The 121,919-nt window shown below is 35.8% G+C and overlaps 2 protein-coding genes and 1 non-coding gene across 11 annotated transcripts in view; 1 reads left to right on the plus strand and 2 right to left on the minus strand.

Annotated features, from left to right (window-relative positions):
• PSMA8 (proteasome 20S subunit alpha 8) overlaps positions 1-8,476 on the minus strand; it is a 38,133-nt gene extending 29,657 nt beyond the window's left edge. Inside the window, exon 1 of the mRNA XM_032859834.1 lies at positions 8,114-8,476. Coding sequence (XP_032715725.1) covers positions 8,114-8,476 — 363 coding nt within the window. The remainder of the gene's footprint in view (positions 1-8,113) is intronic.
• A 15,660-nt stretch (positions 8,477-24,136) lies between these two features.
• Positions 24,137-113,702, plus strand: SS18 (SS18 subunit of BAF chromatin remodeling complex). 9 transcript variants are annotated; one of them, XR_004382918.1, is made up of 12 exons: positions 24,707-24,844; positions 27,425-27,501; positions 40,214-40,298; positions 66,765-66,918; positions 70,475-70,696; positions 88,298-88,465; positions 89,196-89,300; positions 92,177-92,269; positions 92,993-93,115; positions 95,410-95,543; positions 106,518-106,587; positions 111,919-113,702. XR_004382918.1 is itself a non-coding variant. In XM_032859724.1 (11 exons), exons 2-11 carry the CDS (start codon positions 27,425-27,427, stop codon positions 111,943-111,945), a joined length of 1,188 nt encoding a protein of 395 aa, XP_032715615.1. In that variant the 5' UTR covers positions 24,137-24,336; the 3' UTR covers positions 111,946-113,702. The 9 variants fall into 9 exon arrangements, 8 of the variants coding, with proteins under 8 accessions (XP_032715615.1, XP_032715621.1, XP_032715623.1 ...); XM_032859724.1 differs by lacking the exons at positions 24,707-24,844; positions 106,518-106,587 and adding an exon at positions 24,137-24,336; XM_032859730.1 differs by lacking the exon at positions 106,518-106,587 and having other exon boundaries at positions 24,671-24,844.
• Positions 70,029-70,134, minus strand: LOC116869002. The gene has a single exon (XR_004382937.1). It is a non-coding gene; the product is annotated as a U6 spliceosomal RNA (small nuclear RNA).
• Positions 113,703-121,919: the final 8,217 nt, after the last annotated feature.

Here is a 121,919-nt window from a genome sequence, read left to right on the forward strand (position 1 = left end):
GAGCTTTCTTTCTCTCTCTTTCTCAAATATAAGAACAATAAATAAATAAAGGGGGAAGGTGAGGAGATATGGGGATGTATGGAATTTTCCCTTTTTTGGTAACTGTGCCTAGTTGTAAGTAGCCCATTGATTAGTTATGGCCTATGGATATTTTGAGATGGGCTGCGTGATGGGCCTGCCTGGTTTCAGCCAGGGGGTTGGGAGTCACTGTGAGTCCTTTTGCCTTGATTACATTTCCACTGCTCAGGCCTATTGATGGTCTCTATAAAACTGGCAGGCAGAAATCATCTGAGAAAATGAGTCACCATCCATTCCACTGTTCAAGCCAAAAACTGGGTTATCCTTTATAGCCCCTCCTCTCACACCATTCATTTCCAATCAATTACCTTGTTTTTGTCCATTTTACCTACAAAATTTTTTTTTTTAAAGATTTTATTTATTTATTTGATAGATCACAAGCAGGCAGAGAGGCAGGCAGAGAGAGAGGAGGAAGCAGGCTCCCTGCTGAGCAGAGAGCCCGATGCGGGGCTCGATCCCAGGACTCCGAGATCATGACCCGAGCCGAAGGCAGCGGCTTAACCCACTGAGCCACCCAGGTGCCCCTTTACCTACAAAATTTATCCAGCTCCCCATCAACACTCTAATACAAGGAGCCATCATTTCTTGCCTGGACTATACATGACTGCATAGCCTAACAGGTTTTCCACTTTCTACATTTGTTCCCCCCTTTGCATTCTCCCATCCCCATCCTGTATTGCTAATCAGTCTTTACAAGGCTGCCAGGGTGAGCATTTAAAAACATCAGTAGGGCCAGATTACTCTACATTTGAATATTCTTCCACAGCACTCCTCTGCAATTAGAAAATCTTTTTAAACTCTTTAGTCTTGGCTATAAAGTTGGGCATGATCTAGCTCCTGCCTACTTCTCCAATGGTATGTCCTTGTTATTCACCAAACTCCAACCACATTACCTTCTTTGAAGACTTTTTCCAATTACAATTCTGTTTCCCTCTTCTGAACTTTCACATGTAATACTCCCTCTGCCTGGAATGCTTCTCTTCCTATTTCAAGTCTCAATTCCAATTTCACCTCAAGGAGTCCTTCTATGTTATTCTTTAAATAACAACCCATTCTGTTCTTCAGTCAGCACATTTACAATTATTTATTTATTTATTTATTTTATTAAAAAATTTGTTTTAAATTTTAAAGAATTATTATTATTATATTTGTCGCTCCAAATAGTAGCATCTCTGAGGGCAAGGAAACAATCAGAGGAATCTAGAAAGTGGCACACTCCACTGAACAATTAACCTAGTCTCTTCAAGAAGTCAAAGCCATGAAAAAAGAGGAGATGCTGTTCAAGAATGAAACAGATACCTAAGGGTTAAGCATAGTACACAGACTTTAGATTCAGACTCAACACAATTACAAAAAGACTTTTGGTGAGCAATGAGGAAAATCCGAATGTAGACTATTACAAAATATTAAAGAGTTTTTGTCAATTTCATCAGGAATGATAACAGTCTTAAGAGACAACTTTATTGAAATGATGAAATATCTTGTTATCTGGGATTTATTTTGAAATACTCCACTTAAGGTACACCTGGGTGTCTCAGTCGGTTGGGCATCTGCCTTCAGCTCAGGTCATAATCCTAGGGTCCTGGGATTGAGGTCCGCATCAAGCCCTGCATCGGGCTCCTTGTTCATTGAGGAGCCAGCTTCTCCCTCCCCCTCTGCCTGCCACTCTACCTGCTTGTGCTCTCTCTATCTCACTGTCAAATAAATAAATAAAATCTTAAAAAAAATACTCCACTGAAGAATGAATTTTAATCTATATCTCACACTATAAACAAAAATTAACTCAAAATAGATAATAAATTTAAACGTAAAACGCAAAACTATAAACTTTTAGGAAAAAATACAGGAGAAAATTTTTGTGATCTATGCAAAAGGTTTTTAGACTAGGCAGAAAATGGATAAAGTACACAAGAAGTCCTATGTATTCTTTTTTTTTTTTCTTAAGTTTATATATTTAAGTAATCTCTACGCCCAACATGAGGCTCAAACTCATGATCCCAAGACCAAGAGCTGCATGCTCTACCAACTGAGCCAGCCAGGTGCCCCCAAATCTCTATGTATTATTTCTTACAACTATATGTGAATCTACAATTATCTCAATAAAAATTTCAATTCAAATTATTCTGCTGGAAAGAGTGAAAAGTCGGGGAAAGATGTAACAGATTGGTAAAATGTTGGTAATTGTTGGAGCTGGATAATGGGTATACAGAGGTTCATTACGGTATTCCCTTTATATCTTTGTGTGTTCAAAATATTCCATAATAAAAAGTTAAAAATAAAATAAACACAAAATAAACAAACCTTGAATCTCTCTACTGGCTTTTTCTCACCAACAATTTAAAGACATGCTAAAGTCTCCCTTATCTTAAACAAATTCTTAAAGACTACTTCACTTCAATCCCATCCCTCTCTCAATCTCTTCAAACCCAAATACTGTCATCATCCTTTAGCTGATAGTAACATGGTTTCTACCCCCACTCCTACCAGAGTTTAGTCAAGGTAGACCACACACAGGTAATTAAGGTCCCTCATGGTTGTAGGTTATGCTCTACACAGTCCATTAGTCTATGGTCTACATTTCATCTTTTCAAGAGAAGAAGAGTACTCAAGAATACACATTTACTTCACCTTCAACATATATTTTAAGCAGGGGAGACAAATGATGCACTTCAAAATTACTATCTCTAGTCCATATCAATCTCCTGAGTTCCAAACATGTATATTTATGTATACTCATGCCTCACAGTCTCTGTGGGTCAAGAATATGGACAGTTTATCCTCTAGCTTAGGGTCTTTCTCAGGCCTGCAATCAAATTGCCCTCCAGGGCTATACTCATCTCAAGGCTTATGAGGGAGGATCCATTTCCAAGCTCACCTGCATGGTTGTTAGATTCAGTTCCTCACTCATTGCTGGGACTCAGTTCCTTGCTACATAGGACCCTCCATGGTGCAACTAAAAATGGCCGCTATGTTCCATAAGAATAAGCAAGTCAGAATCAAAGAGGATGAGCAAGACATAAGTGACCATCTCTTTGTAACTTAACCTCTGAGGTGACATCCCATCACTTTTGCCTATCTGGATTCCTAGAAACCAGTAACTAGATTCAGCCCACACGCAAGGGGGAGAGGATTACACAAAGGCATGAGCACCAGAAAGTGGAGATCATTGGAGGTCATTTTAAAGGCTACTTACTATAGTTTCCATAGCATCTCAACCTCAACAAGTCTGAACCTCAATCCTTCAGTCAAACTTAGATCTTCATATGCTCTAAAAAAGCGGCAGGGCCATTTACTAAGAGGCTAAATCCAGAAGCAGAGGTACTATCTTTGACTCCTTCCTACTCTCCTCTCCCCACCCCCTGCCCCAATACCATCTAAATAAACAAACTGTTTCAACTATACCATTAAAGTTTCTCTGGATGGGCTTTCTGTCCCAACCATAGTAAAAAGTATTATGTTTCATCTGGATTGCTTCATAGACTCCTACGTGGTTTCCCGACTTCCAGTCTTGATATTATCTAATCCACTGACCACACTGGAGTCTGAGAAATCTTGAAAAATAAAAATATGAAAAAAAAGAAAATCTGAATGTGGCATTCCTCTGGTTAAAAGCTTGTACTAATAAGGAGCATTTCTCACTAAGCAAACTGAGACAGCACAGAGCTGGACTTGGAACAGAAAGATCTAGGGACTGTAATATTTACTCTTTGCATATTGGCCTTTTGCTCTCTTAAAAAAGAGAAGCTTTCTCTGTCACAGGAAAAAAAAAAAAAAAAAGATGGCCACTGGCAATCTTGGACACACATCCCAACAGCTGTCCCAGAGGAAAAAAGCTACCACTATCCCTAGTTTAAAAAGTCCTAAGGATGGACTTACGCTGGCTAGATTTCAGGCACATGGTCATCATTGTGTCCAGGAGGACAGAAACTATGCATTATTCTACCTGGGTCACGAGTACCTCTGTGGTTGGTCAAATGCAGTCTGTTACTAGAAGGATAGATCAGTAAAAATCTAGAGAACGACAACAGATATTCTTATTTCCTTAAAGTCATTCTATGATCCAGCCCCTCTTTCTAGCTTTATCTCTTCCTGGTTTTACGTTGCTTCAGCAATCTGGAATGCCTTCCAATTCATAGAATATAGTTGTCTTTTGCTGATTGGTCTTCACATGCTATTTCCTTTGTCTAAGATATACTCTTCCTTTTCCCCACTTTCAACCTATCATCTTTCAGGTGTCTATTTAAATATTACTTCCTCAGGAGAATCTTCCTAACACCTAGAGTTCCCATACTGCCCCATTCTCTCCCCATCATAATACTCATTTAGGCCTTGCTGAGACTATTTACTTAATCATCTAATGTGCCTTTTAGATATTAAGCTCTGAGGATAGGGAGTGAGTCTTATTTATTCTGAAACCCTAGGACCCAGCAGTATGTTTGGCATACATAAGTGTTCAACAAAAATATCTTGAAATAATAAATGAATGAGCTGGAAAAATCTCAGACAAAAGTGAAGGGAAAAGTAAAATGAAGGGATAGTAAATAATAAGAGCTATCTTTTATTAAATATCTGCTGTGAACCAGACACTGTGAAAGATGTTTAACATGTATTATTACCTCATTTAACTCTTTCATCAACCCTACAAAGCAGGTGTTATTTTGGTACCTATTTTACTATTAAAGAAACTACAGCTTAAAGAAATTAATTGCCTGTGTGATATATACCTGGCTTCCATATTCATGATATGATAGCTAATTATTAGACAAATATTAAATTGCATGATACAATGCAAAGAGCAGAGGCTTTGGAACTAGAAAAATTTAAATGTGAATATGGGCTCCATCACTTTCTAGCTGGTTACCCAAAGTTTCTGAATCAGTTTCCACACATATAAAAAGGGGATTAAATACTATCCTTAACATTACATAACATACTAAAATACTTGGTACAAAAGAAATATTACTTAAATGTTTACTTCTTACTTTCCCCCTCCACTGTAGTATATCGTGTGATAAAAATACAAGTGGAATTATGCTACCTGATTTTTAGGGCTTTTTTTTTTTTTTTAAGAATTTATTTATTTGTCAGAGAGAGAGAAAGTGAGAGAGAGAGAGAGGCAGCACAAGCAGGGGGAGCTGCAGTTAGAGGGAGTAGCAGGCTCCCCGCTGAGCAAAGAGCCCAACACGATACTCAATCCCAGACCCCAGTTGAAGGCAGACACTTAACTGACTAAGCCACCCAGGCATTCCTATGCTACCTAGATTCTTAAAGATCTTACTATCCAGTTGCTGTGAGAAGACCATTAAGTATACTTGAAATTAAAGTGAATATGAAACCAAATAGTAGATACTCTAAAATGTTATGTGGTACAGATTTTAAGTTCAGAAAAAGAATAAGAGTCAAAATGGCTGGAGCAGATCCAGAAGGCTTCATCAAGGAGAAGAAATGTGCAGAGATTCTCGGAGGATACAAAAGAGGGAGTGTGGCATAAATAAAGGTGTTTTCTCCTCTACCCACAAACATATGTAAAACCATGAAGCTGCCCCTTTAATTAAAGAGGGTGGATAAGGATTATGGAAGACAGTGATGGCCAGAACGTGAAGCTAAGATTTGAAAAAGCAGGAAAGAGGGAGGCATTAACAGTTTGGGGTCAGGGAAGGGACAGAATGAGTAATGGTAATAAATCTTACCTTTTTCATGGGAAAACTGTAAAGGACTCATTGTTTTTTTTTCCCTAAGAAGAAAGGTATTACCTCTCCAAAATGTTATTAAAACATATTTTTCATTTACAGAAAAGGGAACTAAAGCAAAAAGTAAAGAGGCCTCTTGGTTCACGTCATGCTATAAGATAATCACCAAGAAGGAAGTAGAACCCAAGCCTCTAATTGTGGTCCCTATAACTTCTTGTATTACTAAATAATATTGCATTCACACACTGGTCAAAACTGGTTATTTGCAACTCATCATAACAAATGTTGCTTATAGGCAGAATATTTTGTAACATATTTTAATAAACAAGTGCCATTATAAACTTTACCCCACATAAAAGGTCATAGCACCCTCAAGGAAACACAATGAACAACTCCATACAAAGATGCAAATTATAATTTCAGAAACCTGAGACAAAAACTGTCTCATCCTTCCAATGTATCTTTAAAAATGCCCACTATAGGTATTTTTATATCCATACCCTTTTACAGCTCATTACAAAGGAACTATCAATCAGTTCTATAGCATTCTTAAAACATTTTAAATGAGCCAGTGCGGCTTCTTATTATACCCCAGTCTTCTCCCATTACTTTCTTTATTTTAGGCTCTAAAACTTGGGCATTATCTTCTAACCATATGCTTCATGCCTTGCTGGGGATTATATAACTTTTTGTTTTTATCAAAATGGTACCCTTTTGGTTTAAGCTACATCAAGCTTTTCTTAAATTTACAATTCTAAAAAAAATTACTTATAAAACAGAAGCAAAACTAGAGGGCCCAATTAAATAGAAAAATAGTTTAAAAATGATAAGATTCTTTCTAGTGTTTTTTTTTTTTTTACCACTTTACATTTGATAGATTTATAATAAAAGTGAATTATTTCCTTCCATAATTAAGTTGGTATGGAAAGTGAGGAAAATAGAGACACTGCTAGACTCAGAAACGCACGGTGTATTCTCATACCTGGTGTTTCAATTTCCAAAATACACAACAAACATGCTCATGAAATTCGAGAGATTTAAAAAAAATTGTATCCTTCAGGGATGTCTGGGTGGCTCTGTCAGTTAAGCATCTGCCTTCTGCTCAGGTCATGATTCCAGGGTCCTGGGATCAGGTCCCTGCATCTGGCTCCCTGCTCAGTGGAGAGGCTGCTCTCCCTCTGGCTGCTGCTCCCTCTGCTTGTGTGCTCATGCTATCTCTCTCTCTCTCTCTGACAAATAAATAAATAAAATCTTAAAAAAAAAAAAATTGTATCCTTCTGAATTCATAAGTTAGGATTTAGAAGATCTGGGATAACAGATCCTTGGTCACTATGGCAATTTTGTCCTTTTTAATTTTTATAAGTCACCATGGTTTTTTTAAAAAGATTTTATTTATTTGACAGACAGAGATCACAAGTAGGCACAGAGGCAGGCTGGGAGGGGGGAGCAGGCCCCCTGCAGAGCAGAGAGCCGGATGTGGGGCTTGATCCCAGGACCCCGAGATCATGACCTGAGCTGAAGGCAGAGGCTTACCCCACTGAGCCACTCAGACACCCCTAAATCACCATGATTATTAAATGTAATTAAAAACTTGTCAGGAGTATTACTGCTACCTTGAGTATTTAAGTTTTCAGAAATATGGATACTTAAATGTAAAGTAGGGTACAATCTCTCAAAGAATTCCTGCATCATTTGAACAACAAACAAACAAAAATGTGGCAAAAGAACGCAGATTCTTGGGGCTTAGAGCCCCTAAAAGGCTGCCAGATATTTGGTTGAAAATCTTAGGGCAATTACTTTCACCAGGAGGAACTGTGTGGTAACTGGCTTAGCGTTTTTGACCATTTCTTCGCCAACAGATTCAATTTTACATTGATTTGTCCCTATTTCAGGAGGCAGGCATGGCCTGTTTTTAATGTAATTACCATTAAACAACAGTACCCACGTGAAGGAACTGTTACTTTTCCATGCATCTGTGGATTCCCCAGGAAGCAGATCATGTGCATCCAGAAAGGCTGTTACTAAGTGAAGTTTTTTCTTCCCTCATTGTTAGACACAGCATTAATGTCTCTTCTAAAATCAAGGCTTCCACTCACACCCTAGTTTTGTGTCTGTAGCTACGGTTTTACAAAAGCAGCTGCACACCTATGAAATCTACCAATTTTTCAGAATTGGCAAATTTCTAATTTCAGAAAGGGCACCTCTCTCGATAAAAAGAACGAATCGATTCTCACAAAGTGGGAGACTCTCCTTTTCTGACCCGCCCCTCCATCAGGACCTTGGGTTGGGGCAGCGGGGTGAGGAAGGCATGGCCGGGAGCAATGGTGGAGAAATTGATTGCTCACCGCTGTGGATCCTTTCTTCACTGCTTCCTGGGCATATTCCACTTGGAAAAGATGTCCATCTGGGGAGAAGACAGTGATTGCCCGGTCATACCGAGATGCCATGGCATAGGCCGACGCCAATTCCTGCGGCGCCAACGACGCTACCTCTGGAGAAATGCGCGAAGAGTCTCGCCGGCTGCCACGTGCCACCCGGAAGTGCTTGCCCATAGCCTCGCGCTGCCTCCCGGAAGTGCTCGCGCTCATACCGCGAGATGCCCTCTGGCAGTCCTGGCGTCCACCCGCCTCGATGCCATTGAAAAGTCTTTGTTCCGCCTGCTTGGGCATGGCTGTGCCTGTGAGATGGCAGAGTTCCTCTGCTACCATTAGTGCTTAGTGCACACTTCCCAGTTCTCCAACTACGGTGTTGCCCTTGGGATGGTGTCAAATCACTCCGGTTTTTAAAAATGACGCCCAAGACTAGGACTTCATGGAGAGAAATTCGAAGATATTTCGGTTTTCGCAAACCGTCAGAGCACCAGTGGTAAGTTAAATTTCAACCTCTTCACTTTAGCTCCGAATTACAAATTTCATTTCGCTCTCTCACATATCTTACGTCGTTTTAAGTCAAGGAAAGAAATAATTTTCAAAAATTTTTTTTTCATTTTCTGCCTTGTGAAAGACAGAAAATTTTTATTTTCTGCTAATGACAGGAATTAAGATGATACTAATTTAATCAAATACATTTTTTAAAAAGCACAACTTAACAGTGTGGCTTTGGGTAGGTATATTTCATTTCCCTAAAACCTACTTTCCTGACCTGTAAAAGGAGGATAAAAATACTGACTTCACAAGGTTGTTGTAAAAAGCAAATGAAATACCTATTACTGTGTGAAAGCATTACTTATCACAGATAAGCACTTGAAAAATGTTAACTCTTGTTATTAATCATTGAGCTAACTAAAACGTTTAGATTATTCTGTAAGAGAGAAATTAGGAAGAATAAAAATGTAGGATGAGCCCACTTAAATGTTTTTTAAATGTATCTGCAAACATATTTCTTTAAATCTATAGAGAAAAGAGTGAGAGGGCGTACATCAAGTTGACAAGAGTGGTTTTCTTTGCAGGAGTCCAAGGATTGGAAAGAGAAGGAGGAGACATGGTAAGGAGAGAGAAGTTACTGTATTAAACTTTATATTTGTATTTTAAAATTTTTACAGTAAGCATAGTTTATCTTTATACTTTATAAAAACAGTATAATGTCAAAATTTAATACCTAGAGATTTCCTGCAATGGCAGTCTTGATGGTTTGATCCAGATCTCCTATTGAGAACAACTAAAAATACTGGACAAAACAATTTTTTTTAAAATATGTATTCTGACTCCAAATAGCTAACAGGGAATGAGGAGTTGTGGTGTCAAGATTCAGAAGAGAAAGGACACTCTCAGAGGTAAACCAAGGATTTTACCCTTGAGGTATTGGCCTATTTATAATGCCTAGGTGAGTAGTGAAGCAGACTTTTGATAGACAAAAATTGGATTTCGAAGCGGCATAGCGGGTCATGGTAAAGGTGACCTAGGCTTTGATTTGGGACCCAAAGGACCACAACACAGAAGGAAGAGTAAACAAACAAACACCTCTTCTTGCAAGGACTAACCAAGTTTTGCATCATCTCTGTTAAAGACTGGAATAAAGTCGTTGATGACGAGAACAAAGGAAAGAGAAAGGTAGCTAAAATTAAATCTCCTTACAACTTGCAGCCCACTGCAGACTGGAATGTCTCATGCTCTAAGACATGCAGAGCATGTCATTCCTCAAGGAACTCATGGCTGCTTTAATGTTGTTGTTTTGTTAGAGACTGAAAGTGACCTTATCTTAACAATAGCTAGCCCTCCCAGCTCCAAGAGACCTTGCTTTCAACATGCACAAATTCCTTAGAGACTTAGGTTACCCATAACCCCCACTAACTAAAGAGTATATAATCAGTCACTCCTTACAATCCCAGTGTAGCTCTTTCTGCCCATGAGTTCAGTCCCCATGCTGTAATAAAAGCACCCTTTGCATCAAAGATGCCTCAAGAATTCTTTCTTGACCATTCAATTGGCAGCTGCACATCAGTAGTGTTTCTCAAACTGTGGTCCACAGATCTTTGGAATTATCCAAAACCTTTCAAGGGTTTCACAACATCAAAACTATAGTGATAAATATTAAAATGGTATTTGTCCTTTCATTGCACGAATATTTACATTTGTAGTGCAAAAGAAATGGGTAAAATTGCTGGAGCCTTAGTATGAATCAAGGCAGTAGCACCAATCTGTACTAATATATGCTGTATTCTTTACCACTAAACACTCATTTAAAAAATACCAATTTCATTGAAGAATGTCATTGAGTAAGTAGTAAATTATTAATTTATCAAATCTTGACTCATGAATACTTATATTTTTAATATCCAGAATGGAAAGTGTACATAAGGTACTTCTGCTGCCTTCAAAGTAAAGTGGTTAGCTTGAGAAAAACCACTTTTGTAAATCTTTGAGTTGCTAGCTAAACCAGCCCCCATTCTTTTTTTTTTTTTTTTAAGATTTTATTTATTTATTTGACAGAGAGATCACAAGTAGGCAGAGAGGCAGGCAGGGGCTGGGGGTGGGGGGAAGCAGGCTCCCTGCTGAGCAGAGAGACTGATGTGGGGCTTGATCCCAGGATCATGACCTGAGCCAAAGGCAGAGGCTTTAACCCACTGAGCCACCCAGGCACCCCAGCCCCCATTCTCATGGAATATCATTTATATCTAAAAGAGTGACTGACATATTGTGGTCATTTAGGGTTAGATATTTGGACAGATATTTCTGAAAATGAACAAAATTAGCCTGTCACTTCAAGAAAAATAAGAGACAGCATATATTTCCAAAGATAAAATTCAAGCTTTTGTGGGGCCTGGGTGGCTCAGTCAGTTAAGTGCTTGCCTCAGGTCATAGGATCCTAGGATTGGACCCTGAGTTGGGCTCCTGCTTCTCCCTCTCCCTCTGCCTCTCCTTCTCACTTGTGTTCTCTCTCTCCCTCTTTCAAATAAAAAATAAATAAATAAATAATCTTTAAATAAAATTCAAGCTTTTATTTTTTAATTTTTTAAAAAATATTTTATTAATTTATTTGACAGAGAGAGAGCAAGCTTACAAGTAGGCAGTGAGGCAGGCAGAGAAAGAGGGGGAAACAGGCTCCCCGTCAAGCAGAGAGCCCAATGCAGGGCTCGATCCCAGGACCCTGAGATCATGACCTGAGCCGAAGGCAGAGGCTTAACCCACTGAGCCACAGGTGCCCCAAATTCAAGCTTTTAAAGCAAAAATTAGAATTTTGAAAAACTTGTATCCATCACCATGAACTTGACAATTTCTCCGTAATAATTGACTTTACTGATGAGATTGGTGGCCATATTAAAATGTGATTTTTTAATATAGTACCACATTTGGAAAATATGCATAACTCAGTGAGCCAGGATTTTCTAGTGACCAAGACATAAATCATGCACAATCATGCATAAATAAGAAATACATTTAAATTCCTACACAGACTAGCAGATTTTAATGTAAAAGAGTACTAAAAGTTCATTGATGTGATTTTAGACGACAAATTTTAACTAAGAAACTACAACCTTTTGAATGTTTGTCTGGCAACAAAGATACAGTGATTGAAATCACTAATTTATCTAAGCGATCTAAAAAGGCTATAAAAATACTTTATTTTCCAATATATACCTTTGTGAGGTTGTTTTCCTCCTATATTTCAACCTAAATAACACATTGCAACAGTTGGAATGTAGAAGCAGAGCTACAAATCCAGCTCTATTCTATTAAGCTGGATATTTAAAAAGAGATTTATAATTTCATTCTTTTCACTGATGTTTTTAAATTTTGGGAAATACAGATTTTTCATTTATTTATTTATTTACTGAAAAGATTTATTTATTTGAGAGAGAGAGAGAGCATGCTCACACATGCAAGGGGTAGGTGAAGGACATAGGGAAAGGGAGAGAGAATCTTAAGCAAATGCTCCACTGCTCACAGAGCCTGATGCAGGGCTTGATGCCACAACCCTGAGATCACGACCTGAGCCTAAACCAAGAGTCCAGTGCTTAACTGACTGAGCCACCCAGGCACCTCAGAAAATATAGGTGTTTTAATAGAAATATATGAAATGTGTAAATATAAATGGGTTTAACTTTTAATGAATTAATAATAAACTTTTAATTTCTAATATGGTAAATATTGATAGGTATAACCCACATAAACGAAAGCTCTTCAGGGTCCTCAAGAATTTTTTTTTTCTTTAATAATTTTTAAGAGGGTATTCCTAAGGCTAAAAGTTGGGAAGCACTAGAATAAAGCATTGCTTGAACTCCTAGAGGATTAGTTGCCTGCCAGAAGCAAAAGTAAATTCTCTGTAGAGGAAGATAACATCATGCAGAACCTCAAAGTGTTGCAGTTTCTCATATGCACTATCCTGTGCTCTATTAAAAGTAACCCTGCACACACAAAATTGGTGTGACCAAAGAAGAAGAGAAACAATGGGCAATAGAAACAGACATCCAGATAAGATGTCTGTTAATAAGATCCAGATAATGAAGTTATCAAATATAGATTTTTAAAACAAATATGATGCTTATATGTAGGCGATTAAAAACAAGATCAGGATTTTTAGCAGAGACTAGAGCTGTTAATGAAGCATGTGTGGAAACTATAGAAATGAATACTGTATTAACTGAGATTGAGGACTTCAAATTGGACTTAATATCAGTAATTGGACTTAAAATCAGATCTAGTTGACTTAAAATTGGACTTAAGTCAATAATTGGACTTAAAATCAGTCATAGTTAAAGAGAGGAGTAGGGTATTAGAAGATAATTTAAAAATATATATATAAAATTTCCACATCAAAGTAGAGAGAGATAAGAGGATAGAGAACACTGAAAAAGAATCTAAAACATAGTAGGGATGGTGAAAAACCAAATGTAGGTATAGTTAGAGTACCAGACAATAAGAGGTTAAAAAAAAATAGGGCAGAAACAACATATAAAGATACTTTGTTTAGAAATTTTCAAACTGGCAAAAGAATCAAACAGCAGATTTAAGAAAAACTATTAATAGCAAGAAGGATAAATAAAAGAAATTCACACTTAGAAAAATTACAGTAAATCCAATGTAAACCAAAGACATTGAGAAAAATCTTAAAACTATCTAAAGAGAAAAGATAGGTATATTATCAAAAGAAAGGTAATAAGGCTGTCATCTGACTTTAGTAGTAATATGGAATTCTACCTTCAACATGCTAAAATATATGCAAATCTGGTATGATAATCTGTTTCTAGTGAAAATAGCTTTTAAATTTGAAGGCAAAATTATAGAGTGTTTTTCACACAAAACCATAAAAGATTAGTTACCAGCAAACACTCACTGAAGGAAATATTAAAACTTGTTCTTCAGATAGAAGCAAATTATCACAGGTGGAAATTTGGAGATGGAGGGAAAAAAAGAGCATCAAGGGTAAACATATGCATAAGCTCAAATAAATATTAACTGAACAAAACAATCCCTATGAGATTATAAATATATATAATATTAAAATATTGAGAAAATAACATATAATTTGGATAGAAAAACAAATGAACCTAAAGTGTTCTAAGTTCCCTTTATTGTTTCAGAAAATAGTAAAATTTCAAAAAAAAATTTCTAATTTATATTAGACTAATTGATCCAAAATGTATATATAATCACTGAGGAAAGCACTAAGAGAACCATATAAAAATATATAACCACATGCTTTATAATACTTTATTATAATAAATAACAAAAAGAACACCAAAAAGGAAGAAAAAGGAATATGTAACAGGATGGAAAATAGGAAGCAAATTGTATTTTAGAAGGTTTCAAGATAACTATATTAATATTTAACGTTCTCTATAATGAAATAAATATTTCAGTTATAAGACAAATCTGGCTGAATAAAAGGAAATGCACCTATATGCTGCTTACATGAGACAAACATTAAACTGAAAGTAAAAGAATGAAAACGATATCATGCAAACACTAAACAAAAAGAGCTATTATATAGTGTAACAAAGTATAGTTCAAGTCAAGATACATAGGAAGAGATATTGAGGGATATTTTGTAATGATAAAAGGTGTAATTTACTAGGAATACTCAATTCTAAATTTGTACCTAATGCAACCATATATTTAGGATAAAGTAAAAACTTATGGTAGAAAGAAGAAGAAATAGAGAAACCCACAATTATAAGGCAGAGATTGTAACACAATTTTCTTGGTAATTGATAAAGTAAAGCAGATAAAAAAGTTGAAAATAATAGAAAATATTCAAGAAACAATCTTTGTCTAATATATATACACACACACATATAAATACTATGCCTAGCAACTATAGACTGCACATACATTTTGAGCAAACACTGAACACTTATAAAAATAACACTTATAAAACTGTAAAGCCAGTTTTACAAATTTCAAAGGCCCCAGAGAATTAAGCCAGAAATCAATAATAGCAACATAATTAGAAAACACCCATGTATTTGAAAATTGAGAAATATATTTCTAAATAACATGGGTCAAAGACAAATCTACAATGGAAATTATAAAATGTTTTCAGTGGAATCATATTAATAGGATTATTAATATGAAATATAAAAATATTAAAACACTTGCATTTTAAAAATGTTATAAATATAAATAAAATATATAAAATATAAATACATAAATTTAAATATATTAAAATATAAATATAATAAATATAACATGATGCTGCAAAAGCAGTGCCTAAGGGGGAAATTATAGCATTAATGTATAATTTATAAGAGGGGAAAGACTAAGAATCATTACCTAGGCATCAAAATTAAGATGTTACTTTAAAAAAACAGCTTATTGGGGCGCCTGGGTGGCTCAGTGGGTTAAAGGCTCTGCCTTCGGCTCAGGTCATGATCTCAGGATCCTGGGATCCAGCCCCGCATTGGGCTCTCTGCTCAGCAGGGAGCCTGCTTCCTCCTCTCTCTCTGCCTGCCTCTCTGCCTACTTGTGATCTCTGTCTGTCAAATAAATAAATAAAATCTTAAAAAAAAAAAGCTTATTAAACCCAGGGAAAGTAGAAGGAAGGAAATATAAAGATAAGAATAGAAATCAATGAAATATAAAATATATAATAGAGAATGTAAAGAAAGCTGAAAGACCATTAAGAAGGCTAAAAGTTGACAAATGGTTGGCAGAAGTAATCAAGAAAAAAGAAAGAGGGGGCGCCTGGGTGGCTCAGTGGGTTAAAGCCTCTGCCTTCAGCTCAGGTCATGGTCCCAGGGTCCTGGGATCGAGCCCAGCATCCAGCTCTCTGCTCAGCAGGGAGCCTGGTTCCTCCTCTCTCTCTCTGCCCGACTCTCTGCCTAGTTGTAATTTCTGTCTGTCAAATAAATAAATAAAATCTTAAAAAAAAAAAAGAAAAAGAAAAAAGAAAGAGGACCTTATTAAAGATCGTAATGACATTAAAAAGTTATGAGTAACTTCATGCCAGTAAGTTGGAAAATTTAGAATAAAAGGGCAGATTCTTAGAAAACATAATAAAACTAATGCAAGAAAAAAGAAATATCTCAATGGTCCCAAATCTGTTAAGAAATTAAATCCATAAACAAAACATTGTCACAAGGAAGACCCTTGGCCCAGAGGTATCGCTGGTGAATCCTATGGAACATTTAAGAAGGAAATAACACCAATCTCACACAAAATTGTCACAGAAATAGAAAAGAGACTGCTTCCATACTTGTATTATGAAAGAGGGTAACTTTTTTTTTTTTTTTAATGCCCAACGTGGGGCTCAAACTCATGACCTGGAGATCAAGAGTCTCATGCCCCACTGACAGCCAGCCAGATACCCCATAAAGCAGCATAATCTTAAGAGCAAAACCTGAGGATACTATAAGAAAGTGAAATTACAGGCCGTTTTCACTCATGAACATGTATACAAAAATCCCGAGTAAAATACTGATAAATAGAAACTAGCGGTATATAAAAAGTACACATTATATGTATATCACAACGGAGTTGAGTTACTCTAGGAAGCAATCAATGTAATTTACCACATTAACAGAATAAAGCAGGAGTTATCAGACTATTGCTCAGGAACCAAATATGGCCTGCTTTTTTTAGTTTTACTAGAAAGCAGCTATGCCTATCTTTTTATATTATTGCCTTCTCATTAAAATGACAGAGTTGTGTAATTGTGAGGGAACCCAGATGGCCTACAAAACCTGAAATACTGTCTGGTCCTTTATAGAAATATTTGTTGACTCATGAAAGAGAGGGGAAAAAACCTATTTCAATAAATGCAGAAAAGCATTTAATAAAATCCACTGTCTCATGCAATCTTATTGACTCATAATCTAGGGATTGAAAGGAATTTCCTTAATCTGCTAAGGGGCTCTACAAGAAACCTCCAGAAAACATCATACTTGATGGTTAAATATTGGAACTTTTTTTCATTTTGAGATCAGCACATACCTGAGAGTACCTGCTTTCTTCATTTCTATTTAACTTTGTATTGGAGTTCTTTTTAAGTAGCATATGGGAAGAAAAAAGAAATCTTACTGGAAAGGAAGAAATGAAGATCACATTATTTTTAGATGACCTAATTGTGTATATAATAAAGAGTCCAAAATAAATGATAAATTCCTGGTATTAGTAAGTGAATTTAAGGAGGTCGACAGACACATGATTGATATAAAATCAACTGTACTTCTGTAAACCCAAAACAGATAATTAGAAATGAAATAAAAAAGATATCATGTATGTAGTATAGGAAATACATATAGACTTCTGTACAGAAAAACCTAAAATATTATTGGAAAAAGAACCTAAAGAAGATCTAAGTAAGGGGAGGTATGTATCATATTCCTGAGTTGGCAAACTCAAATTGATCTAGATATTCACTGCAATATCAGTAAGAATGCTAACATTTTTTTCCTTGGGAAGTACTTTAATTAATATTTAAATTTTGTATAGTAGGATGAATTTTTACCAATGTATACACCTATGTAGTTATGACCATGATAAAAATATGGAATATTTTCATCATTACAGAATATTACTTTGTGCTTCTTTGTAGTAATCATATCTTTCATCCTCATCCCTAGTCAACTATTGACCTACTTTTTCACCATACATTGATTTTTCCTTATTTAGATTTTTAAGTATATGGAACCAACAGTACTTTCTTGTGTGACTTTTTCTATGCAACCTACTGTTTTTGAGATTCATCCATTTTGTTTCATATATTAATAGTTCAGTCCTTTTTATTCTTGAGTAGTATTCTGTTGTATAAATATATCATAATTTATCCGTTCACTTCTGTGGACTATTTGGGTTGTTTGTAACTTAAGGCTATTTTTAAAAGATTTTTATTTATTTACTTAGAGTGAGAGAGAGAGATAGGGAGCATGAGCAAGTGGGGAGGCAGGGGGAAAGAGAGAGAGAGAGAATCTCAAGCAGACTCTGCTGAGCACAGAGCCTGATTTGGGGCTGGATCCCATAACCCTGAAATCATGCCCTGAGCTGAAATCAAGAGTCGGATGCTCAGCTGACTGAGTTACCCAGGCATCCCTAACTTAACCCTATTTTTACCAAAGGTGCTATGAATACTAGTATACAAGTCTTTGTGTGGGCAATACATTTTCGTTTCTTTTGGGTAAGTAATAAATACCCAAGGGTGCAATTGCTGGTTGATATGATAAGTGCATGTTTAACTTTATAATAATCACTAGTTGCTTTTCAGAGTGGTTGTATCATTTGTACTCCTGCTTGCAGTATATGAATGTTCCTAGTCGTTGCACTTACTTTCCAAAATGTGAAGATGTCATCCTTTTTAATTTTGGCTTTTTTAGTGGGTATGTGATGGTTTCTCAATGTGGCTTTACTTTACATTTCCGTGGTGATTAATGATGGAGAGCAACTTCTCATGTATTTATTGGCCACTTGTATGTCATCATTCTAAGATGTCTCCAAGTCTTTTGTCCATTTTGTTAGTAGGGTTTTCTTATTGAGTAGTAAGCGTTCTTTATATATTCTAGACACAAATTCTTTGTTTTAATGTTCATAAATTCATGTCTTTTCTCCCAGATTATGGCTTCTCTTTTCATTTTCTTATGATATCTTTGAAGAGCAGAATTTTTATTTTTAATGAAAATTTATCAGATTTTTCTCTTATGCTTCTTGCCTTTTGTGTCATAGCTAAGAAATACATGCTTCACTCAGGGTCATGAAGATTCTCTACTATTTGTGTTTTTTTGCAGAAGTTTTATAGTTTTGCTTTTAAAATTTAGGTCTATAATCTATTTCAAGTTAACTATTGTATATACATAAGGAAAAGGTCAAAGATAACTTTTAAAAACATGGATATCTAGCTGTTCCAAAACAATTCATTCTCCCACTGAAGTATCTTGGCATCTGTATTAATTTCCTAGGGCAGCCATAATTACCACTAATGTGGTGGCTTAAAATAACAAATTTATTAGCTCACAATTCTGGAGGCCAGAAGGCTAAAATCATGATGTCTGCAGGACTGCACCATGATATTATGCTATTATTTTTCTTTTAAAGAAAATATATAATAAATATGATTGCTAGGTTACTTTAATATAAGAGCAATAGTTTGTAAGGTACTAAAGACCTTACCAGTATTTCACTGCATATTGCCCAAGATTCAACCATAAATGTTAGATGGGAAAAAACATTGTATTAGTTTTCTAATACAATTTATTTCTAATAAATTATGACCAATAATGGCTTAAAACAACAAATTTATTATCTTCAAGTTTTAGAGGTCAGACATCTAAAATGGACCCCTTCTGGGCTATAATTTAAGTGTTAGCCCACTGTGTTCCTTCTGGAGGCTCTAGGGGAGAATCTGCTTACTTTTTCCAGCTTCTACAGGCTGCCCACATTCCTTGGCTCATGACCCCCTTCTTTCTTCAAAGCCAGCTACAGCCAGTCAAGTTTTTCTCAAGACGCCATCTTACTGATTTTTTAACTCTGTAATTTCACTGTTCCCTAGGTAAGGATATTTGTAAATTACAGTGGGCTCACTCAGATAAGCCAGGATAATTTCTTTATTTTAAGTTCAGCTAGTTAATCACTTTAATTTTGACACTTAATTCCATTTTGTTATTTAACCTATCGTATTTACAGGTTCTGAGGATTGGGAGGTGGTCATCTCTGTGAGGATGAAATTATTCTGCCTATCACACCCATTCATAAGAAAATTAACAATTCATAGGGAAAGTAGTATAGTTGACCCTTGAACAATGCAGGGGTTAGAAATGCTGACCCCACATGCAGTTGAAAATCCATGTATAACTTTTAACTTCCCAAAAGTTTAACTAATAGCCTACTTTTGACCAGAAGTGTCTTACTAATAGCATAAACAGTTGGTTAAAACATATGTTATATGTATTATATAGTGTATTCTGTAGGCTAGATTAGAAAATGTTAAGAAAATCCTTAAGAGAAAATACATTTTCTTCTTTTTTTTTAGTTAACAGGTAATGTTGGAGAAAATACAATACATATATAATAACATATAATATTTGGAGAAAATACGTTTAGAGTACTGTATTGTGTCCAAAAAGTCTGCATATATGTGGACTTATACAGTTCAAAGCCACATTGTTCAAGGGTTATTATAATCCTCTCTAAAACTGTGAAGTCATTCAAGAACAGTTATTCTTTTACTACAGCACAGTAACCACATATCATATAGAAGGTCAGAGAACATGCTAAATAGGAAAAAATCCCATTTGATTTCTGTTTTAGGCTGAAAAAACTTTTTTAAAAAAGATTTTATTTATTTGACAGAGAGAGAGAGAGAGTACAAGCAGGGGGAGCAGCAGAGGGAGAGGGAGAAGCAGGCTTCCTGCTCAGCCTCCCATGCAGGGCTCTATCCCAGGATCCTGGGATCATGACCTGAACCCAAGGCAGACACTTAACCAACTGAGCCACCCAGGGGCCCCAGCCCAAAAATTCCTTAAGGGTAGACTGCATATCACTTACTTTAGACCATTTCTTGTCTTGAAGTATATATTTTTCTCTTTATTAGATCATTAAGTTCAAATTTTATCCTTCTTTAGTAATTTACAATATGCCATGTGTTTTTACACATTTTACCCATTCAAACTGGGACAAACTTTTTAAAGAGTCTAATGTAATATAATCGCTTAGGTGGTGGTTGTACATAACACATAATAAATAATTAAACACTATTATTTCTAATAGCCCTTTAGATAGGGTGGCTGTTTTTTAGGAAAGTGAATGAAATAGAGAAATCACCTGTCCAGTGTCATGCCATAAGGGTGGAAGAACTGGGAACTCCAAACTTGTGCGTTTGTCATAGTAAGTTAAGATTGAATATAGCTTCACAAGAAACTTTTTTTAAAATTATTTTTTAAAAAATATATTTATTTATTTATTTATTTGACAGAGATCACAAGTAGGCAGAGATGCAGTGAGAGAGAGAGAGAGGAGGAAGCAGGCTCCCTGCGGAGCAGAGAGCCCAATGTGGGGCTCGATCCCAGGATCCTGGACCATGACCTGAGGTGAAGGCAGAGGCTTTAACCCACTGAGCCACCCAGGCACCCTGAAACTTTTTTTTTTTTTAAAGCGGTACTTTCTTATAACATTACATTCCCAAATATATATGATTCAGCTCCTCCTTAATTCATTCAATGTTTGATACTGTAAGAAGAGATGGAAATGCCCTGGATAGACTTTGTTATAGTCTACTTTGAAAAAAATCTTCTGGAGTATTGAAAATAAAGTCTTTTGGGGAGAATTGTGAAAGGTGATTTGTTTTTGCCTAGAATAATGCTGCTGTTCTCCTTTAGTCTTGAAATCTGTGGAAGCCACAACTCAAAATGACTCATCAAATGCCATAGAGACAGTGAGCAGAAATATTTTGAAAGCTACTACCTGAGGGGTTTTGCTCTGAGCCCAATTATGAGCAGACAGGCTTGGTCTATGCCTCCCCATGTATTCAAGGAGTTTATGGCAGCACAGAGACTTTAAATATCAGCAAATTTGATAGACTGGATATTCAATTAATTACAAAACAGTATGTATTAGAGAAATGCTTATATGAACGTCATCTCAATTATCTATACATTTATGATATAATTTTGTGGATTAAGATAATTTTTAATGCCATGATTATAGTTTTACTAAATATTGAGCATATTCCTGAAGCACTTCACTTTATTAGTTTGGTGAAATACATTTAAGAAACACAAATTCATGTAATGCAATTAAAAAAAACTAAAACATTTGAAAAATCAAACATGGGTCATTTTCTTACTTTTGTTAAATGTGTCTGCATTCATTCATTAGTTTGAATAATCAAGAATGAATTTTTCATGCAGATTATTTTACTTATTGTAAACCACTGTATAGGGGCACCTAGGTGGCTCAGTCCATTAACCAGCTGCCTTCAGCTCAGGTCAAAATCCTGGGGTCCTGGGATTGAGCCCTGCATCTGACTCCTTGCTTAGCAGGAAGCCTGCTTCTCCCTCTCCCTCTCCCGCTGCTTGTGTTTCCTCTTGTGCTGTCTCTATCAAATAAATAAGTAAAATCTTAAAAAAAATAAAAATAAACCACTGTATATATTCTATTAGGATTATTCTAAAAAACCTTTTGCCTTGTTATTATATGACCTCAATTCCTTCTTCACATGTCTCCATCTTCATTCCGTTTTCTCCTTAACTAAATACTGGGTACTCTTCATGCTTTTTCTCCCAAATCTGCTACCACTCAGTCTATACTTTGGGATTCCTCTCTCCCCAAAACTAGTGGTCGAACAAGACAGAAAGGAAACTTGAGAGTAACATAGGGTTCCTTTAAAGTTTCTTTTCTTACAGAGATCATTTGATTTCTGGCTGGATCTTTAATGCCCTCCTATTGATGTCATGTGATGGACACAGAAAATAAAGGTATTTTTAAGGCACACATGCCATCACAGAAAAGGCTGCGGTTATTGATGCCTAGTGCCCTAGGCCCCAATCTTCTACTCTGAAGGAAAAAACACCTTGGGCTGACCTGTTACTTATCTTCAGTTAATTTCTTTTCTTATTGTTGGGAAGCTATAATTTAAACAAAGAAGGTACTTATCTTTGGGTACCTCCTTGGAATAGAAGTCTGCTTCGCACTTTTTTTTTTTTTTAAACTGGAATATAGAAATTCAGACAACTATTCCCACTGGTTCATGTTGTTAAGATTTCAGTGCTATCTTCCAAGCAGACACAATTGGGTAGGATCATGTTTCATTTTTCCAACTGAAATATTCCTCTTAACAATTAAGGTAACTTTTTTTTTTTTTTTTTTTTTTTAAAGATTTTATTTATTGGGACGCCTGGGTGGCTCAGTTGGTTGGATGACTGCTTTCAGCTCAGGTCATGATCTCGGAGTCCCGGGATCGAGTCCCGCATTGGGCTCCCAGCTCCACGGGGAGTCTGCTTCTCCCTCTGACCTTCTCCTCACTCATGTTCTCTCTCACTGCCTCTCTTTCAAATAAATAAAATCTTTAAAAGAAAAAGATTTTATTTATTTGACAGAGAGAGATCACAAGTAGGCAGAGAGACAGGCAGAGAGAGAGGGGGGAAGCAGGCTCCCCGCTGAGCCCAGAGCCTGATGTGGGGCTTGATCCCAAGGACCCTGAGATCATGACCCGAGCCAAAGGCAGAGGCTTTAACCCACTGAGCCACCCAGGTGCCCCTAAGGTACCATTTAAAAAAAAAAAAGATTTTAGTTTTAAGTTATCTCTGCTCCCAATGTGGGCTGGAACTCACAACCCTGAGATTGAGTCACATGATCTACCCATTGAGACAGCCAGGTGCCCCAAGGTGCTTTTGTGTAAACATCAAGACATGGATGATGACAGCCAGGTGTTGGACAGTGTGTTAATGGTGGACAAGACTTGGTACCCCCCACCCCCAAGGCTTAGGATAGTGAAACACAAGAATTCTAAGAAAAACTATTATTAGTAGGAGTATGAATTCTCTTCCTTTATTCTTAGGATGGCTTACGTCTTTCCATCCTTTAGATGTCAGTTAAGAGAGAAGTCTTCCCACTCTTACTCATGTGAGTGCCCATCATTCTCTCATTCCTTATTGGCATCTTAATCTTTTTAGACGTTTACATATTTACGTATTTGTTTCTAATCTGTCGGCCTTATCAGAATATAAACTCCATGAGAGCTGGTTCCATGCTCACCTTATTCACAGTCGTATCCTAGGTGTCTTGCATAAAGACTAGCAGACTAGCACACATAATGCAGCCACATTTGCTTAATAAATGAAACTTATGACCTCTTGCAAAGAGCATATATTTGAAACAAAAATTTTTACATGTGCATTTTTATCTTATTTTTTCCAGTTTTATATATAAGCGAAGTGATTGATTTTTGAGTCTCATTACTGTTGGGTCATATTTTACATAAACGTTTCCTTTGTGTTACATGGATGTCCAAATTTAGAGAATAATAATTATTACAACCCCGACCCCCCACACACACACATTACCCACATTTGCCGGTGTTCCTGGCATAATTCGCGAGCTTTGGATTTTTGTTTTGTTTTCTTTCCTCACACTGATTTGATGCCTGGCAGCTCTGACCTAATTTATAAGGCATTAAATGTATAATTGTTTAAGTGTGAAAGTGCACGATCTCAAAACTTAACCCCAAAGATCCACATCAGACGAAATCGACGCACATTTCTGCCAAGGGTTTGTCCCAAGAGTAGAACGACTCTCCAAAGTCTCTCTAGCCAAGTTGGCGGACTGCCCTGAGTACTGGACACAGCCTTCCTTTCTCGATTTGGGGGTCAGGCTTACTTTTCAATTGTTAAAGCACGCCTGTGTGTGCGTGCGAGACTTGGGAACCGTGAGGTGCGCCTTTGGGGCGTAGCCGAGCAGTTTAAACCAGCGAATCCGCGTTCATCTACACCTTCCACCTCTGCTCATCTTGGCAGATGCTCCACGGGTTTGCACGAACTCGCGGGTCCTGACCCTCCTTCCCTTTCCGCGGTGCCCGGACAACCCGGGGCGGCTACTTCTTCCCGGGGACGGGGGGTGAGGATGAAGTTGGAAAAACTGAACCAGAGCTACAGCCGAGCGCCAAAACGCACTTGGAGGGAGTCTTCAGCGCGCAGGAGAAGGAGGCAAGTTGCACCCGCGCGCAAGGGGCGGGCCGGCTCGGGCCGCTCGCATTTCCTGTGACAGGGTCTGCCCCAGCCTCTCCTTCTCCCTCGGCGGCGGGACCATTTCCTGAATCGCTGAAGCGGAGGGAGGACTGGGGCGCGGCTCTACCACTAGCTCAAACGGGAGGGGGGCCGGGGCAGGAAAGGAGGAAGGACGAGAGGTCTGCAAAGAACAGGGCAATGCTGCCAGGGCTGTGGTTCCCGGTAACGCGCCGAAAGAGGACTTCTATGGGCCAGAGGAACTCCTGGAGGCCAGGCCGGCCGGCTCTTCGTCGGGCGCCGGAGCATCCCCCCTCCCCGCGTTCCCGAGGTGGTTCGGCCCGAGAGGCCGGCGTCTCTCCCCCAGTTTGCCGTTCACCCGGAGCGCTCGGGACTTGCCCGTAGTGGTGACGGCGGCAACATGTCTGTGGCGTTCGCAGCCCCGAGGCAGCGAGGCAAGGGGGAGATCACTCCCGCTGCGATTCAGAAGGTGAAGCCTCGCGGGGTCGGGGATGCCAGGCGCATCCTGCCCTTGGGAGCGCACGGGGGGCCAGCCCGAGAGTCGGCCGGGCCGGGGGCGGAGGCGGGCCTTCAGGGAGGCGGTCGTGTGTGGGAACCCGAGCCGCGGGCTGAGCCTGAGTGGGTGGCGGAAGGCGGCGAACCGGTTCTCCCACGGAGTCCTGCGCGCGTTTGGGCTCTTTCCTACAGGCACAAAAGCCCAAGTAACCGCCGCCGGATTTCTCTAGGGATGGGGCGGCGCTCGGGCGGCGGGGCGCGTGCGCCCGGCCGTAGCGGCCGCGCGGGGAAGGGCTGTTTGTCGGAGCCGGCGCCCCCCGCGGCCCCGCGCCTCTCTCCGGAGTTACTTTGGCGTCGCCCCGCCCAGCGCGCCGCGGCTGCTTCGTGCACTCCCGACCTCGGGTTGCGGGAGGCCGAGGGGAAGTCGGAGCGCGGGTCGTCACCCTCCGCCGCGCTGCGCACTTCGGCCGACTTGGGGAGCTCCCGGGAGAACTTGGGGGGACGCTGCAAGAGCCCGAGGGACGGGTGGAGGAGGGCCGTGTGGACTTAGGGGCTACCCTCGGAGTTCCCTTCTCCCTTCCGGATTCTCCTCCTCTCCGTGTACATCTGCAGCGAATACTCATCGAGCGCCTGCTCTGGGTGCTGAGGCTACAGTGGTGAGCCCTGGTCCCTGCCTTCATGGAACTTGGAGTCTCGGGGCGGAGACAATCTGATAATCGTGACCTATTACAGAAGTCGTGATAAATACACGGGGAGGTGCGTCCCTTTTAGAGGGTAGTGCTGCCTCTGTCGCTGCTGTGTTACTGCCTGTTGGGGACACAGAGCTTCTTTATTGTCCGCTATCCCTTGTTGCCTGTGAGCAAGGCAGTCGTCTGAATTTTAGTCAGCCAGACTTTGAAAAGTTACTTGCTAAATTGAGCAGTTTACCTTAAGTATTTCGGTCATGTTGTATACACTGGGATGAGGATGAAAACTGAAGAAAAGTCAACTTTTCGTACTACTCAGGACACCATTGTATGTCCAGCGGATCGTGTTAATGGATTTCTGTTTACTGTCAGGTTTTTTGTAGTGTGGCATTTGACATTTGCCCAACTGTTGCTTTATTTTATGCATAAACCCGCTTGTCAGTGCCTGGAAATGCACTGCGTTCACGTAGTACATTGGGCTAAGTCTGCAGCCTGGCAGACAGCTCCAAGTACATATACGGAAGATGCGTTTCTGGAGGGACTCACTTTTTATTTTTATTTTTGGACTGTGGAAGAGTTCTGTGGTTGGTTGGTTGGTTTCCAAAAAGTTTTTCCTACATACATGTTAAGATATTTGTTATGAGTGATTAATTCAGGAGTTGGCAGATCAATTAGTTTTCATTCTCAGATGAGAAGAGGACTGATTCCAAATTAGGTGCCTTAGTCTACAGTGTGAGAGGTTGCTGTTAGAAATGAGACAGTCTATGGTGAAGTTTGTTAGGTTGAGTAATTGAGGAGATACGTTGTGAAATCATTAGGTTGGACTAATGGATTTTTAAAGACTTTTTTTTTTTTTTTTTGCATCCTATGATTCTATTTAGGAAATAACTGTACTTTTTGGAAGAGCATGTCAGTATATATATTTTTTCCTAGCAAGTGAAGATTGTGATTCATATGTAGGAAGAAAGTCACAATTTGGGTTAAATGGATTTTTGTTTTTAAAAGAGCTACATTAACTAAATTACTGACATAGACTGATTATTGTATTATACTTTATTAAGTCTTGGAAAGGTGAGGCACATTCTGGAGGAGCATCTACTTCTGTCCTTTAACCTTAAGATAAATCTGAGCCCTTGAAATCCCAAGTGATTTGCACAGGATTGGGAAGCTGGCACTCAAACTAACTAACCTTTTCATTGCTACATCAGAACTCTTTACTCAATGCCGCCTTGCTTAAATGAGTTATTTAACCCTTAAAGCCAGTATTGCTCTGAATTGCTTTAAGATGATAGAATGATAAATTGATAAGCTTTTTGTTTTTAAACTTTTGGGACAACTTAATTATAAGGTAAGTTCATAAAGTCTGCAACAAATAATACATGATTAGAAATTATCATGTTTCATTATACTGTATTTGAAGAATCACAGAACCATACTGTGTAACACTTGGAAACTAGCCATCCATCTCCTCAAGCTTCATGGGCTTACATTTTCATGTGTTCATTGTGGGTAAAGACAAAATTTTTCTTTACTGCTGCAAAGCATAAGAATGATGCAGTCAGCTCGGACCCCTACCTCTTAGTTTTAACAGACTAAAGCTTCTATTACAGGTAGTAGAGGTAATAAAATGTTTGAATACAAAAGAAACCCCTCCTGGGCTGCAGGAATAATAATATTCAGAGGGAGAATAATTGGAATAGAGTTACTTGAAAATTGTTGATACTATTCCAGAGGTATAGAATAAGACTTAAAAGACCAGAATAGATTCAATTTCTATATGAATAAACATTTCTAGAAATCTGAAGGATTTTAAAAAATTTTATGTGATGCACTAGATTTATAATAAACTTTTTCTAATTTTATTTCAGATGTTGGATGAAAATAACCATCTTATTCAGTGTATAATGGACTATCAGAATAAAGGAAAGACCTCAGAGTGTTCTCAGTAAGAATGATATGAAAAAATTTTTTGTATTCATTTTTCCATGTTGATTAATTTTTTACTTTTCTTTTTAGTAACAGCTTTAATGAGATATAATTCACATACTGTGCAATTCACCCTTTTTAAATGTACAATTCAAAGCTTTTGGTATATTCATAGAGTTGTGTTATCATCACTTCAATCCATTTTAGAACATTTTCATCATCTGTAAGAGAATCCTGTACCCATTAGCAATCACTTTCCATTCCCACCTCCTAATCCCTCACTCCCTAACAACCTCTAATTTGCTTTCTGTCTGTATAGATTGGCCTGTTGTCGACAATTCATGTAAATGACTTCATATAATCTGTGGTCTTTTTTGACAGAGTTCTTTTCCTTAGCATAATATTTTCCAAGGTTCATCAATATGAAGCATATATCATATGATATATATATAAGCATATATCAGTACTTCCTCCCTATTGCCAAATAATTTTTCAGTGTTTTATTTATACCATGTTTTATTTATCCATCAGTAATGGACATTTGGGTTTTCATTTCTTGGCTGTTATGAATACTTCTGTGATTAGTGTATAATTTTTTGTGTGACTTTTCCTGATTTTTGTAAAAGAAAAATTTGGGCTGTAGTGGATGTCTTTTTTTTCTTTTTTTGATACTTATCCTGCATTGTAAAATAATGACTTCAAATCTCTGTGTAGTCTGATTTGTGGAAGAGTTAGATCGTCACATATGTAGGATATTTAATTACATCCATGTATGTGGTTGAGAAAGCAAAGCTTGTATCTAATAGAGTGTTTATCATTCATAAGAACCAAATTTGTGATTTTGAAATGATATGTTAGAAGTAAATGCTATCCTTAATAGAATTAGGTGTAGTAGAACAAGTTCAATATTTTATCAGAAGTCTCTAGGATAGGGCACCTGATGGCTCAGTTGGTTAAGGGACTGCCCTTGGCTTGGGTCATGATCCCAGGGTTCTGGGATCGAGCCTCGCATTGGGCTCCCTGCTCAGCAGGGAGTCTGCTTCTCCCTTTCCCCCTCCCCTTGCTTGTGCTCTCTCTCTTTCTTCCTCTCTCTCTCTCTCTGGGTGTCAAATTTAAAAAAAAAAAAAAAAAAGTCTGTAGCACTGTCCAGTAGAAATATATTGCAAGCCACATACATAATTTTACATTTGCTGATAGACACATTAAACAAAAGGGAACAGGAGAAATTAATATTAATAATATATTTTATTTAAGCCATTATTTCCAAAATAATATCACTTTAATACATAACTAGTATAAATATATCAAGATAGTTTATATTCTTTTGTTTCATACTTAGTCTTTGAAATCCCTTGTGAGTCTTACACAATAACACATCATTTGAGTTAGCCATATTTCATTCTACTTAGTGGCTACTCTATTGGATAGTGCAACTCTAAAATATTTTATTGTGACCATTGTTTTGAGACACATCTGTCTCTTCTAGAGATCTCACTAGTCTGTCCTCAAGTAGATTTTTCAAGCAACCCTGGGTCTTGCCTCTGCATGCGCTTTCCTGCTGTACTGGACTTTTGCTATCACTTGATTCACGCTTTATCTAATTTTGAGTCTCTCTTGGTTGCTTTGTCTTTTCCCTCTTTGTTTAATAGCATTTTTGAAATGAAAAAGTCGTGTAGGGTCATTGTAAAAAGAAAAAGTATAAAATTTGGTAGATAAAAAGTAAGTCACATTTCACTTTCCACTATTAACGCTTTTCTCCTTTCCTCAGGGGTAACTACTTTTAATAGTTTAGTACCTGTTCAGACATTTCTCTGTGTGTTTACACACATGGCATTCATATCTACATAAGCACATTTAGATAAATGTTTTGTTTTTTAATAGGTTAGAATTTTATAAATGGAATGGCTGGGTCAAAGACCATGCTAAATTGCCAAATTACCCTGGAAGAAGATTGTATCTGTTTGTTTTCTCTCAGCCAGATTTCAGAGCCTTGGTTTCCAACATCCTCTGCCAACATTGAATATTAGTCTTCTTTTAAATTTTTTCCACATCTGGTTGGTGAAAAGTGGTATCTTTTTCTAGAACTTTTTATTTTGAAATAATTTCATTCTTACAAAAAATGTTTTAAAGACAGTATAAGAAATTCCTGAAATTCCTGTATGCACTTCAGTTTCATTTTTCTCCATATCATTCATTTCTTTTCCATATTGTTTCTCTGAAGCATTTGAGAATAAGTTGCAGACATGATTCTCTCTTACCTTTAATTACCTCAGGGTGTAATTTATTAAAATAGGCACAAATTCTTAAATAATCAGAGTGTAATTATTAAAATTAAGAATGCAATACTATAATCTTCAGACTTGTTTAAAATTTTGCTAATTGTCCCATTAACGTATTTCTTCTGGTTTAGGATCCAGTGCAGGATCAGATGTTACATTTGTCACATGCCTTGAGTACACCTTTGATCTGAAATCATTCTTAAGTCTGTTATCTTTCATTGATGTTGAAGAATACATAGCAATTATTTTGTGGGACGTCCCTCATTTTGGGTTTGACTGGTGTTTCCTCTTGATTAGATTCATGTTACGTACTTTCTGCAGGAGCATCACAAATGTCATGGTGTGTCCTTCTCAATGCATTCTCAAGTAGCTGTATGATAGTGATTTGTCCCAGTATTTGTGAGAAATCTTAATCACTTAGTTAAGGCGAGGGCTGCCAGTTTCTCCACTGTGAAGTTACTATTTTTCTCCTTTTAATTCATAGGTATCTTGTTGGGCAGATACCTTGAGACACACATAAGTTGTTCTTCTTGTATTTTTTTTTTTTTTAAGCATTTATTTTAGCATCCATCATCCAGTGTTTCTTATTTCTTGGCTGAAACAATTATTACTGTGGTGGTTGCCAAATGGTGACTAAATCAATCATTCCTTTTATATTTATTTGAAATCCTACTATAAGGAAACCATTTCTCATTCCCTGCCCTCATTCACTCATTCATTTATTTATATGTGAATGGATTTATGTTACTTACTATGTTCTTACTATGTTCATTGGGTTATAATGTTACTTTCTTACTATGTTTATTAGGTTATAATGTTACTTTACCTCCCTCCCTCCCATTTTCCCTCCCCCCTCCTTCCTTCCTTTCTTTCTTTCTTTCTTTAAGTTTTTATTCATTTTTTTGACAGACAACGAGAGAGGAAATATAAGCAGGGGGAGTGGGAGAGGGAGAAGCAGGCTTTCTACTGAGCAGGGAGCCCCTTGCAGGGCTCTTTCCAAGGACCCATCCCAGGACTCATGACCTGAGTCAAAGGCAGATGCTAACAACTGAGATACTCAGGAATCCCTCTGTTTTCTTTTTGAAGTTGTCCTCAGTGTTGACCACTGGAGCCCCTCAAGCTGGCTTTTTGATATGTATCCATTATTTTTTGAACATTTTCTTATTTTCTTGCACCACGGAATGTTCTAGGCTCATCTTGTTCTTTTTCCTGCCCCAGTTTGGAATTACCCTTTTCTTCAAGCCCGGGTTCTTTTTTTAGAGAATGGTATTTAGAAACTTAGGTCTGAGTACCAGGATATTTTCTTTTCTAGTCATTTGTACATTTTGTATTTTATATGATCATTTCCATTACTTTTATGTATATTGTTTCTTTAAGGAGTCATGTCTGTTTATATTTCAGAATATTCTTTAAAAAATTAATTAGCTGATCTATTTCCTTAGTTTAACTATGGATAATCATCAGTGGTAGGGAGATCACTGCCTCAGATCAGCCATGGGATAATAAAAGTTGACAGTCTCTGATTAGAATACTTATTTTCACCTATGGCTTTTTAAACTGCCAGATAGAGCCAAGGATTTTGACATGGTCTGGGTTCAGATTCTTAGAGGACCCAGCAGTACATAGCATGGATAGGACATATTTAGATATAGAATCAGCCTTTCCAACTTGAGTAAACAAAAGATTATACTGTTTTATTCTTTATATTCTTAGTTTGTGTGTGTGTATATATAATCATTTCCCCCTTCTCTGCATATTGGAATAGACCTTATTTTGTCACATATTTGGTGAAGATGGGGTTTAAATTGATTTAGATGGAGTCTTACATTTTGCTCTTCCTGATGGATTCTTAAATTTCTTTCATTCTTAAAGCTCTTTATTCTTTCTTTTTTTAAGTTTTTAGTGTTGGTTTATGAGTAAAGAAAAAAATTCTTCCTCTCAACCTTAAATGTTCTTGTTTCTTCCATTAGGAGAAGGAACAGGAAAATAAAGAAGAGCATCAATAAATGATAGCTATCGGGGAACTGATAGTTCGATTTTAATTAAACAATTCAGTAAGATGTGATAACTTTGCCTAAAACAGTGTATTTTTAATATAAAATAACTTTATGAAAGTAGCATATGAATTGTAGAAAATTAAAAAACACAGATAACATAAAAATGAGATAACAAACACTATATTCTCATCACATAAAGATTTTTCACTGGTAACATCTCTGTATATTGCTGTACCTATCTTTATATATATGTACATATGTTCCCGTTATGCTCAATAAAAATTAACAAATCACTTGTAGAGCTCATATGCACAGATTCTCTTCCCTTTAGATTCTGGTAACATGTGTGAGAATGTATTGTTCTGTTGTAGTGTTTGATTTGAGTATTTTGTTAACTTAAATATTTACTTAAATCAGCCCTTATTTTTTTGTATTTCATCATGAATGTAACTACTTCAGAGTGTACTGTAAGTGGTTTTCATGCAAAAAATTTCTAATCATTATATAGAAGAATGTAGTTTTAAATCTCTAGTTAGGAATATAATTTTTATTCTGTAAATCATATTTCTGTTGTCTTATACATATAATCTTCATAGTTTCTTGGTAAAGGTTTATTGTTAAAAATGAGATCTGACTTTTTTGGTTCATTTTCTAAAAATTTATTTATTATTTTTATTAACATACAATATATTATTTGCCCCAGGGGTACAGATATCTGAATCATCAGGCTTACACACTTCATAGCACTCACCATATTACATACCCTTTCCAGTGTCCATAACCCAACCACCCTCTCCACATCCCCCTCGCCCCAGCTACCCTCAGTTTGTTTTGTGAGATTAAGAGTCTCTTATAGTTTGTCTTCCTCCTGATCCCATGTTGTTTCATTTTTTCTTCCCTACCCTGCAATGCCCCCCACTTTGCCTCAAATTCCTCATATCAGGGAGATCATATGATAATTGTCTTTCTCCAGTTGACTTATTTCGTTCATTATAATACCCTCTAGTTCCGTCCACATCATTGCAAATGGCAACATCTCATTTCTTTTGATGGCTGCATAGTATTCCATTGTATATATATATCACATCTTCTTTATCCATTCATCTGTTGATGGACATCTAGGTTCTTTCCAGAGTTTGGCTATTGTGGACATTGCTGCTATAAACATTCGGGTGCACATGCCCCTTTGGATCACTGCAATTGTATCTTCAGGTTAAATACCCAGTAGTGCGATGGCTGGGTTTTAGGGTAGTTCTATTTTCAACTTTTGAGGAACCTCAGTGCTGTTTTCCAGAGTGGCTACACCAGCTTGCATTCCCACTAACAGTGTAGGAGGGTTCCCCTTTCTCCTCATCCTCGCCAGCATCTGTCATTTCCTGACTTGTTAATTTTAGCCATTCTGACTGGTAAGAGGTGGTATCTCATTGTGGTTTTGATCTGTATTTCCCTGATGCCGAGTGATATGGAGCATTTTTTCATGTGTCTGTTGGCCATCTAGATGTCGTCTTTGCAGAAATGTCTGTTCATGTCTTCTGCCCATTTCTTGATTGGATTATTTGTTCTTTGGGTGTTGAGTTTGATAAGCTCTTTATAGATTTTGGATACTAGCCCTTTATCTGATAATGTCGTTTGCAAATATCTTCTCCTATTCTGTCAGTTGTCTTTTGGTTTTATTGACTGTTTCCTTTGCTGTGCAAAAGCTTTTGATCTTGATGAAATCCCAATAGTTCATTTTTGCCCTTGCTTCCCTTGCCTTTGGTGATGTTTCTAGGAAGAAGTTGCTGCGGCTGAGGTCGAAGAAGTTGCTGCCTGTGTTCTCCTCAAGGATTTTGATGGATTCCTGTCTCACATTGAGGTCTTTCATCCATTGTGAGTCTATTTTTGTGTGTGGTGTAAGGAAATGGTCCAGTTTCATTCTTCTGCATGTGGCTGTCCAATTTTCCCAACACCATTTGTTGCAAAGAGACTGTCTTTTTTCCATTGGACATTCTTTCCTACTTTGTCGAAGATTAGTTGACCATAGAGTTGAGGGTCTATTTCTGGGCTCTCTAACTGTTCCATTGATCTATGTGTCTGTTTTTGTGTCCTTACCATACTGTCTTGATGATGGCAGCTTTTTAATACAGCTTGAAGTCTGGAATTGTGATGTCACCAACTTTGGCTTTCTTTTTCAACATTCCTCTTGCTGTTCGGTGTTTTTTCTCATTCCATATACATTTTAGGATTATTTGTTCCATTTCCTTGAAAAAATTAATGATAGTTTGATAGGGATTGAATTAAATGTGTAGATTGCTTTAGGTAGCATAGACATTTTCACAATATTTGTTCTTCCAATCCATGAGCATGGAACATTTTTCCATTTCTTTGTATCTTCCTCAGTTTCTTTCATGGGTACTTTATAGTTTCCTGAGTACAGATTCTTTGCCTCTTTGGTTAGGTTAATTCCTGGATATGTTACGGTTTTGGGTGCAGTTGTAAATAGGATTGACTCCTTAATTTCCCTTTGTTCTTTCTGGTTGGTGTATAGAAAAGCAGCTGATTTCTGTGCGTTGGATTTAATATTCTGACACTTCACTGAATTCCTGTATGAGTTCTAGCAGTTTTGGACTGGAGTCTTTTGGGTTTTCCACATAAAGTATCATATCATTGGCAAAGAATGAGAGTTTGTATACTTCTTTGCCGATTCAGATGCCTTTAATTTCTTTTTGTTGTCTGATTGCTGAGGCTAGGACTTCTAGTACTATGTTGAATAGCACTGTTGATAGTGGGCATCCCTGCCGTGTTCCTGATCTTAGCGGAAAAGCTCAGTTTTCCCCATTGAGAATGAAATTCGCTGTGGGTTTTTCATAGTTGGCTTTGATGATATTGAGGAATGTACCCTCTATCCCTACACTTTGATCAAGAAAGGATGCTGTACTCTGTCAAATGCTTTTTCAGCATCTACTGAGATTATCATATGTTGTTGTTTTTCTTTATCAATGTATTGTATCACATTGATTGATTTGCGGATGTTGAACCAACCTTGCAGCCCAGGAACAAAATCCCACTTGGTCGTGGTGAATAATCCTTTTAATGTACTGTTGGATCCTATTGACTAGTATTTTGGTGAGAATTTTCACATCTGTGTTCATCAAGGATATTGGTCTGTAATTCTTTTTTTTGATAGGGTTTTTGTCTGGTTTTGGGATCAAGGTAATGCTGGCCTCATAAAATGAGTTTTGAAGTTTTCCTTCTGTTTCTATTTTTTGGAATAGTTTCAGAAGAATAGGTATTAATTCTTCTTTAAATGTTTGTTAGAATTCCCCTGGGAAGCTGTCTGGCCCTGGTCTCTTGTTTGTTGGGAGATTTTTGATGACTGCTTCAATCTCCTTACTGGTTATGGGTCTGTTCAGGTTTTCTATTTATTCCTGGTTCCGTTTTGGTAGTTTATATGTCTCTAGGAATGCATCCATTTCTTCCAGATTGTCAAATTTGCTGGCATATAGTTGCTTATAATATGTTCTTATAATTGTTGGTATTTCTTTGGTGTTGGTTGTGATCTCTTCTCTGTCATTCATGATGTTATTTATTTGGGTCCTTTTCAGCCTTTGCTGTGGCCCAAAGATTTTGAATAGTATGTTTTCATTTTCATTGGTTTCCAAGAATTTTTTGAATTCTTCTTTAACTTCCTGGTTGACCCATTCATTGTTTAGTAGGATGCTCTTTAGCCTCCACGTATTTGGGTTCTTTCCAACTTTCCTCTTTGTGATTGAGTTCTAGTTTCAGAGCATTGTGGTCTGAAAATATTCAGGGAATGATCCCAACCTTTTGGTACCAGTTGAGACCCAATTGTGGCCCAGGATGTGATCTATTCTGGAGAATGTTCCATATGCACTAGAGAAGAATGTGTATTCTGTTGCTTTGGGATGGAGTGTTCTGAATATATCTGTGATGTCCATCTGGTCCAGTGTATCATTTAAGCCCTTTATTTCTTTGTTGATCTTTTGTTTGGATGGATCTGTCTATTTCAGTGTGGGAGGTGTTAAAGTCCCCAACTATTATTGCATTATTGTCAATGTGTTTCTTTGATTTTGTTGTTAATTGGTTTATATAGTTGGCTGCTCCCATGTTAGGGGCATAGATACTTAAAATTGTTAGATCTTCTTTTTGGATAGACCCTTTGAATATGATATAGTGTCCTTCTCTTATTATAGTCTTTGGCTTAAAATCTAATTTATCTGGTATAAGGATTGCCACCAGCTTTCTTTGATGTCCATTAGCATAGTAAATTCTTTTCCACCCCCTCACTTTAAATGTGGAGGTGTCTTTGGGTCTAAAATGAGTTTCTTGCAGACAGCATATTGATGGGTTTTGTTTTTTTAATCCATTGTGATATCCTGTGTCTTTTGATTGGGGAATTTAGCCCATTTACATTCAGGATAACTATTAAAAGATATGAATTTAGTGCCATTGTATTGCCTGTAAGGTGGCTGTTACTGTATATTGTCTCTGTTCCTTTCTGATCTACTACTTTGAGGTTCTCTCTTTGCTTAGAGGACCCCTTTCATAATTTCTTGTAGGGCTGTTTTGGTGCTTGCAGTTTCTTTTAATTTTTGGTTGTCCTTGGAAGCTTTTTCCCTTTCCTTCTATTTTCAGTGATATCTTAGCTGGATATAGTATTCTTGGCTGCATATTTTTCTCATTTAGTGCTCTGAATATATCATGCCAGTTCTTTCTCATCTGCCAAGTCTCTATTGATAAGTCTGCTGCCAATCTAATATTTCTGCCATTATATCTGACAGAGTTCTTGTCCCGAGCTGCTTTCAGGATTTTCTCTTTGTCACTAAGACTAGTAAATTTTACCGTTAGATGATGGGGTGTTGACCTATTTTAATTGATTTTGAGGGGCTTCTCTGTGCCTCTTGGATTTTGATGCTTGTTCCCTTTGCCATATTAGGGAAATTCTCTATTATAATTTGCTCCAGTATACCTTCTTCCCCCCTCTCTCTTTCTTCTTCTGGAATCCCAATTATTCTAATATTGTTTCATCTTATGGTATCACTTATCTCTCGAATTCTCCCCTCATCGTCCAGTAGTTGTTTGTCTCTTTTGCTCAGTTTCTTTATTCCCTGTCATTTGGTCTTCTGTATCACTAATTCTCTCTTCTGCCTCATTTATTCTAGCAATGAGAGCCTCCATTCTTGATTGCACCTCATTAATTCCTTTTTTGACTTCAGCTTGGTTAGATTTTAGTTCTTTTATTTCTCCAGAGAGGGTTTCTCTAATATCCTCCATGCCTTTTTTGAGCCCAGCTAGCACCTTGAGAATTGTCATTCTGAACTCTAGATCTGACATATTTCCAATGTCCGCATTGATAAGGTCCCTAGCCTATGGTACTGCCTCTTGTTCTTTTTTTTTTTGTGGTGAGTTTTTAATGTCTTGTTATTTTTGGATCACTTCTTTTTTTATTCTGTCTCTTGAACTAATAATTTCTAGATGTATCTACTGAAAAACAACTCACTTGACTGTTTGTCCTCCAGAATCTGGCCTCTTCCTCATTTATACTCCAGCATGAATCTTGTAGGTCCTTACAGAGTCATTTCATGGGTCACTCTATGGAGCACACACAGCTCTCAGTCCCTCTGCTCATCATTTTCCCCATGGAAAGGAGTCCACTATAGAGCTCATGACACTGGACCTTCTTCCCCTGGGGGAAATGGCACGGTATCATGATGCAGGAATCGGCTGGGTTTGGAGACTCACACGGCTGTGTGCCAGAGATAGAAACCGGTTCATTTTTTAATTATACCAATAAATTTAAGAGTGGTTATTTGACCTTACTCCAGATAATTGATGTAGTCATTCTTAGTGGAATCTTTGGGAAGTAGAAGTGGAACTGCCTCTCATTTAATAGGTTAATAATTATGGGTATTTTGGAATATCTGCAGTATTTATTAGGAAGTTACCATCATCAAAAGTAAAATGTTTGTATCTGTCCTTATCATATATACTCAGTTTTTTTTTAATATAGACCATTTTAGAAATAATAAACATGTACATTAAAAAAGTAAAAGTATATACAGAATAAAGTTTCTCAGGAAAATATTTCTGTAATATTTGTAGAAGTATCTACTTTTTTTAATCATTTCAGAAGAGTCAGCTGAAGCCAGATTCTTCTGGAATGTTTACTTATTGCTTTTTAGGTGATGTATACGTAGACTTGAATGTGAATATATACTACCTTTTCATTAATATTCATCTTTAAGTCTTGAATGGATCTTAGGAAAACTTATTTGATGAATGCTGTAAAAATAATGCAGATTAAAAAAAAGAAACCCTAATGAAGTTAGAGAAGATAATTTAAGTAGAAGATTTTGGGCTATTGGGAAAATTGGAGTAATTTGAATGGGTTTGTGGATGATTACATGGTATTACTGTAGTAATATTTGTTCTGCTGTGGTTGTATATGGGAATTTCCTTGTTTTTAGGAAATGAAGTGTTGGGAGTAGTGGGATATCATGTCTGTAACTGAGTCAAAAGATTTTGAAGAAAGTGTGTGTGTGCCTGCATGTATGTACATACTGGTGTGTGTGTTTAGAGATGGAGTAAGACAAATGTAGTGAAATGCCAATGATTGGGGAGTGTGGGAGAACGATATTTGGGAATTCTTCATACTATTCTGAAAACTCTTAAGTTTAAAATTATTTCAAAAATTAAAAGTCAAAAAGATTTAGGTTGGGAAATATTTTAAAGTATTCCATAAAAGGAGGCTGTATTTATAGGTATTTAGAACTATAAGGGACTTTGGAGATCTACTTAAACTCCCTTTGTTTTTACAAATGAGGCCTTGAGAGTGTGGCAGATTAGATTTAACAGTATTCTAATGTGGACTTGGTAAGTACTAATCAGCAGGACTAAAATTTTTTCTTGAAGGGTCATGAGGAAGCCACAGTCTCTTAGTAAGATTTGTTATTTTATTTTTGCAGGGTGGTCAGCAAACCTCATATCTGAAAATATATATATATATATATTTTTTTTTTAATATTTTATTTATTTATTTGACACAGAGAGAGAGATCACAAGTAGGTGGAGAGGCAGGCAGAGAGAGAGAGAGAGAGAGAGAGGAGGAAGCAGGCTCCCCACTGAGCAGAGAGTCCAATGTGGGGCTCGATCCCAGGACCCTGGGATCATGACCTGAGCTGAAGGCAGAGGCTTTACACTGAGCCACCCAGGCGCCCCTGGTTTTTTTTTTTTTGTTTTTTTTTTAAGATTTTATTTATTCATTTGACAGACAGAGATCGCAAGTAGTCAGAGAGGCAGGCAGAGAGAGAGAGGAGGAAGCAGGCTCCCCATTGAGCAGAGAGCTCGATGCGGGGCTCGATCCCATGACTGTGGGATCATGACCTGAGCTGAAGGCAGAGGCCTTAACCCACTGAGCTACCCAGGTGCCCCAGGCGCCCCTGTTTTTTAATGTTAATTCTTAATGGTATTAGTCCCCTATCGTATTCTGTCTCATGTAGATGTATGTATGTGTATATAATATATTATAGTATAATATAAACTCGTGTGTGTGTGTGTGTGTGTGTGTGTGTATAAGTGAAGACACCTATTCATTGTTTTCTCTACATGCTGAGCCCTAACAGATGTTTGGTACAACTGCAGCAGGTATCAGTTGTTGCTTACTACTGCTAGAGAAAGAAGAGTTGTGTGATTCCTGCCTCCTTCCTGACATTTTCAGCAGAGCCTGTTGCCTTAACTTGGGTTTGGGGTTTTTGGCGATATGAAAATGGCAGGGTGGAGGGAATAAGCATGTCAATTTTGTTGAATTCCTTCATTCTAGATCTGTTTTTAGATAACACATGTGGTATGTATAGAGCCAGTACATATCTCAGTAATTCCATTTCCTGAGTTGTGCAAATGTCGTGCATGTTACTAACCTTTCTAAACCTCAGTTGCCTCATCTGGTAAAATGGAGAATATAAGTACTTTTAAAGATTTTATTTATTTATTTGACAGAGGAGAGATCACAAGTAGACAGAGAGGCAGGCAGAGAGAGAGAGAGAGGAGAGCAGGCTCCCTGCTGAGCAGAGAGCCCGATGCGAGACTCGATCCCAGGACTCTGAGAACATGACCTGAGCCGAAGGCAGCGGCTTAACCCACTGAGCCACCCAGGCGTCCCGAAAATAAGTACTTTTACCTCATAGCTTGGGTTTGAGGATTGACTGAAATATATGAGTATATAAAACAACTATAGCAATATCTAGCACATGGTAAGATCTGTGTGTTTGTTATTATCTTGGAGTGTTTTTATTATTTGGAATTATTTTGCAGAGGAACTAGGAAAAAATTGATGGGCTATTGATGTTCAGGTAACAGAAATCTTTTATTAAACTTGAGAAATAATTAGAATGCTATTTGTATTTAAGCAGTAGGAAGAAAATTATTTTTAATATTGGTATTTGTTTTGTTTTAATAGGTATCAGCAGATGTTGCATACGAACTTGGTCTACCTTGCTACAATAGCAGATTCTAATCAAAATATGCAGTCTCTTTTACCAGCAGTAAGTACCTTTAAAATAGTGTGAAGTAGACAAAATCTTATATAGAGTTATGTACAGGATAACACATTTTTGTTTAGTGATTTTGAAGTTTTGTTTAGTAAATTCTGCCTTCTGAGAACATCAGGGTATTCTTCTATATGATCTAAAAGCTTCATTGTTTTGTTTTCATATTTAATGTGAGTCGATTCACCTAGAATTGTTTCCCTTCCTGAAGAAGTTATATCCATTCACCCACATCTTCACCCAGCTGCCTACTTACTTACTTATTTTAATTTGTAATTGCACATATAATTTATGAACAAGCATGTAGTATTTCAAAGCAAATCCTAGGCATCATGGTAAATACTTCAGTATGCATCTCTAGCAGAGAAGCAGCAGTATTCCACCCAACAAGAGTAACCAGAGTTTCTTAATGTCTTTATTATACCCAGGCTATCTTCAGTTTTCACTGATTGTCTTAAATCACCCAAGTGTTTAAATGATTTTTTGCTGCAGAATCCAGACAAGGTTCACATGTTGCATTGGTTGATATGTGTTTTAAGTTTCTTGAATCTGTATCAGTTAATCTTTTTTATTCTCCATTTATTTGTTGAAGAACTTGGGTATCTTACATCTGGATTTGGCTAAATGTATCCTCATGGTCCTTTAATGTATTCTTCCATTTTATCTCTTATTTCCTATAAACTGATAATTAGGTAGAGAAGCTTGATTAGAGTTAGATTCAGTTTTGTGTTAAGAATATTTAATTGAGGGGCGCCTGGGTGGCTCAGTGGGTTAAAGCCTCTGCCTTCGGCTCGGGTCATGGTCCCAGGGTCCTGGGATCGAGCCCCACATCAGGCTCTCTGCTCAGTGGGGAGCCTGCTTCCTCCTCTCTCTCTGCCTGCCTCTCTGCCTACTTGTGATCTCTGTCAGTCATAAATAAATTAATCTTAAAAAAAAAATTTAATTGAGGGGCGCCTGGGTGGCACAGTTGGTTGAGTATCCGACTCTTGATCTCAGCTCAGATCATGATCTCAGGGTTGTGAGTTTAACGACTGTGTTGAACTCCACTTAAAAAAGAAAAGGATATTTCATTGGTGGTGCTGTGTTGCCTATTGTATGTATCACATCAGGGGGAATATTTTGGTTGTTCCATTTTTAGTAATGTTAAGATAGATGAATGGTGGGGTGCCTGGGTGGCTCAGTGGGTTAAGCCTCTGCCTTTTTCACTCAGGTCATGATCTCAGGGTCTTGGGATCGAGCCCCATCAGGCTCTCTGCTCAGCAGGGAGCCTGCTTCTCCCTTTCTCTCTGCCTGCCTACTTGTGATCTCCCTCTCTGTCAAATAAATAAATAAAATCTTTCTTTTTTTTTTTAAGAGTTTATTTATTTATCTGACAGAAATCACAAGTAGGCAGAGAGGCAGGTAGAGAGAGAGAAGGGGAAGCAGGCTCCCTGCCAAGGAGAGAGCCTGATGCGAGGCTCCGTCCCAGGACCCCGGGATCATGACCTGAGCCGAAGGCAGAGGCTTAACTCACTGAGCCACCCAGGCGCCCCATAAATAAATAAAACCTTTAAAAAAAAAAAAAAAAGCACTTCTCTCTGGAAATTTAGATTTCTAAAAAAGATTGATAAACAGGATAGGGTGTCTGGTTGGCTCATTCAGTAGAGCATGCAGCTCTTGATTATGAGTTCAGGTCCTAAGTTGGGTGTGAAATCTACCTAAAGAAAAAAGAAGATTGATTGATGGGCACAGATGATACCATCCTGATGACTCTATTATAAATTTCCCCATCAACCTTTCATTTAATGGTTTTAGCAGTCACTGATGCTTGTTGGCCAGATATGTTATATCATATTTGGATCACAAATGAATCTCTAATTTTACAGTTCCTCTTGTATTTGTTAGCTGTACTTCTTTTAAAAAAGAAAAAATCCTTCATCAAGTATTTGGTTATCCTGAGCTAGAGAGTCCCTATATGAGAATCATGATTAAAGGCTGGTTTCTAGCCTCTTAACAGTTTTCAGAATAACAAGTTGGCCCCTAGCAATCTGTGAAGGTGACCAGTGATTTTTTTTTTTATTATTGTCATCTAAACATACACATTTTGTAATTTTAATGTGTCCATTGGAATCTTTTTTTTTTTTTTTTTTTTGATACTTCAGGTTATCTCCACTTTGGTCAGTGAGAGCCTGTTCATTTGGCTGCTGTGTCCATCTGACATGATTCAAGTATTCTTGTATAGCTTCTTTTCTTTCAGGATTTGAGAGACCTGTCAGGCTGACTATATTTTCTGCCCCAGAACTATTCTGCCTCAGCTCTTCTTTTCAGGCAGCACTTTTTCAATGGGAATTGATATTTAGAGAGCACATTTTGGATGTTTGGGGCATTCATTATTGCCGGGTTTTCATTGTTTCTAGGTATTTTTGGTGAACAGAACTAGTAAACACATTTTTTAGAAAAAGAAATAAAGTGTTGAATTAGTGCTATTTCCCTTCAGGAAAGGTTTTTTTCCTTAGCTTTCATTTCATGTATAATCTCTTCCGTCTTATTCTAAAACTCTTGGTATCTTAATGACATTATTATGGTTGTTTATTTGCTTCATACTACTACCTATATAAAGTAATTTCAGTGTAATAATCAAGCTTGCCACTAACAATAAGATGTTTGTCCTTAAGATGTATCCCACTAGGAATATATAATACATTTCTTTTTGACTGTGAAATACTTCATGTGGTTATTGCTTTGAACTTGATTACCAGCTAGGTGGAATTTATTTTTGTGAATGGTGTGAGGAATGGGTTCAGTTTCATTGTTTCCATATGGATAGTTTTCTGTTCCAGCATTATCTATTGGAAAAACAAAATAATAACTTCTCTTTGTTTTGTCATGCCACCTCTATCTATATATATCAAATGTGCATATATATGTGGGTGTCTGATCTCTGTTCTTTCTCACTGGTATGTTGTTACAAATTCCACCGTCTTTTCACACTTGTCATTGTCTTATAAGTCTTGATGTAAGAGAAGTTCTTCTTATGTTTTTCAAAAATATCTTGGCTATTGGTCCTTTGCGTTTCTATATGTCTTAAAACTCAGCATGTCCAACATAATTTGTTTTGATTTTCGTTGAGATTGTCTTGACTCTAAATGAATTTGGGGAGAATTTATATCTTCACAATATTGAGTCTGTCAAATCATGATCATTGCATATATTTTCACTTATTTAATCCTGTAAATACCTTTCAGTGGAGTTTTATGATTTTTCCTGCAGAGGATGTGTACATCTCTCATTGGACTTATTGCTAGGCACTTCATATTTTTTGAGGCTATTTTAAGAGTCTGTTTTTTGAACAAAGTTTTATTTTCTAACTGCATTTGCTATTTACATGGAAATTCAGTTAATACTGAATTTCACAGTCTTCTTCAACTCTTACTGCTAACAGTTTTCCTGTAGATACCTTCTGTTTTCTATATTCACGAACATATTTGTGAATAATGAGTTTTGTTTCTTTCTTGCCGATCCTTACACCTTTTATTTCTTTCTCTTGCCTTACTTCTCTGGCTAGGACCTCCACTACTTTTCCTGAATAGAAGTGGTGATAGAGGACATCTTTATTTTGTTCCTGATCACAAAGGGAAAGCTTTCACTGTTTGACCATTAATAAGTATGATGTTTGCTGTAGGTTTTTGTAGATGCCTTTTATCAGATTGAGGAAGTTCCCTTCTGTTTCTGTTTTGCTAAATAAGAGTTTATATCTTGAATGGATGTTAAGTTTTATTAAATGCTTTTATTGCATCTAATGAGATGATCATAAATTTTTTCTTTTTTAATCTGTTAATGTGAATTACATTGATTTACTTTTTAATGTGCAATCCATCTTGCATTCTTGTAATTAACCTACTTTTTCATGACCCACTTGGTCAGGGTCTTTGCTTTGATTTGGTCATGGTCTCTTAAAAAAATTGCTGTATTCAGTTTGTTAAAATTTTGATCAAGATTTTTATGTCCTGGGGCGCCTGGGTGGCTCAGTGGGTTAAAGCCTCTGCCTTCGGCTCGGGTCATGATCCCAGAGTCCTGGGATCGAGCCCCGCATCGGGCTCTCTGCTCAGCAGGGAGCCTGCTTCCTCCTCTTTCTCTGCCTGTTTCTCTGCCTACTTGTGATCTCCGTCTATCAAATAAATAAATAAAATCTTAAAAAATAAAAAAAAAAAAAGATTTTTATGTCCTTGTTCTTGGGTGTAATCGACCTTTAATTTTTCCCTTCTTAGAATGCTTTCGTCTGAGTTTTATTTTGAGGTTATATTGGTTTTATAAAATGAGTTGGAGAATTCTAGTTTTTCTTACCTGGAATAGTTTGTATGACAGAGTTACTGTTTCTTAAATGATTGGTGTACTTCTTTAGAAAAGCTCTCTGGGTCTGGAGTTTTCTTTGTGAGAAGGCTTGTTACTAACTCAATTTCTTTATTGGTTGTAGCACAATTAATAACATTTTGTGAGTTTCTTATTTTGGTAAATTGTGCTTTTTAGCATTTACTAAATTTTCAGATTTATTGGCATAAAGTTCATGTCCTCAGAATCTGTGGTGATATTTTCTTTTTTATTTTTCACATAGTTTATTTTTATGCCTTCTCTTTTAAAATGTTTTTGATCATTCCTGCCAGTTGTTTATCGTTTTTTTTTTTCCTTGTGTGTGTGTGTGTGTCTTTTCAAAGAATCAGTTTTTGGCTTTGATTTTCACAGTGACAACATTTCCAAAACTTTTTGTTCTCAGAACCACATTAAACTTAAAAATTATTGAGGAAAAATAAAAATTATTGAGGACTCAGGGGTGCGTGGGTGGTTCATTTGGTTAGGCGTCTGCCTTCAGCTCAGGTCATGATCTCAGGGTCCTGGGATTGAGTCCTGCATCAGGCTCCTCACTGCTTCTCCCTCTGCCTGCTGCTCCCCCTGCTTGTGCTGGCTTTCTCTCTGTCAAATAAATAAAATCTTAAAAAAAAATTATTGAGGACTCTGAAGAACTTTATATGGATTATATATATTGATAAATTTGTAAGTTTTCCCAAGTTTTTAAATTAAGACTGAGAAAATTTTTAAAGTAGTTATCAGTTCACTTAGAATGAACAATAATAATAAACCCACTGCATGTTAATGAAATAACATTCTTTAAAGAAAAAAATAACTATATCTTTTATAACAGATTTAGTGATTAAGGAATAGTACTGTTTAGTAATTTTGCAAATTTCTTTTAAATGTCTGACTTAATAGAAAACAGCTGTATTCTCATATCTACTTCTGAATTTAATCTAATGTAGTATGTTTTGGGTCAAATAGAACAAAATCCAGTTTTGCTCAGATATGGAATTGGAAAAGTGAAGACTATATTTTAATAGCCTTTTCAGATTGTTGTACAGTAATCTTCTTTGATAGTACGGAGGATCTCAACAAGTGTTTTTTCTAAAGGTTATTTGCAGTATGGAATCTGAAACAATATTAATAGATTTTTCTTATTCTGGTACATTAAAGTTCATTGTCTCTCCTGTATTTTGGATGGATCTTCTAATCATGCATAATTTTGTAACATGCTTTGGTCATTTGGAAAGTATTAAGTGCATTGAGTTATGTACATCCCTAAATATTGACGTATTTCATTGTATGATACCAAAAACTGCATTTGTTGAAATTGCCACTAGTCTCCTTAGAAGTTAAGTATTGGGATGCTGTCAAACTCAAGACAGTAGATATAAGTTTGCCAAATTCCCAATTCTTGCCTGAAAAGTCAAGTTTAATCATAGGCAGCAAATGCTGTTAGTTGTTTTCCAGGCTTACTGTGTTCGTTTTTGAGCCAATGTCTGCCAGATACCCACGTCTGGATAAGTATAGTTTGTCTACCAATTGTTCTTTCAGTTAAAAATGGTGTTGATCAGCAAGCAACTCAGTCACAGAGTACTTTTATCATACTTTGATATGCAACAGATATATTTATTATTTTCTCATTTTGTCCCAGAATATTTAACTGAGTAATTTTTACTGTTTCATCAAGGACATTCTTAAGTGAAATGATTATTTTTTTAAACTACTAGTCTGGCAATCAATAATACAGTGATTTACTGTAGAGTTTGGTGCCTCGATTCATGCCAAGGCTTTTGCAGTTACACCCACTTACTTTCTTTTGCAGCATTGTTTTAAGTACCAACATGGCATAAAAGTATTGTTATGGAAGTAGTTTGACCTTCTGGACTCTAAAAGAGTCTGGAGGACTGCATTTTGTGAACTAATGCTCTTTTGCATGTTTTTGAGTGTGATTAACTTCTGATCTTGTCTTTATTATTTCCTTTTACTTTCTTTTGTTATATTTTACTGTTCTTTTTCTGAGGTTTTTTTTTTTTTAAAGATTTTATTTATTTATTTGACAGACAGAGATCACAGGCAGGCAGAGAGGCAGGCAGAGAGAGAGAGAGGAGGAAGCAGGCTCCCCGCTGAGCAGAGAGCCTGATGTGGGGCTTGATCCCAGAGCCCTGGGACCATGACCTGAGCTGAAGGCAGAGGCTTTAACCCACTGAGCCACCCAGGCGCCCCTCTTTTTGTGAGTTTTGAGATGAATGCCTACTTTATCAGTTTTCATTTTTTAATGCTAATAATATTCATTTAAGGGAATAAATTTCTCCCTAGTCACCATTCTGATATGTAGTATATTCATATTTATTCAGTTCCAAATATTTTCTAATTTCCAGTGTTAAATTTGCTTTATACATGGGTTGATAAGCACACTTTTTAGTTTCCAAACATATGGAAATTTTGTCATTTTTTTATTTCCAGTGTTAAATTTGCTTTATACATGGGTTGATAAGCACACTTTTTAGTTTCCAAACATATGGAAATGTTGTCATTTTTTTATTAATGTTTTCTGCCTTTATTGCATGTGGTTACGTAACATTTTATATGATTTAGTTCTCTGGAATTCTTGGAGATTTGTTTTATGTTGCAGCATACGGTGACTTTTTACTGATGTTCTATGTATACTTATAAAGAGTATGTATTCTTTAGCACCTGGATGCCTGTATATGCTTATTGGATCAAGTGTGATGATCTTGCCTGAATGCCCTATAGCTTTACTGGTGTTGATTAACCATTCTGATGCTTTGTTTGTTCTATCAGTTACTGAGAGATGTTTATTTAAAATATAGGGATTGTCTCTTTTTCCTTGTAACTTTTCCAAGTTTTTGGTTAATATCACATTTTGAGGCATTGTTAGTAAGTACATACATATTTTAGAATATTACAGCTCTGGTTTTTTGTAACATTGTCATTTATGAAGTATTCTCCTCTCTGTGTAATAATGCATTTGGTCATAGTGTTTAATTACCTGATATTAGAGTAACTCAGTTGGTCTTCTTTAGTGTTTGCATGCTGTAGTCACCTTTTCATTCCCTCATGTTAGAGATATGAACACCATGTAGATTTTTAAAAAAAAATCTAGTGTAGCAGTCTTTTAATTGGAATATTGAATGTAATCACTCATGTGTCCGAGTTTAAAGTTATCATCATACAGTGTACTTTCTGTTTGTCTCATCTGTTGTATATTCCTTTCTTCTGTTCTTTTTTGCCTTCTCTTAATTATTTTATTCCTTTATTTCTCTTCTAGTTTGGAAATTATGTACTTATAAAATTAATATTCTTTCCGTGGTTACTATACTGTTTGTAATATGCATCTCAGACAATTCATGGACCCTTGGATACTTTTATTTCTATTCATTCCTCAATGACTCATTTATTGTCATGCATTTTAAATCTTTACATGTTTACTCACAAATGATTTTTAAGATTTTATTTATTTGACACAGAGAGAGAGAGATGCAGCAAGAGAGGGAACACAAGCAGGGCAAGCGGGAGAGGGAGATGCTGAAGGCAGATGCTTAACTGACTTGAGCTACCCAGGCAGCCACAAATGATTTTTTCAGTTAATATTTGTTAGAGTTATCATCGTTGTTACCATTTCTGATGCTTTTAATTTCTCTCTTCATTTACAGCCTTTTTTCTCAGATCATTTTCTTTTCACTCCCTTAAGAACATACTTTAGTATTTTCTTTAGGATAGGTTTGTTCGTTGTTTGGTGATCTGAAAATGCCTCAATTTCACCATTGTCGTTAGAGAATATTTTTGCTGGGACAGATTTCTAGCTTGTATCTATTAGAATATATAGTTGTTGGTACTACTATTTTGATGGTAATCTGTTTTTTGCTTTCTGAAGTCTTTTTCTGAAATCTTGCTCTATTCTCCATATGTGTGGAGTTCTTTGATTTATCCTCCTTGATGTGTGTTGAGATTGCTGAAATCTGTGAATTGATGTCTTTTATCAGTTTTGAGAAATTATCTGCTGGCTTTATAGACTGGCTAACATGTCCATAACAAATACTACCTGCCTCCCCACCCCCCAAGTTTGGGCCCACCTCTCTGGATTTTCTTTCTTCTGAACTTGGCCTGATCATTTTTTAACCTTTGTCTGCTCTTCCATATCTTTAAACATATTTTTTATTTTTTTATTTTTATTTTTCATTTGATAGAGATCACAAGTAGTCAGAGAGGCAGGCAGAGAGAGAGAGAGGAGGAAGCAGGCTCCCTGCTGAGCAGAGAACCCGATGTGGGGCTTGATCCCAGGACCCTGGGATCATGACCTGAGCTGAAAGCAGAGGCTTTAAACCACTGAGCCACCCAGGTGCCCCTCTTTAAACATATTTTTAAAATATTCGTTGCACTTTTTTGGTTGTCCTCAGTGAAGAGTTGTTTGGATGTCCTAGTTTGCCATTACCTTAGATGATTCTTTTAAATGTTAGAATTGTATTCTGTTTTGCTGTCCATGGAATAACTAAGAGAATATTAGTTACTTTGGATTCTCACTTAAAACTCTTTCTTTGGTGAGAGAACAGACAGTTGCAGAATGACTACTATGTATTGACTCCCTTCAGTATTTCATCCTCAGAAGCCTTTAAGATATTAGCTCATTCTATAGTTGAGGAAATAGAGTCTCAGATAGGTTAATTAACATGCTCAGGGTCTCATAGTTGGTAAATGGTAAGCATGGGATTTGAACACTTGCCTTACTGAAAGCAGTTTGTGCATTATGCTATCATGTCTTGTTACTACTAGGATGGAAAGAAAATAAAATCCTGACCAATTTGCTCTTAAGTTGGTGTATCCAGGTAGAAGTTAGCTAGGTCTTCATAGAGTTTGAATCTGAATTTTAAAACCTGCAGTGTCTTGATTGTTCTTTTATGTTGTTATGGAAGTGAATGCCTTAATCATTTTTGGTTGTTTTCTTGGTCTAGCATTATTCTTGTACTTAGGTGTTAATTTTTAAAAAACGTTATATGACTGGGTCCGCTTATAGTTTGGGGACTAAAGTATAGGTTAGAGTGGTAGGTTAAGAATTTAGCTTATCAGGGCACCTGGGTGGCTCAGTGGGTAAAGCCTCTGCCTTCTGCTCAGGTCATGATCTCAGGGTCCTGAGATCGAGCCCTGCATCGTGCTCTCTGCTTGATGGGGAGCCTGCCTCCCCCTTTCTCTCTGCCTGCCTCTACACGTGCTTGTGATCTCTCTCTCTCTCTCTCTCTCTCTCTCTCTCTGTCAAATAGATAAATAAAATCTTTAAAAAAAAAAGAATTTAGCTTATCATTACCATGGTGACCTGTAATTGAGTCTTATCCTAGTTTCCCTGTTCTAGCACGTCTGAAGATATGACAGATTCCCACCATGTTCTTATCAGTAACAACTAATTATGGCAGGGATTCAAGTCTCAGGGCATTGAGGGTGGAAAGGGGAACATTTCCCTTTAGGTAGTCTTATTTAGAATCATGTGGGTAGTTGGGAAGTGGTACTTTGCAAAATGTCCTCTGCTGATTATGTATCCCTTCTAGCTAACCAATTGAAATTCTTTGTGTAACTTATGATACAGTGCAAACGGGATTTTTTTCAGTTTGTCTTGATTTGAAATATTGTCTCCATAAAATGTAGAAATGTCTTAAAGCCTCAAACATTATAGCCTCTCAAATATGTCTCATATTCTCTCTAGCTTTTATGTAGAGTACAAAAAATGTTTGGTCAGATCATGTATCTTGAGATTTAGTTGCTCATTTCTCTTGCCCGTCTTCAGGAAGGTAGCGATTCTTGAGATGCCAATTTGATAAAATTGAGCTTATCATAGAAATTTATTTTGGTACAACAAAACCTCCTAGAATTTACTATTCTGTTTTAACCCGTTATGTTACAAACTTCTGAGTTTTTTGCATTTGTTTTTTATAGAATTTACATTTTTCCCTGTAGATTAAGTAGGATAGTAAAAATTATTACCACTTATTCAGGGAAGGTATTACTTCCATCGTGGTTAAGAACCATCATAAAAAAGAAAGAGATACATTACTACCCATTTACTATTTTTTCACTGTTTTAATATGAGGTCACCATTTTACATCATATTTTACTAATGAATATAAAAGCTGCCACGTGTATATTTTGAAATAAAATTTTTGCCTCCTAATGTTGGTCAAGGTTTAATTTGGAATACACGGCCAGATTTTCATTTAAAAATATGAGCCTTTTGGAGGTCAAATTGCTTGAGATGTTGAATTAAAGGAGGAGGAGTTTTTGAAAAAATAGGAATAAATATATCCTCACAGTAGGAGGAATAAGAGAGAATTGAGCCATTAAAGAAAAGTGGGGCTTTAGAGAGGGAAAAGAATCAGCTTGAAGGAAAGCAGTTGGATTGGAGGTAAAACAGGGAGGAAGGTAGATTTGGGAAAACTAGAGTATCAGTACATAATAAATACAGCCAGTCTGCCAGAAGGGACAGCGTGCTAGTTAGTGAGTACAGTTTGAGGAATTTTGATCCTGAAAATGAACTGTATGTTTTGGGTTAAAAAAAAGTTTTCCAGGGATGCCTGGGTGGCTCAGTGGGTTAAAGCCTCTGCCTTCGGCTCAGGTCATGGTCCCAGGGTCCTGGGATCGAGCCCCACATCGGGCTCTCTGCTCTGCGGAGAGCCTGCTTCCTCCTCTCCCTGCCTGCTTGTGATCTCTCTCTCTGTCAAATAAATAAACAAAATCTTAAAAAAAAAAAAAAAAAAAAGTTTTCCAGAATGGAGTTTTTCACTTCATTTAACTAGTTGTGAGAATTGGAAATAGGATTATATGTAGGTTTAACTTTCAGTTTGTTTCATGTCCCCCTGCCAAAGTGGAATTAGGTATTTAAAGTACTATTTCATGTATCTGGAACTAGGCTACATCTAGCAAGCTTCTCCTGTTTGAAACAAAGTCAAGAATTCAAAAACCAGGAATAGATGGAAAACGATCTATAAGGAAAAAAATAACTTACAAAGCCAGTGCACTAACACTTAGGCATTTTTGTTTGTTTGTTTGTTTGTTTGGGCCCTATGTATTCTTAGTTCAAAAGCATTGTAAGTTCATTATATTTTTAACCTTAAACATATTTTAGCAAGTTTGTTTCTTTAATTTTAAGCCTGTAGTTAGGACACAGTAAATCAGAAATGGGGAATTATGGTCTATAGGCAGGCATACATACAAGAAGTATAACCAGCAAAGGTGGTGTGGAAAGAGACCAAATAGTTATAAAAAGCTGACATTGTAATTGGAAATGTGTACTAGAGGCTCCTGGGTGACTCAGTCATTAAGCATCTGCCTTCGGCTCAGGTCCTGGGGTCCTTGGGTCCCACATTGGGCTCCCTGGGGTCCTCGGGTCCCACACTGGGCTCCCTGCTCAGTGGGAAGCCTGCTTCTCCCTCTCCCACTGCCTCTGCTTGTGTTCCCTCTCTCACTGTCTCTATCTATCACATAAATTAGAAAAGAAAAGAAAATGTACACTACTTTAGCTCCCTTGGCATATGCACATGGGGCCCTGTTTATCTTGGTAAACCTTGGAAGATCATTTGAATAGTAGTTTTCAGCATTGCTATTACTTCCTGAAATAGCATAAACCATTGACACAATTATTTTAAGTTTTAGCCAAATAATATTTATTTGTTTATTTATTTTTGTCATCTGGTAGTATTAGTGTGTATACAAAGTGTTAGATCCCATTGGTTTAGGAAAGAATTATGAGAAAACAGTTTAAATTTAAAAAGTTTTTATTTATTTATTTAAAAAAATATTTATTTATTAATTTTAGAGGGAAAGAGCAAGTGAGTACACATGTGCATGAGCGGGAGGGGCAGAGGGAGAGGGAGAGAGAATCTCAAGCAGACTCCATGCTGAACACAGGACTTGCTCTCACGACATTGAGACCTTGACCTGAGCCAAACCAAGAGTTGGACACTCAACCAACTGCACCAACCAGGTGCCCCAAGAAAAGGTTTTTTTTTTGTTTTTTTTTTGTTTTTGTTTTTTTTTTTAAGATTATTTATTTATTTGATAGAAAGAGTGTGTTAGCAGGGGCAAGGGGCAGAGGGAAAGCACACTCCCCAATGAACAGGGAGCCAGACTGGGGATTTGATACTAAGATACTGGGGACTTGATACCAGGACACTGAGATCATGACGCTTAACCAACTGAGACACTGCGGTGCCCCCCGCAAGAAAAGTTTTTACTAATTTAATTTTTATTTGGGAAAAACTTGGGGAGTAAAGAGTCTTTCTATTGTAGTTCATTTGAAGACATACAATCTGGAAATAGTAAACAGAATTCAAAATTTTAGAGCTGGAAAAAACTTGGAAAAAACCTAAAAAAATCAGTCTAGTGTTTCTCTACCTTGGCTGGATATTTTAAAAGCTTCTCAGGTGATTCTAATGTGCATCTAGGAATTGAAGACCTTATATTTCCATGCTTTTTCAGTGACATTCTGAGGATATGTAAATTAAAGAAATATTGCTGCTTTGATACTAGCAATGTCATTTGATGTTGTGTACCATGAATCATTTTTATAATATGGGAAAGATAATACTTATTCTATAATGTCATTATGAGAATTAAATAAAACAATTCATGGTGTCCAGCATGGAGGATGTACATAGGAAACACTCATGGTAATGAAGATGAAAGCAGTACATAATTAATAAGTATAAAGAAAACAAGAAGTCCTATTCAAGAGTATTTGAAGTAAGACTAGCAGGACTCAATTACTAAATACACTTGAAGGGTAAGGGAGAGAGTTTGGAGACTTGACTGACAGTGACATTTCCTGAGATTGTCTCTTAATTTCAAGGGAAGGTTGAAGGCTAATAGGAATTGCTTGTCCTGCTTTTCACTTAATTCATTGAGTATTAAGTTTTTTTTGAATTCCTAAGAAAAAAAGTTGAAAAATTCCCCAGTTTAATTAGATAATACTTCTTGAATTTTGAGCTTATTGAAGATAATTTTTGCTTATTAGGTGTTCTTTACAAAGAATAAAAGTCTGGGCTATTAATAAAAATCGATTTAGAGGAAGTACAGTAGTCTTATGTTTTATATCTCCTAAGTTGCATTTTTTTGGTGACGCACACTCTGTTCTCAGCACCCCTGGCAGCACCTGATTAGCCTTTCATCACACAAGATTTAATAACAGTAATAACATGTGGTCTTTATTTTTTTTACATATATATTTTTCAATGTATATACGTAGTCTTTAGATTCAGTGCTGATAAAGCATTTGTTAAGGTAAATCATTGACTAAAATTTGGTATTACAGAATTCACTGCTTACAGATTTGATCCCCCTGAAGTGAAAGAAAACATGCTTAGAGCTGTGGAACATCTTACAGATTAGCAGAGTAGATTTCATTTATAAATTTTACCTTCACATTCAGCATAGGTAGTACTTTGATACAGTTAGAACATCAAAAACTACAAAAGGTCATAGGGAACCCCACTTCCATCTCTGTTTTAGATTATGCAAATAAGACCCACTATAAATACATACTTTCCCCTTTTCTGTGCAGGTGGAACCTTACCATCCACTGTTGTGGTTTTTAAATTACATTTTTTATAAAAATGAAAGTGTTTACATTCTTAGAAGTATGGAAAGAACTTTCCTAAATATTGGCATCATTTTAAGAATTTTTAAGTTCTGAGAGTTTGATAAACATGATAATATGTATTTTTTTTAAGATTTTATTTATTTATTTGACAGAGATCACAAGTAGGCAGAGAGGCAGGCAGGGAGAGAGAAGAGGAAGTAGGCTCCCTGCCGAGCAGAGAGCCCAATGTAGGCCTTGATCCCAGGATCCCGAGATCATGACCTGAGCCGAAGGCAGAGGCTTAACCCACTGAGCCACCTAGGCACCCGATAATATATATTTTTAATCAGTATGATGTTAACTTTTTTCCTCCTTTGAAACTTTGTTGTTTTGACTTCTCTGGTAGTTTTCTTTTTATCTTTCTAGCTGTTCTTCTTATCTTTAACGTGCCCATCAATTGCTCATGTTCTGTTCTTGAACATCCTTTTACCATATATACTCTTTCTGGGAAATTTCATCCATACTCCTGGTTTCTTATATTCCTGACTTCAGATTCCACCTCTACTCAGTGACTCCCAAATGTGCATCTTCTTGGCTGAGTATGAAACATGAATCCAGCTTCCAATAGACATATCCGTTTGGATATTCCACAGGTCTCAGCACAATGGGCAGGACACCATTTCCCTCAGCTCTCCCTCTGTTGTTTCTTTGCTGTTAGAAGAAAAAAAGCCCACAAGGCTGAATTTTGTATTTCCTATCTCCAGTGAGTTGTATAAACCCTGAGTTTTCTAAGTCAGAAGTGTAGTAGTCATCTGTGATTTATTCACAGTTACTTTCGAAGTCTTCCTCTTGTACATAGTATGGTGCTGCACAATGAGAGGTGTTTATTTGTTTATTAAAAACAAAAGCAAGACCACAAGTGATGAAATGTCTTAAAGTCTGTGTTTGTATGAGATTTAAGATAGATTAAGACATCAATTATTTATCTGATTTTGAGGTATTGAACACTTCCTTGAGAATGAAAACAGAGGAGGAAACTATAAGGAAGATACTGATTTTATTCTATTAGAAATATAAAATAAAACTTTCTATATGCCTAAAGTTCTTTAAATTAAAGACAACAGATGGTAAGAGTACAGTGTAATACATGTTATTTTAAAAAGTACTGGACGTTTAAAGTACATTTTACATAGTAGAAGAAGTGACTAGTTCTGCTGTTGAGTATTAGGAAAAGTTTCACAGTAGAGGTAACTCTGTATTTTGTAGAGAATCCATTTTTGGGGGTACATTTCTCTGGATTAGTTATTACAGGGAACATCTACCAATATTATTGCCTATCATGTCTTTTCAGAATCCTAGAAGAAAATCATGTTAACTCTTTGCTGGACAGTATATATGAAATTCAAGCACTAATTCAGTCCAGATATGTAAAGAGATTAGTTATATCTTATTGCAAGGAATATAAATATTTCTGTACATGTATGTATATATGTGTATGTATATACTTTTTTTGGCAGAACTGTATTATTAAATCTGTGACAGTAGCTTCTACATGTACTAAGTAAGGAACCTAAGGATTGTCTCTTTGTCATAATTGAAAATAATGTATCTAGCTCACTTCTCTAAGAAGAGGCATTTCTTTGGCTTAAGAAAGAAAAGAACCTAAATATTGAAGGGGAGTGCCATGACCCCTCAGGTGCGGGACCCATACATGCCAGGAGAGGCCTGGAGGGGAGGGGTGGTGGCCAGAGCCAGGAGGCTTCCAGCCTGCTCTGCATGGGCCTGGGGCCTGAGGACCACTGCTGGAAAGCTTCCCAGGCACCCTTCTCAACCGATCCTGCCCATTCCCCTCTGGGGCTACCCTGGCTTATGCAGCTGCTGCCAGAGCCGCTAGAGGCCCAGGTGCTAGGCTGCCCCCACCTGCAGCTCTGAGGTGGGTACTGGGCGGTGCGACTAGTGGTCTTCTTGGCTGTTTGATGGAAAGAAACCAGGAGACCCAGCTTTGTGCCTGCTTGGACAGCTCTGTCACCTCCAGAGCAAGATTTTATTTCTTTGAGAGAGGGAGAGCAAGCAAGAGGGGTGGGGGCAGAGAGAGAAGTGGACTCCCCATTGAGCAAGGAGCGGGTCCCCATCCTCTGGGATTGTGGCCTGAGCCAAAGGCAGACGCTTAACTGACTGAGCCACCAGAGGTTTTATGACATCTGCAGCAAGTATTTTGAAGAATCCCTCAGTGCATTGTCATCAGACAGTGACCCTGATAAATAGGGGATAAGTCCCAATTTCTCCGAGTGACAATATGCTTGCATAGTCTTAGATCTTTTTGGCCCCTGGCAACCACCATTCTACTCATTGCTTCTGTGTGTTTGACTATTTTGGGTTCCACATGAAGCTACTGAACTTTTTCCCAGGATGACTGTACCGTTTTGTATTCTCACCAGCAAGTTAAGAGAGTTCTAGTTGCTGTGCACCCTAACTGGGGGGTAGGGGGGTGGGGAGTAGAGGGAGAGGGACAAGCAGACTCTATGCTGAGCACAGAGTCCCAGGCGGCGCTTGATCCTACAACCCTGAGATCCTGACCTGAGCCAAAACCGAGTCAGAGGCTTAACAGACTGAGCCACCCAGGTGCCCCACTTACGATGCTGCAGTAAACATGGGGGTGCAGGCATCTTTTCAAGTGAGCTTCTTTATTTCCTTCAGATGAATACCCATAAGTGGAATTGCTGGGTCGTACAGTAGTTCTCTTAAATTTTTTCAGGAAATTCCGTGCTGTTTTCCATAGTGGTTGCACATTCCCACTAACCATGTGTAAGGGTTCCCTTTTCTTTGTATTCTCACCAACACTTATTTCTTTTTGGTAATAGCCATTCTCACAAGTGTGAGATACTTCATTGTAGGTACCTCATTATAGATATTTCATTGTAGTTTTGATTTGCATTTCCCTGACATTTAAAGATGTTGAGTACCTTTTCATGTAAAAAAAAAAAAAAAGTGGGGGGAGGCAAGAAAAGAACATAAATGTTGGAAATTTATGTAATTCACTCTTAATTTGCACAGAATGAGTACAGAAAAGGATTTGTATGGGACTGTTAATTTAAGCATTGTTTATATTAGCAAAACAAAAACAAACTAGGAAACTAGTCTCAGTATTGAGGGTGGGTTAAAAGTTTTTATAACTTAGGGACCTTTGGGTGGCTCAGTCCTTAAGCGTCTGCCTTCACCTCAGGTCATGATCCTATGGTCCTGGGATCCAGCCTCGCATTGGGCTCCCTGCTTGGCAGGAAGCCTGCTTCTCCCTCTCTCGCCTTCTCTGCTTGTGTTCCTGCTCTCACTATTTGTCTTCTGTCAACTAATTAAAATCTTTTTTTTTTTTAATGATTTTATTTATTTTGACAGAGAGAGACACAGCGAGCAGAAGAGGGAACACAAGCAGGGGGAGTGGGAGAAGCAGGTTTCCCACTGAGCAGGGAGCCTGGTGTGGAGCTCAAACCCAGGACCCCTGGGATCATGACCTGAGGCGAAGGCAGATACTTTACAACTGAGCCACCCAGGCGCCCCAAATAAATAAAATCTTCAAAAAAAATTTTTTTATAGCTTATATAGTTGAATTTTACACTCTTAAATGAGATTGAATTATATGCCGATAACAATTCGTACAGTAGAATAAAAGAAGTCACACTGTAGTAGTGTGACCCTCCTTTTGAAAACTGTGTGTGTGTGTGTGTGTGTGTGTGTACATTTTTAAAAAGTTTCTGGAGGTATGTATATAAGGTTTTTAGCAATGATTCCTAGTTGCATTGTTTCTGTTTTTGTAATAATTACACATTACTCTGTAATTTAGCCAGATTGGTATAGATGTAAAAATAATAAATTCAAGATTAAACAGTTACATATATTCCTGTTTCTTAATTAATGGTATTATTACAAACATAAGAAAGGCTTGGAGTCCTATCTCTCCATGTTTTAGGAGTGGATTAGTTGTGTTTTTGGAAGTATATTCCAGAGAATTCTCCTGGTCTGGGAAGAAGGCAGTTATTTCATTATCTAAGATTATATGGATCTGGAGCAACTACTTAGTAATTCACATCGTTAGGGTTAGATAGACTTAGTTTTTCATAGTGGAGATAATCTGATGTTGGATTTATTATGGTGGGAGTGTTTGCTATTTTAAAAATAAAGGTTGAATTTCCGGTGAACCTATTACTAACTGGGGGGAGTATTGTTGGTAAGTGAATTATTTGGGAGCCTAACTCCTTAGGAAATTTGGAGAATGATCATGCTGTGAAAATAGGTGGAAAAATGTTACTAGTTGTGGAAGTTCAACTGGTCAGGTTTTATATAGTAGGACTAAATTATATATTAGCTTAGGGACAAGATGACACAGCTGATGAGATTATTATTTTTTAAGAGTATTAAATTGACAAAATCATTTGGTAAGTTCATCAGTTCAAGGCTACCCATGATGGCATCCTAACATTTCTGGTGGAATTAGTGAGGAATCAAGGAGATCTTTCTGAACTGTTTCAGATATGTATGGAACTCATTTTTGGCAAGACTGACAATAGGTCTAGAAGTAAGGCACATGTAATGATGCTTTTGGATCCATTCTTGGTTGACCATTCTTGGTTGACTCTTTTCGTTGGTGTATGTATTGGTCATCTGTCAGCTTTTGGGAGTGCCATTCATATGTCATTCATATATATATTATATATATATGTGTTCTGTTTTGCATAATAATTTTTACATCTCCTAGGTGTCATTTTAGTGCCTCCTTGTGGGGAACTATATTAATGACAGTTACACAAATGATATTACACAGAGGAAGGATTATTAAACTAAAAATTATATTTTACAGTGATATTTTTATATTTTAAAGAAACATTGAAGATAATTTTATAGTCAGAATTATTTTTAATTTTATACTAAATCATTTAAGTTTGAGAGTTCATTTATTTATTAAATATTAAGTGCCTGCTCTGTGCCAGGCAATAGATACTTTTTGGAACATCAGTTACCAAAGCAGATGAATATTCCTGCTCTCTTGGGTTTTACATTCTAGCAAACAAGGCAGATATAATAAATGATTAAATCGTATAGCTTATTAGAATATGATAATAACCGTGGAAAAGGAAAACAGCAGGGAGAGATGTATTAGGAGTGCTGCATGTTGGGGACGGAGTTTGCAGTATGAAGTAGAATGGTCTGGAGGACTTCACTGAGAAGGTGACAATTGAGCAAAGACTTGAGGAAGAATGTTCTAGGCAGAGGAAACAAGCAGTGGAAAGGTCCTAAAGTGAAACTGTGCCTAACTTGTTAAAGGAACAACATGAAGTTTGTGACTAGAACAGAATAGTAAGGAAGTTGTATGGACAAATCCCATCTTGCAAGCTATTTTAGGGACTTTAGTTTTTACCTTGAAATTGGAAGCTCTTGGAGAATTCTGAGCAGAAGAGTGAATTGACAGTAAGCTTGTTCTGATAACTGTGTGGAAAATATATTATGGAGGAGCATGGATAGAAGCAGGGAATCCAGTTAGGGTTAACTGTATTCAGCATGAGAGGTGTGATGGTGGTTTGTATCAGCGTGGAGGGAGGAGGAGGTGGAAAAAATGGTCAAATTGTAGGTATATTTTAAAGGTAAGAGTCTAAAAGATATGCTGAAAATTGAATGTGGGAGGCAGAGGATAAGAATAAGAAACATGTAAGGGATGACTGTGATTTTCAGAGAGCAACTAGAATGATGGAATTGCCATCAACTGAGACTGCCGGGTAAAGGGATTTGGGTAGGGGGTGGTGGCGGAGATGTCAGGGATTCAGTGTTTTAGATTTCAAGTTTGAGATGTCTGATAGACTTCTAAATGGGGATGTGGAGTATAGAGAATAAGCAGTTTTGGCAATAAAGAACGCAAAAGCTGTCACAAAAATATCAGTTCCTAATTGAATTTGAAGTGGCGCTTATATTTCAAAATAATTTTTTCATTTAGTGACTGGTGGTTGAGTACCTCTATTTTTTTTAAAGATTTTATTTATTTATTTGAGAGAGCGAGCAAGAGAGAGAGAGAGAGAAAGAGATTGAGAGAATTAGTCAGGGGAGGGGCAGAGGAAGAAGCAGACTCCCTGCTGAGCAGGGAGCCTGATTGGGGGGGTTCCATCCCAGGACCCTGGAATCATGACCTGAGCCAAAGGCAGATGGAAGGCAGATGCTTAACAGACCAAAACACCCTGGCACCCCCTTTACACAAACATTTTAAATGACAATTGTGGCAGATGCTATGAAGAAAGGGCACTTAGGACATAGGAGATAATGGTGTCGATGATTCTAGTAGTCCTGGAAGGCTTTCTTGAAGGAGTGTCATTTGAAGTATAATTCACATAAAATAAGATTCACTTATTTGTGAATTGTATAGACAGATGAATTTTGACAAATTTGTGTAAGTACCACTACAGTCAAGATATAGATCAAAAGATTTCTGGCGCCCTGTTTTTGTCCATTTTTACATTGGGTTTTCTTTTTTATTATTGATTTGTAGGAGTTCTTTATACATTCTAGATATAAATCTGTTGTTGCCTGTGTAATATTTTCTACCATTTTTAAGCTTTTATTTTAATCCCAGTTAACATCCAGTGTTACATTAGTTTCAGGTGTACAGTGTGAGTCCTCAATTCCATATAATACCCAGTGCTCATTACAAGTGCACTCCTTAATCCCCATCACCTATTTAACCCATCCCTCCACCTACCTCGCCTCTGGTAACCATCAGTGTGTTCTCTATATTTAAGAGTCTGTTTCTTGGTTTGTCTTTCTCTCTTACTCTTTTTCTCCCTTGCTCATTTGTTTTGTTTCTTAAATTCCACATATGAGGGGTGCCTGGGTGGCTCAGTGGGTTAAAGCCTCTGCCTTCGGCTCAGGTCATGATCCCAGGGCCCTGGGATCGAACCCCACATCGGGCTCTCTGCTCAGCGGGGAGCCTGCTTACTCCTCTCTCTCTCTGCCTACTTGTAATCTCTGCCTGTCAAATAAATAAATAAAATCTTAAAAAAAAAAAATTCCACATATGAGTGAAATCATATGGTATTTCTCTCTCTGACTTATCTTCCTTAGCATTAATACTCTCTAGTATATTCTATTACATCTCTGTAATATTCCATTATTATACCTCCATCTCTGTAATATTTCATCTCACACACACACACACACACACACACACACACATACACACATATCTTTAGCCATTCATCAGTGGACACTTGGGCTGCTTCCAGATCTTGACTGCTGCAAATAGTGCTGCTATAAACATCAGGGTGTATGTGTATAGCAGCATTTGATTTAGTGTTTTTGTATTCTTTGGGTAAATACCCAGTAGTGTGATTGCTGGATTGTAGGGTAGTCGTATTTATAACTTTTTCAGCAACTTCCATACTGTTTTCCACAATGGCTGTATTAGTTTGCATTCCCACCAGTAGTACAAGAGGGTATCTTTTTTCCCACATCCTTTCCAACTCCTGTTATTTCTTGTGTTGTTGATTTTATCCATTTTGACAGGTGTGAGATTATGGTTTTGATTTGTATTTCCCTGATGATGAGTGATGTTGAACATCTTTTCATGTGTCTGTTTGCCATCTGTATATATCTCCTTTGGAGAAATGTCTGTTCATGTCTTCTGCTCATTTTTTAATTAGATTATTTGTTTTGGGGTGTTCAGTTTTGTAAGTTCTTTATGTATTTTGGACACTAATTCTTTACCAGATATGTCATTTGCAAATATCTTCTCCCATTCCATAAGTTGCTTTTTAGTTTTGTTAATTGTTTTCTTCACTGTGCTGTTTTCTTTCATTTTGAAAATTGTTTTTAGGGGCGCCTGGGTGGCTCAGTGGGTTAATCCGCTGCCTTCGGCTCAGGTCATGATCTCAGGGTCCTGGGATCGAGTCCCCCATCGGGTTCTCTGCTCAGCAGGGAGCCTGCTTCCCTCTCTCTCTCTCTGCCTGCCTCTCTGTTTACTTGTGATCTCTCTCTGTCAAATAAATAAATAAAATCTTAAAAAAAAAAAGAAAATTGTTTTTATTCTATTTATATCTTTATCTGAACATCTTTATATGAACAATTTCTAATTGAAATGAAGTCCAATTTATTGATCATGCTTTTCTTTCTGTATGTTGTTTGAAAAAATAGTTTGTTATATCAAGTTCATGAAAATATGCTTGTATTTTCTTCTAAAAGTTTTTATCCGTGATCCATTACAAATTAAATTTGTGAATGATCTCAGTCTAGCAGTCAAGGTTCATTTTTGTTCATGTAATATTCAATTGATACAGTATCATTTGTTGGAAATATTATTTTTACCCATTGAATACGGGTTGTTTTAAGTAAGGTGACTGTATGTGTGGATCTGTTTCTCACTTCTGTTCTGTTGGTCTCTTTATCTTTGTACCAACGACATGTCAATTATGGAGCAACGGTGTTTTTTTTGTTTTGTTTTTTTGTTTTTTTTCTTCAAGAATGTCCTGGCTATTCTAATTCTTCTGCATTTCCGTATGAATTTTAGAATCACCTTGTGAATTTTCTTCAAAAAGCCTGCTGGGATTTTGACTGATTTCATGGAATTTCTAGGTCAGCATTAGGGAAACTGTATCTTCAGTATATTGAGTCTTCCAGTCAATAAAAATGGTATATCCCTCCATTTAGTAAATTCTAATTTCTTTCAATGGTGTTACAATGTAGAAGTATTGCTCATCTTATTAGATTTATTTCTAGTTATTCATTTTTATGCTATTATATATACTCTTATTTTTAAAAGTTCATTTTTTAGTTATTTTTTTGAAAATATATAGAAATACAGTTGATTTTTATATATTAATCTTCTATCCAGTTACCTTATTCAAATAATTTTTTATAGATTCTCTTGGTTTTCTGTGCATTCAATCATGTCATATGTGAATAATGACAATTATGTGTCTTTTCCAATCTTCATTTTTTTTTTTACTTTTGTGCTTTATTTCCATTCTTAATACTATTGATTTGTCTATGGGTTTATTTATTATGATGAATAGATAGGATGTTAATGGATATTCTTGTCTTATTCCTGAAATCAAGGAAAAAGAGTCCAATATTTTATCAGTAAGATGTTATTAGCTGTAAATTTTTTATAAGTTAGATTTATTAGATTAAGGATTTATCTCTAAATTTTTAAACGTTTGTATTATGAGTAGGTGTTAAATTTTGTCAAATACTTTTCCTTTGTATATTGAGATATTATGTGGATTTTACTTTGGTAGTTTGGTGAATTACAGTGATTGCTTTCCAAAAGTCATACCAGTTCTCATTCTTAGAATTAACATCTTTGGTTGTATGGTTATAGAATGCATCATCTTTTTAATATAGTCTGGATTCAGTTTGCTAAAATTTTGTTTAGTGTTTTTGTGTCTATGTTCTTGAGAAAGTTTGGCTTGTAGATTTCTTTCTAATAATGTGCTTGTTAGGTTTTGGTATCAGAATTTGGTGACCTCATAATAGAATTGGGAACTGTTGGGGCACCTGGGTGGCTCAGGTGGTTAAGTATCTGCCTTTTGCTTGGGTCATGATCTCAGGGTCCTGGGATTGAGCCCCATGTTGGGCTCCCTGCTCAGTGGGGAGCCTGCTTCTCCCTCTCCCTCTGCCCCATCCCCTTGCCTGTGTGTGTTTACTTTCTCTCTCTCTCTCACAAATAAATAAAATCTTTAAAAAGAAAAGAGTAATCTGTGTTGGATTATCAGTACTTCATATCATTTGATGACTGAATAATATTCTGTTGTAGGATATTTTTGTTTATTCATCAGTTGATGGACATTCTGAATTTTTTCTATTTTTTGGCTATGATGGTTAATACTGCTGTGAACATTTGTGTATAAGTTTTGTGTGAATGCTTGTCTTCAGTTCTCTTGGGTCTATACTAGAAGTGGAATTGCTCTGTCATATGGTAATTCTATGTTTAACTTTTTGAGGAACTGCCAAATTGTTTTCCAAAGTGGCTGCACGCCTTACAATCCTGCCAGCATGTATAAGAGTTCCATTTTCCCCACATTCTTGCCAGCCCTTGTTACTTTTTTGTAGTTTTTTTTTTTCTTTCTTAAATTATTACAACTATCCTAATGAGTGTTGGCTGTTCATTCTTATTTTTTAGAATGCTTTGTAATTTTTCATCAAGTGCTGGACTTATGAATGAACAATTGTAGAGGCTCTACTTGGTGTTATTTTCCTCCAAAGAGAGTTAAGTTTTCCTTTGGAAGGTGAAGTACTAGATTACCTTGAGTGTTGAATGTTGACTCTAAGATTTGTTAGGGCTGATATTTCCATTTTGACCTTAATCTAAGGACAGTCCTTCTGAAGTCTCAACAGAGAGCTAGAGTTATTTTTGAAGGCCTTTCTGGCTTGGTAGAGACTACACTCCAGTCTTTGTTTCTCCAGCACTGGGCAGAAGCTGATATACTCCACTCAGCTCTTTAGTCTCTTAACTGCTGTTTTATGCTAGTTTTCTTGAATTTTTGTCTTTTTTGTGGTTCTTCCACTCTGGGACTTTGTTCTTTTGTTTCTACCTTTCTGATAGCCCAGAACTCTGTCTTCTTCTCAGTCCAGTAGTGCTGCCACTTCTGCTTGGGCTCTTTTTTGCTCTTATGCAGCAAAGTCAAGGACAAAGCAAAGGTGATTGTGGAGCTGATCTTTGGTGCTGCCCTTCTCTTAAGAGTTGTAGCCCCTCCTGCTTCTCTTGCCTGTATTGCTTTTTAGTGTCTTCAAATAGTTTTTACATTTGTCCAGATTTTATAACTTTTATCAGGAGGAGGGTTAGTTTGATATAAGCTACTCTATTATGATGGGAGTCGTGAATACTGATGTTTCATTAAGTACATCACAAGAAAATGAAGAAACTGGTATCTTTTGAGAGTGAGAACATAAATTTTCAGCAGAAAATTTGGACAAGAATATAAAAGGATTTTTATTTTCAAATGAGAGGGTCACAGTCAGCAGTGCTTCAAGGATAATAAAGTATCATTTCATAGTAAGATATGTGACAGGAAGTTGATGTTTGGTAATTTCTTTTTAAAAACTGAGCAGTCATTAACTGTTTAGAGAATCCAAAGTGGATAAAAAATTTAAAATGAGAATTAAAGAGGAAATATTTAATAAAAGAGCAATTATTTTCTAGATTTAGTAATAAAGAAACCAAGACTATGAATTTTATTTATTTATTTATTTTTAAGATTTTATTATTTATGTATTAAAGAGAGTGAACATGAGTAGTGGGGAGAAACAGAGGAAGAGGGAGAAGCAGACTCCCGGCTGAGCAGGGAACCCAGCATGGGGCTCAATCCTCGGACCCTGGGTTCATGACCTGAGCCAAAGGCAGACATTTAACCAACTAAGCCACTCAGGTGCTCTAAGACTATGAATTTTAAGTAGTTGCTATTAGAATAGAACTTGGTTATTTGTGTAAATGTTAGTGATTATTAAATGGTTGGGATTTGAGTATTCACATGTGATGGTTAAAAGACAGTGTTTATCTGTTAAGGGTGCCAGAGAGGATTGTGTTCACAAAATCTGGATGGTACAGAAATGCTAGCTAAGTAGGCATGTAAAAATGTGGGAGGAAGAAAATGACTAAAGTTATAGGAGTAGATGTTATGTTTTCAGAACATGGAGAAATAGAGAAAGAAGGCAGAAATAGATGTGTAAAGAATATAGCTCCTTCTCCTCTAAGACTTAAAAATGGGGATTTGGAAAGCAACTAACCGTTTGCTTTCTTCACCAAAATACCCCTAAGAAGGGAGCCAGGGTTGCAGACCACCCTGTATCTGTGTTTTTCCTTACGCCCTTTTGTGAACTCTCAAGGTTAGTCAGTGATTTTCTTCACACTTTCATTAGGAAATTTGCCAAAGGCATCCTTTTGAGGCAGCTGTCTCTGTACCCTTGGAGGCCATCAGTAATGTTTCTGATCTATAGGAGTCGTCGGCACAAAAATGTTGGACTGAACTGAGTCTTCGTGGTTTAAAACGTTCCCTTGCCAAAATTACTTTATTTCCCCCTCGAACAGTATTACAAAGTATATTACATTTTGGGGCTTCTGGTCCTTTTATAGTTTTTTGTTATTGCATCTTTCCAGGTAAAATCCAATATTAATAGTAAATATATCTAAATATATTAATAATGAAAGGAGACTTAAGTTTTGAAACGTAATTTAACTACAGTGGACACATTAAAAATCCTTATATATAGATAAATATGAATTTTTGTATAGGATATTAAAGAATTTATTTTTACTATTGAGAATTTTTAAAGTAAAATATAGTTTAATTGGTGGTGGTCTTTTGGTTTGAGGCAGTCAGATGATATCTTCATACTAAGATAAGTTTTGGGGGCATATTAAATTTGACATAAATAATTAGTTCATGATTAAAATGCATTAGAATAAGTTGAAATGCATTTGTGTTTTTGTTTCTATTCAGTTTAATAATATATGCAACTGTTATATGCATCTTTAATATGTTAGTCTGTTTCTCTTGTTTTACTAAACTGTCTTCTTTCAGCCACCCACACAGAATATGCCTATGGGTCCTGGAGGGATGAATCAGAGTGGCCCTCCCCCACCTCCACGCTCTCACAACATGCCTTCAGATGGAATGGTAGGTGGGGGTCCTCCTGCACCACACATGCAGAACCAGATGAACGGCCAGATGCCTGGTAAGTTTTTCTCCTCTAAGACATTAACACCAGAGTTGCTTAGCAACTGAAACGACATGGGGGCTCAAGGGATACTAGATTGTTGATGACAAAACTGCTTTGAATGCCCTGGAGTACAAGCTCTCTTAGAGTTTGTTAGCTACAGAGCTACGTGACCTGTATTCAGTGTTTATCAGGCTGCCCTTGGGCTTTGATGTAGCTGACACACAGCATTCCTCTGATGAACAGAACTGGCTAAATTTAGTCTGTCTGAAACTATGCAATACAGCTGGCTTTAGAAGCTTTTTGGAAAAAAAGGCATTGTGCCATGACTTAAGAATTAAAATTTATAGATTATAAAGATACTATAACATTTCCTTGGGTTTTGTATTTACTTAAAAATTTACTGGTCCCAGAAACAGTATTGCTGGAAAAAACACATGGGGAAAAGAAAAAAAATCTGTAAAATGCTAATATATTTAGTATTTCCTCATTGATACTGTTGAAGCTGAGTATAGATTTTTATGAATACATATGCTTATAGCATTATATATATGCAAATTGATATTAAAGCAGATTTAAAAGAAGAAAAATAATGTCAGATGTTTTATATAATGAGATATTCTCTTTACTACTTATCCATTTTAAGTTTGGAGTCACTTAGAATCTCTTCTAGGTCATTGGATGCTTAGTTAGTTACCTTTTGCTGGTTTGAATTTTTAATCTGAAAAGTATCTTTAAACTATTTTGTTTTTGTAACAATAGCTACAACCCATACCCCTAATTTTTGGTTGGTTGTTTTCTGCATTTAATATGAGAATATTTGTACTTTCTAAAAACAAAGGTTATTTTCATTAACTAAAAGAAGTATTATACAAATAGGAATAATGAAAATAAATTAGAATAACAATGCAGTTCATTTTTAAAAATTAGTAATTAGCATCCGTAGGATAGTGTTGTCTTAGCTGATTGTGTTGGATGGTAACATTGGTGTCCAGAGACAATGGGTGTAGGAAATGAGGTAAAGGAGAGCACGGAGCAAAAGAAGCCAGGTAGTCTCGTTCATAGAAGATTGATGTGTGATTCATGTAGGAGGTTGGCAGCTGTTTGGTGGCTATCTTGTTTCCTTCTGAGGCTTGCCATAATCCGTGGCCACCCTCCCCCCAACCCACACCCTGTGTGGGGCTGGGAATAAAGATGTAACTACTTGTTAGGTTGTAGTCAGGAGGATGCTTCTTACTGAATTCACATTTAACTCATCAGGAGCTGTTGTTTTTTGAACCAGAAGGGTAGTGCTAGTACATGTTAGCAAGTTAAGAGTTTTGTGACTTTTTATGGTGGTACTGTTAATTAGAATTTTGACTTAACTTTTCTGTGTAACATTAAAGCTTAAGGCCAAAGAAGCACTTGAATGACAATGTAATTATTGTTAACATGACATTTGGGTTTTTGTATTTGGCCATCTGGAGTAGTTATATTCTTTATAAACTAGAGATTTTCAACTAGTGATGACCTGCATTGTCTAGAACACTGTAGAGCTTCCAAAACAATTCTCTAATAAAGAGTTCTGGTTAGGTGTAGGAGAAATTGAAGTCCAGTTACTTTGTTTCCTTTATTTAATACATTCCTTCATAGAGCTTTGCCAACTTTTGTATGCATATGAATTTGTATCTAGGCTTTTATTAACCTATTTAAATTTTGTTTTAATATTTTCTAATCTAAATTATAGAGGTACTTATATGCTCCTTGATCTTGGTCAAATAACCACAATTTCATGTTCCTTTTTAAAAACATTTAACAGATTAAAAAAAAATTAAGACAATAATAAACCTGTGGTACCAAAGTACCAAAGGGTATATAGCCCCTGCCTCCAGATACTTCGTCCCAGAGAGTCATCGGTTCTAGTTATCCTTCAAGAGACATTCTTTATCCAAAACATATGCATAACACTCTTTTTTCTTTTGTCTAATTCTTTAAAAAAACAAAATAAAACAAGTGGTAACATACATCATGTAGTATTATATATGATACTTTTTCTTTCTTAAAGATAGAGACTATTTTGGAGAGACCACTCAATACATGAAGAGCTGCCTCATGCTTTTGGTGGCTGTATTTCATTCTTTCTCATGGATGCCCCCAATTTATTTGAACAGTTCCTTATGATGGAAATACAGGTTATTTCTAGTCTTCTGATATTAAAAATTACGCTTTGTGAATATGCTTGTAAAATAAAAGTAAATTAGTAAATAAATAAACACATACACAGTTTTACATTCATGCATGTGTAACACATAAAGGCCTTATGTTTATAGAACTGCAGTTGTTGGGTTAAAGGTATATGCATTTTAAAATGTGGTAGTTATTGCCAAATTGCTCTACATAAAAATAGTACTTACTTGTATACTTATATACCTCAACAGGTTCTGAAATTACTTTTCTTCATAGATCAAAACTTTGGGTTTTTGGAATCTGAAAGATGAAAAAAGGGTCTCCTGGTTTTAATTGGCCTTTTTATTATAAGTGAAGCAAGCAGTCCTCTCATGTTTATGTCCCTTTGGTAGTTTTGTATGAACTGATTATTCATGTCCCTTGCCATTTCTTTTATCGCTGGTGGTCTTTTCCTTATTTTATGTTAAATAATTAGTTCAGTCTGTGATAGGTCTTATTAATAATTTTTCCCACTTTTTATTATTACTGTATTGTTTTCATTTGGTCTGGTTTGGTCATGTTTAATTTTTTATTTTTATGTAGTCTAGGTTAGCAGTCTTTTAGGGCTCTGGGTTTTCTGGCATGTAAGAAGACCCTTCTGCTTCAAGATCATTTTAAAAAGTTCTCCTTTTTGAAATTCCCCTTTTTTTAAGATTTTTTTTTCTTTTTCTTTTTTCTTTTGTAGTGTTTAATTTTTTTATTCATCTGGAACTATTTTAGGCAGAAGGAATGTGGTAGACCGTTTTCCAGATGGCTACTCAGTGGTCACACTACATATTGAATTGTCTTTCTTTTGCCTACTGATACTTAATTTCACCACTCTTACAAAATTAGCAATTTGGGTGTGTTTTTAGACTCTACTCTGGGCCCATTAATCTGTTAATTCATTTATGTGCTAATACTGTATACTTTTTTTTTTTTTTTTAAATATGGAATACTTCACGAATTTGCGTGTCATCCTTGCGCAGGGGCCATGCTAATCATCTCTGTATTGTTCAATTTTAGTATATGCGCTGCCAAAGCTAGCACAATACTGTATACTTTTAATTACTTCTCCTTTATACATTTTGCTCTCTTATAAAGCTATTCCTTTATCATTGCTTTTTTTTTTTTCCCAGAATGTTGCTGGCTTCTAAAAGCATCAGTTCCTTCAATCTATAAAATGGGAATAGCATCTACTTCACAATATTTGCTATCATTCATATAAAGCATTTACTTTGTTTGCAATTGATTAAATACTCAAGTTATTGTTTAGTATTATTATTATGGTATGCAAAAAGATTAAAAGCTTTTACAGTACTTTTTTAATAGACCAAAGTTTAATAGACCATTAACTTTCGTATTTGATTCTGACCACTTTTCTTCAAAGGGCCTAACCATATGCCTATTCAGGGACCTGGACCCAATCAACTCAATATGACAAACAGTTCCATGAACATGCCTTCAAGTAGCCATGGATCCATGGGAGGTTACAACCATTCTGTGCCATCATCACAGAGCATGCCAGTACAGAATCAGATGACGATGAGTCAAGGGCAACCAATAGGAAGCTATGGCCCCAGACCAAATATGAATATGCAGCCAAACCAAGGTAAATAAGCTTGATGTCATTCTTTTTTTTAAAGGTTTTTTTTTCTTTTTTCATTAAAGATTTTATTTATTTGAGAGATTGAGAGTGAGCATGAGCAGAGGGAGGGGCAGAGGGACAAGCAGACTCCCCGTTGGGCAGAGAGCCCCACACACGGGGTTCCTAGTGGGGCTTCAGGCAGGGCTTGATCCCAGGACCCTGAGATCATGACTGCAGCTGAAGTTAGACACTTAAATGACTGAGCCACTCAGGTGCCCCTGATGTCATTCATTTTTTTAAAGAATATTTTATTTATTTGGGAGAGCATGATAAGGGGGGGGGGGAGGAGCAGTCAGACTTCCAACTCAGCAGGAGCCTGACTCTGCCTGATCTCAGGACCCTGAGATCCTGACCTGAGCCAAAGGCAGACATTTAATCAACTGAGCCACCCAGGTGCTCCAGCCCCTGATGTCATTTTTGACTGGAATGCTGTGTTAGCCTTTGAAAAGAAAATCTTTTTTTCCAAGTTGGTAGCTGATTCATGAAAATAGAAGTTTGAAGCGAGCCATAATCATATCCATAAAAAAGGAACATTGAGTTTGAAACCAGCTTAAAATAATTTTTTATTTTTACATTTAGAAGTTTGCTTAATTAAGCTCTTAAAGCTTATTTATCTTTATGTCTTTTGGACAGTTTAAGATTCTTAGGTGTTTATTTAAGAAAAATTGTTTTTAAGCTAATAAATGAATAACCAAACATTTGGTTTAGAGCAAGGAAGTTGAGAAAATAATAATTTCATCTTTGCAAGTTCAACCCCTTAAAAAATCTTTACTCTATGGTTTATTTTACTTATAAAGGATATATTAATTTTTATGAATTTCCCTTGATTTTTATGAATTTTCTGATGTTGTATTTCAGCATTAAGAGGTAATTTTAACATAATTTGTTTTTTAGAGTGTTCAGTGGAGATGCTGCTGTATTCTTCTGTTCTTAGAATGGGGTGAAGTCTATTAAAGTTTATTACCAATCTCAGAAAATGAAATTATTGTCATGTTTCTTCTTTAAGTATTCTTGTGAATAATAACTAAAAACCAGTAAGTGGCGCTCTGTTCTGCTAATTGTCCTTTAAAACAGTTGGCATATTGCCAGCCTAAAGCTATTTCAATTACAAAATGTGAGGTTAATGCAACAAAATTTTCTAGATTTCGATTTTGAAAAACAACTAAAGTGCACCCAGATAAAGGTAGTTAAGGTTAATCTGTTGATAATTATTTATGATAAAATTATATTTTCTAATGCTTAAAGAGTAATACAGAATTTTTTGTAATTTTGATGAAATGCACTGAAAACAAAGAGACAGTAGAAAATTGTCAATGTAGATTCACAAAACTGGTGCTTGCTCCATTTTTTTTCCTCAAAGTTGTTTAGTGCCCATGATAGATTTTTTTTTTTAATTAGGGCAATTAAAGTTTCAAAATAACAGCAAGATCCAGTCAGTGCCAGGTCAGAAGGGAGTCCAGATATTTCTCTATAGAGTTTAGTTAAAAGGAGGGATAGCAAGAAAATTGGTAATAATTCTCACAGCAACTACAGTAATGAGGGCACATTACTTAGAAACTATCATGGACAGTAGGATGTGCACAGGAAGGCATCTTGCTGTAGAGTGGGTCCATATGACATCATAAGATTTGAAGAACCAAAAATTATGCATGTGGCAGTGTGTATGTAGAAAATAGTAATTTTTTGGAGAAAGGAACTGAGGTTGTTTATAGGAATATTTTGTTCTAAACTTACTGTTTTTAAAAATATCACATTTTTTATTTGTATTACTAATGTACAATTTTTCCTTTTACTATAATATAGCACTTCCTGCTTTGTTTACATAATCTGAATTTCTTAATAGTCATTTTCTATATAAACTATTTTCTGTGTAGGAATCTGATTTAAAGAAATAAAAGTTACTTTTCAAGAAAGAATACGATGGAAATCAGTGGGGAACTTTTCAGTATTTAAAAAATCTCTTCAGGACAAATAAACTTTGCATTTAAATTTTGGTATTTCATATATAAAGAACACCAAAGAAAATTAGTTGCCAAAAAAAGAAAAGTTTTATGAGGTTGTAGCAGTACTTACTGTTTTAATCCTATGAGTTCCTTGTAAAGATATGTTAATTATATGATATCTATTGGATGAAAAAAAATTTTTTTTAATACAAGTTTTATTTAAAGTTTTAAAAGTCACTTCATGTAAAACATTCTCTTGGGGGCACCTAATAGCCCAGTTTGTTGAGCTTTTTAAAAAGCCTCTGACTCTTGGTTTCAGCTCAGGTCTGATATCAGGGTTGTAAGATTGAGGCATTCCCCCCTCTTCCCCTCCTGGACTCTGCCCTCAGCACAGAGTCTGCTCGCATTTCTCTCTGCTTCAAACCTTTATGCGTGCTTCTCGCTCTCAAATAAATAAAATAAATCTTAGAAAAATATTTTCTTAGATAGCTTTAAAAATAAGCTCATGTTTTACATTAAAAGTTTTCTGTTCTTAGGCTCTGTGCTGAGCAGGGAGTTTCCTTATTAAGATCCTCTCTCTCTCTCTCTGCCCCTCTCCCCCAAAATAAAATAAATAAACAGAATCTTCTGTTTTGATAGATAGGTGGAAGTAAACCAGAGGAGACCACGCTTTAAATAGTCCTCCTTGAGAAATGCTTAGGAAACACTCAAATTCTATGAACAGAAACATTTTGACTTTCGAAAGTTTTTCTTAATGTTTGTTGAGATATTATTAGCTGTTCTTTGAGTTAAAATCAAAGTATTGAAATATTTTGGTTATATTTCTAAGTACATATCTCTATATCAAGAGATACTAGAAAAATTGTTAAAGCTACTTACGATTTTTTAATAAAGGAAAAGAAACATTTGTGGGATTTCTTACACTAAACTTCTGTCAAGTGACAGGAAAAATAGAAAAAGAGTAATCCAGAGAATTTTAATTTTGTTTTAAAAAGGAATGATTAAAAGGCAATTATTTAATTATTATATTAATAGTTACTAACTATTTAAGTAACATATTTGGGAGCTTTAACTGATGATGTGGTAGTAGTTTTTTAAACAAAACACTGCGTTTAGTCTACAATATGAAAGAAAGTTTTTTTTTTTTTAAGATTTTATTTATTTATTTGTTAAAGAGGGAGAGAGAGAGAGCGCGAGTGCACACAGGCAGAGTGGCAGGCAGAGGCAGAGGGAGAAGCAGGCTCCCTGCCAAGCAAGGAGCCTGATGTGGGGCTCAGTCCCAGGACGCTGGGATCATGACCTGAGCCGAAGGCAGCCGCTTAACCAACTGAGCCACCCACGTGTCCCTGAAAGAAAGTTTTAAAGTGGCTTTCTTTTTACCCTCTCCCTGTTCCTTTTTTCTCTCTCAGCTTTGCAAATGAAATTAAGGGGGAAAAAGTAATTTGTCATTGTAATTAAAAATGGAAAATTGTAAGTTTGTAAATTTAATTTTATAAAATTGATTGAAAAATCTTGTCATTGTAATTTAGGAGTCTGATTGAAATTAATCCAAGGGATAGATATACATTTATAATTTATCATTTTGATTGTTTCAGAGAGCAAAAAGAAATAGTCTGTTAATTTATACTGTTAGCTCTAGTATAATAAGGCACATTGTATACTAGTATTAAAATACAAGTATGGGGGCGCCTGGGTGGCTCAGTGGGTTAAAGCCTCTGCCTTCGGCTCAGGTCATGATCCCTGGGTCCTGGGACTGAGCCCCGCATCAGGCTCTCTGCTCAGCAGGGAGCCTACTTCCCTTCCTCTCTCTCTGTCTGCCTCTCTGCCTGCCTGTGATCTCTGTCTGTCAAATAAATAAATATATTAAAATATTAAAAAAAATACAAATATCATTTCTAGGAATGAAATTGTGTACTCTTTTGAGCTTTAGTAGTTCTTTAAAAGTTGTTTTTAGCTTTTGAGTTTTACTGAAAAATTAAACCAAATCGGTGCAAAGACTATTATAACAAAAACTTGCAGACCTACCACACAAAATATATCTTTTCAAAAAGCTGCACAAAAAGTTGACCCCCTTAAATTTGTTAATTATATATTACTGTGTTCATGATCATTTAAAAAAAATTTCAACAGTTACTTTTTTTGAGCTTAAAAAATGCATATATGACAATGGTATTGTAATTGGTGCCCACTTCTAGTTGATTTGTTGGTTTATATGTATCTATGACTTGAGAAGATAGAAATATTTTTTAATTTAGCAACTAGATTTATTATTGTAGAATAGTATTTTTCTCTGTGTTCTTTTAGAGGGTGTATTGCTTCCAGATAAAATGAAAGGTTTAGGAAGTTTTTTTGTTTTGTTTTGTTTTGTTTTTAAAGATTTTATTTATTTATTTGACAGAGATCGCACGTAGGCAGAGAGGGAGGCGTGGGGTAGGGGGAGCAGGCTCCCCACTGAACAGAGAGCCCGACATGGGGCTTGATCCCAGGACCCTGGGATCATGACCTGAGCTGAAGGCAGAGACTTGAACCCACTGAGCCACCCAGGCACCCCAGTTTAGGAAGTTTTAAATTTATTTCTTATACTGCTGGCAAAATCTTGTATATGGTCAATCCAACATATGCTTTCCTGTTATTTAGGTAAAAGTTCAGGGCTATTAAAAATGAATCACCATTGTCTTACATAATTGGATCTGCTTACTCCTATGTACAGCATAAACTTCACTAGAATTCAAATACTTGAATTCATTAGAATTACCCCCCCAAAAAAAGGAAGTTTATCCCTACTGTTCACACTTTTGTTCTAGTGCCTAAAACAATGTCTGATGGTAAGCATACAGAAACCTGTTTCTTCAGTGAATAGGAATTAAACTCAAATATCATGTAGTAATCTGGAAAGACAGAGTTAGTAACTTAAATATATTTCTTTAATAAGCAACAGTATATTCATTAGAGTATTAAAAGTCAAGTTAAAATAGCAAGGCTTTCTGAAAATGACCAATAGTCACATTTGATAGAATCGGCATATTTTTTATTCCTAGGCATTAAAGATTATAGCTTTTCTCATTTAACATCATTTTACTAATTACATATTCAAACATAAGGAGTTTTCACAAATTACTGTATTTGTGTTAAAACATGTATTTCATAAGTTCAGTGTGTATAATTCTTCAAACTTGGTTCCAGATCTTGGCCCTGTAGATTATTGTATGTGAGACCTTTGAGTAAATTACTTAATAATAAGTAAGGTTAAGTGAAACGATGCAGCTTAAAACCCTAATTCAGTAATTGTTTGCATAATTTGTATGAAATTATTTGGTCAGAATAAAAAATGCTTTTTTAAATAACAAAAAAGTTTGAGATAGTTTGTCATTTGTTGTTTCTTTTAAGCACATCAACTTTGTTTCTGGTTTTAGTTTTGTTTGAATAGTATTAAGAAAGTCCTGATTCATTTAGGTAATAAGTTGAAAACGATAATGGTCTGATCTGGAGGCTTGATATTAGAATAATGGGAACTTTTTCTTTCAGTACATTTATTATGTAAATATGGAGAGCAAAAAAATATGAAGGGCAAAAAGTATATATCATCATAGCCAGGAGTGTTATATTTATCATCTTATTATACAGTGAATTTTTTTTTAAGATTTCATTTATTTATTTGACAGAGTGAGAGAGATCACAAGTAGGCAGAGGTAGGTGGGCGGTGGCGGGGGAAGCAGGCTCCCTGCCGAGCAGAGAGCCCAATGTGGGGCTCGATCCCAGGACCTTGAGATCATGACCTGAGCCGAAGGCAGAGTGGATTATTGTCTGGTAATAGCTGTACCAAGTAGATATGCTTGAGAAAAGCCTACCACTTACTTGTGTATGTATATTGTAGTAGTGTATTTCCTTGTGCCTCTTTGTTTTCAATATTTATGGATCTACCTCATTTTAAAAATAGCCTTCATTATATGGATCTAGCATAATTTATTTAACAAAACTATATCCACTTTTAATAATGCTTCTAGTCTTTTATTAATACAACTACTTCTGGGACAAACTTTTTTTTTTTTTTTAAGATTTTATTTATTTATTTGACAGAGATCACAGGTAGGCAGAGAGGCAGTCAGAGAGAGAGAGGAGGAAGCAGGCTCCCTGCCGAGCAGAGAGCCCGATGCGGGGCTTGATCCCAGGACCCCGGGACCATGACCCGAGCCGAAGGCAGAGGCTTTTACCCACTGAGCCACCCAGGCGCCCCAAACTTTTTTTTTTATGTTGTGTTTTTCACCATACAGTGATCTTTAGTTTTTGATGTAGTGCTCCATGATTCATTGTTTGTGTATAACACCCAGTGTTCCATAACCCCCCTTCATTTTTCCCTTCCTTTTCCTAATGTCTTTGAAACTATTCCTTATGTTCCACAAATAAGTGAACCCATATGATAATTGACTTTTTCTGCTTGACTTATTTCACTCAGCATAATCTCCTCCAGTCCTATCCATGTTGATGGAAAAATTGGGTATTCATCCTTTCAGATGGCTGACTAGTATTCCATTGTGTATATGGACCACATCTTCCTTATTCATTCATCTGTTGAGGGGCATCTTGGCTTTTTGTATAGTTTGGCTATTGTGGACATTGCTGCTATAAACATTGGAGTGCATGTGGCCCTTCTTTTCACTACATCTGTATCTTTGTGGAAAATACCCAGTAGGAGCAATTGCTGGGTCATACGGTAGCTCTATTTTTAATTTTTTGGAGGAACCTCCACACTGTTTTCCAAAGTGGCTGCACCAACTTCCATTCCCAAAGGTGTAGGAGGGTGCCCCTTTCTCCACAACCTCTTCAACCCTTGTTGTTTCTTGCCTTGTCAATTTTTGACATTCTAACTGGTGTAAGGTGGTATCTCAGTGTGGTTTTGATTTGCATTTCCCTGATGGCTAATGATAATGAACATTTTTCTATGTGTCTATTAGCCATTTGTATGTCTTCCTTTGAAAAATGTTCACAAGTTCTGCCCATTTTTTGACTTGATTATTTGTTTTTGGGGTGTTCAGTTTGAGAAGTTCTTTTTCGATCTTGGATACCAGCCCTTTATCTGTGGTGTCATTTGCAAATATCTTCTCCCATTCTGAGGGTTGCCTCTTGGTTTTGTTGACTGTTTCCTTTGCTGTGCAGAAGCTTTTTATCTTTGTGAAGTCCCAAAAGTTCGTTTTTGCTTTTGTTTCCCTTACCTTGGAGACATGTCTTGAAAGAAGTTGCCATGGCTGATGTCGAAGAGGTTATTGCCTGTGTTCTCCTCTAGGATTCTGATGGATTCCTCTCTCACATTGAGGTCTTTGATCCACTTTGAGTTTGTCTTTGTGTGTGTTATAAGAGAGCGGTCAAGTTTAATTCTTTTGTATATAGCTGTGGCACAAACATTTTTGTATATATATTGGAGTACTTACACAAGAATCTTGTAGAATAAATTTTGGAAATGAAATTGCTAGGTAAAATATATAAATACTTAAAATGTCTGAGAGACACAGATATTCAGACCATAGCATTAGTCATTTGCATTTTTTCTGTGAATTGCCTGTTTGTGTTCTGTTTTCTGTGGTTTGTTTATTATAAATTTGAAGGAGTTCTTTTTGGATTAAGGCTGTCCTTTATTTCGTATATGTGAAAACATTTTTAAGTTTTAGGAGAATAGGAATTTAACTTTTTAGAATAGCTCATTCTACTAGTAGGATTCTGAATGGTAACGTTACTTCCGTGGAAAAGCATAGTTAGTTATTAATTATGTCAGGCCTTTCATTCAACATTTGTTAAATTATGGTCCAGATAGACTTAACGTAATAATTATTGATAAAATACTTCGGAGGACTCAGCATTCTTACTGGTGTATTAAAACATCTGAAAAGTCTTACAGTAAAGGAACTGATTTGATTTTGGTTAACACAAGCGTATTACAAGTATAACACAAGTAGCAATACTTGTTGTTGTTGAGGGTGCATATCAGAAATATGAACTAATATTTAGTGAGTGCCAGGTACTGTGATAAAGTATGTGTCTTCTTTAGTTTAATCCTCACAACATCTTTGAGTAGGAGTACTCTTATTATCTTCATCCCATGGGTGAGAAGACACATCCCATGGAAATATAGGCAGGCCTCATTTGTACAGTCTTGGTATGCATGAATTTCAGTTACCACAGTTTATCTAAATGACACCTTTTCCCTAAGGACATGGTACAAATTTTAGTTATGGTATTTTATGGTATATGAACTGTGAGTCCTTACGTGAAGTACAAACTTAGCTTCTCTCTCTTCAGTTTACGAGTCACTGCATGAATAACAGATGACTGTCGTCATCAGTGACTATTCATGTCACTTTTAGATGTTGTCAGTGATTGGCCACTGTGTATCTATCATTTATGCACACAGGGCAGAGTATGTAATTGTGTTGCTTCCTTGGCTCCCAGTTACAAACCTATGTGATACTTTACAAAAGATAAAAGTGTAGCAGGGAAATGAGAAGTAATACTGCTGGAAATGAAATCCAAATCCTTTGTAAAGAGAGTTAGAGAAGAAATTGCTGACTGGGGGATGTTGACACTGCTGCTGTTTGAGAGACCCTAGATGTGCTCTGCAGGTGCTTAGTGAAGGTGAACTCACTGACATGACATGAGAAAACTGGTTGTGATGAAAAGAATGAAGATGTCCCAGAGAAAGACCAGCAAAATACTTCATATGGAAATTCTTGGAGACATTTCATAACATTGAAAGTACAAAGGATAAAATGCTGGAATCTGATCCATATTTAGAAAGGAAAATGACAGTTGGCCAAGCTGTAGAAAAAAATGCTAGCTCCGAGAATTCAGCCAACTGCAAAGTTACAGGGAATGGTTCCTAAGATCGGCCTCACTTCCGACACCAATTGCAAGTTCTAAGGTTCCCAAAAGTGCCCTCAGGGTCAGTAATTTATTGGAAAGGCTTGCAGAACTCACGGAAAACTGTTATACTCACAGTTAAGATTTATTACAGTGAAAGGATACATCAGCCAAGGGAAGAAGTGCACAGAGAAAAGTCCAGAAGAGGTACCAGAAGTGGTTTGTCTCTTCATGGGAGTCAGGATGCTCTCCTGGTCCCAGCGTGTGATGATCAGCAAGGGAAGTTCACTTGAGCCTCAGTGTTTAGCGTTTACATAGGCACTCCATTATGGAGATCTGATTGATTGTCCAAGTTACTAATCTTAGTCTCTAAAGTGTAGTCCTTCTGGGCATGATCCAGAGCCCCCACTCAGGTTCAGGAGTTCTAATTTAATCAATACAGTAAAACTTCAATATGAATAAAACACTACAGTACTATTTTTCGCCTTTCAAATACAACCTAGAAAATGTACAAATGAAGAAATTATTTCAAATATTATATTCCATGAAAATATCATGCTTGGTTTCTAGTGGATTTGAATGTCTGAGAATTGTGTGTATACTCCTTTCTCTTCACTGTTAAAGTTGCTAAATCTATGTAATATTGCTAATATTGCAGGTTTCTGTTAGTTACATTTTTAGGTTTACACAGTCATTATGTTATAGTTCAGGTTAGATATTTTGATTATAATTTGATCATTGCCATATTAGATGGATTTTTCAAGGTTTACCTTCCCCAATGATGACAGTTTTCTGGTTATAAAAATAACTAATATTTAATATGAAATACCTGGAAAATACTGAAAAGAATAAAGCCTAAAATAAAAATCACTTCCAATCTTACTCTGTAAGTTTTAAGTTACTCTGCAGACAAACTGCAGTCCTTAAGTATAGTAAGTAGGCAGTATTTAGGGTCTTTGTAGCAGAGATTTGAGTACTTGTAATTACATAATTATTTCTCATACCCATTTAATTATTTTTCCCTAGACTCTAAGTTCTATGAAGTCAGGAACTGTGTCTTGTTCCCTCCTGTATCTCTCCTATTTGTTGACTGATACATTAGCTAGATTTCCTCATGCCATAACAACTTAGCAAACTAGCATTCTTCTCTATGCTTTGTCATCTGTCAACTGTCATTCCAGGAATGAACCAAAGAAAGAACTGTCAGTTACTGTCAGATAAAACAGATGATCATCAGTTTTACAAAAACCTTTTGGGCTTAGGGGACAAAATTCAGATGAATTTCTTCAGTAGATTATAAACTCAATTTCATTATGATGCATTTTTTAAAAGATTTATTGATTTGAGGGGCCAAACAGATTACTAAAATGTCTGTACCATTTTACAATCTCACCAGCAATGTAGGAGAGATCTGCTTTCTTCAGATCCTTGTCAACATTTGGTATTGTCAATATACTTTGTTTAATCTTAGCTGTTCTAAATGTATAGTGATAAATCACTGTGGTCTTAATTTCCATTTCCCTAATGGCTACTGATGCTGAACATCTTTTGTGTGCTTATTTGCCATCTGTATATCCTCTTCAGTGAAATGTCTCTTCTTGTCTTTGCCCATTTTCTAGTTGGATTGTTTTTTTTACTGTTGAGTTTTGAGAATTCTTTATACTTCTAGGATTAATTTTTAAATTTTCTCCCAATACTTTCTTATGTAAAATTCAAATATGCAGGAAACTTGAAGGATTGTACCTGTATGGTTGCCACCTTTGTTGTACAGTTAGTATTTTACTGGATTTGTCTATTATCTGTCTGGGGGACACCTGAGTGGTTCAGTCAGTTAAAAGTTTGCCCTCAGCTCAGGTCATGATCACAGGGTCCTGTGATTGAGCCCCCCATTGGGCTCCTTGCTCAGGGGAGCCTGCTTCTCTCCCTTTGTCTGCCACTTTCCCCGCTTGTGTGTGCATGGTCTCTCTATTAAATAAGTAAATAAAATCTTTTAAAAAATTAAAAATCTTTCCATTTACTAGTCCATCAATGCATCATATTTTTCAAAATGCATCTCAGAGTAATTTGTAGATATTAGTATACTTTACCCATTAGCACCTTAGTCTGCCTATCATTAGGGCTTAACATTTTAAAATTTTATTTTTTAAAATATTTTTTGAGGGGCACGTGGGTGGCTCAGTAGGTTAAAGCCTCTGCCTTCAGCTCGGGTTGTGATCCCGGGGTTCTGGGATCAAGCCCCGCATTGAGCTCTCTGCTCAGCAGGGAGCCTGTTTTCCCCCTCTCTCTCTGCCTGCCTCTCTGCCTACTTGTGATCTCTATCAAATAAATAAATAAAATCTTTAGAAAAATAAAATATTTTTTTCTTTAGGTAACATTTACATACAATGAAGTGAGTAGATCTTAAATATATCACTTGATGAGTTTCGATACATTTATAACACAAACCCCTTAAGATTTATTTTATAGCTAACATCTTAAGTACCCTATGGGATGCAGACCTATTCCAACTTAAACATTTTATGTGAAACATAATCTAGCTTCTTTTATGATACAAGTGGATGATTGGTTTTTCTTTCTCTTAGAACTCTATTTCAGTGTATAGTCCTGAGACTGTGTGGATCAGAATCATCTGGGGTAGTTGTTAAAAAAGATTTGTGTGCCCCATCCCATACCTGCTAAACCAGAATCTCTATGGGCAAATTTTAGAAATTAAATTTTAACAGATATTCTAAGTCATGCTTATATAATTTCCATTCCCTCAGGATTATTATGGGCAGGACAATGTCTTCCAGCTTTCTTGCTTAGTGACACTAAGCCATGTGTTCTAATGTAGCCCATCTCCATGGCTTTCAACTTGGGCTTTTGGAGTTCCTTTTGGTCAGCTACAATAGATATTTAGCAGTGACGTTGTTTTTAAGTTAATTTTACTACACGGTATAGTTGAAGCTATGTAAGAAGCCTCACTCTAAGGAAGTACTCAATCTTTTATTTTTCAGAATTTATTAAGCAACAGTACATCCCTTTTCTAATTTTCAGTCATCAGAAAGCTAAATATATAATCTCATTCTCAGACTAGTTTGTAGAGATGCCTATGATTTAAAATTACACTCTTGAGACTCCAGGATTTCTTGACTCAACACTGTTGACATTTTGAACTGCATAATTTGTTGTAGGGGTCTGTCCTGAGCCTTGTCTGGTATTTAGCAGTGTATCTGCCTGGAACCCACTAGGTGGCAGTAGCACCACCGCTCATGCCAGTTGTGACCACCAAAAATGTCTCTAGACTTGGCTAAAATGTCTCCTGGGGACAGAATCACGCAAGGCTGAAAATCACAGCTTTAAGAAATGGTTAGTGTAAGAAACTATATATAAAGATAGTTTGTGTTACTAAAGAAACAACAACAAAAGTCATTGGTATTAGTAAGTTCTATTACTTCTTAATACTTAAATGAAAAAATTTTTTTAAAGATTTTATTTATTTATTTGACAGAGAGGGAGACAGCAAGAGAGAGAGTATAAGCAGGGGGAGTGGGGGAAGGAGAAGCAGACTTCCCACCAACCAGGGAGCCTGATGCGGGGCTCGATCCCAGGACCCTGGGATCATGAGCTGAGCCAAAGGCAGATGCTTAACTGGCTGAGCCACCCAGGCATCCCTTTAAATGAAATTTTGTCTAGGAATTTCATGTTATGAAGAAGTTTGTATCTCTTAATGAACTGTCCTTTTTACTACCATGCTTCTGGTTTTTTTCATTGGCTACTAGGAAACTCAGCTAAGTTTGCATTAGTTACAGTGACTTTACTAAGTTTCTGGATTTTCTTAGTTACTTGGCTGTTCTTTTATCCTTGATATTTTATCTAAATGCCTTATTATGAACTACTGAAAACTCTTGATGAGGACAGATGTACATTTTAGGTAAGTAAAAAATCCTGTTCATTTTATTTAACTTTTTTAATTAAATTTTTAAAATTTTTATTTATTTTTAAGTATTTTATTTATTTGTCAGAGAGAGAGAGTGTGTGTGTGCTCCCTGCTGAGCAAGGAGCCTGATGTGGGCTCGATCCCAGGACCCTGGGATCATCTGAAAGCAGGTACTTAATTAACTGACTGAGCCACCCAGGCCTCCCTTATTTTATTTTTTTAAAGATTTTATTTATTTATTTGAGAGAGATAGAGCATGAGTGGGGAGGGGCAGAGGGAGGAGGAGAAGCAGGCTCCCTGTTGAGCACAAAGCCTAACTAGGGACTCAATCCTGTAACTCCAGGATCATGACCTGAGCTGAAAGCAGATATTTAACCAACTGAGCCCTTCAGGTGCCCCAGTCCTATTCATTTTAAAAGGCTATTCAATAGATAGTGGGTTAACAAATTGTGTTTTCTAGAATAGAGGGTTTTTTTTTTTTCTTGCAAATAAACTGTTGGTAATACCTTCAAATGAGAGCTAAAAATGCTTTAGTTTGAGATTAAAATTTTAAGGAACAGTAGTAAAATGAGAATAGGTGGTGAAATATGAATTGGAAATTAGGCTTGGAGGGTATTAGGCAGTTTCATAGTCTAATTCTTATAGATATAGTTGGGATGATGAAATTTCTTGCATTTTAGGATTTTTATATTATGTTAGTATGTATTATATACTATATTAGTATATTATTTGTATAGTAGCATTGTTATCGCTATATATTATAGTGTGTGTATATATACACACATATATATGTATATATTATTGATAGTATATTGTAGGTAATGTTACATAGAACTGTTATCCTGGGAGATATTACATGGGAGAGGTAGGATTTGACTTCAGAGAGGAGATACACATAGTGGTTACGATTATGACTGTAAAGTTGTCAGCATTTACTAGCTGTGCAACTCTAGGTAAGATTTGTGATGCTTATAAACCTTAAATTAAATTTTCTTACCTGTAAAGTTTTAGTATTACCTGTTTCATAGGGTTTGGGAGAATAAATAGTAGATAGAAAGCTCTTAGCTAGTACCTGGCCTATACTAAGTCCTCATTAACTGTTAGCTGTCATTTTTAACCTTTATTTAAAATAATTTGTAGATTAATGATACGATTTATAGAGCTTTAGTGTATTGGTTTGCATTTGAAGATGTGAATATGTATGTGTGTATGTATGTATACAGAATTTTAAAAAAAGACTATAACCCTAAATTTTTCACAGATTAATTAAAACTTAAATGTTATCTTTTTAGTTGAGTCTCAAAATATTCTTTTTGTGACCAGTAACTTAAGATACAATTAAGTATTAACCATCTCACTGGAGCAAAGAATTCCAATAATAAAAAACATGGTGATATGGGAATATTTTACATATGTTTAAGATACAAGATATTATTTCCATAGAATATCTGTTAGGTATAAAACTCAAAATGGAAAGAAATAATGTGATGAACATTTGTTATATGTCCTCTTAAAACACTTCCATAAAATGTAGACAATTAAGGCATTAGGATCTTAGTGTATATATCATCACACTTTGTGGTGCATCTTAGCATCAAAATGATTTATATAAAAGATGAAGAATAATTTTTAAGCTATACAGTAATGTGTTGTGTCCTTGCTTACGAAAATGGTTATAATGGACTCATTTTGTAGTCTTCCGTCTGTAGTACAGACTTTTAGAACTTATTTTGGGATTTAGCTTATTTGGGATTTAGAACTTATTTTGAGATTCAGCTCTCATTCCTGTTAGTGTCTCAAGGGATAGTAGACATTTGCCAGTATAGCATATTTCATTGTCATAAGGAAAATAATAATATTCTTAAACAACCAGAGTTGAAGTCGTAATTTTTTTTTAAGGGGTAAGGCTTCAAGGAAAAAGATGAAAAGCATCATGTGTTAGCAATGCTATCCTTCTCCATTCTCTGTGGTTTTAGGTTTGATCCTGACTGATGTTGAGGATCCTCAGAGGGAGGGAAGTGACAGAGAATAAAAGAAGGGTGGTAATTGAGCTCTTTGGGATTGAAGCTGCTGACAGTCCCAGAAGATAAAGCACAAGTGGCATGGTCTTTTCTGTCTAGGGCTTAAGCTAGAATTGCTTTTCTTCTTTAGAGCAAAGCTTAGAATTTTTTTGTTATTGTATCCTTTCGGATTTTCCCCCACTATTACGTTATTGCTTTCTTCCTCCTTTATTTTAAATTTTGGTTCCAATGCATATTATATGCATTAGTTTTATAGTTAACCTTGTGTAAGACAGGAGGTCTTTAATCAGTGTTGGAGAAGAGAATCAAGGCAAAACGTAAATTATGCATGCTAGTATTCAGTACTTTATTATATACAAAATATACCTTAAAAATTGTAAGTTCCATTAAACTGGTTTTTTAAATTAATTTATTTGGAGAGAGTGCACTTGTGCATGTATGTTTATGATTTGGGATGGGAGGGCCGGGGAGAGAGAGAGTCTTAACCAGCCTCCACACTCAGTGCAGGAGCAACCAGGGGCTCCATCTTCCACCCCTGAGATCAAGACCTGAGCTAAGATCAGGAGTCCAACACTTAGGGATGCCTGGGTGGCTCAGTCGGTTAAGTGTCCACCTTTGGCTCGGTTCATGATCCCAGCTTCCTGGGATCAAGTCCCAATGGGGCTCCGTGCCCAGGGGAGAGCCTGCTTCTCCCCCTGCTTATGCTCCCTTGCTCTCTTTCTCTGGAAAAAAAAGAAAAAAGAAATTTAAAAAAAAAGTCCAATGCACGACTGTCTGAGCTACTCAGACACCCCTTCTACTGGTTTTAAAACTTCAATTAAACTAGTTTCAAACGTATGTTTTGTCTGGTTCCCAGTTGATTATCTTGATCTTTGCATTCGTTAGCTAAAAACTTGAAAATTAGAATCCTTACCTCTGGTAGTTGAGGTTTACATGAAATAAATGTGAAAGTGTATCTGGCAGTGTTAGGTTCTCTTCCCTTCCATTCTCCACTGAGCCATCTTATTCCTACTATTAAGAGTTTTTATTCCTTGTTGAAAGAAAAGTCCTAGAGTAGCCTTTAAAAGGTTTGTATTTAGGGTAAAATCAGAAGGAAAAATGAATTTGAAATGAAGTAGAATAGTGAAAGAAGACAAATAGACAAAGAGCTCTGATAAAATACTTTAGGTAACACAGTTCTTCAAATTAGAAGAATTAAATTCTTCCTGCTATGTTGCTGCTTTTGTATGCTGCTAATATGTTTAAAGAGATGAGCAGGGGGGCACCTGGGTGGCTTGGTGGGTTAAAGCCTCTGCCTTCGGCTCAGGTCATGATCCCAGTGTCCTGGGATCGAGCCCCACATTGGGCTCTCCTCAGCGGGGAGCCTGCTTCCTCCTCTCTCTCTGCCTGCCTCTCTGCCTACCTGTGATCTCTGTCTGTCAAATAAAAAAAAAAAAAAAAAAAAAAGATGAGCAAAGGGACCCCTGGGTGGCTCAGTCAGTTAAGCCCCTGCTTTCAGCTCAGGTCATGATCTCAGGGTCCTGGGATCCAGCCCCTTGTCTAGCTCCCTGCTCAGCAGGGAGTCTGCTTCTCCCTGTCCTTCTCCCTCCGCCCCTCTCCCTCACCCCCTCTCCCTCACCCCCCTCAACTCCTGCTTATGCGCATACATTGTCTCATCTAAATAGATAAATAAAATCTATTTTTAAAAAGTGAGCATGTTTTGTTTTAACTTTTATTTAAATAAACAATGAGCTATTGACTCATCTGTATAATTTTGCCTGTAAAAGTTTTCTTGGCCCTCTAATCATTCCTTTTGTGCTTAAATTGTCCATAAGTCTATAAAGGAGTATGTAGCTGTTTAAGCAGTAAACTAGGGGATGACTCATACATACTTCTGAGACAGTAATGGTTTTAATGGTAGAATGATGAGTTCTCCATACCATAACTTGACCCAGTGAACTTCCGAGGAACTCTTTACATTGTTAGATGGCAGAACTTTATGGCCATTGTTGATTATTTCATGTGATATATTTTACCATTGCCATTGTGATACTATAGCCGTGGTAGTTTGGCAACTTCAGCATTGCTTGCTTTGGAAATTGTGGTTCTGATATCTGAGTCTGCTTTATTACGTTTTTTTCTGCCTGGGTATTTTTTACGGTGTGTGTGTTTGAACTTACTAAGAAGCACTACAGCCCTTTGATTTCAGTAAGGTTTTTTTTTTCATTTATAAATCTTACAGTTGGAAAAGGGAAAGAAGACCCTTTAAAGTTTTGTCCTAAAATTAATGTTAGTGAAATTCCACCTGTGTAAGTGTATTTATAAGTGTGTAATTTCCATGTCAATCATTATATAATGAAATGAGTGGGCATTGAAAAAGGTAGGAAAAATGGGTATCCAGAAATTAGATTTCTTTCCCTTGGTTTGACCACTGATTTGCTGTGTGATTTTTGTGAAGTTTACTTTGTTTTAGTTTATTTTCTTATATAGCTTAAGAATTCTATGTCTCGCAGAAGGATTGTGTAGCTAGATACTATGTAGCATATAATAAAAATATACATTCAGGATGTTCATATATTGTATTCACTTCACTTTCTGGAAAATTACTAGAATACTCCTCCAGGAGATTTTTAAATCAACTACGGGGGGGGGGGTAGTTGTTTTCCCTTGTTTGCAGATTGTTTTTGGCATGTGAACTTCAATTGAAAGATTTGTTTTTATTACTTGAAGTCAGTTTTCATTACAATACGTTATATATTTGGGGGATTATATGACAAAAAGTTTTTGCATTTCTCTTAAGGTGTTAAAATTATTTACAGAAAAATTGTGTGCATGATGTTTTGTCTGTTTTCAGGTCCAATGATGCATCAGCAGCCTCCTTCTCAACAATACAATATGCCACAGGGAGGTGGGCAGCATTATCAAGGCCAGCAGCCCCCTATGGGAATGATGGGTCAAGTTAACCAAGGCAATCATATGATGGGTCAGAGACAGATTCCTCCTTATAGACCACCTCAGCAGGGTAAGATGACTTTGGGGAGATTTCCTGCTTAATATAAATAACAGTAGTTGAAAGTCTTTATTTTAATAAACTTTGCAGGTAGGCAAAATCAGGGCTTTGTTTCTTGATTTTTATGACTATATTCTTTTCTAAAAGGTTAGTATATTTCTAAAATATGATTATAGATAATCATATTTTTATGATTATATATTCTTTTCTAAAAGGGTCATGAAGTGGTTAGGAACTTCCTGTTACACAGCTTTCTTTTATCTGTTCTTTTCTGGGAAAAGGTTATATCATTAAATTTTATATCAAAAGCTCACTAATATATAGCAGCATATACTATATACTATAATATATAGCAGAAGATACTATTTTAATTTTGAGAAGTTACTTATATGCTCAGAAACAAACCCTAGTTTATTCCAAACTGCTCTAATATCAAAAAGAAGATTAATTTTATACTAGCTTGAACTTCTTTTTAAGAAGTTAGTATTTGTTTTTTTAAGTTGGTATTATTAGACAGTGCCTGTATGGTCGTAACAATTTTTGTGAAATGTGATGTGTGGTGTTGCTCTGTGTTTGTGTATCTGTGTGTGTGTATAAGAATAGTTAAATGTATCTCAAATGCCAGAGCATGGGAGGGAATCTACAGGTGAGAAGTGATCTCTTACGATATCAGATTAGAAAGAAAGCCTTTGATGACCTAGAGAACAAATTATTTACCTCTTGACTGGTTGTGGTTTTTCAGGCCCACCACAGCAGTACTCAGGCCAGGAAGACTATTATGGGGACCAATACAGTCATGGTGGACAAGGTCCTCCAGAAGGCATGAACCAGCAATATTACCCTGATGGTAATCTCTCCTAATGTTAATTTTCCCATTTTCTGTCCCTGCCCAAGATTAATGTAGATAGCTGTTCAAAATATTTTAATGAGGATGAAGAAACTAACAATACGTTTCTTCTAAATTGAAACACTTTAATAATCAAAAGCACCAGTCATTGCTTTAGTTTTATAATCCATTTCAAAGTATATTTTGTTTAGATAGTTCATATTAGTACCATCATGAATCATATTCTGTCACTGGAATCCCTTCTTCTATAAAAGGATCCTTTTATGTTTGGAATTGTTCATTTGAACCAAAGCAAGTGTTACTTACTTTTTTAATAACCACTTTATTGAGATAATTCACATATTATAAAATTTACCCATTGGTTTACTTTTATGTATGGTATAAATACATAGAAGATCTGGTTCTTGAGTGTTTTTCCAGGTTTTATCATTTTAGTCAATGTTAAGTACTTCTCAAAGAACTGTGTTTTATATACATTAGCATTTTGCATCTGAAAAATTTTGGGAGCTAAATTGTATCCATGTTGTAGTTGTGTATAGAGTTGATAGGGTAGGAAAAGCGTTTGGAAACAGATTTTAATTTTAATTATTTAGTTTAATGATTTTTTTTTTTTTTTAGTGGGAAGGTGGTTTGTGAAAAAGTGTTCACTAAAGATGTACTGCACTTGGTAATGACACAACCAAAGTGGGCTTCCACTGTACAGAACTTTCAGGTTTTCTGTATGTTTGAAAATTTTATGATACACTGTTGAGGAAAAAATAACCTAAACATATCTATGATAAATTAGAGGTAGCTATTCACATTACAATATGATTTGTCTTGTTATGAAAGGATTTGTCAAAATCTTCATTTATCTAGTAAGCTCCCTTGGTATATTTAAGGTAAACTCCTTGTCAGAGAAACTTGGAGAAACTAAAAATTAAAAGCTAAAGTGTTGGGACTGTCGACTCAAAGCTAATGTGAACTAGTAAGAAGATATAATTTGGTGTATTTAAGAAATCATTTAGTTTGCCATTTTTTTGTTAATGGATAAAGCATAAAGGTTGTATCGGTATGAGGACTTTGGTTTTTTACTGAAGAGGCCCCGGCAAAATGGGCAGAGCACTCACTCATCTGTAGAATTTCACATATAATGATTGTTCGTTAGTAATAGTGACACGTATGGGTACTTCTTGTTGGAAAGTAACATCTTTTTTTAAATCTCAGGTTTTCTTGCCCTGAATTATTCAGCATGTTGGAGTTTTCTGTTGTTTTTTTTCTTTCATATGTAGACATTATATTAAGATTTTTTTTTAATGAGAAACTTCAGTATGTTTGTAGACTGTGGATATTTTAAAGAAGTGAAATCTAGTTTGTCAGATTTTATGTATTAGGAAGTTTGAAAGTAAATGCTGAAAGTGAACAATTGTTTTGTTTTATTTTTAAAATGGATTTTACATAATTGAGATGAATTTGACATTGTTATTTTGATCCTGAGTATTTCCTGAAATGTGAAATGTATATTGTTGCAAATATGACCTTTCTACTCAAAGCAGATAGATATGTTATTTTTGTGTATATCAGATCTTTAAGGTTATGTAAATTATTTATTACATCAGGAGATTTAAATATCTAATTGGTGTCATTTTTGCATTGGTGTATATTAATAATTTTTCTGATATTTACCTAGAGTATTCCATTTATAACAACAATTTTCCTAAATGGCATTGGATATTTTCTTATTATCATTCAGATATTTATGCCAGTAAATATGTAGGTTAGGAGTAGGCAAACTTTTTTCGGTAAAGAGCCAGAGAGTAAATATTTTAGTCTTTGCGGGCCAGATGGTCTTGGTCTCAACTACTGAACCCTTGTCATTGCATGAAAACAGGTATAGAAAATGTGAGTGGGCATGCCTGTGTTCCAGTAAAACTTTATTTACAAAAACAGGCCACTGGCCATATTTATATTGCAGGCCATAGTTTGCCAACCCTTAATGTGGATATTTATGAGGTGGTTTGGGAACGTTAGAATCCTAGAACACTAAATATAACATTTATTCATAACTGTATTCCTCTTCTTAATTGGGTATTCTTTTAAAATTTAGTTTAGATTTTAGCTAACCTGAAGTGTTATTTCCTGCGTTCTCTTAGTGCAACTTAATTCAAAGAACTAAACTATTGATTTTCATTAAAGTCCGTCATAAAATTTATTGAACCTTAAAACTAAAGGTGTACCCTAGCACTTGGCTCAGTATAAGTTTTTGAAGGTGTATGTTTTTGATACTCTAGAAATATTTTCTAAAGGCTTCTAGAATGGCAGCATTAAGCAATAATATTATTGCATCTGAAAATACTTTATAAGATACGTATACTTTATGCAAGTAAATAGAATGTGAAAAATTTGTTTCAGTTTCTTTCAGGGGAAAAAAACTTATGGAGCTTTTTTACATTTTTTATATTTTGCATGTTTTAGCATATGCTGTGGAATTGGCGACCAGCAGAACAGGTGTTTTACAAAATATGATAATTGTTTCCTTTGTTCATTCTAATTTAATTCAAGTTATTTACATGTGAAAGGCCTAAATGCTTTCATTCTCTCTTCTTTTAAAAAAATTGAAGATAAAGTTTTTTTTTCCCCTCTTGGTGAGGATTATCAGTTAAGACTAAGTGTAATGTTTCTAAAACTACTGTTTTTTGCTTTTAAGAAATTTGCACGTTATCTCAATATGAAAACAATCACATTGGTAAATATTTGGCTAATGCAATTGAAATTATTTTTTATGTATTTCCATTTCTTTTTCTTTTTTTCAATTTTATCTGAAAGTTTAAATATATTTAGGGTTTTCACTCAGTGGCCATTAACGTTTCTTCCTGTCTCTTGTCGAATTGATGTAGGTCATAATGATTACGGTTATCAGCAACCGTCGTATCCTGAACAAGGCTACGATAGGCCTTATGAGGATTCCTCACAACATTACTACGAAGGAGGTATCTATATACCTTCACACACATACACATATATATATATATATATATACCCTTCTACAGGAATGCAAATTCTTGCATAAGACATCTTCTACCCATGCAAAGCTCTTGTAGAATACTAGTTGCTGGCTGTCTTGAAAATTACAGGGAGCCCAGAACAATCAAAATAATTTCCTTACAAATATTTAAAGATGTATAACCATGACTTGCCATTTCTAACAACAATAAAAAGACTAAAACATTTACAAATAATTTTTTCCTCAGTGGAAATTTTCTATTTGAACATAAATCCATCGATTCAATTTTTTTTTTTCTTGTGTGTGTTTACATATGTATAATTTTACATATAAGTATAGTGCCTTTAGGAAACAGCTTGCTGATCTTGTGTAGCTAGTGTGTGCTCTTGTAGCTGTCTTTAATTTTGTCTTTTTTATTTTATTTAGCATAGTCATGATCTTATGACTGTGATGTTCCAGTAAATGTAATGCTCGTATGGCAGAGACGCTGAAAATGCTGCAGTTCAACCTTGCAAAATTGGCTTTAACTGCAGTTTGTTTGGCCGAAATCCTTCTGTTTGGTTTGAGTTTTTTCTTTGTTTTGTTAACTTTCAAAAATCAATATGGCATTTCATTTTGTTCTTGTGTTGTTGGCTATGCATCTTAGAATAAAAAAGTTAATTAAGCGAACTTCTCAGTTTCTTCTTTCTCTTCTCAAATTATCCTGTAGGAAATTCACAGTATGGCCAACAGCAAGATGCCTACCAGGGACCCCCTCCCCAACAGGGGTACCCGCCCCAGCAGCAGCAGTACCCGGGGCAGCAAGGCTACCCAGGGCAGCAGCAGGCCTATGGTAATAGCTTGGTGCAGTTTATTTTTGTCACAAAAAATATGATGGTTGCTGTTTTGAAATATTCAAGTGAATATTTAATGTTTATTTTTCTTAGAATTCTTTACCTCAGTCTGTTACTGGAGTATTTCTTTAAAATGTTTTCCTCAGATAAACTAGTAATCCATTTAAAAAGAAACAAACTAGAGATGGTTCATTGACCAAAGGTAAGGTATGTAATCGATTTAAAATGAGTTCTTAAATGAATTCTTGAACCTCTTTGGCATTCATGACCACCCAGCAGCTTTGTATGTGCTTAGAAAACTGATGAATTGGGTGATTATTAACCACATCTACATAATCCGCTTAGCAAATTTATTTCTAAAACTAATGACTGTTACTATGAAAAATAACATTGATTTTTCGAGTACAAATGAGATGTATTTGGAATGCATGAAGAAAATGCTTTTGTCATTCTTTGGTTCAGTAGCAATATACGCATCCATAGAGGTGTATTTATTGCTGTTATGTATATTACAGAGTTTGGGGGAACTGTGGCCATATTTTCTTATTATATACTCACTGTGAGAGCTAGTAGCTGGGTATCTTGCTTTCAGTAACTTCATTAGATAGGGAGTGGGGAATGATAAAGACCTGATCTCATTCTTAAATTTTAAGCTACTGTCACTACTTTATATACAGGAAAATATGGTTCTAATGTTAGAGAAGTAACTGCTTATTAATCTGATATCTTCTCTTGCTAACAGTGTTCTCTTTTTTATATCAATAATATCTTACTCTTTTTATCCATTAGTTTAAGCACTGCGATTACTATGGGCACATCTCTCTACCCATCATTGCAAATCTAAGAACAGATCAGGCTGAAATTCTCTTGGGCCTTCAACATAAGCATTGGAATTAAGTCAGGTGTTGGGAGCCAGGCATTTCCCCCAACTGATAAGTTCCGGTTCCTTGAGATATGACTTTAGAAATATTCCTTGGATTTCTTGTTTTTACAAGGGGACTTTTTTGCTCTTCTCAAATGGCAGTTTTCCTTTCTTGACCATTGAATGTCTGTATTTTGAATAAGTAGAGTATAGTATTCTGGTTTTATTGTGTTTATAGGAAAAAAAATATGGTTTGGTTACATCAAGTGAATTCATTGATACAAATATTTTCAATGGGAAGAAAGAGTAAATGAAACTGAATATTTTCGGTGTAAGTAGTTAAATGCCGTTTTGTTAGAAACTGAGAATCCCAATGAAGTTCCCATTTTGCTTATTCATAGGCTTCTATTGTACTTTCTTCTGATAGAAAATTTAGAGTTTTAATAGTTGGGTGTATAATAATTAAATAAATAATAGAGTGATGGAATTTATTTAAGCTTGGAAATATATTCTCTTGACACTTTCTTCCGCCATCAGTGTGTTTTTGTTTTTGTTTTTTTTTTAAATGGCAGGTTTTGAATGGCTAGAATAGAAAACATTGAAGTGTCAAAGCTTTTCAGCTTATGTTTTAAAAAGCATCCTTTACAATAGGCAGTAGTGGAATTTATGAAACAGACATATTTGTTTGGCAAGCCAGATTAGTCCCTTGCAGTCTCTGGAATTGGAAATCATTCATTTTTATGGGTTAGGTATTAAAGGTGATTGGTACACAGAACGTAACTTTTGAATCCGGTTTTTTCACATGCAACCTGTGGCTTTTCAACTCTTCTTTAGTTTTGGTTTGAAAATATTGTGATAGTAAGTTTACCAATGCAGAGCATAAAGCATTCTTTTGGTGATTGCAAATATTAATCTAGAATTTACATGGAAAATTATTCTTTGTGATTCTTTGGTGATTGCAAGTGTGACTCTAGAGTCATACTGCTATAAATATCATTGATTCTCAAATTTTATTCAGAAATTATTTCAGTATTTTAATTTGAATCTGCTTCTTGCTTCTTCTTTTATCTGTTGCTTATACTGGTTACTTTCTAGTGGAGGTACAGATGAATTTTCTTAATGTCATAGAATTAACCTGCTTCACAACTCCTGAGTCTCTTTTACTCATTTAAAAAAATTTTTTTTGATGGCTAACACATAGCTTATTAGCTATACTGAATCAAAACATCTTGTGCATGGTGGCAATATTACAATATTATAATATTTTCACTCTTACAACCTGTGGAATTTATTTTAAAAGGTATTTGAGAAGATCAGGATACCAAAGTATCCTTTTTTGTTTAGATATAAAAACATAATAGCATCTAGTTCTAAACCCTTTTGAGAGTTCTGTTTTTATCTGGGTTTTTGTTTGTGTTAATTATTTTGCAGGTCCTTCACAGGGTGGTCCAGGTCCTCAGTATCCTAACTACCCTCAAGGACAAGGTCAGCAATATGGGGGTTATAGACCAACACAGCCTGGACCACCACAGCCGCCACAGCAGAGGCCTTATGGATATGACCAGGTAAGTTATTTGGCCAACTGTGTGATTGCCCCATTGTTTGTTCACTCTTCATTAGGGTGTTTTTGACTTGAAGGCTCATTTTTTCCCTCCTCCTGTTTATAGCGTATGAGTTAACAAAAAAGAAATTTACTTATAAGTCTTTTTCAGAGAATGCTAGCACAGTTGATCGTAGTTACTTACAGTAACATATAAAACATGCCTAATCTCTGGGTACTAGCATTCATTCATACTCATTCATAGTCTCTCTCTCCCTCTGGTCTTTCCCCAGGCAGACTTCCTGGAGGTATTACAAACACCATTCTCTATCCTAAGGCCCCTATTTTCTCTGATCTCCCTCATGTTTACTGCCCTGTGGAGATGTGGAGTCCATCTGTGTCAGTGCTCTTTGTAGCTCTCATCTTGACTTCAGCTTCCCCACTGCACTTCCTCCACATCCCTGTTGTCCTTCCTCTCTCAATTCCTATTTACCTCCTGTCTCTGATGCCTCCTTTCATACACATGTCCATTATCTCAAGTACTAATAATCTTTATCTCCTATTCTCTTTCCTTCTATTTTCATATATATAGAGATGTATCTCATTCTAAGATGACTGTATTCTCTTGAACCTAGGATTTACTTAAGTTCCTTCTTTTTGTCATGAAGCTTTTCAGACTTAATCTGTGCGGCAGTGAATCTTGTTATAGGTACTCTGAATTATAATGAAAATGGTTTATGAAGTTATCAGTTTCTTTAGATTGATTTCAGTATTGTCTAATGACTTTCTAGTGAGGATAATCTTGTCTGCTCACTACTTAAGCTTCTTTAAAATAGGTTATTTTTTTTGGTAAGTTACGCTTCTAAGACCAGTGTAGACGATCTGGTTTGAGGAACAACTCAGTACCATACTAATTAGAACTTGAGACGCGAGCAGTTCTTCTGTGCATGCTCTCTGATGCCTACTGCCCCTGTACTGACACTTCCTATTTCAGAGGTAAAGGTAAAAGAGAGAAGAGACTTAAACTAAAAGGGTAAGGACAAAAGAGTAATATTTTTTAAAAATCACTAATAGGAAGCCAAAGGATTAGATTAAAATTTTATTTACATTTTAAAAGTGAAATAAGGGGGCGCCTGGGTGGCTCAGTTGGTTAAATAACTGCCTTCGGCTCAGGTCATGATCCTGGAGTCCTGGGATCGAGTCCTGCATCAGGCTCCCTGCTTGGCAAGGAGTCTGCTTCTCCTGCTGACCCTCCTCCTACTCATCCTCTCTCTCTCTCAAATAAATAAATAAAATCTTTAAAAAAATAAATAAATAAAAGTGAAATAAGTCGTGGCTAATGACTCAGGGCAAAATTCCTGAGGACAAGATTTAGGCTCTTTTTAGACAAGTTAACTTTTTAAAAAGTGAGCTTCTGATCTTTTGTCCCCTCAATCAGCAAATATTTATCAATTTTTTGTGTGCTGGATACTATATTAGGTCCTGAAGGAGTAAAACAGACATGGTTCTTATGGCTGGCGGAGCAATCTTTTTTTAAAAGATTTTATTTATTTATTTATTTATTTGGAGTGAAGGGAGGGGCAGAGGGAGAGAGAGAGAGACTGTCCAGTAGACTCTATGCTGAGCGTGGAACCTGATGCAGGGTTCAAGCCCACAAGTCTGACATCATGACCTGAGCTGAAATCAGGTGTCAGATGCTTGACTGACTGAGCCACCCAGGCGCCCTGCTGTACCAGTGAAGTATCTTGGTCTTTCTTGACTTTACTTTTGATATATTTGACATGTGTTCCTATTTTCATTCTTAAATGGTTTTATTTAACTTCTAAATACTGTGCTTTTTAAAATTTAACACTTCCAGTAATTCCTTCTTTATTTTTTCATTTGTTTCTCATCTTTTATCCAAATATCAGTCCTTGGCTTGGTGTTTTTCTTGGTCTCTCTATTCACCCCATCTTATATTTTCAGTACCCTCAGACTACCCTTCAGCTCCATTTTTTTCAGCTGTGTATGGAACATCTATCTCTCTTTGGATGTCTTGCTATTTCCATCAACTTGAGCATGTCATGGACTGAACTAGCTATATTCTCTCTAAATGATGTATTTCTAAATCCCTGAAGCTTGTTAGTCATTAAGTAAATGTTTCTTGAGTAATATTTGTATGCCAAATACCTAAAATTGGGGTACATTGGGAAATAAGATAAACATAAGTTCTGTCTTTGTGAACTTAAGTCTAGACAAATAAACAGATGTTATAATATAGTATGAGAGGTACTTGGGTGAAGAAAGGCAAGATTTTTGTAGAAGTGGGCTCCTAATGTAGATAATAGAAAAAATGTTCTCTGGGAAGTATTGTATTAGTGTGAGGGCCCAAAGATGAGTAGGTATTAGACAAGTAGACATAGAGGAGGGAAGGATATTCTAGTCAGAATGAAGTGCATTCCTAAAGGACTAGCATTGAGATGTGTGGTAGAATAAAACAGAAGCATGGGGAAGGAGAGGGAAGATTGGAGAGAAAAGTTAAGGGTTAGATTAGAAAGACTCTTACAAGCATGTTAGGGGGCTTGGACTTTATCCTGACATCATTTGGAGCCTATAAAAGGTTTTAAATGATGTGTATAAAATATTAGCTATGTGTGATACTTGGTACACATATATGATATTATGTGTGGTATGTAGTATATATGATAGACATATGATATACTACTGTTTTTATTGTAATTAGTCCATCCCATGAACTACTTGGGAATTTGGGATGGTACTATAGATAAAGACCCATGGTGTTTGGGTAGATGCCAGCCACATTTCCTTTCCCACTAGAAAAGGCTGTGAGGGGGTGCCTGGGTGGCTCAGTGGGTTAAAGCCTCTGCCTTCAGCTCAGGGCATGCTTCCAGGGTCCTGGGATCAAGCCCCGCATCAAGCTCTCTGCTCAGCAGGGAGCCTGCTTCCCCTCCTCTCTCTCCCTGCCTGCCTCTCTGCCTACTTGTGATCTCTCTTTCTGTCAAATAAAAGAATAAAATCTTAAAAAAAAAAAAAAAAAAGGCTATGAGGAGGGACCATCTTAGCTACTCTAGTGTTAGTCTGTCCACATTTATCAAGGGTTTTACCTTATCTATATCCCCCAACCCAAACACTTGTTGTCTCTTCATTTTAGGGGAAGTATTAGATAGTGTTAGTATTAGATAGACATATTAGATAGATAGAAGTATTAGATAGTATCTTCAAGATAGTGAAGGATTAGAAAACTGATACAAATTCTTAAATCCAATAGTAATATAATTATGGTGGTGGTTTAGGCAGATGATTCTTAGAGCAGTGTGCATGATGAACTAAAAGGGGAAAAATTGAGAGAGAAATCATTGCTAGAGGCTGTTGCTTCTCCATTATTTTTTTCTATCTCAGAAATAGCTGCTTGATTTTTTCAGTTCCATAGTCTAAAAATTAGCTCAAGTCATCTTGGCTCCCCTCTTTTTTGTAGATCAAATATCTTGTCAATCATCACCTTTTCCTTCAGAATTTATCCAGTATCTAGCTGTTTTTTACAACTCTTGCTCTTACCCAAGTCACAGTTACAACTGTCACTCACTTGGACTATTGCAATTATCTTCCTTCTTGGTCTTCCTGCTTTCATCGTAGCTCCGCTGTAGAATATGCTCCACATAGGACCCAGAATGATCTTTTAAAAACATTTTAAAATGTTTAAAATTTTAAAAATGATCTTTTTAAAAAAAAGATGCTTTTTAAAAAAAAAATTTATTTATTTATTTGATGGAGAGAGAGAGCAAAGGGGCATAAGCAGGGGGAGTGGCAGCGGTAGAGGGAGAAGTAGGCTCCCCCCTGAACAGGGAGCCTGATGCAGGACTCAATCCCAGGACCGTGGGATCATGACCTGAGTTGAAGGCACTTGCTTACTAATTGAGCCACCCAGGCATCCCAAAAACATTAGTTGCTTTTAAAGCCACTGCTCAAAGCCCTGTGGTGACTTCAGTCTTATAGTGAAAGCTAGATCTTATAATGACCTACAGAGCCCTACATGCCTTGTGCCCCCCTCACCTGTCCCACCACCTCATCTCTGTGTTTATAGCTTCCCTCATTTAGTTTGCTTCCGTCACCGTGGCTTGTTTCCTGTTCTTCCCATACACATCAGTCATATTTCTCCCTGTTCACGGCACCCTTTATTGCCAAAACTCTTCCCCGATAACTTGCAATGTGTGGGTTCCTCACTTTCTTCCAGTTTCTGCTCTGATCTCCCACCGTGTCGTATCAAGAAGTCCTTCACAGTCTACCTATTGAAAATAGTAACATCCTTGGGCCCCTTGGTGGCTCAGTCGGTTGAACTTCCGATTCTTGATTTCAGCTCAGGTTGTGATCTCAGGGTTGTGAGATCAAGCCCCATGTCTAGCACCTAGCTGGCGCCCTCTCTCTAAAATAAATAAATATTTAAAAATAGTAACATCCTCCATTGCCTTGCTTTGTAGTAGGCCCCCCCTTACCCACAAAGGATACATTCCAGTTCCCTCAGTAGATGCCCAAAACCACAGGGAGTACTAAACCCTGTATATACCATGTTTTTCTTATGTATATATATTTATGATAAAGTTTAATTTATAAATTAGGCACAGTAAGAAATTAGCAGCAATAAAGAATAATAAAAGAACAATTATAACAACATACTATAATAAAAGTTATACAAATGTGGTCTTTCTCAAAATACTTTACTGTATTGTATTCACCTTTCTTATGATGATGTGGGCTGATAAAATGCCTACGTGCTGAGGTGAAGTGAGGGGAGTGACATAGGCATTATGTTGTAGTGTTCAGCTGCTCTTGACCTTCTGAAGATGTGTCAGGAAGATCTTCTGCTATTGGACCACAGCTGACCACCGGTAAATGAAACTACAGAAAGCAAAACCATGGATAAGGAGGAGACTGTTGTATTTCTCCACCCTTCTGTATTTAGACAACTTAATTGAAGTGTTACTGATGTGCCAGAAAATGCACATATTAAAAGTGTACTATTTGATATTTTTTGATGGGTCAGTCTTTTCAGTTTTACCTATTTCTAACAAGGATATATAATGATAGGTCATTATGCTTTTCATTTTTATGTCCCAAAGGACTGGTGATAGTGACTTATCATGTACTTATTTTCCATCTGTATATCTTTTCTGAAATGTCTGGTCAAATCTTTTGCTTATTTTAAAATTCAGTTCCTTATTTTCTTGCTGTTGAGTATTGAGAGGTCTTTCTATATTGTACATACAGGTCCTTTATCAGGTATATAATGTGCAAATATTTTTGTCCAATATATGGCTTCTCTTTTCATTCTTTCAGCATTTTCTTTTGAAGACAGGAACTTTAAAATTTTTATGAAGACCTATTTATCAACTTTTTATTTTGTAGATCATGCTTTTGATATTATATGTAGGAAATCTTTACCTAATCCAGAGTCACAAAGATTTTCTCCTCATTCTTTATTTTAGAAGCATTATATTTTTAACTTTACATTTAAATCTATAATCATTTTGAGTTAATTTTTATAGGAAGCATAAATTGGAGTTTGTATTTTTGTTTTCAAATGGATAGCTGATTTTCTGAGCACCATTTGTTGAAAAGACTGTCATTTCTTTACTGAATTGCCTTTGAACCTTTGCTGAAAATCATAAATATGTCTATTTCTGGATTGATCTATTTATTAGTCTTTATGTCAATACCTCTTTATTACTATAGTTTTATAGTAAGTTGTGAAATTAGGTGTTGTTAGTTTTCCAACTTTGTTCTTTTTCAGAGTTGTTTAGGCATTTTTTTTTAGATTTTTTTTTGTTGTTGTTATTTGACAGAGAACACAAGTAGGCAGAGGGGTAGTCAGAGAGAGAGGAGGAAGCAGGTTCCCTGCTGAGCAGAGAGCCTGATGTGGGGCTCGATCCCAGAACCCTGGGATCAATGACCTGAGCCAAAGGCAGAGGCTTTAACCCACTGGGCCACCCAGGCGCCCCACTACTGTAAATTTTTTTAAAATTACAATTTATAGTTGTTAATTGCTATATATAAAAGTATATTTATTTTTATTTTTTAAAAGATTTTATTTATTTGAGAGAGAGAATGAGAGAGAGCGAGCATGAGAGGGGGAAGTTCAGAGGGAGAAGCAGACCTCCTGCTGAGCAGGGAGCCTGCCTGATCTGGGACTCGATCCCAGGACCCTGGGATCATGACCGGAGCCTAAGGCAGACACTTAACTCACTGAGCCACCTAGGCATCCTTCTTGAAGGATCCTTCTTCAGTTTTCTTGAAGGATTTGTGTAAAGTTGTTATTATTCCTTCTAAAATGTTTCGTAACATTTATCAGTGAAGCTGTTTGAGCCTGGATTTTCTTTGCAGGAAGGTTTTTAATTTCAAATTTATTTTCTTTATTAGACATAGGCATATTCAGGTTATCTATTTCTTCTTGAGGAGATATTTGTATTTTTTTTAAAGATTTTATTTATTTATTTGAACAAGAGATACAGAGAGAGCACAAAAGGCAGAGTGGCAGGGAGAGGGAGAAGCAGGCTCCCCAATGAGCAGGGTGGCTGATGTGGGGCTCAATGCCAGGACCCTGGGATCATGACCTGAGCTGAAGGCAGCTGCTTAACCGACTGAGCCACCCAGGTGCCTGAGATATTTGTATTTATTAAGGGATTTGTCCATTTCATTTATTGTGTTGAATGATTCCCTTTTTATCCTTTTTAGTATCTCTAGTATCAGTAGTGATCTCTCTTTCGTTTCTGATATTGGTAATGTGTATCCACTCTCTCTTTTTTTTTTCTTCCCCAAGTAATTTGGCTGCCTGTTTTATGTACTTCATTGGTCTTCTCAGAGAGCCAGCTTTTTTTTTTTATAGATTCCCCCCTCCCCCTGCCCCACCTCTGTTTGTTTTTCTTTTTCCTTGATTTCTGCCCTCTTCATTATTATTTCTTTTCTCCTGCTTGCTTTGGGTTTCATTTGTTCTTCTTTTCCGATTTCCTAAGGGTAATAGCTGAATTCCCATTGATAAAAGAACTGCCCTCCTTCCTAATTTAGGTGTTCATTGCTGTAAGTTCCCCTCTATGTACTTCTTTAACTGTGTAGCGCACAAATTTTATGTTGTATTTTTATTCACAGTCAGTTGAAAATATTTTCTGATTTTGCTTTTGATTTCTTCTTTGATCCAAGTGTTATTTAGAAGTATATGATTTAGTTTTTTGTTTTTGTTTTTTTTTTTTAAAGATTTTATTTATTTATTTGACAGACAGAGATCACAAGTAGGCAGAGAGGCAGGCAGAGAGAGAGAGGTGGAAGCAGGCTCCCCACTGAGCAGAGAGCCCGACGTGGGGCTCGATCCCAGGACCCTGGGATCATGACCTGAGCTGAAGGCAGAGGCTTTAACCCACTGAGCCACCCAGGCGCCCCTATGATTTAGTTTTTAAATATTAGGAGATTTTGCAGATATTTTAGTCTCATTGATTTCTCATTTAATTCCATCATCATAATTCTATCAACATAACTTCTTCTACATTTATTGAGACTTCTATTTTATGGCCCACAATATGGTCTGTGAGGATGTTCTATAAATGTTAGATCAAGTTGGTTGATAGTGTTCAAGTCTCCTATATCTTAGCTGATTTTCTTTCTGCTCTATTAGTTATTTAAAAAAAAACACATTAGATCTCTGGCTATAATTGTATGTTTGTCTATTTTTCCTTGCAGTTCTGTCCATTTTTGCTTCATGAATCTTAAGTGCTACCTTTTTAAGGTTTTTACAGTTTTAGGAATTTTATGTCTTAATTTATTCCTTTACTATTATGAAAGAACTTCCTTTATCCATGATAATATTCTTTGCTCTGCGATCCTTTTGGTGTTAATATAGCCACACCAAATTTCTTTGGATTATTGATAGAATTACATATCTTTTTTTACCCTTTTATTACTAGTTTTTATAAGATTTTAGTTTTAAGTAATCTGCATCCAATGTGGTGCTCGTAAAGAGTTGCATATTCTACCAACTGAGCCAGGCAGGTACCCCTTATCCCTTTATTTTTAACATATTGGTGTTTTTATGTTTAAATTGTATTTCATGAAGGCAGCATTTGTCAAGTCTTGCTTTTTTATCCAGTCTGACAATCTGCCTTTTAATGGAGGGGCTTTGAACATTATGTTTTTTTATGTAATTATGGATTTGACTGAATCTATCATCTTGATTTTTTTTTTCCTTTTTTGTACTTTATTTTCTTTTTCTTCTTGTTCTGTCTTATTTTGAACTTTTTTCCTCCTTAAAAAAAACTACGTTTACTGATATAATTCACATGCCATTCAATTAACTCAGCCATTTTAGAGTATACCATTCATTGGGATTTTTTTTTTTAAGTTTGTTCATTTTTCTCTAAACATCCAGCCCTAGGAAACAGGTAGTTTACTTTCAGTCTGTATAGATTTTCTTACTCTGGATATTTGAGATACATGGAGTCATGCCATAGGTGGTGTTTTGTGATTGGCTTCTTTCACTCAGTGTGATGTTTTCAAGGTTCACCCATTTTGTAGCATATTTTAGGTAATAATACACCACCTATGTGTAGTATAAAGCCTTTCAATAGTTTACTTTCATTTCTTTCTTCTCAACCTTTGTGCTATTATTGTAAATTTTATTTGTACATGTTATAAACTATTACATAAGGAATTTATTTTGTTTTAAAAAAGCAGTTATCCTTTAAAGATATTTAAATAATAAGAAAAAATCTTATATATTTACTATTTCTGGTACTCTTGATTCCTATGGTAGATTCATAGTTCCATCTGGTATCATTTTCCTTTGTGTGAAGGAAAGGAAATTGTTTCTAATATTTATTGTAATAGGCCTTCAGTTCATGTATGTTTGAGAAAGTGTTTATTTCTCTTCCATTATTAAAAAATATTTATTCTTGGTATAGAATTCTCTTTTTGTTTGTTTTTTGTTTTGTTTTATATTTTTACTTTCAACTTTAAAAAATGTGGCTCCACCATCTTCTTGCTTATATTATTTCCAAGGAGACATCTGCTGTTACTCTTCTCTTTCTTTTCTGGTAGTTGGTATTTCTTTTTTGGGCTGTTTTTTTTGAAATTTTTCCCTTTGTGAAATCGTTTGGCTGTTTTTTCTGCGTAGGGTTCACGTATCTTTTTGGATTTGTAGCTTTATGGTTTTCATCAAATTTGGAAAAATTCTGACCAAATATTTTTCCTTCTCTTACCCCTATATCCCTTTCTTTCCTCTCCAATTACATGATTAGTTGACTCTAATTACATGTATATTTGACTCCTTAAACTTGCACCATAGTTCACTGATACTTTGTTTTCTGTTTTCCTTTTTTTTTTTTTTTTATTTTGAGTAGTTTCTTCTGCTGTGTCTTAAAATTCACTAATGTTTTCTTGTTCATTGTTTTATCTGCTTTTGATCCATTCCCAGGTATTTTTCATTTCTAGAATTTCAGTTTGGGTTTTTTCCCTAGAATTTCAATTTGGGTTCTTTTTATGTCTTCCATGTCTCTGCCTAAATTTTTGAATATGTGAAATGCAGGTACGATAACTATTTTAATATCCTTTTCTGATAATTCTTAACATCTGGGTCAGTTTTGATTGATTTTTTTTTCTTTTCATTATGGGCCATTTTTCTCATTCTTTGTATGCATGATGTTTGATTATATGCCAGAAATTATGAATGCCACTTTTACTTTGTTGAGTGGTGGATACATATGTATTCTTAGAAATATTCTTGAGCATTGTTTTGGGATGCAGTTAAGTAATGTAGACACATCTTGATCTTATGGGGATTGCTTTTAAGGTTTTTAGGCAGGACCAAAGCAGTATTTAGTCCTCTGCTAAGTATTCCTGCTAAGTAACTTTTCGAGTACTCAACCCAATGCCCTTGAATTGTGAGATTTTTCACTCTGACTGGTAGGAATATGCACTGTTTCTGTTTCTTTAAGAGTGCCAAGTATTGCTTCTTCTAATTCTTTTGGTTGTTTCTGCTTGCATTTGCATATCAGTACTACACTGAGTACTCAAGAGAGTTCCTTTACAGAGCTGTACAGTTCTCTTTCTGTGCATTTCTCTCCTTTCTAGTACTCTGTCCTATGAACTCTAGCTCCTGTTTTCTCTCCAGACTCTAAGCTTTTTGTCTTTAACTCAGATGCAGGCTTAGTTCCACTCCACACACTGCAGTGTAGAGACTTCTTAGTACAGTAAAATGTATAACCAGAGGGCTCACTTCATTTGTTTCCAGTTTCTCAAATTGCTGTTCTTCATTACCTTGTGTCCTGAATGCGATCATTTCATATGTTTTGAGTGGTTTTTGGGCAAATCCATCTTGACTGGAAGCATGTTTTAATTTTTTAAAAATAGGCTTTATTGTTTTCAGCAGTTTTAGGTTCACAACAAAATAGAACACAAAGTACAGAGAGTTTTCATATAAATCCTACCCATAAATATTTATAGCCACTCCTGCTATCAACATCCCAGAGTGGTCCGTTCGTCATAATCAGTGAACTCAGACTGAAGAGATCATTATCACCCCAAGTCCATAGTGTCCATTAGGGTTCACTCTTGGTGTTGTACATTTTGAAATGTATAATGACATGTATTGACCATTATAGTATCATATAGAATTGTTTCATTGCCCTAAAAATCCTCTGTGCTCTCCTGTTTATCTCTCTCTCCTCCCTAACTCCTGGCAATCAATGATCTTTTTACTGTCTTCATATTTTTGCCTTTTCTGAAATGTCATATACTTGGAATCATGTAGTACGTAGCCTTTTCATTTCACTGGCATTTCACTTAGTAATACGCATTTAAGTCCTTCTCATGGCTTGATAGCATATTTCTTTTTAGTGCTGAGTAATACTCCATTGTCTGGATGTACTGAAGTCTGTTTATCCATTCGTTTATTGAAAGATATCTTGGTTGCTTCCAAATTTTGGCAATTATGAATAAAACTGCTATAAACTTCCATGTGCAGGTTTTTGTGTGGGCATAAATTTTCAACTCATTTGGATAAAAACCAAGGAGCACGCTTGCTGGATTATATGATAAGAGTCTGTTTAGTTTTGTGAGAAACTGCCAAACCGTCTTCCATAGTGGCTGTCGCATTTTGCATTCTCAGCAGCAATCTCATTCTACATCCTTGCCAGCATTTGGTGTGGTTAGTGTTCAGAATCTTGGCGATTCTAATAGGTGTGTAGTGGTATCTCATTTTTTTAATTTGCATTTCCCTAATAACATGATGTGGACATCTTTTCATACACTTATTTGCCATCTTTATATCTTTAGTGAGATGTCAGTTCAGATCTTGGCCCATTTTTTAATTGGGTTGTTTGTTTTCTTATTGTTGGATTTTTAGAGTTTTTTGTATATTTTGTATAACAGTCCTTATCAGATGTGTCTTTTGTAAATATTGTATTGTCTTCATGGCTTGTTTTCTCATTCCTTTGACGTTGTCTTCTACAGAGTACAAAATTTTACTTTTAATGAAGTCCATCTTATCAATTATTTCTTTCATGGATTATGCCTTTGGTGTTGTATCTAAAAAGTCATTACCAAATTCAAATCACCTAGGTTTTCTTCTGTGTTATCTTCTAGGAGTTTTATTCTTGTGTATTTTCCATTTAGGTCTGTGGTCCAATTTGAGTTAATTCTTGTGAAGGGTTTAGGATCTCTGTCTTGTTTGACTTTTTTGCCTGTGGATATCCAGTTGTTCTAGCACCATTTGTTGAAAAGACTCTTTGCTCCATTGCATTACCTTTGCTTCTTTGTCAAAGATCAGTTTATTACAGTTATGTGGCTTTATTTCTAGGCTCTCTTTAATGTTCCATTGATCTATTTTTCTGTTCTTTCACCAGTACCACGCTGTCTTGATTGCTGTAGCTTTATAGTAAGTCTTGAAGTCAGAACTATCAGTCCTCTGGCTTTGTTCTTCTTCAATATTGTGTGGCTATTCTAGGTCTTCTACCTCTCACTGTAAACGATAGAATCAATTTGTCAGTGACCACAAATAACTTGCTGAGATTTTGATTGGGATTGTGTTGAATCTTTAAATCACATAAGGAAGAATTGACATTTTAACAATATTGATTTCCCTATCCATGAACATGTAACATTTCTCCATTTATTTAGTTTTTTAAAATTTTTTATCAGTCTTTTAGTTTATCTCATGTACATTTTATATATATTTTGTTAGATTTATACCTAATTTATACCTAGATTTATACCTAATTTTCATTTTTGTGTTAGTATAAATAGTAGTGTTTTTAATTTCAAATTCCACTTGTTCATTGCTGGCATACAGGTAGGTGATTGACTTTTGTATGTTAACTTGTATCCTGTAACTTTGCTTATTAGTTTCAAAGATTTTTTTGTTGTTGTTGAATCTTTGGGGTTTTCTACCTATATGATCCTATCATCTGCATATTTCTTTTTCTTATTGCATAAGCTAGGAATTCTAGTACAGTGTTTGTAAAGAGGTGGTGAGAAAGGGACATCCTTGCCTATTACTCATTTTAGCGGGAAAGTTTCATTAGTTATGTTAGATGCTTAAATATTTCAGTGTAGCATTTGTCTCCATGTAATAGATTATGTATTATTTATTGTCATACTCTCTTCCCCTAGAATGTCAGTCCTTTAAAGACATCACCACTTCTGTTTTCTTACCACTGTTGAGTTTCCATCACGTAGTAGAACATAGCAATTAGCAGTAAATATTGATAAAAAAATAAAGTATAAATAAGTGAATAAATAAAGTGAATAAATAAGTGAATAAATAAAGGTCTTTACTTCCTATGGTGCTCATAAGAATACTGAAAGAAATCCCTAAGAAGTATTGTGACAGAATAATTTTAATACTTTTGTATGATTGGATAAATGAAAGAAAGAAATTGAAAGTTGATTGGTATTGCTTAGGTTTCTAGGCTAGGGATGACTCTTTATTCAGTACACTGTCCTTCGACAATCTCATTTACTCACATGGTCTCAGTTTATGGTGCTGTTGACTCCCAGATCTCTATATGAAGTCTGACTCACTTCTCAAAATTAGATACCTACTGGACACTCCACTTAGATGTATCAGTTCAGCATAACCAAAACAAATTCACAATTTTTCTACCCAAACTTCCTCCTCCTTTCTGTTTTCTCTATCAAAGAGAAGTATTATCATCAAGTAGAATGCCAAATGCTGCTTTTGATTTCTAGGTTTTCTCCCTCCATTTAAAACACAACAGAATCTGTTAACCCTTCTTCCTAACATGTTCTTAAATCCATCCAGTTCTCTGTAATCACTGTCTTATCTTTACTGAGGCCATCAACATCTTCTAGGTTCATCACAGCAGGATCCTTCCACGCTGTCTTCCTTTCTCATTCATTCTTTACACCGTAGTCAGAGGAATTTTGTAATTAAAAAAAAAAAAAAATTGAAGCAACAGACACAGAGAAGCTGAGGTTTTAGAGAGTTGGAGTGGTTTGCCCAAGATGATAGAGCCAAGAAGTAGAGTTGGCTGGCAAATTCTGAGTGACTAGAGCCTGTAGTGACTGACTAGAACATACTTTCTCAAGCTGCCTCCAGTAATATCAATGAGTACTTGAGTATTATAGAGCATTTCAGGTTTTCTTTTTTTTGAGGTGGAGATTATAATTACTCTTATTTGTTAGATGAGAAAATCGAGAAAAGAAGGATAGGTAACTTTCTCAAGGATAAGAAACCTTTAAGTGGTGGAGTTAATGCTAGAAGTTGGTTTCTGGCTCCCAAACCCGTACTTTTAATTCTGGAATTTGCTCATGGTTGCAGATATACAGTACACTTTTTTGGGCTTGTGATTTGATTGGGTCCCAGTACTGTGATCACGTCTGGATCAACTTTTTTTTTTTTTTTTTTTAATTCTCATTTCAGTCTCGTCTTGTATAAAATGGAGATGGTATTTACTATATAGGTTGTAGATGGACACAAAACATTTATTAGTGTCTGACACATGGTAAGGTCTTAGTCATTGAGATACAGAGATTGCTGTATTGCTATGTATTGAGATTGCTATTATTATTAGCCAGACTTCTTTCTGTTACGTCAGGCTCTGTGTTACCAAGTAATAACGTCTGCTTCTCATTATTGTATATTCCTTTTTATTGTCCACTTCCTTAAGTGTTCTATACCTGTTTTTCCAACATGCCTTTACTTCAGCTATTCCTTTATTTGAAGTGCCTCATTTTCTTTTCTCTGCTATTCAGAGTTTTACTAATTTCTTAAGGTTTCCACCTTCTCTCAGATATTTTTCTAATTATTTTAGCTGTGTTAATCTTTTCATTTCTGAACTCTTATAGGACTACTGTAATTGTACTTTATTTATTTCTAAGTTTTACCTTCCCTGTTTTTCAAATTTATTATAGTGATGAGCATATTATTTGCTCCATAAATGGTTATAATTCCTTGAATATAGTATTTGGCAGACATTATCTAAGAAGTCTTATGTGTGGGTGCTGGGCACTCTCCAGTATTTGGGGCCTCAGGCTGGATAAGCCCTAGTTCCTACCTTCACTACCCTCAAGTAATTCATAATATAGTAGATAAATTATAGCTTATATTTATATAGCACAGCAGTTCTTAACTTCTCTTCTGTTTTCACATCATTCATAATATGTGCAAGTCACTTTCATTAATATCTCATTACACACATTTACTAGGGGAGCATTTCCCTCCAGCATTAAGGCTTACTTATTTATAATATTTTAAAATTTTTAAAAGCCCTTCCTCATGTCCTCTCTTATTTAAGTGTCCTAACAAACAGATGAGGTAGGAATTAATGTAGCTGTGAATGGAAAGAAAATTTAGATCTAGAGATGGAGACATCAGAGTCCTACCTTTTAAGTGTGAAAAAAACGAGTCTCAAGGATCTTTTTTAGACTCAGATGGAAAGATAACAGTTGAGTTGGGACTTAGATTACCTAAATACTGAAGCTGAGTTTAGCAATTGAGTAAGAAGTTCCTGATGCTAAGCATTGACTTATATTTCTTATTTTAAACTTTGTTTTATAGCAGTCTGTACACAAATACAAAAAAGAGGAGTATCATGGATCCTCGTGTATCTTTCAACCAACTTCAATAATTATCAACAGTTTGCTAATGCTGTTTTCTATACCCCCAAGCTACTTTTTTTCTTTTAAGAGTATTTTTAAGCAAATTCTAGATTTGATACTCTACCCATAAATATTTCAAGATGAGCACTGACTTTAAATTTTGTTGAATATACCTATGGAAAGTACATTAATATTTTTTAAATGCCTTAATTCTCTTTATAATGTATTATTCCATTAGCTATATAGTGGTGTTTAATAGATTTTCAAAAATATATATTTATTTGGATGGAAATGTAAAGTTTTAGGGTGTTATTTCTTAAGGTTTAAAAGTAGTTGAATTCTAGAATACTTTCTTGATATAAAATGATTAATATGACTCGGAGGGGGAAATTTTAGCCAAAAGAAACAGTTAGCTGATTATGTGCTTCCTGTGAGTACTGTTTTTGGAAAATAGGTGCTTTTAGGAACATCTTTTTTAAACACATTTAAGAAATCTTTCTTAAATATGTATTTTCTAGTAGGCTTCTCTTCTGCCATTCTTTTTCTTTTTCAGAGGAAGAGCTATTTCTTCTTTTCTCCAAAATCTAACCCTAACAGCTGTATACTGGACATTATTTACCTCCCTTGTAGAATTCTGCTACTTCATTTATCACCTCTTTTTATCTGTACTCTCTTTGTCTTTTCCATCCTGCCGGCCTACAGGCCTTCAAGTCTATCTTATTAAAAGCAACAAAAACAAAACAAACTTCTCTTGATTTTATGTACCAGCTGCCTGTCTGAATGCCTTTGCTGACACTTTGTTGGCCTCAGGGAAAAGCCCAGCTCCTTTAGTATGGATGGAAGGTTCTTTTCCCTTTATCTTCCAGGCATCTTTCCATCCTTGCTACTGATTTCAAATACTATTGATGTTAATTTGTAATAGCAATTATAATAAGCTAAACAGTCACAAAGTTGTTACACTAGCTCTTAATACACAGTACATACCACAGCAGGATTTAGAACCAGAACTCACTCGTTCTTGCTCAGTTCATTCAATAAAATTTACCAAACACTTAAATTCCTACTTTGTGAAAGGTACTATTCTACTTTCAAAGATTCTGAAATCCATTTGCAATTGAATGTAATATCAGAAGCAGTTACAGAATTACTATGTACTTAAATATATACAGTTTTGTTTGTTGTCAGTGAAGTCACTTTTGTGGTATGACAGTGTTAAGATTTAAGATAATTTTTTGTGCGTAGCTATTATGGTCAAACTATGCTCAAATCATTATCTAATTATATTTTTAAATTTTATCTTTTAGGGACAGTATGGAAATTACCAGCAGTGAAAAAGTACTTACATTCCAATAACCAGTATCTATTAGCAGCCATATTGTCACCTCAGCACTGTGGACACCTCTGTGTGAAGAGATTCTTCCATTCCATCTAGTTTTTGGAAAAACCTTGTGGATAAGTGGCTGTTTCCTCAGTAAGCAGCCTTTGTGGCTTAGTTGTAAAGGCTTTAGTAGCTAAAAAATACTCTTGATTTCACATTTCTACTCTAGATGGCAACATTGGACAGAAAATATAATGACATAACCAATTTGCAATGATTTGGGAACTGTGTTTCAAATGGACTGTTATAGACTGAAAGGTGTGAACAGCTTTGTATGTTTATGAAGGTTAAGGGAATTTAATACTTTTCCACAGATTCTTTTGTAAGGGGAAGAGGGAAATGTACACTTTTTACAGCAGCAATATTTTGTATATTATGTTTATTTCATGTGGTGAATATGCAAGGCGGTACACTACGCATTGGACAGAATCCGAAATCCTCTGTTAAAATGTGGATTGGAGCATGGTGGATGCTTGATTGTGTTGGGTCTCAAAATGGTGTACTATAAAAGATAAAGGTGAGGGAGAAGACAAAGCACACCATATGTCCACTATTATGTTCTTTAGAGGAAATTCAGATCCCTTTTATCTGTTAGATAATCAAGGGCACTGTGATAGTTTTGAGTAAAAAGACATTTTTTTAAAAGCTTTCCAGTTTTGTGGATTAAAACCTTTTTATAAAGATCATTTATAATACAGTTTTAAAATGTGAGGCAATAAGAATTATTTCATGTGGGATCTGAAGAATCTTGGTAGCAGTTTCATGTAAATGAAGTGGTAATTCTCTCCTAAAATAGCAATAACTGAAAATGGAAGTGTTAATTTTACTTTGAGTAATCAGGGAACTTAGTAAGTAATATCAAAGCATTTTAAAAATAATATCAGAGAGGAGTCAACATTGATCTAGTAATTTTATTTTTTAACATTAGAAGGACAATTGGTTTATATATTAGAATAGTTCAGGAGACTTTACAAACCTTTATTTCAACTTCCTTCCCTGGAAATAGTACCATTTATAAAAGGACACTCTTAAATTTTTCCCTTTTTATTTTGGTTAATGTAACACAAAGAGATGTTTAGGAAAATGCTTATTGATGAGGTTTATTCTGGCCTATATTAAAAGCATAGAGGTTGCATTCTAGATCACTTTGTTTATTAGCGTGGCATATTTAATCATATTTGAGACTGTCCTGTGCCTGATTATTTTAGCTAAATTCAGGGATATTGCATTGGGCAGGAAATCATGCATTGAAAAGTTTATAACCACGATTATTTAAGCATAATCTGAAAACATCTAGCCCAAAGGTAAGTTGCTATTTTCATCACAGTTGCCTATGCCCAGGGAATAAGATGTATTCTTTATAATTGAATTGACTTTTCCCACTTCTAACTGGAAACAAAACAGAAGGGGTGCCATAAATTTGAATACCCAAAATGTACTGTTCTCAACATACTGTAATCAAAAGGAGGAATTTTAATGTGTTTCTGTGTGTGTATGAGAGAGAGTGTGTGTGTTTTAAGGTCTGAATAGAGTTTTTTTGAACTTGGTCAGTAGAAAATGGACATCAAGTTTGAACAGATAAAGCATGGACAGCCTTATTGTGATTGAAAATGCTTATAGGTTCTGTGCCAATTTTCCACCACTGTGTACTTTGTTGCTATTTAAAACTGTATCAACTCTAACGGAAGAATAAATTATTTGTGATTTTAATTTTCTCATTTGTTTCTTTAAATTAGATCTCTTTGACTCTCTTGTTTTGTCTGGAGACTTAGCTGTGGGTTTTTTATATAAGTTAGTCTGGTATAAGCAGACTATATTTGTATTCTAGGACTTTATCAAAATTCTCTTGCCATGCCCAAGTTAATTAGAATTAACTGTTCAGTAATCAGCATGTTGTGTGGGCTGTTTGTTATAGAATTCTTTCTCTGAAAATGAAGTCCATGAGGCTATAATCAAGATGACTGAATTAGATAAATGAGTTGAGGAGACAAAATTGTACTGAACCCAACCTGGTGTAGATATGTTATCTCATTTGAAATAAGCTCAACTGACATTAAGAAATAATTTGTCTTGCCAACCCATCTTCTGTTGTCTTATTCTCCTTTTAATGGAAACTAAAATTGCAATTTTAATAAGCAGAATTTCCTCCAGGACTTTCTTCCTAGAGACTAGTACATTTGCAAGGTTTAATTGTTTTATAACAGTCCTATTTCGTAAAAGTTTTTAATTGGTGGTGACAAAAATTACCTTACTCCTTTGATACCTAGTAAGAAGACTGACTATACCGGGAGCTTTCTACCAAATTTGACATCCCGGTATAGACTGTATTCCCCCAAACTGAAGTTATTATTTTATCAAAATGTATTATAATGAAGAAATATCATGCCATCCTATAAAATTCTGGAAACTAAAGGTTACTAAAAAACGAGTCTGGTAATTATTGATCAACATTTTAAAATACTTAACTGTACTAGTTTAGTTGTTTAGGAATGTATTAGCATTATTCTGTAGAACTGTGGTGGCACATTGTTTTTGGCACATGTTTTTTGTTTTTTATTTTTTTAGTGGAATATTCTAACAGAAGCCAAAGTAGCAAGGATATTACAGTGGGCCCCATGGACAATTAACCTAACTTAGGTAACTGGTTCACTTAGAAGCCATGGCTAATCTTGTGTTGTCTATACACCAACCCACAAATGGAAGCAAACACTGCATCCTTGAATTATTTCACTAAGTACCTCTAAGTACATTCGACCCTTGAATAATATGGGTTTGAACTGCATAGGTCCCCTTACATGTGGATGTTTTTATGATAAATGTAGTACTGTGTTATAAATGGATTTTTTCTTCATGATTTTCTTAACAGTTTCTTTTCTCTAGCTTACTTTCTTGTAAACTACAGTATATAATACATATACAAAATACAATCAACTGTTTATGTTAGTGGTAAGGCTTTTGGTCAGCGGGAGGCTATTAGTAGCTATGTTTTGGTGAATAAAAAGTTATACGTGGGTTTTCAACTGTGGTAGCCGGTTGATGGCCCTAACTCCTTTGTTGTTCAAGGGAGTTAACTATACTCTTTTAAAAACACTTTGGTACCAGGATTCTTCCTCCTCTTGAAATTTTGTAATTTCAGTATTCCTGATTAGAAACCACGTCAAAATTTGTATGAATAAACCACTGCTTTTTCTTTTACTTAAAAAAGTAATTTGTGTTAAATAATTAAGACAGTAGCAAAAATAGATTACACGAAAAGTGAACATGCTCCATAATTTCATCTCTTAAAGTTAATGGTTGTTAAAAGGTTTGATACATTCCTTCCAACTTGATTTTACACACATAAGCCATTTCAACAAAAATGGAATTATATACTAGCCATACTATTTTGTAACTTCCTTTTTTTTTTTTTTAATGTTAGAAATATCTTGAATGCTCCCTATTCTGTGTTGTTAATTTTTTATATTGGGAAAACAAAGCTTTCATGAGCGATCTGGCAAGGGTTTGTTTTTTTTTGTTTTTTTTTTTTAATTTTTGTTTTTATTTTTGGTATGCTTGTTGAGATATTTCTATATAGTAAAATTTGAATATGTTAGGTGTAAGGCTATGTACATTTTAAAAAGTATCCTCCTAAGAAAATAAACCCTGGCCAGCACCAGAATATTAGCCATGTTAATTTTTATAGTTGTTGTAGGCTTTAAAAAGTGCTATTTTAGGATTAAATTTGAGTTACATTTGATTTGTGATTTTGAATATCTTTTCAAATGCTTAACGACACTTCACTATTTTTAGATGCAAAATGCCTCTTAATGTCCTTTGTTCATTTTTCTGTTGTGATGTTTACTGTGTAAGAGAGAGGAAATAATATAAATACATATGCACTAATATATTTAATTATATATATTATATATATATATCTGCAAATATTAATCTTGTGTTTTCTATATGTTGCACATCTCTTCAGTCTGTTCATTATTTTTTAACTTAGGTTATGATGTCTTTTACTGTATTAAAGTTTTAAGATTTCACATATTCAATTTCATAGTTTCTTGCAACCTCCTTGACTTGGGAATTTATAAAAAAAATTCTTTTTTGCTTCCATTTTTCTAAAATTTGATTGTACCTGGTAAGGTTTAGAGCACTAACTTTTTTCCTATGTGGATAACTGGTTGTTTCAATATTACTTATTGAATAAACCAACTAATTTGAGATGTCACCATATTCTGTTTATTTAAAACACTAATTATAATTAAGGCATGTTTGATTAAATGGCATTTCAAAGACTAGTTAGATTCACCTAAGTGCAGTTTTGTTAGTTGTGGGTCCTCTCTGTTTTATTTTTGGGTGGGGTTTTTTTGGAGTTTTTTTGTTTGTTTTGTTTTAAAGATTTTATTTATTTATTTGACAGAGAGATCACAAGTAGGCAGAGAGGCAGGCAGAGAGAGAGAGGGAAGCAGGCTCCCTGCTGAGCAGAGAGCCCGATGTGGGGCTTGATCCCAGGACCCTGAGATCATGACCTGAGCCGAAGGCAGAGGCTTTAACCCTCTGAGCCACCCAGGCGCCCCTGTTTGTTTTGTTTTAGATAAGATGTTTTTTTATGGAATAAGAATTAACCACAAAGGTATAAACAGTGACTGGCTTCATAACAGTAAGAGAATTACTGAAATGTGATTTGATTTTGTATAGAATGACCAGAACCTCTTGGAGTTTTTGCTTGTTTGAAGTTTTCAAGTTGTTTAATTTTGTTGTACCTTACTAATTAACTACTTCTATAGATGTCCCAAAGTATTTCAGTTTGGTTACTGTAAAAAAGTAAGAAATCAAGATAATTTTTTTTATTTTTAAAACTCCAAGTCTCAGAAATAGACAATGCAATATAATTTTCATTAATTCAATAAAGACTACACATAAGATGATCATATAATTTATTGCTTAATCTGGGAAACTTTTGATAATGAAAAGAGGATATTATATACACACATATATGTATTTACATGTACATAGGCATAAATATATATGTGCATGTGGTTTATATACTTGTACATACATGGAGATATATATATATAAATTTTATCTTTTTCCTGATGGAGATCCGTAGTTTAAGAACTTAGGTATGGAAGTGATGCATTTGTTTAGGCTATAATACTTAACTGTGGTAACATATTGAGAGAATTTTTTTATGGGACAGTGCATTAAAAATAATTATTTAATGTTAAAACAGGTGAATAAAAATCCTGAACATTCTGAGAGGCTTCCATCATTTTTGGTCTGTGTTAAGAAATACTAATATTATTTCCTAATATTCTTTGTCTCTTTAAAAAAAAAAATCCCCAAGTTTTGGGTGGACACATAACAGCCTACCTAGTGACTACATTTAATAGTGTCCTTTGCAATTAAGTATGGTCAATGACTAAGTTAGAGCATTGGGATGTGAGTTGGAATGACGTGTACAGCTTCTAGATCATCACATCCTTAAAAATATGCTCCATTTTCTCTTTTCCATTTCCCAAGGGTTGGAACATGATATATTAGTGGGGAGCTTTAACCTTCTTGATTAGAAAAATATTCTAGAGAATGGCAGTGCCAACTAGATAGAATCAAAAATCCCCTGAATGTCCTCATGAAGCCCATTCTGTTGCCTATTGGTGTGGACTCTGACATGAGGAAATCCTGCCTTATTAAGCTCTTTGTTTTGGCAGCAAAGCCTGTAGTCTAATGTAGGATCCTGTAGCAGAAGGCCAGTTCACATTACTCTATACCATGTTCTGTTTGAAGTCACAGTTTTTAGGAATGACAAGCTAATGTTTTGTGTGTAGGGTACTTGATAATTGTTCAGTGACTAATCGTTCTTGACTCATGAAGTAAGACAAACTCTTTATATTTATTTCATCTAAGATCATCCTTTGCTTTCCATCGTTTGAATGAACTTAATGCTGTATTTAGTAACGATAGATTTAATTTTAAAGTATTGGTAAAAATATACATCGTATTTATCATTTTGGCATGTATCTAGTAGACTTTTATAAATAGCATGTTTTCTAAGTCCTCATTTTGAGAATTGTGTCAGGTAGTACTTAATAAAATCTCTTCAGTTTTTAACTTTTATTTTGGCTTCTACTTTAATTTGGTCTTTGCACTTTTTCTCTAATCCTTTGTTTTGCGGTTTCCTCATTCTTCTGACTTTGGCTATATGAAGTGTGTACTTTGATTCTAGTTTCCCTGCCAACTTTTCTTTTGGGAAAAAAACGATGTACTAAAAACATTTGGCTTTTATACCTATTGTGGCTCTCATTATTCAACTTAGATCAAATATGAAGAATTTTTTTATCTACAGGAGGTGTAACTGTATTAGGTCTGGAAGGATATTTTGGAGTAATTATTGATTTCATATACTATTTCATCCAGATCATCAAATATTTTAACTTTGAGGACTCCTGATATTAGTAGATCAAAATACTGTTTATAGCTTCCAAGGATTTTATCTTCTACCAGTATGACTCTACCAGGGAATTATTTCTGTTAATGCTTAGTAAATTAAGAGCAAGGAAGTATAGCTATGGCTTTCTTTTCAGTACTAATATTTTTCTATCCATATAAATCCTATTTTCTGTTCATTAATTTCAGTATTCCATTCTTTCCCAAGATCTCGCTTCACAGCAAGCTTTCATACTTCAAGCTCAACATGTTAGTGCTCAGTCCTCATTCCCACATAAACACAACCATTTTGAAAACGTGAACTGATATTAATTACCCCCTTGGCACCAAAAAGTCAGGATTTCCTGATGCGGCACGCTAATGTAAAATGCATTAGTGCAAACGCTGGCTCCAAGGGGTAATACTCTCTAAATAAACACAGCAATGTTTTTCTTTATTCACGACTCTCAGGCTATTCTGAAAGTCATTCATCCTCCATACCCCCCCAAAAGCATTTTGAGTTTTAATAAGTTATAACTGGATTTTTGTAAGAAGGAATTGAATTCCAAGCTGTAAATCTGTGGCACTTAAACTCTTTGGTTCTTTGAAGTAAAATCTACCTAAATGTTCTAATGAGTAAATGGCATTGAACCCTAATTTGCAGTAGTCTGTTGGGAGATAATTTGTTTATTGTTTATTGATTAGTATCACTAAAAATGCATTTTTTGACCTAAAAAATTTCTTTGGAAATTTCAGTCACTTAAGGCCAGAAAATAGTACATTTAGGGTTTTTTTGGTTTCTTTGTTTTGGCACAAGTGTTGAATATGTATGTCAATTTAAACATTCAGTGTAAATTTATGTTCAAGTAGACATTATGTCATGCTTTGACGTACCCTCTCCAAACATACTAATACTAGTGTTACTACTACTATTAGTGTTACTATTAGGTAAAATAAGTGAACCAAACCAGAGATGGCCAGGCCTTAAACAAGCTAAGATTTAATGTGGGACAAAATGGAACAAAAATGTAAATTGCTAAGACTAAAGCCATGGGCTTTCTGGGTTCTGAGTCTAGAAGCTGGTAGTGTTATTTGAGAAATTGGCTCCTATAAAGAAATAGAGATAAAAAGTATTGTAAGATCAGATTCTGGAGCAAGGTTTACTGCTTTGCCTCAGAGGCTAGAATGTGACTCCCCCAGTTGCTCTGGCTTCTCAAAGGAGGTTTAAAGAAAAGCTTGCTGCTGCTGACCACCACGTAAAGCCTTGTTTTGAGGAAGCTGAGCATAATGATGCTGAAAAATACATACTTAGTTTCTTGATCTGGAGCTGAACTAAGATATTCTGAAGTTTGGTAATTCTAAAATATTCCTAAAATAATCTTTGTAGGGAAAAATTTCTCAAAGGTTTGATTCTGGACTTAAAGGAGGGACCTAGGAGTACAAGTGCAAGTACAGAAGGATGGAAGAATGGTGGGGCAGACAGGAAAAAATTAAAAGACAAGTAAAACCTCTTATTTTAAACAAGCCCATGAAACTAAAATCCCAAAATTTGTCAACAAACCTCATGGCAGAACACGTATTCCCACCACATGAAGTTAATTTTATTAGGAGAGTCTGACATTTTAAAATATAAATGTTGAAGATGCTTGAGGATATAATCCATTCACACTAGATCCTCAAACAGATAGGAAATTATAAAAACTTGGACAAAATTAAGCAGATGTGTTTAAAAACTACTGAGAAATCTAAGCAAAGAATACAGTCATTGGAATAAGCTCAGTTGGCATAAACTATAGGCTGGACACAGTTGAAATTTGTGAATTAGATGATAGTGTGAGAAATTGTTCCATATTGAGGAGATAGGGAAGGGATTGCAGAGTTTTAATAAGGTAGCTCCAGAAGGAGGAAATGGGTTGGTAGAAAAGCAATACATAGGAAAAAAATAAAAAAGAAGCTGATCGTTTTCCACAATTTGAATCTATAAATACTCAGATTGTAAATCCACCCTAAGTCCAATCAGGACAGAGAAAAATGAATCTACATCCAGATACATCATGGACAGTATTCAGAAAGAAAACAATCTATTAGGAGAGAGAAAAGGCACAGTTTAGACAGGAGAACTCCCTGCTATAAAAAGATAACAGGAGTCAAGTACTGACAGAAAAAGTCCGCCTAAATGTTACATCCAGCTAAACTATAATTCTGTAGTGATGGCAAAATAAATTATTAGACTTGCAAAGACTGAAAGAGTTCATCATCCAAGTTGTTCTTGAGCAAAAAAGAAAACCCAGAAGAAGGTATAGGCTGCAAAAAAGAATGGAGGTTACATAAAATTTGTCAAATATAGTTATTTATGGGGAACAGATCACTTCTCTTTTGGGTGCAAAGAAAAGGTAAAGTTAAATGTGATAGGTTGATTGCATTCGTGCCTTCAATTCTTTACCCCTCTCTGAATTCATGCCCCTTTGCCATGTGATTTTGCAGTTCCTCTCATTGAAGAGGCAGAGTTAAACTTCTTGCCCCCTTGATTCTGAGTTTGGCTGTGTGACTTGATTTGGCCAGTAGGATATTAGTTGATAATGGCTCAAAGAGTCTTGTAAAAGCACTGGTACAGTTCTACTTCTGCTCTGTATCTGCCTTTGCCATGGAAATCTGCCCAGGCTAACCCGCAAAGAAATGTGAGAAACAGATGAGACAAAACCAAGTCAACACAGCCAATGCTAGCCAACCTCCAACCAAGATCAGCAGAGCCACCCAGCCAACCAGCCAGCTGACCACAGGTGCATACGAAAATGTAGTCCAGATCAGCTGGACTCTGCAGGCTCTGAGGCTAAGTAAATGTCTATAGTGTGTGACTGATATTGTGTGTGTGTGTGTGTGTGTGTGTGTGTGTGTGTGTGTGTATGTGTGTGTGTGTGTCTTTGTTATGCAACATTGTAATAATGGGTAACTGATAACAATAGCAAGATACAAGATAAACATGATGAATGAATAGATAAAGCCTTTCAAGGGTCTTTCATGTTTTGGAGAATAATAGACTGAAAAACTTTAGGGTTTGTTGGATATTTTCCAGGTAAAATTATAAGAGTAATACTAGGAGTATTAGTATAAAAAATGTAAGCATCATCATTTTAAAGAGAAGATGCAATTCAGAAATTTAGGAGCTAGAAAAGAGGGAGAAAAAGCAGGAGGAGGAGAAATAGAGAAAATGTACTAATGTCGGGAAGGAATAAAGGAATAAAAAGAGAAAATGTGGCCAGAAACAAAAGAATATGGTAAGATTATATCTAAATATATCAGCAGTAACTGTAAATATAAATTAAACTTATTATTAAAGGACATTAAGTTAGGGGGAAACCCAACTATTACTCTTATTAAGGGACATTAACAAAACATAACAAAAAGGTGGAACACTGATACAGGTAATTAATTAATATAATCAATATACCAAAGTAGAATTTAAAGCAAAAGCATTAATAGGAATAAAGTAGGAGCCTAATAATATGTAGAAAATCA

This window comes from Lontra canadensis, unplaced genomic scaffold (genome assembly GCF_010015895.1).
Source record: "Lontra canadensis isolate GAN:19392208 unplaced genomic scaffold, GSC_riverotter_1.0 scaffold17, whole genome shotgun sequence".
Taxonomy (NCBI): domain Eukaryota; kingdom Metazoa; phylum Chordata; class Mammalia; order Carnivora; family Mustelidae; genus Lontra; species Lontra canadensis.

What these genes read in the sequence shown, in the direction of transcription:
- SS18 (XM_032859730.1), top strand. Translation starts at nt 24,776, where the DNA reads ATGTCTGTGGCGTTCGCAGCCCCGAGGCAGCGAGGCAAGGGGGAGATC. An exon ending in TTATAGACCACCTCAGCAGG is followed by an intron (nt 88,466 to 89,195) that starts GTAAGATGACTT and finishes GTGGTTTTTCAG; the next exon opens with GCCCACCACAGCAGTACTCA. An exon ending in AGGGCAGCAGCAGGCCTATG is followed by an intron (nt 93,116 to 95,409) that starts GTAATAGCTTGG and finishes ATTATTTTGCAG; the next exon opens with GTCCTTCACAGGGTGGTCCA.